This window comes from Phyllostomus discolor, chromosome 6 (assembly GCF_004126475.2).
Source record: "Phyllostomus discolor isolate MPI-MPIP mPhyDis1 chromosome 6, mPhyDis1.pri.v3, whole genome shotgun sequence".
NCBI lineage: Eukaryota > Metazoa > Chordata > Mammalia > Chiroptera > Phyllostomidae > Phyllostomus > Phyllostomus discolor.
This window is the reverse complement of record NC_040908.2, coordinates 160,257,401-160,398,268: the sequence shown is the minus strand read 5'-3', so window position 1 is coordinate 160,398,268 and position 140,868 is coordinate 160,257,401. Positions and strand designations below refer to the sequence as shown.

At 43.9% G+C, this 140,868-nt stretch overlaps 8 protein-coding genes across 22 annotated transcripts; 3 read left to right on the top strand and 5 right to left on the bottom strand.

The window, feature by feature from the left end:
- Positions 1–19,641: 19,641 nt before the first annotated feature.
- Positions 19,642–68,623, bottom strand: CTNND1 (catenin delta 1). 9 transcript variants are annotated; one of them, XM_036029470.1, is made up of 21 exons: positions 68,385–68,623; positions 47,077–47,190; positions 45,602–45,891; positions 43,506–43,577; positions 42,220–42,372; positions 40,730–41,265; positions 36,863–37,326; positions 35,598–35,781; positions 34,633–34,750; positions 33,696–33,849; positions 33,203–33,220; positions 32,712–32,780; positions 32,038–32,165; positions 31,790–31,940; positions 30,634–30,826; positions 30,167–30,281; positions 29,525–29,612; positions 24,338–24,400; positions 23,336–23,439; positions 22,838–22,924; positions 19,642–22,556 (listed from the first exon to the last, which is right to left on the bottom strand). In XM_036029470.1, the coding sequence occupies exons 3-21, from the start codon at positions 45,794–45,796 to the stop codon at positions 22,545–22,547; spliced, it is 2,904 nt and encodes a 967-aa protein (XP_035885363.1). In that variant the 5' UTR covers positions 45,797–45,891; positions 47,077–47,190; positions 68,385–68,623; the 3' UTR covers positions 19,642–22,544. The 9 variants fall into 9 exon arrangements, with proteins under 9 accessions (XP_035885363.1, XP_035885365.1, XP_028370576.1 ...); XM_036029472.1 differs by having other exon boundaries at positions 19,642–22,553; XM_028514775.2 differs by lacking the exon at positions 22,838–22,924.
- A 7,552-nt stretch (positions 68,624–76,175) lies between these two features.
- BTBD18 (BTB domain containing 18) lies at positions 76,176–82,337 on the top strand. Its single transcript, XM_028517471.2, has 2 exons — positions 76,176–76,399; positions 80,018–82,337. Exons 1-2 carry the CDS (start codon positions 76,276–76,278, stop codon positions 82,027–82,029), a joined length of 2,136 nt encoding a protein of 711 aa, XP_028373272.1. The 5' UTR covers positions 76,176–76,275; the 3' UTR covers positions 82,030–82,337.
- A 438-nt stretch (positions 82,338–82,775) lies between these two features.
- Positions 82,776–84,583, bottom strand: SELENOH (selenoprotein H). Its single transcript, XM_028515893.2, has 4 exons — positions 84,277–84,583; positions 84,044–84,189; positions 83,805–83,935; positions 82,776–82,967 (listed from the first exon to the last, which is right to left on the bottom strand). Exons 1-3 carry the CDS (start codon positions 84,396–84,398, stop codon positions 83,835–83,837), a joined length of 369 nt encoding a protein of 122 aa, XP_028371694.1. The 5' UTR covers positions 84,399–84,583; the 3' UTR covers positions 82,776–82,967; positions 83,805–83,834.
- Positions 84,584–85,241: 658 nt separating this feature from the next.
- On the bottom strand, positions 85,242–90,958 carry TMX2 (thioredoxin related transmembrane protein 2). 2 transcript variants are annotated; one of them, XM_028515888.2, is made up of 8 exons: positions 90,707–90,958; positions 88,129–88,189; positions 87,773–87,886; positions 87,445–87,521; positions 87,099–87,205; positions 86,856–86,921; positions 86,634–86,763; positions 85,242–85,901 (listed from the first exon to the last, which is right to left on the bottom strand). In XM_028515888.2, exons 1-8 carry the CDS (start codon positions 90,893–90,895, stop codon positions 85,755–85,757), a joined length of 891 nt encoding a protein of 296 aa, XP_028371689.1. In that variant the 5' UTR covers positions 90,896–90,958; the 3' UTR covers positions 85,242–85,754. The 2 variants fall into 2 exon arrangements, with proteins under 2 accessions (XP_028371689.1, XP_035885362.1); XM_036029469.1 differs by lacking the exon at positions 85,242–85,901 and having other exon boundaries at positions 86,671–86,763; positions 86,867–86,921; positions 90,707–90,949.
- A 288-nt stretch (positions 90,959–91,246) lies between these two features.
- On the top strand, positions 91,247–97,938 carry MED19 (mediator complex subunit 19). Its single transcript, XM_028516358.2, has 5 exons — positions 91,247–91,550; positions 94,829–95,085; positions 95,252–95,348; positions 95,667–95,761; positions 95,939–97,938. Exons 1-5 carry the CDS (start codon positions 91,283–91,285, stop codon positions 96,005–96,007), a joined length of 786 nt encoding a protein of 261 aa, XP_028372159.2. The 5' UTR covers positions 91,247–91,282; the 3' UTR covers positions 96,008–97,938.
- Positions 97,752–119,882, bottom strand: ZDHHC5 (zinc finger DHHC-type palmitoyltransferase 5). Of its 3 annotated transcripts, none has more exons than XM_028516356.2 (12): positions 119,612–119,882; positions 115,355–116,524; positions 108,257–108,378; positions 104,703–104,860; positions 103,571–103,743; positions 103,314–103,416; positions 102,602–102,693; positions 102,049–102,181; positions 101,483–101,606; positions 100,634–100,746; positions 99,319–100,178; positions 97,752–98,822 (listed from the first exon to the last, which is right to left on the bottom strand). In XM_028516356.2, exons 2-12 carry the CDS (start codon positions 115,456–115,458, stop codon positions 98,657–98,659), a joined length of 2,148 nt encoding a protein of 715 aa, XP_028372157.1. In that variant the 5' UTR covers positions 115,459–116,524; positions 119,612–119,882; the 3' UTR covers positions 97,752–98,656. The 3 variants fall into 3 exon arrangements, with proteins under 3 accessions (XP_028372157.1, XP_028372158.1, XP_035885361.1); XM_028516357.2 differs by lacking the exon at positions 119,612–119,882 and adding an exon at positions 119,394–119,532; XM_036029468.1 differs by lacking the exon at positions 119,612–119,882 and adding an exon at positions 118,229–118,368.
- Positions 119,883–125,785: 5,903 nt separating this feature from the next.
- On the bottom strand, positions 125,786–128,767 carry CLP1 (cleavage factor polyribonucleotide kinase subunit 1). 3 transcript variants are annotated; one of them, XM_028516605.2, is made up of 3 exons: positions 128,608–128,767; positions 127,252–127,879; positions 125,786–126,848 (listed from the first exon to the last, which is right to left on the bottom strand). In XM_028516605.2, exons 2-3 carry the CDS (start codon positions 127,855–127,857, stop codon positions 126,177–126,179), a joined length of 1,278 nt encoding a protein of 425 aa, XP_028372406.1. In that variant the 5' UTR covers positions 127,858–127,879; positions 128,608–128,767; the 3' UTR covers positions 125,786–126,176. The 3 variants fall into 3 exon arrangements, with proteins under 3 accessions (XP_028372406.1, XP_035885360.1, XP_035885359.1); XM_036029467.1 differs by having other exon boundaries at positions 127,252–127,904; positions 128,613–128,720; XM_036029466.1 differs by having other exon boundaries at positions 128,613–128,720.
- Positions 128,768–133,289: 4,522 nt separating this feature from the next.
- On the top strand, positions 133,290–138,086 carry YPEL4 (yippee like 4). Of its 2 annotated transcripts, XM_036029465.1 has the most exons (6): positions 133,294–133,536; positions 133,791–133,906; positions 135,874–136,199; positions 136,356–136,399; positions 136,748–136,856; positions 137,032–138,086. In XM_036029465.1, exons 3-6 carry the CDS (start codon positions 136,059–136,061, stop codon positions 137,119–137,121), a joined length of 384 nt encoding a protein of 127 aa, XP_035885358.1. In that variant the 5' UTR covers positions 133,294–133,536; positions 133,791–133,906; positions 135,874–136,058; the 3' UTR covers positions 137,122–138,086. The 2 variants fall into 2 exon arrangements, with proteins under 2 accessions (XP_028372030.1, XP_035885358.1); XM_028516229.2 differs by lacking the exon at positions 133,791–133,906 and having other exon boundaries at positions 133,290–133,536.
- Positions 138,087–140,868: the final 2,782 nt, after the last annotated feature.

The following is a 140,868-nucleotide window of genomic DNA, read 5'->3' as shown; positions in this document are numbered from 1 at the left end:
AATGCCCTAGCATCCACAGAAATGCAGAGCCCTAGGTCATCTGCTTCTTCCCAGCAGAAGCATGTACCACAATCCTAGGTATATATTAGGTTCTCACATTTTTTAAATTATTGAACTGAGCCAAACTGAATTCCATTCTTCAATTGACATTGTGGTCTCTATAGCTAGGAAAGTCTCCAGTACTAGAGGGTCTGAGTGGAGGCTTGAGACTCACTTGACGATGATGTTGAAAAGGTGATTTGTGCCCCAGCTGATGCCTTTGGGAGTGACTCCCTGAAGTAAGTCCCTTCCGAGCCTGTGATTCTACATGTGTATGACAATTTAACCAGGTTAGATTGAGTTAGATTCCCTGCAACTCTCACATTTTAGGTTTAGGTTTATATGCAAATCCTCTTGTAGCCTGCTCTGTCCCAGCTCCACCCAATTCCTCCCAATGCATCCTTTGAGCCCAACATGGGGGAGAACCAACTTCCCAGATTCCCTGGTCCTGAGCCCTTTCTGAATTGCTATTAGTCAATGTTCAGTTCACTAATCCAATTTCTTCACTTCCCTCAATGTCATTTCCTTCTATTTTTCAACCAATAAATATTTATTGAGCACGATTGTACATCATGTTATCTGTTTGGAACTAGAAAGAATACAGAACTTACAAACACTTTGGTCCCCACCCTCCAAGGTGATATTTCAATGGGAGAGGCAAAATTGCCACAGGTTTAGTAACTAAAATGAGCTTAGGGAAGTTTAGAACCAAGGACTAACTGGCATGTCCAAGGTGAAAATGCCATAGGATTTCAAAAGAAAGGAATATTGCTTTCCATTAGGATGGTCTGGGGAAGGGAAAGATTAGATTAAACACTGAACAATGGGAAAGATAAACTTTGATTGGGGAAGAAAGAAAACCATCATAAGTTTGAAGAACAAAAACAGGAATTAGAGCAGGGCATTACATGCACAGACCTGACTGCATGGAGCAGAAGGGCAGTCTGTGCCTGAAGGGTTTAACGCAGAGGAAGAGGCAGCTCAAACCGTGTTTCTGAAAGCTGTCATCCTCGGCATCTTCAGTCCTTGAGGCTGTGGCCCAGCCACATTAACACTGAGGGCTATTTATGACTGAGGGAGCATTTTTGTAGTCACCAGCTCTCAGAGGCTCATGCCAGATACTTCCCACACTCGACACCACCCTGAGAAGGAACCATGTGCTGGCAGCAGTGAGCATTATTTGCAAGAAGGGGAGCCATCAGCCAGCTAGACGAGAAGATGGGGTGGGATAAGAGAGAAGGGTAGATGTGGGTGGAAGGTCGAAGTGACACACTGTAGGAAAGGTGGGAAAGAGGCGTACCTGCGATATTATTTTTAGGAAGCAGAGATGTGTTCAGACACATTAGTTGCAACTCGCCTCTGCAGCCCTGCGCCGTTTCAGCACCCTCGTGGACGGACAGCAGCGCTTCTCCAGGCTTGCTCTTCCCCCTGGCCCCTCCATCTGAACGTGGAGTCCTGTTCCAACTCTACCTCAGAGTCACCTCATTCTCCTTCATCCCAGTCGCCATTTACCAACCACAGCCATTCATCAATCTTCAGTGGACTGCTTGATGCCTTGCTGTCCCTTCCTTGCAATGCCTGCATTCAGAGGAAAATCTACTCTACCAGGATGGAATCAAATAGGTTACTCTTTTTGTCTTTGTTTCCAGTAAGACAAAACTATATTCAGCAATTAGTAAATCTAAGTTTCAAGACATAGTCAATATAAGCTATCATTAACTGGTAACTTACTTTGTACTAGGCACTATACTAATCTTTACATCCTATATTTGTTGTATCTCATTTGGTTCTCTACAATGGTTCGCTACAATGCGGATGAGCCTTGAAAACTTTAAGTAAAAGAAACTAGACACAAAAGGCCACATATAAAATGAATCCTTTTATATGAAAAGTCCAGAATAAGAAAATCCATAGAGATGGAAAGTAAAATAACGGTTGCCAGGGGCTGGGGAAGCAGGAAATGGGGAGTGACTACTAGTGGGCATGGAGTTTTCTCTTTTGGCTGATGATAATGTTCTGCAGTTACATAGTGGTGGTAGTTGTGCACCTTGTAAATATACTGACAACCACTAAATTGTACATTTTAAAATGGTGAATTTTATGGTATGTGAATTATATCTTGATTTTTTAAAGACAGAATGAATTGTCAAATAGAGCCATAAGCATATTTATCAATACAGGCACAAGATATTGGGGAAGAAGCCTTATATTTATTGATCGTCTACTGTGTCCCAGACATTCAGACATTTTATGTTCATTTTTTCCGTGGAAGACACACAGAAATCCTGAGAAGTAGTCATGTTTTCTTTATTTCACAGATGAGAAAACTGAGGTTCACCAACAGAACTTATCCAAGGATACCAAACTAGTTAGTGCCATAATCAGAATTAAGACTTGGGTCTGCCTGGCTTTACAGCCTGTGTTCTATCCACCAGAACATGATTCTTTCCATTTAGCTTCTTGTACAAGAGGCCTTACACTTGCCTGGTTTTCTCCCTCATTTCAGTTTGCACAGTGGTGAGCCTGTCTGGGCAATACTGTTTGGGTGATTATCAATTGTCACCTCTGCAGATGACACCTGGAGAACTAGCCCTTTACCAGTGGCAATCACACCCCAGCCACCCAGTTCATCTTGCAGGGTTTCTCCAATTATCCAGACTTCCAGGAGCTTCCTTTTGGAGCCTTCCTGTTCATCTGTGCCGTGACAGTGGTGGGCCACCTGAGACTGATGCCACTCATCTTCCCAGACTCCTGCCTCCATAGCTCCATGTATTTATTCCTCAGCATCCTCTCTTGTCTTGATATCTGTTACTCTTCTGTGGTAACCCAAAGCTGTTGGTCAACCTTCTGGCCTCTGATAAGTCCATCTCTTTCAAGGGTTGTGTGGTCCAGCTGACCTTCTTTATGGCACATGTCACAGTTGAGGGCTCCCTGCTAGCCTCCTTGGAGCTATGACAACTTCATGGGCATCTGCTCGCTCCTCCATTACAGTTCTGTTGTGACCAAGGGGACCTGTCTCAGCTGGTGGCTGCTTCCTAGGCATTTGGTGAAGCTACATCCCCTCTCCAGACTACAAATGTCTTTGCTCTGCCTTTCTGTGGGCCCAACCAGGTATCACACTACTTCTGTAACATCCCATCCCTTCTGTACCTGGTGTGTGACTACATAGTTGCAGCAAGAGGGGTCCTCTGTATCCACTCTGCTCTAGTCACCCTGTGCCTGCTGCAGTCACCCTCCCCACTCACAGCTTGGTCTTGGTTGCCATTGGGAGAATGTGCTCAGCAGCTGGGAGGGGGAAAGTCCTCTCCACATGTGCCTCCTACTCCCTAGCCATTACCAGTCTCTATGGCACAGTGTTTTTCACATACATTCAGACTCATGGATTCACTAACAATACCAGTGGCCAAGTAGTGTCCATCTTCTATACCATCATAATTCCCATGCTCAACCCCTTCATCTGTAGCCTCTAAAACAAGGAGGTGAGGGACACCCTGCAGAAGAAGCTCCAGATTATCAGTTCTCCCTGCTGAGCCCCGCAAGGTTGTTTATTGGCAGGAGAAAAGCATAACATCTTCCAAATCCTGTAGTGAGGTGACCTAACCGAGAGCAGCCCTGGTTTTGAAGGAGGTGGAAGAAGTGGGGAAGAAACAGCAGAGATCATTCTCTGCACTGCAGAGTATGCACTGCAGTTTTTAAAGCATCTGCATATCCATCGTCACGGCGAATCTTTGCCACCACGGTGGGAGGCAGCATTGTGATGATCTCAGTTGACAAATGAAGGACTTGTGACTCAGTGAAAATAAATTAATTACCTGAAGTCAAACAGTTAGTGAGAGGATAAGTATTCAAGATTGGGACTTCCACACCTAAACCAGGGAAATTTCAATTACACCATGGCCACCAGCTAAGTCTTTTACTGGCAGCTCGTCCTAACTGTCAAGAAACGTCAGACAAGGACCAGCACAATCATTTCTGTTTCACACTGACTCAGTGAAAGTGGGGGTAGGCTGCAATTGGCTGTTTTTCATTCCTGTTCCAAAACGAAAGATGACCAGGACATAATTGTCCTTTTTTCTTATTGCTGCTACATTCTGCTGAGCTGTTCCATTTAATAAAACCTCAGGATCAAGAGAGACCTTCCCTGCCCTGGCTGGCGTAGCTCAGTGGATTGAGCGCAGACTGTGAACCAAAGTGTCACAGGTTCGATTCCCAGTCAGGGTACATGCCTGGGTTGCAGGCCATGACCCCCAGCAACCACACATTGATGTTTCTCTCTCTCTCTCTCTTTCTCCCTTCCTTCCCTCTCTAAAAAGTAAATAAATAAAATCTTTTAAAAAAGAAGAGAGAGACCTTCCCCTATATTACATCTGGCTAGAAAACAGATGTTTTATGAACATGTCTCATAATTCTCAGGTGTGTGTGTGTGTGTGTGTGTGTGTGTGTGTGTGTGTGATATTTGGGAAGTTATAGCATTATATAAGACACTGTGCTTAGGAGACTGATTTTAAAAATTCACATTTGGTGTGAACATCTTTAAATATACACGCAATATGGTAAGTATATGTGTTTTGGAGAAGCACAGATGAAGAAGCTGAACTTGACCTAATTCCAGGCTGAAACTGGACTGGTGGCCATGCTCATAAATTAATGCAAAGGCCTGCCCTGACCAGTGTGGCTCAGTTGGTTGGGCATCCTCCCACAAAGCGAGACATTACCAGCTCGATTATCAGTCGTGGTGTCTCTCCCTCTCTTTCTCCCTCTCTTCTCCTCTGTCTAAAACTAAATAAATAAAATCTTTTTTTAAATTAATAGTCCTGACTGCATGTCCCGAAAGCAAAACTTCTCTAGGCTCTCAAAGCCGTCAGACACACTCACCCACTGTCCCAGGCCACTGGGTGGTGAGCAGGTTGTCTCTGTCTGGCCCTGCCACTCAGCTGTGTCTCTCAATGGCTCCTACACCTCCAGAGTGTGCAAGCTCCAGAGACTGGGCCACAGGATTCCTTCCTAGGGATCCACCAGCCACTGAGCTCACTTCTGCCCTGACTTTCTTCACCTTGCAAGCCTAGGGAATCTTGATCTAGTTTTCAAGAGAAAGAAAACACTGGAAACCTGGTTCTGACTGATCCCATATCCTTGCATGCCTATAATTAAGGCATGAGTTTATGCCCTGGGTTATTCATGGTTCTAGTTTTTAAAGTTCAGAAGTTTTTTTTTTATCACAAAGCGTTTATCTCTGTCTTGAGTTTGCAAAACATATTTTAAACCTCAAAGGCCAGGGATTGGCTTTTTTGGTATTTGCACTATGCTGCAATGAACCTACCCCGAGGCATGGCTGCCAAGGGGGGCAAGTATGACAGGGTTAAAAAATAAATAAATTCAGAAGGAAAAATCAGTGTATCAGAGTAAGATCTTAGCACACCTGATTGTAAAGATCCACACGTTGGGTCCACCACGACCCCTTACCACAAACCCGGGCAACATCTTTATAGCGTTTTGGACATGTGTTTTAAATTTAGTCGTTTTTCTTTATAATTGAACACAGTTGTCAGACTTGCTTAAATTCAGTAAGCATCAAATTTACTGTTTTTGGCACACCAAGTGATAGCTTCCTTTGTCTCAACTGTAAAATCATTAACGTCAGCACTGTATTTTTCTATTTTCTACTATGCTTTTTATAAAGAAGGGCAAGTGTGCACTACGGTGTTCAAGCAGCCACACAGGCATTGGCGTATTTAGAGGCAACACTCCTATAGCAACATTCCTGGCTGGCAGTCAGCAGTACCAGGAGGTGACTTAAAATAATTACTCCTCTACTGAGATAAAAGCCAAATTTGGTTTAGGCAGAAAGTTGAGAAGTGTGGATGCATAATCAATAAAAGGACCGGTTGTACAATAGTTAATGATTACCTGAATTTTAATTTCTTAATTTTTTGTTCTCTCTCACCTTCACATCTCTAAGTATAAGCAAGTCATAACAATTATATTTGTAACAGCTTTATTGAAATATAATTCCCATACCCTACAATTCACCTAAGTATGAAAACACACACACACACACACACACACACACACACACACACTTCTGTTCCTGTGTGTTTCTCCTTTAATCAGACGTGTAGGGTATTTTTCCCCACACCAAGCAATTCTCTGCAACACCTGCCAGGTGTCCGACAGTTCAGTTCAGTTCTGACAACAACCAAAGTTAGCACAGACCCTGCAGGTAAGGGCTCAGTCCCATTAGGCTGCCCTCATCCTGCTCAGATGCCAATCACAGGTGGTAGGTTCCCACAACTTCTGTCTGACTAGGCTACAAGAGGTTCTCATGACCTCCCCCCCCCCCCCATACACACCCTTGGATTTGATTATTTGCAAGAAGAACCCACAGAACTCAGGGAAACACATTTATCCATTTATTATAAAATGCAGGGCACAATAAAAGATACAGATGAAGAGACACTTAGGGCAAGGTCCGGCCAGGCTCCCCATGGAGTTGGGGTGCACCCACCCTCCCAGCATGGAGATGTGTTCACCAATCTGGAAGTTCTTCTCTGAACCCCATACTGTCGAAATTTTTATGGAGACTTTATCACATAGACATGATCAATAATTAATTCTACTTCCAACCCCTCACCTTCTCTGGAGAATGAGCAATGGAGCCAAAAATTCAAGTTTCTAATCATGGCCTGGGCTTTCTGGTGACCGACCCTCCCCGAGTCACCTCATCAGAACAAAAGACACTGCTATCAACCAGCAAATCCCCAAAGGATTTTGAAGCTCTGTGTCAGAGGTTCAAAGACCAATATTAGGACAAAAGACGTTCCTAGTGCTCTTATCACTTAGAAAATTATGAGGGTTTAGGTACCCGTGGCAGTAATCAGCAGCAGAGATCAATGTATATTTTTTATCTATTATTTCACGTCACCCATTTGAGGCATATGATTTGATCATTTTTAGTATATTCATAGCATTGTGCAACCATCACCACAATTAAGTTTGGAACATTTTCATCGCCCCCAAAAGGAACCTTGTACATTTAGCCATTGTCCTTCAATCCCTCTATGTTCTTCAGCCCTTGACAATTACTGATATACGTTCAGTCTTGACAGATTTGTCTGGACACTTCATATAAATGGAATCATAAAATATGTGGTCATTTTTTTCACCTAGCATATTGTTTTCAAGGTTCATCAGTACTTCATTCCTTTTTATGGCTGAATGTATTCCATTGCATGGATATACCACATCTTGTTTATCCATTCATCAGTTAGTAGACGTTTGAATTGTTTCTAACTTTCAGCTATGATGAATAATGCGGCTATCATCACTCATGTACAAGTTTTGTATAAAGTCGTATTTTCAGTTCTCTAGGAGAGGAACTGTTGAATCATACAGAAACTGTTTAACCTTTTGAGGATTTACTAGACTGTTTTCCAAAGTAGCTACCACACTTGATTGTACATTCCCACCAGCAGTATATGAGGATTCCACCTTCTGCACATTCTCAGCAACACTTGTTATTGTCAGTCCTTTAGTATCTAGCTATTGTTATCTCTCTGGTTAAACACCCAAGTGGATGTGAAATATCTCATTATGATATTGATTTGCTGTTTCCTGATGACTATAAAGGTCAACCATTTTTTCATGTGCTTATATAGCTTCTTTGGAGAAAATGTATATTCAGATTGAGTGTCTATTATTAATTGGAGGGGTTTTTTTATTACTGAGTTGTAAGTGTTCTTTATATATTGTAAATACAAGTCCTTTAACAGATAATAAATATAATCTGTAAGTATTTGTCCCATTCACTGAGTTGCCTTTTCAGTCTTTTGATAACGTCCTTTCATGTACAAAAGTTTTCAATTTTGATCAAGTCCAATATTGATCTATCTTCAAGTACACTAATTCTTTCTTCTACCAGTTCAACACTATTATTGAGCCTCTGCAGTGAGTTTTTCATTTCAACTATTGTACTTTCTAACTTTGCAAATTCCATTTGATTCTTTTTATAATTTCTCTGTTTATTGATATTATCTACATAATAAGACATTGTCATCATATCTCCTTTTACTTCTCCAAGCACTGTTTTCTTTAGTTCTTTAAATATACAGGGTGGGGCAAAAGTGCATTTGCAGTTGTGAGTACACAAAACAGAGTTTCTTGTATTATTATTTATTAATTACTGCACTATTTTCAATATGGACAGCTGTAAACCTACCTTTGCCACACCCTGTATATATTAATGATGAGTGTGAAGTCTTTGTTAAACCTCACACTTGTCCCTCTCACAGGCAGTTTCTGTGGCCTGCTTATTTTCCTGTGTTGGGGGTCACACATTCCTGTTTCTTTGAGTGTCACGTAATTTTTGTTGAAACTGGACACTTTAGATAATGCATGGTATCAGTTCCGGATATCAGCTCCCTCCCTCTGCTCCAGGGCTGATTATGATTGTCTGCTTCCTGACTGGCTGGACTACTTTAGTGAAGCCTGTTTCCTCCTCAGAACAAAGGCTCCGATGTTGCTCCTTGAAGGGAGCAGTCCTGGGCATGCACACAGTCTCCCTACAATAATGGTGGGTTTTAGCAAGGTTCCCTTTTCTTCTTTCCTTGATTACTCCCAGCTCTTAGGCTTTTGTTTGTGACAGCACCCTGGGACATATGTTACTCCACAATCTAATCCAATTAAATTTGTACTCCTGTGTAGGAATAGTTTTTGAGCTTTGTCCTGTCCCCAGGAGGGCTCTTCTTAGCTGTCTCTTTACTGGTTTTCTCAGTAAACTAGCTGGCCCATGTTTTAGCTTGTATCACCCACAAAGCTACTGGCTTCTTTTTAGTATTTGTTCATTTTTATTGATTCTGCTATTACAGTTGTCCTAATTTAACCCCTCTGCTGCCTTCACCCAGCACTTCCTACTCCCTCCAGCGATCCACCCTCCTTTGTTCATGCCCATGGGCCATGCATGTGTTGTTTGGCAACTCCATTTCCTATACTTACCCTTAACATTTGCCTGACTATTCTGTAACTACAAGTTCATATTTCTTCTCTTTTTTAATTTTTAAAAAGATTTTATTTATTTTTAGACAGAGGGAAAGGGAGAGAGAAAGAGAGGAACAGAAATACCAGTGTGCGGTTGCCTCTTCCATGACCCCTACCAGGGACCTGGCCAGCAACCCAGGCATGTGCCCTGACTGGGAATTGAACTGGTGACCCTTTTGTTCAACCTTTTCGTTTGCAGACTGGCACTCAATCCACTGAGCCATACCAGCCAGGGCCCAGTTTGTATTTCTTAATTCCTTCATCTTTTCCCCTATTCCCCCAGGCCCTCATCCCCACTGGCCACCATCCCAATGTTCACCATATCTGTGGTTCTGTTTCTGTTCTGCTTGTTTTGCTTAGTTCATTTTCTAGATTCGATTGTTCATTTATGTATTTATTGCCATTTTAATGTTATCATTTTGATCTTCTTTTCCTTAAATAAGTTCCTTTAACATTTAATATGATAAGGGCTTTTTGATCTTCTTTTCCTTAAATAAGTTCCTTTAGCATTTAATGTAATAAGGGCTTGGTGATAATGAATTCTTTTAGCTTGTCTGGGAAGAACTTTACCTGCCCTTTGATTCTAAATGATAGCTTTGCTGGATAGAATAATCTAGGTCATAGGTCCTTGCTTTTCATTCACTTTGAATATTTCCTGCCAACCCCTTCGAGCCTGAAAAGTTTCTTTTGAGAAATCAGCTGACAGTCTTATGGGAAATCCCATGCAAGTAACTAACTGCATTTCTCAATTGGTGCTTTAAGATTTGCTTTTATCTTTAACCTTTGGCACTCAAGTTATGATGTGTCTTGGTGTGGGCCTCTTTACATTCATCTTCTTTGGGACTCTTCGTGCTTCCTGAACTTGCATGTCTATTCCCTTCACCAAATTAAAAAAGCCTTCTTTTATTGTTTTTTCAAATATATTTCCAATTTCTTGCTCTTTCTCTTCTCCTTCTGGTACTCCTATGATGCAAATGTTGAAACACTTGAAGTTGTCCCAGAGGCTCTTTACACTACCCTCAATTTTTTGGATTCTTTTTTCTTCCTGCTGTACTGATTGGATGTTTTTTTCTTCCTTATGCTCCAAATCATTGATTTGATTCTCGGCTTCATCCGAGAATCATTCTTTATTTCAATTAGTGTCTCCTTCATTTCTGACTGGGTTATTTTTATGCTGTTGAACTACCCACTGAGTTCCTTGAGCATCCTTATAACTAGTGTTTTGAACTCTATATCTGATAGATGCAGTAACTCTGCATCTGATAGATTGCTTATCTCCACTGTTTAGTTCTTTTTCTGGAGTTTTGTTCTGTTCTTTCATTTGGGCTATATTTCTTTGTCTCCTCATTTTGGCAGCCTCCCTGTGTTTTTTTTCTATGTATTAAGTAGAGCTGCCTTGACTCCATGTCTTGACAGTGTGGCCTAGTGTAGTAGGCATCCTATAGGGTCCAGTAGCACAGCTTCCCATATCACCCAAGCTGGGGACTCGAGGTGCACTCTCCATGTGGGCTGAGTACTCCCTCCTCTTGTACATGAGTTTTGATTGCTGTCAGCAGGTCAATGGGAGGGATTTACCTAGTCCAAACAGCTGGTAGGACTGGATGTGTCCCATGGCCAGCAACCCTCTGTGGCTTGTGGAGGTAGCTGTGGGATGCTCCGACATGGTCTGTAACTGTCCTCTTGGTGCACAGGTCCTGGGGTTTACTGGATTGTGCAGACCAATGTCAGCCTCCACCTGTGTTCTGTTTGGGATCCCTTGGCATGCAATCTCTAGATGACTGCTGCTAATGCCAGGCCTGGAACCACTCAGTGAGAGGTACAGGGCTGGACTGTTGCTTGTTAGAGCAGATTTAGAGGGTTTGAAGCCTGCACCAAGCCCAGCCCTTCATATGGAAAAGCCACTGTTACCAGCTTGAGCGTGCCGTAAGTTAGATGGGGCAGACCCTTAGGTAATCATCAGGGCAAGGCTTACCATGTGAGCCAGGTTGATGGAAATTCATTTATTATGCCACCGCACTGTGGCTCTGTGTGGGGGAGGGCTCTGAAGAGGTACAATGGCTGTTGTGTCTGGCTTCTTTTTCATTGCTTCCCAACAAAATCTGCTTCATTTTTTGAGAGTGCCCTGACTTGAATTGCTCTACACTCCATTTCAAATAGCCTGTTCCTTAACTAAAAACTCTAAACCAAAAGAACAAAACAAAACAAAACAAAAAACATTGAAAAAAAAAAAAAAAGAACTCTATTTTAGAGCCAGCCTCTTCCCTTTGGCAAAACGCCCGAGCTGGAGAGTTCCACGCCAGGGCAGACACAGTGCTGTGTATCTCTCTGAGTGATACCCTTGCTGTAAGAGGAGGGTGCTAGATGGAACAGTAGCTTCTGGACTTCTCAGTGCAGCTCTCCCAGCATGTGATATCTGCCCCACAAGTACCCAAGTGTTTTTAACATGTATCAGAAGACACAGGTTAAATCTAAATCTAATCTAAATCTAATCTACCAATTTTTCAAAGAGTTTAACTGTAGGAAATTTCAGAGATGTATTCATTTACTAATTGAGGTGTAGTGAGCAAAAAGAAGGGACCTAATATGCAAATATACTTCAGGAAATCTAGGATAAGACAGAACGCTGGGGTTCTATTCACATGAGACTCTGCCTCAGCTCAGTCTCCGGGAAACATGTTCCGAGTTGTTGAATGGAAGAAACTGTAAGAACTTGGAAGAGTAAAGGTGAGTAAAGGTGGTTAATAGAGCTGATGATCCATCCAGAGTTGGCCAACAAGGAGGACATTTGTATTCCAATTCCAAGGCAGGAACAGTCTTGGGACAAAGACAGCAGTAGTCCTAGCAGAGGAGCCAGAGCAGAAAGAACAAGAACAAAGGAGGCAATTCTCCTGACAGTTTAGAATACCAGTGGCAGATTGGATCCGGGTTCATAGTCCAAAACTCTGTCATAACTTTAACGAAGCCTGAAGTCTCTGAGAGGGTGTGGTACAAGACTGAAAACTTGTGCTTCTAGTATTAACAAAATAGACTCCACCTCCTCCGGGGAGATGGATTGTTTCCATTTGTACTCTCTTCTCAACCCTATTGACGCACCTTCATTGTAGTATCTTGTTCAAATGCAAAGCCTTTGAAGCACTTTGTTATGCAGTGCAGCTTCTTGGTATCATAAGACTCCACTGACCTAACCTAGCTAGAAAATAATTCAGTAAAGTTTATCAAGAGCCTTAAAAATGTTCATAACATTTGACCCAGCAATTCCTCTTTTAAGGAAATAACCCAGATGACAAAGTTTTAGGCACAAGATGTTTAGTATGGAAGAATATTTATAATAGTATATGTAAGTATTACACCAACACCTAAGTATCCAACACCTGCATGAAAGTTAAATTCGTAATGGTATATCCATTGGATTAACTATCTGCAGCCATGAAATAAATAGTATGGTTTTGAAGAATTAACTGGGAAATGTTATAAAACAATGTTAGATAAGAGGGACTGTGTTTATATTGTATAAGTTCTATTATATTTGTTTGTTTGTTTGTCTGTTTGTTTGAAGAAACACTAAATGGAAGGATGCCAAAATGTTCATGGTGGTTGCCTCGTGATGGAACGACCCAGGATTTTAATTGACTATCCTTCTGCTTTCAAAAAAAACAATAGACAAACAAAAAAAAACTTTCTGGACTTTCTAAATTGTTTTCAATTATGACGGTTTTTAAAAATGTGTATAGGGGAAGGGTGGGGAGGTTGGGAGCTGAGTGAAAAAGTAAAGGGATTAGGGAAAAAACCTCACAGGCACAGACAACTGTGTGGTGAATACCAGAGGGAAAGGGAGTGGGAGGTGGTAGAGAAAGGTAAATAGTGACGGAAGGGGACTTGACTTAGGGTGGAGCTCACAGAATACAGTGTACAGAAGATGTGTTATAGAATTATACACTTGAAACCTATATAATTTTATTAACCAGTGTCATTCCAATAAATTCAATGTAAAGAAAGAAAGAAAAAAAGAAAGAAAGAAAGTTCCAGCCTGGAGGTCTCTGTTAAGGACCCACAGAGAGAGACAGTATACCTAGATGGGGTGGTAGGTTTCAAATAACTCCACTCTCATTTAAACTTTTTTCCTGAAAATAAATTCCTTGTATCTATTGGGGGGGGAGGGGAAATAAAGATATAATAGCAAATGGTGAACTTAGACTCACATTATAATTAATTCTGGGGACAAGGAAATATTGAGTTAGATGTGTTGTCTTCAGAAAGAAGAATCTATTTTTACCTAACAACTGATATTTTCTTTAACTGAATATATTCCTAGAAGAAAAATCTAAAAACCTAAAGACAGTGACATAAATTGACTATAACAAAATACTATGGGTTTTATTTAGTTTACAAACTTTCTTAATAAATATAATGACATATTTTATTTTTTAAATGTTTCTAGCCAGAGTCAATTAAAAGGAAGTTATTCAAAGCCTTCTCTACTCTGGCATCAGTTTTGAACCTCAGGATGCAGCTGGACCTGCTAGCATGTAGGCAGGCTTCACCCTGCCAACCTGCCCACTACATCCCTCCACCCCACTTACGAGGCCCTCGAACTCTGAACCACTGGCTATCTAACCACTGGCCTGAGACGAGGCAAACATACAGAAGCACAGAACATCTTGCTCCGTGTGGAGATGGTCTCCAGCCCAGGCGAGGTTCCACTCTGGACTGGAGAAAGGTGAGCACAGAAAGAACTGATGAGCGATGTGTAAAGGAAGGAGGGAGCATGACTCTCTGGGACATGACTTGGCTCTCTAAATTCAGAACGGTGCCTGGAAAGGGCAGTGACCTAGCCCCGCTCTCAGACTCCAGAGCTCCTGCAGGAAAGGGCTTCCCTTCAGTCCTACGGCACAGTAGCTGTTTCCTTTGAGAGGGTCTCCAGGGTTTGGACCCCTGGAGCCAGAGCTAGTAGTAAGAGTGCCTGGGAGGGGAAGATGAGATACACTGTGAAGATAAGCTGAGTCTTTAGAGCAGAATTTCTCAAATTTTAGTACACTTCAGAATTACCAGGGAGATTATTTAAATTGCTGATTTGTAGGCTCTACCGCCAGAAATTCTGATTTAACAGTCTGGGGGAGAGCCAAGAACACTGCATTTTTACCATCTAAATGCTTCCTGGTGCATTGAGCACCGCTTTAAAAACCTAGAGGCTCATCAATTATTGGCAAAATACTGTGCGTGTGTATTTTCTGGAGAAGGTCCATGACTATCATCAGATTCTCAGGGAGTTCCATAATTCAAGAAGGCTAGAATTATCTTGACAAGCACAGAAAGAACTAAGGAGGCCTCATTCAAGCATCAAGTCAGAGGGGCAAGGGCAAGGTTAAAACAAACAAACAAAGCCAAACCACCAGAAACACAGCAGACAGCCAACGAGGTGGAGATCAGTGAGGACGCACCTATATCATTTTCACCTATAAATCTAGGATTTTTTTTTTCACTTTTTTTGTTGTTGTTGTTCAAGTATCGTTGTCTCCATTTCCCCCCCACCACTCTCCCTAACCCCAGTCATCCCCACCCCTGATCCCAGCCCCGCCTTAGTTTTGTCCCTGTATCCTAGAATTTTAATAGCTTGTTTTTATTAGCCACAGGCACCTGGTGGGTGGGGTGGGGCTTAACTGCACAGGGCCCAGGAAAACATTACCTCCTGAGAGACTGACCTTCCCTCTAGAGGAGGGAAGGCCTGTGGGTTTTCCTATGGCCACAGACTCTAAGATGTGGAGATAAGGGAAGAAAAGGTAGTTAACTGTTGGGTCTTACAGTCTGGAGTTCAAACTACTATAAGAAGCTAGAATGCTGTCAGGTAGAGGCCATGGGGCATAGCTGAGGTTGCTGATAGAAGGGTCACCATGAGCCCAAATAACCGGGGCCATTCCCTACCTCCCTATGCTATCAGCCACAGCACACCAGAGAGCCCTACTAAGACCAGAGACTGCAGCAAGAAAGGATGACAGGTCTCCAGGTGCCCCACCAAGAGTAAGATAGGAGAGGGAGCTCTGTTCCCGCCCCCACTCTCCTAGGTGCTCAGAGAGACTCACTTTGTTATTAGGAAAGTGAGCACATGTCCACACCCTCTTTGTTGTCCTTAGAAATGTGGCCCGGGAAACAACTACATAAATACTATCATATTACCTCCTGGACCAAACATGTATTAGTTAAACTCCTCTCCAAACCAATTTCTCATTCACTTGTGCTGTCATAACCGTCTGTTAGCCAACATCTCCACATCAAGTCTTCTGCAGAACAGCCCAATTGCCTTTAAAATATTCACCTCTTCCTCCGGTGGTTGGGGAAAATCATTTAAGCATCAGAATCCTGTTCTTAAGTGAAATGTTACCCAGAAGCCCAATTTAATAAAAGTTGGAAGCAACACTCTTCTGTTAAAATGTGTAGGTAAACTTGGAACCCCCTGTTTGGCCCCACTCCCCCATCCTTGTGGCTGCTCCGGGGACTCTACCCCAGAACACTGAGTCTCCTCGGTGGTTTAAAGCCCATGTGCCTGCGTAGGACAGCAAAGGAACTTCATAACCCAAGCATCACAACTGCCACCTACCAACCACCCTTCCTAGCACACTTCCTGCTGTGCCTTCAGCATTAAAAAAAAAACAAAAACTTTTTTATTATAAGGAATTCCAAACATACATAAAAACCAAATAGTATAATGAACCTCCATATACCCATAACCCAGGCTCAATGATTATCAGCTCATAGCCAATCGCATTTTATTTACACCCCTATCGACTTTTCCTCCACATTGCTTAGGAGCAAATTTGCTCCTAAAATTTCACTCATTAAAATTTCATTGCATTGCTCAAATTGGCAAGGAATTCATTACTACCCACGATACCCCTGTCACATCTAAGAAAATAATAATAATCCCTTAGTAATATCAAGTATCCACTGTTAAAGTTCCAATTGTCTCATAAAATGTCATCTTTATATCAGGATGCAAGCAAGACCTATGGCCTGAGATTGGTTGTCTTACTTTTAATCTCTAGGTCTCCTCCCATTTTTTCTTTCCTTGCAATTAATTTATTAAAGAGGTTGGGTTGTCTTGTGACCCTCCTTCCATCTTACTAAGGTTCTCTAAAGAGAAAGTTCCCTTCACCTACCAGGATACCCAGTGAACCATATTCTTTCTACACCACTGTACTTTACATATTATCCCATCTGACCTGTCCATCTTCACATCTTCTCCAGTTGGTAGGCTCCTAGCTATCATTTCAAACCAACCTACGTATCACCTCTCAGTGAAGGCTTGCCCCCTCTCCCGGTAGAGTTCACCTCTCTTCTAATGCTAGAAAGGTATCATTAAAATAAATGTTATCTCATTCACTCATAAATTGAATGCCTCCATCCCTGGGAATGGAGGCCCTCAAAGACAAAAGGCAGGAATGGTCTTTTGCCCCAACATCTGTATAAAGTAGTTATCAAAAAAATATTTGCAGGATGCATGAAATACTCATGCAGCCAGAATGTCACTTTAGGGTCAGTATCACTTAAGTGGCATTATGTAGAATGCAAGTCACACAGCAACTGGCAATGAGGTAACCATCAGTAGGGTAAGAGTTACCAGAATTCAGGACATTCTACAGGACGTAATGATGGAATCAGCGCTGAGTTACCGAGAGTCCACAGTCAGACGTTAATCAGACCAAGACAGCAGAGCCTGGGGCTTGACTTCTCCCAACTACAGAGAAGACACGATGAGTATCGGGTTGAGCCAGGGTCCTTCCCAGGAACTCAATCAGTAACAGGTAAGAGCAGGCCATAGCCTTTGTCAGGTTGGCTAGAACTCAGAGCCAACTGCATCCCACTTCCCGTCTTCCAATGAAATCCCTACCTTCAAATGAAATCTGAGAAAAAAAGCCTAAATCCTCCACTGTGTTAAGGGAAGAGAATGGGGTGATGCCTAGCATCTCCTCCCAAGGCACAGAACATTAAGAAGCTTATTTCCAAATCCTCTGGGGAGGTGGGGGGAAGCGGTGGACAGCCTGACCCACCCAGAGAGAGGCAGGCAGAGGGGAGGTCTGTCCATCCCAACCACGGGATCACTGGCTAGACATTCCACCCGAGAAGTCTCCTGAGGAAGTGGGGTGTTGGGTTCCATGCTAGCCACAAAAAGATGGCCCAGAAACAGGAATATGTCAGGGTATAAATAAAATTATGGCAGATTGACAGTAGATATCCAAACAATCATGAGGAAACTAAGGTAGATCATTGTATGCATTAGAAAGATGTCCGTAACATATTTTTATGGGGGAGGGGACAAGTTGCAGAGCATAAATTCCATTAGAAATAAGCCTGTTGCATAGGTCCATATAGAAAGGAACCTGGAAGGACAGGCTACAAATGACTAGTCATTATCCCTGAGGGGTAACATAAAAGGAGGAACTTTAATTCTATAATCTGCCTTATTATTTTAAATTGTATGTGGAGGTGGGCTTAAGGTGTGCAGTCTTGCCCGAGGTGGTAATGGGCTCTGCCAGCACTGGGCACCACTCACCACTGGCAGATACTGTGTACTTACACACTCAGCACCTGCTATGCTCTGAGCTTGGTGCTCTGTCCTGTATCTCAGAGGAAGAGAACTCCATAAGGGCAAGTCCCCACTCTGTACTGGTCCCATTTCTTCTGAACATGGGTTCATGTGGCAATAGGTCTGTTGGAATCAGGGTGAGCCACGGCGTAAGGGACAGAAATGGAAAGTGTTCTCAAGGTCAGTCCTGGCAATCCTCCAGGGTCGATACCCTGAGTAAGCTGGGCATTTCCGCTCCGTAGGGAGGACTCCGGGCAGGCACAGCCTCGCTGGAAGTGGCTTCCTTCTATCAGTCACAGTGTGGAAGATGGCCCGCCTCCCTCAGCTGTGCTCGCCACTCTCAGAGGAACAAGCTCCTGAGCAGCGACGACACACAAAACCAGGGGAGTGACTCTTGAAAGGCTGTCGAGCGGCACAGGTTTGGAGTGGCAACTCTGTCTAGAGCGGCAGAGATACAGTGGAAGAGAAATGAAGAGGAAGGCAAAGGAGGAGAGGGATCAAGGGGCAAGCAAGGGGTAGGAGATGAAACAGGGCAGTCAGGCTCTGCAGGGACAAACAGAGCTGTCGCCCACTCTGTCCGACTGATAAAGTGGTCCTTAGTTTTATACTACAGGAAAGAAGAGTTAAAGGGAGGCTGAATCCATGCCCCCAGACCCCAGACCAAGACCCAAATATTATAGGAAGATCAGAAGGAAAAATTAATGTATTCTCTTAAGATAAAACAGATCAGAGCAAACCCTACTGTTTGCTGCTAGTTACATCTTCTTGCACTGGGAAGCCAGGCAGTCTTCTTTAAAAAAAAAAAAAGGTCTTAAATCAGATAGCTATCTAGTTCCATGCCATCATCATTCCAGGAAATTTCTAGTCCTTCTCAGTCCTTTTTCAGTATCTCCTTTCCCTTCTTGAATATTGATGCAATCCCAGGGTTCAAAACTGAACTCTTCACTCTTCTCATGCTAACACCCCCTGCACCAGCTCAGATACCCGCAGAGTGTGAAACAGGACCTGGAGGTCAACCACCAAATTTCTTTCTAGAATTCAGCTCTCTCTGAATTCTAGAGCCCCACATCCTACTGGTCTTTGGATACTTCCATCCACTACACTGTCTCCCAGTTACCACCAACTTCGTATTGTAACTAAACTTTTCTTCTCCACGCTTTACTACCATCTCCTGCCTCAACCAGTGACTGATACCCCCAGACACCTGGAAATTATCCATAACTCTTTAACTCTTTCCCCAGGCCCTCATCCTATGTTGTGCCAGTTCTGCCTTTAATGGGTCAGAAGCATTCACAGAAATTAAAAACACAGGACTTAGAATCAAACAAACCTGGTCAAAATCTAACCTTTGTCACTGAGTGCAACCTAACACAAGTTACTTACCTGCTCTAAGATTTCATTGGATAATCAGAGATGTAGCAAATATTAAATAGGACTGATACATGTGAAGCCTTTGGCACAAAGCTTGGCCCCAAAATATTTGCTACCATCATATGTTCATGTCACTCTCCTCCCTATAGGGTTGATGTGAAGATTAAATGTCAACATATTCAAAGTATTCAATGTCTTACACATAGTAAGAGCTATTACCTACTACCAGCATTGCTAAATAGGCCTGAAATTAACACTTTTATCTCTACACTATGACCCAGTCTAAGCCACCATCACACAAAACTAGAATCTTGCAACTTCCTCCAACTGGTCATCTTGTCCTTTCCTTTTCGCACTCTCTCTACAGCTTGTGATCTGGTCACCTCACTGAGTAGACCTCTTTGCCCTCAGAGTATAGTAGTTCACCACAAGCTCCAGGAGGAACAAGAACCTGTGCGTACCACATTTTCATCACCAGTAAAGTACCTGGCACATTGCAAGGTACTTGGTAAATCCATGTAGCTTTTTACTCGTTTTTTTCCATTCAGTTAAATCCCTTCCTATCCCCAACCCACAAGATACACATCAGCCTGTTCAACAAAATTGAGACATGACCATCATCAGAAGCAGCTATATATTTTTAATCTAAAGATTGGGCATACAGAAACATTTTACATAAATCCCCAAGTCTTTTTATTATAGAACAGGAAATACGGGCCCCGGAAAAATAAGTCTCTCTCCATAGGTCTTAATCCTTGATCTCTGTAGTAAAGACAATCCCCAGTGATCCAACCAATATTTACTGCCCACTCATATATTTGGTAGGACACCGAGAAAACCAGAGGCCTGTCCTTTGTCTTCTAAAGGGTTGCAGAAAGACTGAGAAGCAACAGTATGGCTCAGTTGTTAGCACTTCTGTACATGAGCCTTTTAATTCTACACTTATTTATTGGAAAGGCAGTGGAATTGGTAGCTTCTCATCTTCTACCCATAAATGTCATGTTCAAGAGGGCCTTGTACTGCAATGGACTTTGTTCAACCTTAATTGTTAATATTGCCAAAGAATCCCCATGACTAAGAAAGTCATTAATTCTTTATACTTCGTTTTCCTATAGCAGTTAAGTTTCCTGTGCTCTACTTAGTCACATTTAATTTTTAAGAATCTTCAGAGGAAAAACGTTTCATATGTAATTTATAACAATGTTGCTTCATAAAGCTGGGATTGAGTTTAAAAGAAATCCATCCTGGTATACAGCCCCTTCTTTGTGCTCTGGAGAGAAAACGAACACCGATACATGAGAAAATAGCCATGACGAAAAGGAGGGAAGAGATAGATATAACTTGAAGCGAAGAAATGACACAGACCCCCCACATACACACTTTAAAAACTTTATTTATATAAAAAACTCATTTGTTTTTAAAAGCATTAACAAGACAGAAAGAAAAACAGGAAAAGTATGGAGCAGAAGACATGCCCCTTAGTAGTGTTCAGTGGGAAGATACAATTTTTGGTTTTCTGGAGTTGGATGTTTAGTGTTTCTATAAACGGGGAAAAAAAAAAGACAGTTAAAGGTCCCCAAAAGCCCATGGCTGTTCTATCACCCACACCCCACCAAGAAAAAGAGCACCAGCAAAAGAGCAGAGAGGACAAGAGAAACAAGAGTGGGGACATGTCTGGGCGGGGCAGCGTCCCCTGTGCAGTATGTTCTGAGGGTCAGGGGGGAAAAGGCTCCTTTTTGCCAGAAAAGGAGTGAAAAGAAATGGGAAGGTAGAAAACAGTAAAGGATTTTAATGCATAGGGGAAGGGGAAGGGGCCAGTGGGTTGGGTGCTTTTCTCCTACCCCACAGGCTCCATATATTAGATAAGGGGAGGGGAGAGAGAAGAAGGAGGATTTCCAGTTTGCACTATACAGAGCTTTTAGATTAAGGGGTGGAGTCAAAAGCAAGTAAGGAAAGGGATTTAAAAAAAATCAACCAGCATAGCAGCTGAGTCCTCTAGCCCAACCAGCTAATATACACTAAACTGAAAGGAGGAGGTGTTTGGGGATGGGGGCAGGCATGACTCCCCTACAACCCCTTCAGAGATGACGGTCCACTCTGGGTAACTAAGGATCATACCACTCACTCCTCCCACCAACCTCGTTTAAGAGTCATCAAGAATAGGATTTTTGCAAAATCCCAACTATATACTGTTGAGCAAAAACTTGCTATGGCTGAAATTAGAGGCTACACCAATTCCCAATGGAGAATCTGAGGGTCTCTAGGTCACCTCTCCTCTTCTTCCTGCTATTTAGGGCCAAGAGTGGGTAAGAATCAACAAAATATAATTTGCAAAATCATGAAAAATGAGAATGCAGAGGCAAAGGAAGGCACATGGAAGGGAAGGAGGAGATGCACCCCAGGCCAAAGGCACAAAGGAGAGGCAAAGCCAGGGGTGACCCCCACCTTTTAGGGTAAAGGGGGCAGAAGTATGTACACCAAGTCCTTTAGTCAGCCAACCAATCCAGGGAGCAGGCAGGAAGGCCAGGGCTATAAGGGTGACAAAAGGAGAAACAGGGGAGAGGGGAAGCCAGCTTTGAAGCTTCCTGCCAGTTTCAGACTAACCGATTCATGTACATTCCTACTAGCTCCTCCTAGAGGTTCCTTCTCCTCCCCAGAAAACATCTTTCTGCTCCATCTCACCCAAATAGTCTTCCTTAATACATTCTCCTCTTTTTACAGCCCCTTGCAAATGGCCAAGCCAAGTTAGCAGACACTATCACAGGATGGGAGGGGAGGGTTAAGGACGGCCTCGGTAAGGGGCAGCTGCAGCCCCCCAGGGTTGGCACGAGGCTTGGAAAAGAGATGGAGTCTGTAAGTCCTTGATGGTCCCTGCCCTGGAGATGAGGAGAACCAAGTTTCTTATGTCAGTTCTAAGAGACCTTCACTTACTCAAGGGCCCTTGCCAGATGGTATATGCCAATGTTGCCAGCCTTCTTTGCTTCAAAAATAGTCATTAGGAATAAGGGAAGGGCACACACTTCCCATTATCCGAAAGCAAAACAAAACAAATAAGAACAAAAACAAAACAGAAAGTCCCATCAGGAAAAAAGGTCTTGATTAAGAATCATCGATTTATCAGATTGTTGCATGATGCATATGTAGCATGTGACTTCCGATTCTTCCCACAGCTTCCAGTGAAGACTCCCACTCTCTCTCCCTCCCTCCACACAGGCCAAGAGTTCCAGGGAGAGCTGGCAGAAAGAGCTAATCTGCAGCAGTTTCTCAAGATATGCATATAACAGAGTCAGGGTTCTTGGGAACAATTGGAGAGGATCTGGAGTGGGGAGGAAGGACAATTAAACTTCATTGGAAGAAGTTAGGAGTCGATGGAAAGAAGGCAGCCACTTAGGGCTATAAGGGGAGGAGGCAGCCTGGCAGTTGGCACAATAGTCCAGCGAAGAAAGGGGAAAATCGTCAGTCCATTTCACCACCGAATAAAAGTACATATATTATACGCCCAGACGTAGCGAAGATAGTGGTGCTAAATCTTCTGCTGTAAGGAAAAAAGAGAAAGAGATGTTACTAGGGTTGGGAATAAGGAAAACCAAAAGGCAGTTGAATAAATCTGGAGAGCAGAAGGTAGCACATAATGGAGAATCAGATCACCAGCAGATGTCCCAGCCTCAAGAGGAAATAATCACCGAACAGCACCCCAAGCACCAGGTGGCTGAGACTACAGTCTCTAGCCTGATCAGATGGGCATGATTGGCAAACTGCTGTCACCCAGGGGCCTCCTTGCTCAGTGATGATCCTGGGGGTGGCTGGAGGACATACCATGGGGGGGTAAGACACCTGGTCCCCCTCCTCATTCAAAACCAACACATCCAACTCTTCCTGCAGAGATTCCTGTCCCTCGTCCTGCTGTGAACACATGCAATTTGTTAGTATGAAAGTAAGGAAATAGGAACCTTGTGAGTGTGTGGAAGATCTAGAGAAAATGCCCAAATCTGTACACTCAACCAAAACAAAGTAGTAGTACAGGCAAGATTTTCAAGAAAACACAGGCAGGGACAGAAGAGAGTAATGTGTTAGATCAGTTAGGGTTAGTCATGTCAGCAACACATTTATAGTCTTCCTTCCCCCATATCTCAACCATCGCAGCATGAATGGCCCAAGAAATCCCACGAGGAGTCAAAACTCCTACTTTTCCCAAAAGCCCCTAGCAGAAGAGGATGTTGCTTTTCACTAGGTACATTTTTCCCTATTTCACAAAACATGTAGGCTTCAAAATAGGATCAGACATAGAAGGACAAGAGTATATAGAGAACTTACCATCAGGGGTGTTCCCTTCATTGGCTCCATTTCGCCTAGATCCCCTGATCGATCCAGTGTTCTACTGTGATCCCCTCTCTCATTCATTGTGGAATAGCTGTTATCTAAAAACACACACACACACACGACATTCCCCTCTAATACATACTATATATTAAAGTATGTATTAGGTAGTTCTGTTTCAAAACCAACTTTGCCAAATGCTCCAGAAAGGCATTAAGCTCTGGTGGCCCCTGACTTTCAAAAAGAGAATTTGAATCTAATTGGGAAGATAATGTATATGAAATATGCAGAGAATGACATACAGAGTGAAGCAAAAGTAGGTTTACAGTTGTTCATATCAAAAATAATACTAAAATTAACAAATAATAATACAAGAAAAAACTGTGTCTCATGTACTCACAACTGTAAATGTACTTTTGCCCCACTCTGTATGTTAATAAAGCTAAATGGAAGAGGTCTGCTTATAAAAGATATTAGCATTAAAACAAGAGAGCAAAGTGTGCTGTAAGAGCTGGAAAGGACGTAACAAAAAAAGACAGGACTTTAGTTAAACTTTTGAGGATAAGAATTTAGAAAAGCACAAGGCAATGAATGACATTCCAGAAGAGGCATTACATTACATGAGCAAAATCAAAGAAGTCTAGAATGAAGAAATAGAATAGCAAGTTAGACCTGGTGGGCTGAAACAGAGTAAATGGAGAGGAGCCTATTGTCAGCCTATGAAAGGCTGTGGGTAGCAGCTTAGGGACACAAACTTGGTTCTGTAGTAGTGGGACAGGCATACGAAAACATTAAAAAAAAAAAAAACTTTGATCAAGTGGGAATGTGGAAGTGGGTGCATCAAGTTTTACTACATTTCCTTGCGTCTTTCCAAATGGAAATGTCCAGTCACGCTCTTCCAGAAGGGCAAATGGTGAGGGTGCCAGAAAACACCACAGAGCTCAGTAGTTCTCATCATCCCAATGAAGTAGTATCCTTAGGCAGGAATTAATCACCTACCTAATGACCTTGAGTTTGATCCCATATTGCTCATCTGAATTTCCTCCCGATCGGGTTTCTTATCTATATGAAGAAAGAAAGTTATCCAAGTAAAAAACCAAACTCTTCAAAATGTATATTCATCATAAAAATTACTCTCTAGTCTGTTCCCCCTCCCTCTCACCAAATTTTTACTGAGTACTCAGCACATGCCAGGCACTAGACAAAGCCCTCATGGTACTTAAAAGAGAGCCCTTCCCAACAGACTCCTAACATAAGAAATCTTTTACTCTGCCCTGGCTGGCGTAGCTCAGTGGATTGAGCGCGGGCTGTGAACCAAAGCATCACAGGTTCGATTCCCAGCGAGGGCACATGCCTGGGTTGCAGGCCATGGCCCCCAGCAACTGCACATTGATGTTTCCCTCCCTCTCTCTCCCTCTCCCTCTCTCTCTCTGTCTCTCTTTCTCCCTCCCTTCCCTCTCTAAAAATAAATAAATAAATCTTAAAAAAAAAAAAAAAAAAGAAATCTTGTACTCTAAGCCAGCAATTTTCAAATTATTTGGTTTCAGGAACCCTTTACAGTCTTAAAAATTATGAGGATCCAAAGAACTTGCATTGGTATGCATTATATGTATCACTATTTACTGTACTGAGAATTTTAAAATATTTATTTCACTTAAAAATAACAATAAGCTTATTCCATGTTAACAAAAATAACTTCTTTTTAAAAAAAGGATTGTTTTGCATTTTTGCACATCTCTTTAAAGTTTGGCTTAATAGAAGTAGAATTCTCATATCTGCTTCTGCATTCAATCTGTTGTGATGTTATTTTGGTTGAAGAACATGAAGAAAATCCAGCCTCATACAGACAAGAAGATGGAAAAGGGAGAGTAAGAGTAGTCTTTCTTTTCAGATAATTTTAGATATTCCTTGTGTTCCTAAGATTTTACTTATTATTTTTAGAGAGGAGAAGGGAGGGAGGAAGAGAGGAAGAGAAACATCAACGTGCGAGAGAAACATCAATTGCTTGCCTCTGGCGTGCCCCCAACTGGGGCCTGGTCAGAAACCCAGGCATGTGCCCTGACCAGGAATCAAACTGGCAACCCTTTGGTTCACAGACTGGTGCTCAACCCACTGAGCCACAAAGGCCAAGGCTAGGTATTCTTTGATAGTATACTAATAATCAACAAGTAGAGTTTTTTTAAAGTTAGCAGCAATGTGGAGTCTGATTCCAAAATAACAATCTCTTCATGCTCTGTTAAATTAAAATCCATTGTTCTATCTTGCACTTGAATAGATTAATTACCCATTCAGGACTTTGAAACATTTCTTGGTCACCTGGAAAATACTGGTTCAATTATACACATCTTCTAAATGTTAGTATCAAAAGTTAGAAATCACATTCGCTGATATCACCACCATTGATTTCATCAAAAGTCTTTCAGGTATTAGGATGTTACCAGGCTCAGTGTGGCAGACAGAAGTTTTCCAAAATTATAACTGTCACTTGAAAATTCAGACAAGTACTGACAGTTCCTTTTCCTCAAAGTGACAAGCTCATTGCATTCATTTTTGAAAAAATGTCTGCCAAACACCTATGTATGAATAACCAGAGTGTCTGTCAGTCACTTTTAAAATTATATTTTATTGATTATGCTATTCCAGTTGTCCTCATTTTTCCTCCTTTGCCCCCCTCCACCCAGCATCCCCCACACCCTCAGGCAATCCCTCCACCATTGTTTATGTCCATGGGTTATACGTATAAGTTCTTTGGCTTCTCCTTTTCTTCTACTGTACCTTACATCCCCATGGCTGTTCTGTATCTACCTATTTGTACTTCTTAATCCCCTCACCTCTTCACCCTGTCCTCCACACCTCCATTCCATCTGGCAACCATCAATTCTCTTAAATAAGTCCTTTTAACATTTCATATAATTGTTTGGTGATAATGAACTCCTTTAATTTTTTCTTGCCTGGGAAGCTCTTTATCTGCCCTTCAATTCTAAATGATAGTTTTGCTGGGTACAGCAATCTTGGCTGTAGGTCCCTGCTTCTCATGACTTTGAATCTATTTCTTGCCAATCCCTCCTAGCCTGCAAAGTTTCTTTTGAGAAATTGGCTGACAGTCTTATGGGAACTCCCCTGTAGTTAACTAACATTTTTCTCTTGCTGTTTTTAAGAGTTTATCTTTAACCTTTGACATTTTAATTATGATGTGTCTTGGAGTGGGCCTCTTCGCATCCAACTTGTTTGGGATTCTCTGTCCTTCCTGCACTTGCATGACTACTTCCTTCAGCATATTAGGGAAGTTTTCATTTATTTTTAGAGAGGGGAGAAGAGGAAGAGAGGGAGAGAAACATCAATGTGCAATAAATACATTAACAGGATGCCTCTCACATGCTCCCAAGTGGAGACCTGGTCAGCAACCCATGCATGTGCCCTGACTGGGAACTGAACCGGCAACCTTTCAGTTTACTGGCCAGCACTCAATCCACTGAGCCACACCTGCAGGAATGTTTCTTTCATTATTTTTTCAAATAGATTTCCGATTTCTTGTTCTTTCTCTTCTCCTTCTGGTGCCCCTATGATGTGAATGTTGGACCACTTGAAGTTGTGCCAGAGGCTGCTTATACTATCCTCATTTCTTCTCGTTCTAATTGGTTGTCTTTTGCTTCATGTTCCAAATCATTGATTTGATTCTTCACTTCATCCATTCTACTGTTGTTTCCCTGTAAATTGTTCTTTATTTCAATTAGCATATCCTTTGTTTCTGACTGGATCTTCTTTATGCTGTTGAGGTCCTCACTGAGTTCCTTGAGCATCCTTATAATCAGTATTTTGAACTCTGCATCTGTCAAGATTGCTTATCTCCATTTCGTTTAGCTCTTTTTCTAGAGTTTTGATTTGTTCTTTCATTTGGGCCATGTTTCTTTGTCTTCTTGTTTTGGCAGCCTACCTGTGTTTGTTTCTATGTATTACATAGAGCTGCTCTGACTCTGTGTCTTGGTAGTGTGGCCTAATGTAGTAGGTGTCCTGTAGAGTTCAGTGGCACAGCCTACCCTAACATCCAAGTTGGATACTCGAGGTTCACCCTTCGTGTGAGCTGAGTACACTCTCCTCTTGCAGTTGAGACTTGGTTCCTGACAATATATCAATGGGAGGGATTTATCCAGGCAAGTCAGCTGCAAGAACTGGCTGTGTGTGACCACTGACTACCACCCTCAGCCCTCCATGGAATATCAGCTGTGCAGGGGCAAGGTGGTGGTACTCTGACGTAGTCTGTAGCTGCCCACAGGGTACGCAGGCTCTGGAGTTTCCTTGGTGGTGCAGGGAAAGGTCAGCCTCCATCTGTGCTTTGCCTGGGGGCCACCCTGCCTAAGCTATAAAGCAATCTGAGAAGGCTGCTACCTGTGCTGGGCTTGGAAATTCCCAAGCAAAGCCAAATTGTGAATCTATGGTGCTTGCTACTGTTGCTTGTTTGAGAGGATTTAGAAAGTTGTGAAACATGAGCCAGGACCAGTCACTCATATGGAAAAGCAGCTTGGATGGGTATGTAATCTGGGTGGGGTGGAAATTCAGGGGATTTCCAGGTCTGGGCAAATAGTGTTAGCTAAGTTGATGGAGTCTCAGATATGGCACCAGCTTGCCAGCTCTGTTGGGGGAAGGTTCAGAAAACAGACAATGGCCTCTGGTGGCCTTGATGCCAGACACTTCTGATTCCCCCCGTATGCTACCGGTGCCTTTGAAGCTGCTACCCTGGTGCTGGAGCTAGGGAGTGAATCTGAGTAAGTGGGTTCTTTAAGAGGAACTGCTTGGGGTTCCAGAAGTTTCTTCCATCGACTCAATGCCTGCTGGTTTTTGCAGCCAGAAATTGTGGGGACTTAGCTTCCTGGCACTGGAACCCTGGGCTGAGGGGCCTTGTGTGGGGCTGGGACTCCTTGCTCCCGAGATGCCTCTCCTGAATTTTTATCCACCACACGTGAATATGGGACCAGCCCATTCCACATCTGCGCTCCTGCTACCAGTCTAGATGGATGTGTTTTCTTTAATTGCATAGTGTCAGACTTCCTTTCAACTCAATTTCTGACAGTTCTGAGTGATAGTTGTTCTATATCTTAGTTGTAATTTTGATGTGGTTAGAGGAGGAGGCAAGCCATGTCTGCCTATGCCGCCATCTTGACCAGATGTCTGTCTTTTTTTTTTTTTTTTTTTTAAGTGAAAATAGTATTTCAAAAAAGAGTGGCTAATCTGCCCTGGCTGGTGTAGCTCAGTGGATTGAGCTCGGGCTGCAAACCAAAGTGTCACAGGTTTGATTCCCAGTCAGGGCACATGCCTGGGTTGCAGGCCACGGCCCCCAGCAACCGCACATTCATGTTTCTCTTTCTCTCTCTTTCTCCCTCCCTTCCCTCTCTAAAAAATAAATAAATAAAATCTTAAAAAAAAAAAAGAGTGGTTAATCCAATTAGTAACACAAGTGTTTTTCCTCAAGACAACCATTGTCATGTTTAGTATACAACAGAGTGCTTTATGAGTACTTCCTGTTTCATCAGCACAGGATATTAAAAAGATGTGTGCTAAAAGGTAGAAACAATAAAAATTAACAATTTTCATAGCTCCATCAATCACATCCTGAAGTGAAACTGATTTTGTTTTGTTTTGTTTTGTTTTTAACTCTCAGACATGGCAATGAAGAGACTACAATGACTAGACTGGTTTGGTGCCATTGCCCTGGGTTATGCTCAGTCCCCAACACTAACAACACTGCAGTTTTTACACCATCCACACACATCAACAAACTTGGGGATCCCCGGACATCTGAAGAACTCTGATTGAGGCAAAAGCCAAGTGTCATTAAGAATTTATATATATATATATTTAAAAATCATGTTGCAAACCTTATATTTATACAAGGTTATATGTTAATTACATCTCAAATAGAGCAAACAGAGATACGGTTCACTTTGTAGTCATTTTCAGTCCATTGGCAAAGACAGGAAGTCACACCTGGGCTACTGCCTGTTTTGTGTTATTTTCTAATGCACAGGCCTACCAGCTTCTGCATTACAATCCTGAAGTGCAGTATTACTACCCTCTGCCAAAGAGTAGCTTATGTGAAAATAATTATATATCCTATTTCCTAGATAGTAAGCCCACTAAAGAATAGCAGAGGTGGAACAAAAGCTGGGAGCATACTCCCAGATACTGTACCTGACTTCTGGTTCCGGTCAATGAGCGGAAGAGTGCTATCATCATATGAGTGACTGCTCTGGCTTCGAGAAGCATTGTTTAGATTTACCTGGAGGCAAACATAAAATGCAACAACGTCAAAGTCCTGAATTTACTCACGTCTTATTTCCTAATGGGCAAAGATCTTTGGGTCTCCATTCCCAAATACAACTCTTACAAAAAGTAACTCATAAGAGTTAAGTAAATACCTATACAGCGAAACAAACTCGGATATTATGGCTTTTATTTGTGTTCCTGAACAGAAGATTACAAAGGTCCCAATCACCTGTACTATCAGAAGGGGCCCTAGTCTCAGAAAATGGCAAAGTCCCTCAAAAGGGCTGTTGCCGATTTGGGGAAAAGTCGAAATGCCTCCATACTTCAGAGCTACCAGTACGTACAGCACACTGTGACACAGAGGAGGACCGGCGCTGTCTGGGCAGCCAATGAACTGTCAGCACCATTCACTCTGAGGGAGGAATGAACCAAATGACTGCCTTACTATCAGAGATTTGGGTCAAAAGTAGAGTTAAATGTGAAAGTAGAAGAGACCGAACACAGAGACATTACCAGAGGCCAAGAAAAAATAAAAAATAAATGTCTCAGTCCCAAGAGCTTTCCCACCTGAAAGTCTGATTTCTTCCATCCTTCTTTTTCCAATGGCTTCCGCAGTTCCTTATATCCCCAGATTGTCTGTAATACAAGTGCTGCTGCTCGAACTTCCTTTTCTGAGCGGTTCCTTTTGAGGAAAGTAACAGCACATGGAATTTGGATGTAAGACCAGGGAAGAAGCTGAGAACCTATTCTTTCTAACATAATGTAACATGAACATAAATGCTAAAATGGGTAAAATCACATATTCACCAAGTCCTAGTATTCTGTCCCAAACAGTAACGCATGAAAATATTTGATGGAAAAGTTTATTATCAATTTATGAATCAACATTAAGACAGAAAACAGACTAATCCCTCTTCACATTTTACAAGTAACTAATGGAAAATAACCTTAGAAGCAAAAAAGGAAAAAGCTCCTTTCTAGCAATTCCCCTCTACTTAAATTCTTCCCATTGTAATTTTAAGTGTTAAGCTTACCCTGATTTGTTGATCAACACCAGCTTCTCAATACCCTGTGTCTCTCGAAGCTTTTTGGCAGCCTCCAAGTTGTCAGCAATAACCTCATTGATGGTGTTCAAAATGGAGACCACGGTGTCCTCAGAGAAACTCTGGGAAGGGCTTGGTTGCCCGCCTGGCAGATTCTTTACCAAGTTAGGAATAGCGTGTTTACCTACAGCAGTACGACAAAGGAATATGTGCTGGGAGAACAAGCTGGGTCAGGTTATGAAGAGCCTAACACTGTTCTATTGCACTGATCGTGGAAAGTACAGGTACTAGCTCTATGAATCCACTTCATTCTCTATTATCATATTAAAAGAGAAAAGGACTTGCAAACAGTCATGAATTTACTGGCCTCATTATTTCTTCATTTATTCTTTCCTTTTACAGTCACATCGAAATAATGTAAATAATTACATGAAAAATGCTACACAGGCCCTGGGTGGTGTGGCTCGTTGAGTTGAGCACCAACCTGTGAACTGAAAGGCCAGTAGTTTGATTCCTGGTCAGGGCACATGCCTCGGTTGCTAGTTTGGTCCCCAGTTGGGTACGTAGGAGAGGCAACTGATCGATGTTTCTCTCCCTCTCTTAATCCCTCCCTCCCCTCTCTCTAAAAGTAAATAAATAACATCTTTAAAAATAACAGCTATTATAATTCTATTTTTAAAGAGTCATCACTTTGTGTCTTTCCAAGAACAATTAAACTACAGTTGACCCTGAACAACATGGGTTTAAACTGCAGGTTCACTTACAGTTTTTTTCTAATAAATACTGTAAATGTAATTTCTCTTCCTTATGATTTCCTTTTCTCTCACTTTCTTTATTGTGAGGATACAGTATGTAATACATATACAAAATATGTTAATCAACTGCTTATATTATTGCTAAGGCTTCTAATAAAAAACAGGCTATTTAAGTTTTTTGGGAGTCAAAAGATACACGTGGCTTTGTATGGGAGTGAGCACCCCGTGATGTTCAAGATCAACTGTATAATCCTCCCCAACTCTCACATTCACAAACTGTGGAGGGCTAGGATCCTTCCTCTCGATCATTTCAATAAATAAGTTATTTTGCACCTGCTGGATTAAAGCACTGTACTAGATGCTGAGGTAACAGCTAACATCCTACTCCTTACCGATTAACTCTTTGTTGCGAGCATCCACAGCCAGGTTCCTCAGTGCTCCCGATGCAGCTTTCACGACCCTCTCGTGTTCACTGGTCAGGAGGTCAGCAATGGCAGAAAGAGCCTTCTCTTGACGCAGAGCACAGCGGATGTATCGACCATACTAGAAATAGCACGTGGAGGTAGAACAGATTACAAATGGCAGCAAACTAGACAGCTAAGTTCTCCCACGTCCAAATCTGTTTTCTAAAAGTACTCACTGTCCAGCGCCCAGCACACAAGTTCTGAATAGCCCCAGCTGAGGCTTCTAGGATGGCAGGAGTCTTGCTCTCCTTGAGGAGTGAGATGTATATCCGAACCACCTCTGGCTGAAATAAAAGCTCATAGCCTGGGCAGGAAAGGACAAGAAAGGAGAGAATGCTAATCAGTACCTATGAACCAGGCTGTGGCTGGCAGTCCATCCTTCACTCTGGATTAATGAGTTTATGCTCCTACACTGTTAGGCTCCCACCTACCCAACCTACCCAACACCAAACTCAGAGGCTTGATTCCGTGCCTCCTTAAGGATAATTAGTCCATGGCAAGAGCAGAGCACGCATCAACTCATCACATGCAACGTCCTTCTTCTTCTTCCTTGCCTTTTCTCTCCCACAGTTTACAGTCTCCCACAGCACCCAAGGTTCTAGTCTAGACTATCATCAGAACCCTATCCTATCCTCAAGTAATGTGAATAGTGGCCATAACAAGCAGTGCTTTGTAAGCTACTGCTATAATAGTATAGTTCCCCAATACTTTCACCATCACTACAAACCCATAAATCAAAGGAGAGAGAACAATGAACATGCTGCATAGTCTACTGTCAGGCTATCAAATATTTATCTGTAGACTATGTTTATGAGACCCTCGGAGACTGAAGAGAGAAAAGATAACTTACCTCGAGCAGGACTGGTTCTTTTAGGGAAATCCACTGTGTCATTTGCTGGATCTTCTGTGGGTTTTTTCCCTTTGGAAATTAAAAAGAGGGGGGAAAGGGGTAAAAAGTTTAAGAAAGGAAAGAATTTACCTATTACACTGTTTGTTCTTTGAATCAGACATTCATCAAGTGGGGAAAAATATCTGGGCCCCCCAGGTTGTCCCAGCAGGGGGCTGTGCAGAAACAAGGACAGAAAACAGGCAGCAACGAGGTAAAATAAGGATGACCACAGTTGTTGCTGCTGTCCTGAGTTCTATAACTGGGACTGATGCCCAGAAGTAGCATGCCATGGGCCATTAGCTCAGAAGAGCGAAACTTGCTTCAATGGTCTTCCTCAACTGAATTCTCCTACATGCATCCACAGGGAAGGGTTAGGCAAGGAAACAATAAGGAAGCTAAAACCAAAACATGCAAATTAGAAGTAGATAAGCGCCTTAAAAGATTCCACTCACCTCTGGAGAACCACTCATCTTCCAGTGCGTCACCCAAGGTGGAAAGCAGAGGAGAGAAATGAAGAAAGAAAAATGCAGGAAAGAGATATCAATGGGATCATGAGCACACAAGCAGGAAAGCAGAGTAGAAAAGAAAAACACAGGAAACACAAAGGAGGAATGGGGGAGAAGGCCCCAGATTAGTTGAGTTCTTGTCCTTCACTGCCCCAGTCATTGATACCAAAATCTCCACCATCACCACCATCACCACCATCACCACCACCATCACCACCACCATCACCATCATCACCACCACCATCACCTCCATCACCTCCACCTCCACCACCACCCTGAATGAAGCACACAACACAGGGGAGGCAGCAGTAGAGCAAAAAGACATACTTGACTAGGCAGACTCCTACACTGCTCGTCAAGTATTTTGCACCTAAAGTGAAGTGTTCCTTCCTTTCCAGGTCATACCTTAAAGAGCAAGGAACAAGGAACTAAGACTCACCTTTGCCCTTCTTGGCCCCAAAGCAACTGGCAGCATGCGGCCCAGTATTGTTGGCAACATTGGGAGGTGCCTCTTGGTAACGCTCTGCCTGTGGGATCTCCCGATGGACTTGGTATGACAAGTTCCGAAGAAGGCAAACACAGTTCTCCACAAGCTTGGGAACATAAGAGAAAAGGCTTGATGAGAGAAGAGAATGTGTATAGTGATTTCCCAGCAAGTACAGATTTCCACAATTCAGATATCACAATACTGATCCAAAAAGCACAATCCACTCCATCATCTCTCACAGTGCCTCCAAGTGCCCCAAGCTTCTCAAAATCCTTGTAGCCCAGGCTAATGCAAGGTTTTTTGGGGGATTTTTTTTGCCACATTTGGTACATAACACAAAACCTGGGGAACACAAAACTTGGGGTCTTGCCCTGGCCAATGTGGCTCAGTTGGCTGGAGCATCGTCCTGTAAACCAACGTCACAGTTATCCCAGTCAGAGCACGTGCCTAGGTTGCAAGTTCAGTCCTCAGTCAGGGGCACAAACGAGAGGCAACAGGTCGGTGTTTCTCTCTCACATGGATGTTTCCTTCTCCCTCTCTCCGCCTCTCTCTAAAATCAATAAGCATGTCCTCGGGTGAGGATTTAAAAAAAAAAAAAAAAAAAAAAACTTAGGGTCTTTTTCCTTAAGTTTTTTTTTACTTTTTCCTACTTAGAAAAACATGCAACCTTGGAAGAACAGTTAAAGAGCTTTAAAATACAGAGGTGAAGGAAATTCTAAAGAAAACAATTCTAAAGAAAACAATTCTCTTCTAAAGTGAATACCCACCACTTAAGGGAGTAGGGGCTGGTACGGATATCTAATGTTATTTCAAAGCCTGGGAGAACAGCTCTGTACTACAGATACGCTCATGGTTGTTGTAAACAGAGTTCACTCGGTCATTAGCTTACCTTGCTGTCTGAATCCTTCTGCCCAATCTCGGCCTGAACAATGAAAATGAGGGCATCCACTAAACCATCACATTCCCGAAGCTTCCGGCGAGCCTCACTCCTCTCCGAGCTGACGTTCCTGAGGAGAAAGGGAGAGGTGTCAAGATGATTTGAACCCAGAAATCCTCCCTTCAAGGTCCCTTAACATCTATAAGCCTCCTTAACTAGCTTTTTTTATTCACTATACCCGTAATAAGCAAGGCACTGCAACTGAAAATGGAGTAAGACAGTCCCTGACTTCAGGACATTTACAACCAAGCCAGGGGCAGGGGATGAGGAAGCATAAATAAAGTATAAACACCACAATAATTCAAGACGAAATAGGTATTTCTTGTATAGAAGTGCCAATAAGGAATGGGGCAGAGCACACAGATGCATATCCCAAAGAGAGAAAGAATATATTATAACAATTACAGGATGTAAGAAAAAATGAGAAAAACCTTCCTGAAATAAAGGCACTTGAGTTTAGCCTCAAAAGATAAATAAGGAAAGAAGACCATTACAGACAGGAAAAACAGACCTTCCTCGCCCCACCCCTACCCTTCTACAACTCTGTATTCTTTTTTGTGCGCTGATCTTGGCCTGACTGAAATACAGATGATTGTAAGCAGGGACACACACCCGGGACTAGACAAGTGCCTTACACGTGGTAGGTGCTGAACAAATGTTTACCAAATTAAACGAACAAAGTCAAAGAGGCACAGAGCGAAGAGGACATGTGGGGAACAGCAAGTGAACCGACATCATGGGCGTATGTGTAACACAAGAAGTAGCGACTAAAGTAGAAAGACAGGTTGGAGTCACAGCCTGCAAGATAGATAGAATGGAGGCTGAATCACAGGCTACAGAATTTAAACTTTCTTTTTAAAGAAATTTAAATTTAAATTCAAAATTTAATCTTCATACTCTCAAAGCCCTTATGTTACCTAAGGCAGCCAGCTGTGTTGGTGAGCACTGACTCCCACTCAATGTGGCGTGGCTTACAATCTTCATTAGGTTCCCGCTCCCAGCCAGAATGTGGAATAATCACTTCATCTGTCAAGGCGTGCAGTGCATGGTCCACAATCTCCATTTTGATTGAGTCATGGGATGAGAGATTCCACAGGGTTCCTGGCAGAGAAAACTCGTCAGACAGCTCTTTCGGCACCCAAGATTATGTTTGAAGAATGCCAAAGACAGTCTCCTCTTCCATCACTTCTCGGTATTCCGCAATGACTAAGTATCTTGTAATGAATGATATTCAAGCTTTTGTTTCTGACCCACAATAACAACTATAGTTTACATTATGGCTCAATATAAACATACATATCCTGAAACAGTTAAATAAAATAATGCTTATTATTAGCCATGCTCTCTGAGCTATGTACACCCGAGTTTCTCAACCTCTGTATCTCCGATTTGGGGGCCGCTGTCTTGTCCATTGTTAGGTAATTAACAGTATCTCTGGCCACTGCTCATTGGTACTCCCCACCTCCACCCCACTACCAATTACGACAACCAAAAACATCCTGTAGGGCATAAAATTGCCCCCAACTGAAAAGCAATCATTGTTGCAATTTCCTTCCTTCTTTCCTTAGTTTCTCTTGGAATGCTGACTGTAATCCACAAAATTGTGTTCAAAACACACCAATGGCTCACAACCCACAACCTGAAAAAAAAAAAACCACTCTTCTGAAGAAAGGATCACAAGCTCAAATGTCTACATGTGCCAAGAAGATGAGTCAGGACAAGCAGATATTTAAAAGACATTGTGAGAACATGGATAAATGGCAGTGACACTCAGCTTCAGTATCTGTGTGACAGCTTTCTATAAGGCAGTGGTGGTCAAAACAACAGAATGTGTTGGAGATTATTGCCAACTGGAGAACACATACCTCAATCAACTCAAACCAACTACTGTCAAGTAGCAAAAGAGATCCATTGATACGATAGACCTCACACATTTTTAATAGAAGCCTAGAATCTGGGATTTTTAAGAGAAATATCCAGAATTTTAAACAGCGCAACAAATTCTTTACAATGTTGACAACCCTGCATGATCCAAACAAACCTTCAAAGTAGATTTGGCCCAAAGGCCACCAGTTCACAATCTTTAATCCAAAGTAAAAGGATTAGAAAGCCTTCTGGCTCTCAGCATCTCCAGAGATAACATGACTGTAACCTCTCAGTTTCCCTTATACCTAGAGCTTACCAGTAATGACTTCCGTGAGGTCCACATCACGAGCCTTTCGGAGCAATCGCACAAGGGCAGGAACACCATCACAGTTTTTTATGGCAATCTTGTTATCCTGGTCCCGCCCAAAGGAGATATTCTTGAGAGCTCCACAGGCGCCAAGGTGCACTTCCTTTTTGGGGTGGTCTAACAACCCCACCAGTACTGGGATGCCCTTGAGCTTCCGGACATCAGTCTTCACCTTGTCATTGCGGTAGCACAAATGTTGCAGGTATGCAGCTGCATTGGACTTGACGGCATCCAAGCGGAATCCTAGCATGGCTATCACCTCTGGCAGCTCTGGTTGTCTCCAATTGGGGGGTGGGGGCCCTCCCTTGCGCAGGCTATCCAAGCTTGCTAAACTTCCCCGTTCATGCTGGGCCAAAGGAGCCCAATAGTACTGGTCTGATGGCACCTCCTCCCCAATCATGTCTTCATAGCTCCTGCAGTGTTGAGAGAACCAAGAGGAAAGAGAAATATACCAAGTTGTGTTTCCTGGAGAGCTCCCATTACCCACTTAACCCCAGTCCTATTATACTAGATCTTATTTTTGCTTTACATAAATGATATACTGATCAATTTTTCTTAAGGAGATAAAGAAATAATTTTAAAGGCATCTGCAACTAGATTAAAACTACCTTTCTGTTCTGAAAAGTTTACTACCTTGGAAAAGAATCACAAACATTCTAAAATGTTTGTTACGTTAATTACTAAAAAAGAACTAAATTTTGCTTAGCAGTTAATGACACCTGACAGCTATTCACTTCGCTGCACAGAAATCCAAATAAACCTTCAGGCAGCAGAGTTAACCTAAGCAACTGACTCAGTGCCACAGAGAAGTCAGCAAACAATGTCTGTGAACAGTTCTTACAAGCCCTTATTAGCTAAACAGGAAACAAGACATTTACACACAGGAAACAGCTGGTGGGATAAGACCCTTAAAGACACTTCATATTTAAGCCTCTCCTTACCCTGTTTTGAAGTAATAAAAGAAGAGGTGATGGAGTAAAAACAGTACAGAACTTCCTGTATCATCTGAGGACCTGGCTATAGTACCAATGAAGTATAAATCTGAACACTAATTTTCACAGTTCATCCCAAGGTCATCTTTGCTATTCAACAAATGTGTTGAAGATAGATGTCTAGCCCCCAATTTCTGAAGACAATACCTCCAATTCTGTCAAAATAAAGACTACTGATCACTAGCCCATTTTAGATACCCAGTCACTAAGAAAAGGAACACAGACAAAGCAATTGAGGGGAAGGAGACTATTATCCCTATTTCAGTACTACCAACAACCACTAGAGGGTGAGTCTGTCACACAATTATTTATTCATAACCACGAGAAAGGAAGAGATCCATTATCTGAGAGCTCATCTCACTCTGTGCCTCCCACAGGAGACAGGAGAATCTATTGTACGGAACTCTCCAAATAAGCCTGTTGTTTGTTCCACAGAACCACTCCCACTATCACCAAATCCTCAAGGTTAGCCTAAGCTGCGGGGCCGCCTCCTATCTGAGCGTATCAGCTGCCCAGCAGTGATTCAGATGAACAAAGCATTTAGTAAAAATCACTAGTTTTTCATATCAACGCAACAAAAGGAATAGATTATATGGCTAAATTTAGAAAGCAGGCTACTAAATAGTATGTAAGTAAAATTCCATTTTAGTTGGGGAAAAATAAAGTCAGAGTATGTTTACACACATAGGAAAAAGAACTCAAAGTGTTAACTATCTAACCCTGGCTGGTGTGGCTCAGTGGAACCAAAGGGTTGCTGGTTCGGTCCCCAGTTGGAGCACATGAGAGGAAATCACACATTGATGTTTCTCTCCCTCTCTTTCTCCTTCCCTTCCCCTCTCTCTAAAATTAAATAAATAAAAATCTTTTTTTAAAAAGTGTTAACTAGAGTTCTTCATTAACAGATGGGCTTTGCTGGGTTCTCATTTTGGAGTGAGCATGTTTAACTTTTATCATTTTAATATAAACAATTACAATAACCAAGATTTTGGTTAATCAAGGAGTATTTCCTTCTTTACAATCAGAGGATGGTAACATTCTCTCCCTTGGTTTGCAAGTAACAAAGCTATGCCCAGAAAGATTAAATGACTCACTTGAGGCTACAAAGAAAGCCTGTGGCAAAGGCACAACTAGAACTAAGGTCTTCTGGTTCAGTGCTTTTTCCACTAATCATTATGCCTTACTGTTTTCATCTGACCTTGTATTACTCTCCTAGGCCCTGAACAGGAAGCCACAAATGTTCTTTCTAGTCAAGCAGGTTTCCAAGTCCAGTGCCACCCTGGAACAAACCCAAAAACCAGGCCCAAACTCTTATGTCAAGTGCCTCAGCCAGGGACAGCAGAGAATGACCTGGCCACCCACACCCACCGATCACTCTACTAATGAGGAAGTCAGAAAAAGCAGACTTGTCAGTAAGCATAAGGAGCCAACACCCTGGACAGACAGACTCCTTAGGTGATAGCTGTTATCTACCAATGCTCCAAGTTGTACCAGCTGAGGCCAGGTGCCCCACCCCCACCCCCAGGAATAAAAGGTGAGTCACATGGGAGTTGGATTAGCTGTCCAAAAGTTACCTGAAAGGCAAGTGACTCAGGCTCAGATAATGGGGCCTATACCCCGGGGCCCAACCCAGTTCACTGTGAGCCAAAGCTACCTCGTATGAGGAAAGTGAGCACCAACACGTTTTCTTTCGAAGGACATGACCTCACACAGAAATTCAGCAACAACTGCTAGGCTATCCTTACCATCAAGACATCCATGAATCTACCTTCTTGTTTCTCCTTAACTGGAAAACACTGTCTCTGATGTACTATAAAGCAGTATTGACAGCCCATGGGCCAAACCTGTTTTTGTACAGCTCCAAAAGCATAAACTAAAGCAGGCTACTAATATTTTATATTTTTAAATATAAATCTATTTATATATTTATATAAATATAAATCTATTTTTTAAGTATTTTTTATATTTTTAAAAGGTCATAAAACGCAAGAACAACGCAATAACAATATACAACCAATATTATACAAGACCTGCAAAAGCTAAAATAGTTCTATCTATCTGGTCCTTCACAGAAAAGGTTTGCCAACCCCCATTCTCAAACATTCTTCAAGGCAAACCATCTATCCACCAGTCCCAAATCAATCACTCCCCTTTTTCACTTCACCAAAGAATCCCAGGGATGAGCAGGAAAGTCAGAATAGACACCTGCTTCCTGACCTCTCCGAGTGTCATTAATGTACCACCCTCTAAAGATGCTACCGTGGTTTCACTTTATAAGCAAATATAAGAATCTGGGTGTAAAGTATCAGGCCTTTTGTTAGATCAAGGTTTGTTTTTAACTTGAGATTAAGGACAGGGAGGTTCTATATCTGTCTATTCTGACCCTGAAAGCCTGAAACACTTAACTCTTTTCCTAATACGAAACCAGAAGCTGAAGAAATTCACAGGAACTAATGAGTACTCCCGAGTCCCCGACACCAGGCTTCTTTGTGGTGCTCTCCATCACTGAAAGGGGGTCAGAGGTTAGGCAGAAATAACAAGAAAATCTCAACAAGAAGCAAAGGCCAATCTTTAGGACACAGACCAATGACCATGACAAGTCATTTTCTATAATTAGAATATATGACTTTTACAAATAAAAAAGACAAAAAAGTTGATACTTAGTAAAATCAGAAAAGGGGAGAACAGGGTGGACTTCCACAAAAAAAGGTAAGGGAGAGAAGGCCATAAGTCTCTTTGATCCTAAAAAGCACTTGGAAGGAAAGGAAAGAGCTACCCCTTAACAGTATCTTGCAAGACTTCTCTCCTTCCCCTTTTTCTTGCCTACCTGAGGCGTCGGCGAGGATCAGATGGTGTCCCGGTCCGACGGGCAGTGCCATAATCAGACATCATGCCGTAATCCAGGTCATCATAGCCCATGCTACGTTGGTCATCCTCTAGACCATATGGCTCTGGATGAAAGCGATGCAGATCCACGCTGCTCCCACCTACCCGAACCTGGGGCTGTGGCCCATAGACATCCTGTCTACTAGGTGCCCGGTAACCTTCCATGCTGGGCCTATACCGCTCATCAATGCGGGTCACCCGGGACAGACTGCCGTAGTTGTCGCTGCTACTTGGATAACCATCTTCATAGTGGCGGCTATATCCATCAGGAGGGTAGTGGAAGTTCCTGGGAAGGGTAGCAGTGCCTGCTTGCCCCACATAGGGACCAGGTCCCCCATTGCCATTCTTACGGAAGTCACGACCCAGAGTCTGGATGTAGTTGTTAGAAACTGATGAGGCATCCACAGGCAGTCCGTCTGGCCCAATAGGGACTGGCTGTACTGTCCGTGTTGTCACAGTCTTCACTACTTTCTTGACCTCGGAGTAAGGAAAAAAGAAAAGAAAAATTAATGAAATGAACAATATAAGCTTAAATTAGAGACCACTCTAAGAAACAAACCCTGCCCTGGCTGGTATGGCTCAGTGGATTGAACACCTGCCTACCAATCAAAAGGTTGCTGGTTCAATTCCCAACCAGAGTACATGCCTGGGTTATGAGCCAGGTCCCTGGATGGAAGCACACGAGAGGCAACCAATTAATGTTTCTCTCCCTCTTTTTCTCCCTCCTTTCCCCTCTCTTTCACAATACATAAATAAAATCTTTTAAAAAAAGGTCTTTTTAATGGGGATTCCCTGGACTCACTCAGATCCCCTAAAACACAGTCCCCAGAGACAGAGCTTTGGAATCTGTGTTTTGTGGGTTTTTTAAAAGATTTTATCTATTTATTTTTAGAGAGATGGGAAGGGAAAGAGAGAAAGACAGGGAGAGAAACATCAATCAGTTGCCTCTCATATGCCCCCAATTGGGGACCTGGCCCGCAATCTAGGCACGTGCCCCGACTAGGAATCAAACCAGCGACCTTTTGGTTCACAGGCCAGTACTCAGTCCACCAAGCCACACCAGCCAGGGCATAAATAAAATCTTAAAAGAAAAGAAACAAACCCCTACCTCCATCTCACCTTACTTAGAAATGCCTTACAACCTACTATCTACCTTTTCTCCAACTTACAGGGAATTCCCAGGCAAACAAACCACCCCGGCAGTAAGTATGTCTATAAGAAGAGCTACTGTAGACCGTCTCTCCTCTCCATTCCATTCCATCTTCCAATATGTCTACCTTCTCTGTCCGAACAGAGATCACTTTCTTTATACTTTCATTACACATCAGTGGCCCTTCTCCCACCTTAATTAAATGCTTAACCCCTCCTGTAATGCAGATCATTGGAAGACTTCCTCCCATCAGGCTGGACCTTATACAAATCTTAGCTTACTGTGGTCTCTGTCCGCCTAGTGGTACCATCGTCTGAGGTCTCCACAGAGACAACAGACATGGCTCCCTCAGGGTCTTCCTCCGTGTAAGTCTCCACAATCTGCCCTGGCTCCTGCATCCTGGGGATGGTGCTATAGAGAAGGTGACTGTGATCCTAAATGGAGAATAGAAAAAGGAGTTACTATTAAAGCCATATATATTAACGATCCATTCCCATGAGGAGCACTGTCTCCCTGAAGACAGAGACCCCTCTTATATCTTCAATGAGGCCCACAATTTTAGAGGGGTAGCTGTATCCATCTTTTGAACTTGTACAAAAAGGCAGAAGTAATTTCCCAGTTCTAAGAACAGAGACAGCAGATTTAATTTCCCATTTCTGGTTACATAAGTGAACATGAACCATGTTAAGTGCAGCTACATCTACATCTGCATGATATTAAAAAGTTCACCCAAAACAGAACTTTTAAGATGAACCAGAAAATCCCAATAAGACGCCCTGGCTGCTGTGGCTCAATGGAATGAGCACCAGCCTGTAAACTGAAAAGTCACCAGTTTGATTCCCAGTCAGGGCACATGCCTGAGTTGCAGGCCACATTCCCGGTTGGAGGATGTGCGGGAAGTACCTTTCAATGTTTCTCTTCCTCTCTTTCTCCCTCCCTTATCTCTCTCTAAAAATAAACTTAAAACACCTTTTTAAAATCCCAGTAAGAGTCATCTTTTGATTAGCTGTGTTACCCTTCAGGTACTGCCTAAAGCTCAAGATCAGGATTTTCTACAACGTAGACACACACCCATTCTTATAAAGGGGATACAGTAATTGAGGGATCAAAACTGGATCAACAGTCATCAAAATTCATTCCAAGTCCTGTCCAGCATGGCTCAGTTGCTTGGAGCAGCATCCTATAGACTGGAAAGGTCGTGGATTCAATATCCAATCAGGGCACATACCCAGGTTTCCAATACAAGAAAGCAACCTCTTAATGTTTCTCTCCCTCACTCGCTCGCATTCTCTCTCTCTCTCCCCCAACCTCCTCCCTTCCTCCCTCTAAACCCCCCTTCCTTCAGTCCTTTCCTCTGTCCCTCTCTCCCTGTGTCTCTCTAGAAGCAATGAGAAAATATCCTTGGGTGACAATTAAGAAAAAATTTTTTCATTCCAAAATAAAAGAAACTAACTAATGGGTGCTTACAATGTGCCAGGCACTTTACAAGACACCAATATGCTCTTATGGGCTGGGGAAGTAAGAAGATATGAATGAAGCAGCCTAGACCTTGAGCCAAAATAATTACCTGTGGTCCGTTGAGTTTCAGATCTGAAAATTTCTGTCGCTCAAGGTCAGCATCGCCTACAAACCGGCCGTTCTGAAACATAGCCCACAAGAAGACAATTCATTTTGTGGCCTTCGTTTGCTCTATCAAACACAAATGATCTTTTTTTCCAAACAGGAAAAGGGCTTTCAAGAAGATGTTTGTGGCCTGGAGTCCTTCTGTCAGTACTCATAAAAGAACCACATTACTCCCTAGTCTTAGCATTTTCTCAAAATCGGAATCAGACCTGGAACCAAGGTAACTAACTGGGTTTCTGGAACATAAGAATGTAAGCTCCATGAAGGCAGACGGTTTTGGGGGGGGCGGGGGGGCAGTTTGGTCCAATGATGCATCCCTTTGTGCCTTAAACAGTGCCTGGCACATAATGGGCACTCAAAAACTACTTGCTGAGTAAACAGCAAAGATTCAGACCGTTTCACAGCACACAATCTGTTTGGGAAGCCACAAGAATATAAGGAAAATTGGGGAGGCTAGGTTGGGGAGTTTCCAAAAGCGCTCTCTATTGCTCCACACATCTTCAGGCTCTACTACCACTGGAAACTCCCATACCAGGCGGCTTTTTAAAGAAAGAAGCAAGAACTGTGAGTCTCTCTTTCCAAGTAGGAAGAACACAAGTACCCCCAACTCCCCTCAAGCAAACAGATGTCTCAATATCTTCATCACCAATTATTAAAGCCAGAAAACACAAATGTCACCCTTAAGTTGTTCTGTCTTAAACAGCAGGAAATAATCTATTGACATTATGCTATATAAAAATACATTTAACGGCCCCTCTTCCAATAGAATACAGTGAGATCCACCTTGGAAGATTCCTCCCTCACCCTACTCCCATTACATAGCGTATAAGGCTGCAGGGAGAGGAAATTAAACATTTTCAGGAAGAAGGACGGGTGTGGTTTCATTGCTGAGCAGAAGTTAAAAATAAAAGGGAGAGACCATGCATTTACAAACCCTGGAATTCCCCACCACCTCCAAGCCTAAGCAGTCCTGCTCTCACCTTTCAGTATATTCCTCTTATCCCTAATCCTCTTTTCTGGTTCTGATAAAAATCCTAGAACACTTCAAACACACTGCCTCCAAATGCCCAAGCATCCACCAATCAGGATTCTGTCCTCTCACTCAACAGGTTCCTCATCATGAGGGACCTTCTCTGCCTTAAAAATAATTAAATAATCAGTAAAAAAGGGCTACTGAAGCATGAGCACTATTCTCAGTTCCCACCAGAGATCTCTTCAGATGCAATCTATCAGGCAATGCCTATCACACCCACATACAAATACATAAAACCTCAGACAGATTACATCATAGCAAAGTCAGACTAGAGAAACCATAGGAAACATAAGATACTTCTTATTTCTAACACCAGCTGTCCCAAGTCACATCACCGAGTCAGCCAACCCAGAGACCACTGGCTCCTGTGGTTATTTGGGTTAAATAGCAGAATGATGCTCCCTCTCCAATTCTAACCAACAAAATTAACAATGACCCCTTCCTCCAAGACACGATTTGCACAGCCAACAAAAAGAGCACATAGGAACAATATGGAGCAGGAATACACAATTCATGGACACTGCCACACTTTCTGAGTACAGACTGTTCCCTGAAGGAGACTGAACCGGAGATAGGAGTGCAAGGTGCCCAACTTCCCCAACCACAAGCATTCACTTTCAGGAAAGCACTTCATTTAAATTCAGGAAAGCATTTACTTTCTTGAATTTCTGATATCAAGGGGGGGGGGGGGTAGAAAACTGAAGTAACCTGAGTACAGCTCCAAACTATATCATATACCATTACCTGAACTGCACGCCAACCAAGGAACCCCACTCCAGCAACAGGAAGTCAGGTGGACACTTTTAGAGATAAGTCCACTCAACTCAGCACAGCAGCAACATTACCTATCTCTCAGTCAGTATTTATTACCCTTGTAAAGGTTCGTCATAAAGCATGGGCTCTGGACAGCCCATCACCACGAGGGCAGCAGTTGACAAAGAAGAATCATAGCCTCTCTATGACCACGCCAAAGTCCTACCTGCAGGTCTGATGGAGGGAGGGGTTACCTGGTGCCGGCGTGTGAGGGTGCCGTTGGCCATGAGTGGGTTGGCATCTTGTGGAGAGACCCGGACGCGTTCCAGCTGCGCCGAGACATGGCGCCGTTCCTCCTCCAGCGCCCGGGTCAGCTTCTCAAACTGGGCCTCTTGTTCCTTCACAGAGGCCAAGATGCTGGCGGTCGACTCCACCTCTGAGTCGTCCATGAAGGTAAGGGGCAGAGCCGCCGCAGGGCAGGGTAAAAAGGAAGGTGGATCACAGAAGGAGGAGGAAGGAGGGAGAAGGCCCCCCTCACTTCACACTACCGGGAGAAGGTAAGAGAGAGGAGAGAAAAGGTCACAGGTCAGAGGAGACAGATGAATTATTCACCCCAGAGCCAAAGATGCCCTCTTGTGGTTTTACTGCAGTGCAGAAAGCGAGCCACCACCAAGCCTGAGAGCCCATCACCAGTGTCTGCTCAAGCAGGAGCCTTTGCCCACTCCCTTCTTTAACACCCCTCCAGAAGTACCCACTGAAAGGGAAAGTACTCGGTCCAAGTCTCTGCACTGTAGGCAGGAGAGGGAGAATTTGGCTAAAGGTTGTAGTCATGACATGAGGTTAAAGTTATATTCCTTCTCCCTGGAAAATTTTGCTGACATTAACTTTATTAAAGCTGTACAAACTTGATAAAAGCTGTCCTGCAGGAGGAGCAGGCCAGTTCTACAGATAAAGGGTCAGTTACAGATCTTCACTTAAAATCTCTCCCAAATCTGAACATACTAAAAGAATATGCTAATTAAAATACCAGTAAGAAGTGGAAGTAGAAAAATACTTCCTACCAATGAAGGCAGGAAACACAACTAAGGCCCTCTATTTAGTATCTTTATGAGGGGGCCTTTCTATGTTTCAAAACCATACTACAGTATTGGGGGCAAGCGTGCGTGTTGGCTAACAGAGACAAGAAAGCAACAGAATTCCAAAACAACTATGTGTAAGAAGGCACAATTTTCAGTGACCTTCAGCTCTTTGTGGAGTAGAAAGAGGAACATTAGACTCAAACTATGAAACTGTCCCTCAGACTATTTCATATTGTAACCCCTTTAAATCAATGCCTAGCACTTCCTACACCTGTTATCCTACAGAAGCTCTAAACAGACTATATTTTACCTCTTTACTTATTCTAACTCGGCGTAATATCAAAATATCTAGGTTTATATGTAGTATTTATACAATAAATGATAGTTAAATAGAAATTAAGAGTTCCCCATACCACATTACATAAACTGCAAGTTGGCTAGTGAATGGAGGGGCATTTATAGCCATACTGTTGGACTTAATGGGGTTTTGCTCTTGCATCCTGGCTACAGCAGACTTTACAGCCAGTCCAAAATACACCATGTTGAAAGGCAGGTTTTAGAATAAACCTTCTCCCCCACCCTCTCATTAATCCCTCAAGAAAAAATCCACTTAAAATGTTTTTATTCTTAATAAAGATTTTCATACACACCTGTTAAGAGAAGTTCGTAAGTGACTGTTTTAACAGAGAGCCCAGTTTAGATTCAGAAAATCATGGGAGAAGCATCCCAGCCACCACAGCAAGGAGGAAGCAGGAAGGAGAGAGCTGCAGAAATATTTGGAGGAAAAACGGAAATGAGAGGAAAATAAAATATACCCAATACATTAAAAAATAAGAGCAAGGGCAGATATTGGGAGAAAGACAATCTGGGAATGGAAGGGAGTAACTGAAAAGATGACTTGGAATTGCTTAATGTGACAAATGCCCTTTGGACTTTGTTTTCAGATGCCTGGACCTTGGGTGTAGTTGTCATATCAGAGGTTCCTCTACTTGTACTTATATACAGAACCAGGAGATCATAACATGAATAAAAATTCATTTACCACCCCCTCTTGCAAGCAACCAAATTAGAAAGAAAAAAAATGCTGTTGGAATGCCCTTCCCCCTCCTTCCCGCCCCCAAGGCAGAAACCTCAAAGCCCAGTCCCAGCATGCCCACAAAGACATTGAGAAACCAGTGCAATAGTGTAGTGGGGAAGACATGTGGAGACTAGCCTAGGCTTTGCTTCAGTTCCCTTTCCCACGCTCTCCAGAGCCCCACCAAGCACACTTGGGCCTCTCTGCCTTAGAGTACAGGCATACCTCAGAGACACTGTAGTTCAGTTCCAGATCACTGCTATAAAGTGAGCTGTAATCTTTTTGCTGGTGAAGGGTCTTGCCTTCGATTTGTGAAAAAATACAACATCTGTGAAGTACAGTAAGACGAGGTATGCCTGTATATGCAGCATTCAGCAAGCAAGAGTACCCAGAGTAACTGATAAACAGATACCCAATAAACTCCTTAATTAACTTTCCATCACTAAGACTCCTTCCAGTGAATCCAGTCCCTAAAGCCAAGAATGTGGCAACCCTTTCCTAAATTCCTACTACCTCCAGACCTGGCTGGGTGGCTCGGTTGGTTAGAGCATCATTCCATACACCAAAAGGTTGCAGGTTCAATCTCTGGTTGGGGTGTATAAAGGAGGCAACTAATCAATGTTTCTTCCTCAATCCTTGTTTCTTTCTCTTTCTCTCTGCCCTACTTCCTCCCTCTCTAAAATCAATAAACACATCCTCAGGTGAGGATTTAAAAAAAAGAAAAAGATAAATTCCTCCTACTTCCTGACGCCCTGGCCTGCCATAATCACTCATCAACTTATGTTCTTTCTTTCAGTCCAAAGCCCATTGTTACTTTCTCATACTCCTACCCTACATTCCAACAGGCCACTCAAATGTCTTTAATAAGTACCCTTATTTTGTTAAAATGTTGCTGTCTTCTCATCTCTATTTCTTCATTTTAAGCACTTGCCCTGTCCGCTATGTATAATGACCTATGAACCTTCCACACCAAGAGGACTCTAAGTTCACAAGACATTCTTCCAGTTCTGGGTTTCAACAGGGCCTGAACTGCAGTTACCACTCTAGCAGCCTCCACCCTGTAATTTCCTTTGCTAATAAAAGCTCAAACTACCACTACTATGGGGCATACAGTGACAACACTCCCTGGTGCACAGAAATTGTCTGTCACCCTGACATAAACAGCCATTTTTTGCCCTCATGACTTTAATTCAACAAGGGAGTTAGGAAGGATAGAGGGAAACTACCCAGGGCTCTAAGTCAGGAAACAATATCTTTGCCCGTCTTCACGGCTTTAAAAGCTGACCACCTGGCTCTAATTTGAAGACAGCACTGTTAAGTAGAAAGAAATCACATTCTTAGGCCTAAAAACATGGGTAGATTTTTTCTGCCTGAAAGAGGGTAGAAGAGGCTGTGTAGAAACAGAATAGGACTCAGAAGTCAGGTCCCAGTCCTCGCTCGGCCACTTGCCCACAATGGCAGTAAGTCGCTGCCATGCTCTCATCTGTAAGATGCCAATACCACCAGCCCAGTCTAACTCAAGAGGTACCATAAGGATCAGGTGAGATAATGTATGTTATACAAATATGAGGTATTAAGTTATTTCAAGAGCTAGTTTCTATCTTCCAATTACATTACTTAATGGTAATGCTTCAGCCCAAAACTATTTTGTGAACTAGTAGATGAAATTAACTGAATCAAGAGCATAACTGGGTTCTAGGGACTGGATAAGCTGGTTTGCCTACTTCAATTCTATCTACTAGGAGGTCCCACCTAGACCAGTGTTTCTGGAACACAGGGTGCTTCTCTAGGGCCTGGCAGTCATCGCATTACACTTCTGCTATGAGTTCTTGATTCCTTATTCGAGGCCTTTGCAGGTTATTACCAAGGAGAAAGTTAATGTGAACAGAACTAACAATTACTGAATGTTTTACATTTATTATCCTGGCAATCCTTACCACTACCCTACGGAAGTTTTATGGCAAACCAGAAAACAGGTTCTAGGTGAAGAAATTACCCAAGGTCTCAGTTAATAGTAAATTTCGAAGTTATTCCCAGATCTATGGCATTCCAAAGACTGTGTTCTCTTTCTACTGCACACTTTCAAGTCCAAAAAATACAAGTCCAGTATAAGATGGATGGTCCAGCCCCTCTTCCCTACAACCCTTGTCAGCATTTTCCCCCTATATCACAGGAAAAAAGGGAAAAGAAAAAGTTTCCATTTATCTTCAGGTTAAAGGGTCATCCAGCCCTGGCTGGTGTGGCTCAGTGGACTGAGTGCCAGCCTGCAAACCAAAAGGTCACTGGTTAGATTCCTAGTTAGGGCACATGCCTGGATTGTGGGCCAAGTCCCCAGTTGGGGGCATGTAAGAGGCAAACACATCAATGTTTCTCTCCCTCTCTCCCTCCCTTCCCCTCTCTCTAAATAAATAAATAAAATCTTTTTTTTTTTTTAAAAAAAAAGGTTCATCCACATGTTTACACAGAAGACAAGTGGGAGAACAAAAATAAATGGGAGGAAAAAGAAAGCATACTTGGGGGAAGAGAATGAAGGCAAGCTACAGTATACTGCTGCATAACTCAGACACTTAAGGAAAGATCCTTCTCCATGCCATATACATCAAATATAAATATAAATAAACACACACATACACACATGCAATAGACCAGAATCTGCAAACCATTAACTGACTTTTTTTTAAAGACTTTATTTATTTTTAGAGATTGGAAGGGAGGGAGAGGGGGAAAGAAACACCAATGAGTAGTTGCCTTTCGCTTATCTGCTACTGGGAACCTGGCCTGCAACACAGGCATGTGCCCTGACAGGGAATTGAACCAGCAACCCTTTTGGTTCTCAGGCCAGCACTCAACCCACTGACACCAACCAGGGCTTAACTGACTTCGGTCGTTAAGAGTCAGGAAGGTCTTATGAGTCTAAGCCAACACAACACCTTTCCAGGTTTGCCACTTAATATTTTCAAATGAATTATATTTGCTCTCACTTAAAAAAAAAATACCATCAAGGAACTCCCAAAGTGAAGGGGGGGATACATATAAGTGAACCTTGCTATTCCCCTAAGACTAGATTTTTTTGAGAATAACTAGTTTTATTCTTAACAAGTCATAGGTCCTATGAGTCTGCTACAAGGCTCAGCATTCAAGCAATGACAATGGTAAAAATTCAGTCTCCTACGTAAGAATACCAAACAAAAAGTTAAATTCAATCAAATAGCCAGAAGGACCAAACAGATGGATAATGCCAAACAGACAGCAGGGCAAAAATCACTTGCCAATAGCACAGTCCCTAGAATGATTTGTTCTGCTATGAAGTGGCTGTAGAAATATAATTTGGAGTTACAATTCTTAGCAATTAAGAATATAGACTTTGGAATCAAACTGACTGGGTTCAAATCCCAACCTCATTGCTTCTTACCTATATAACTTTGGGCAAAGTACCACAATCTCTCTACAAACTTCAGGGTCCTTTTTTGTAAAATGGGAGAAATAGAATACAGAGTAGCTGTAAGGACTAAATGAGACAAACCACATAAAGTGCTAAGAAAAATGTCTTGACGCACAGAAAGCTGTTATTGCTAATACAAATACTACAAGAAATAGCAACACAAGGGACTAGAGGTTTGGTGTTGTTGGTAGGGCTTTTGAATAAACCACACATGTCTCCACATGTTACTTTGTCCCATCTACAGTAGCCCTGTAAACTACAGGAATTCTTTACATTCTCAAAGGGGAAAACAATATCAAACTCCAGACTAGGGGTCAAAAGACCTGGAGTTCTTCAAGTCCTCACTCTGCCAAAAACTAGTTGTAAGATCTTAGAGAAGGTATAACCCCTGTAAGCTTCAATTTCTACTACTTTTCAGAGTTTAGCTTTAATGGGCTAATATACGTAAAACTTTAGCCTGGGTGACTGTAAACCTCAATCGTACCTCCATGCAATTCAGTTAAGTATGTGTAAAGACATGACCAGAATTGGGCAAGCAAACCTCTGCAGAAAAAGGGAAAATTACTTGTCCTGAAAATTCTAAACCCCCAAAATAGTCTTTGGGTTGTTAGGAAAAAAAATTTACCTTCTGTAGCCAGCCCTAAAATCAGTTTTTTCTTTCTTCCTACTTACTCATTATGAAATCAAAACCAGTGTCACAAAGAAATGTTCTTCCTCTAAAATCAATGATAAGCAAAACTCTTCCATGTCATCCCAGCCATTTTAAATGGCTTCTTGTTAAAGCACACTGAGCCCCCTCCTATTAAAGAATACTGACCAATAAAATATAGCACCTGTAACACTATTAAACTGTATTACAAACATTCAAGCCAAGAAAGGTAGGTCTTCTAGATACCTAAAAGGTATTATTCATTTGCCATAACTGGCATTTGCCCCAAAATTCAAAGCAATTATTTCACTTGTTCATCCATGCACAGAAAATTGCCATTTTACTTTTAAAATAAAAGAAGATATTTTGTCAATAGTTTTCCATGGCTTCTTATCACAAAGAGTGTTTACTAGCAGAGGTCCAAAGCCTAGGTTAACGCCATCATCTGATGTTCTACCATTAGAAGCTCAGACAATTCTAGTATTTCTCCCTTGGCTGGGAAGTCTCACTCCTGCACTAAGCCTAAGAACCTGACATGAGCTGCATCAGGGCCAAAGAGAACTCGGTTCACTTCACAATCTCATCTCAACTGAGCACTTTCAGAGCTAATAAACGGATATCCCAAAAAAAGGCTTTGTTTAGGTGTTAGCGATTTCCGTACTTCTCTGTGGATCTTTTATACCAGGCCCACCTTTCCCCCTTCTCCCAGTCGACGAAACGGTTGACTGAAGGATTTTTCACTCTTACAAAGATCTCGCTGTGCCCACCATAAATCTCTTTGATGAATGAAGGAATTCTGGCAAAGAGTGATGTATTCTATCCGATTGGAGTTTCAAAGAAAAGGAAGAAAATAAATACATAAAAATTTTAAAAATATTCTTGTTAAAAAGAGGTTGACCTGGCCCAAAGTTACCTGTCAGGATTTAAAATTTTATTGTGACTTTAAAAAGGAAGAAGAAAAAAAACACACCTCCACCATCTTAACGTTAAATTCAGAAACCAGATGGAACATTTTTCTTGCTCTCTTTTGCCCTCCCAAGTATTCTGGGACCCCTCCCCCCCACAAACGGTAACATACTGAAATGGCTAAAGACTGGACTGGCTTTGAAGCAAAGGAAGGGTGTGGCTCTCAACTAGTGAGGGGGACTAGGACTGAAAGGGTACGTGAAGAAACAAAACCTGCTTCTCTCTAGAGCATGTATGACACACACACAGGACTGGTCTAACAAGTCCTTCTGATCTCTCAGGCCAGGCCTCCTCCTTCTCCTCCCCCAGCACCCAGGGCCTCTCCAAGGCCCTCCACTGGGACAGATGATACAAAATTTCCTCTGAATCTGAGAGTCTGAGACACACTAAATTACTTACCTGCATCCTTGCTGCAACCCTGCCAAAGGCGCCTCACTTAGCCTTATAAGGAGAAAGCAAAGCTTTAGGAGAGGCCGAAAAGAAAACAAAGATAAGAGGGAGGGGCAAAAACAGAGGGAGGTGTCAGACTGGAGGAAGGGGAGAGACCAATTGCCTTTCCCCTTCTTACAAAAAGGAGAAGAAGAGAGGGAGTCAGGTATACAATGGACAATAAGAAAAAGTCTAATCAAAATAGAAAGGTATTTATTTAACTCATGTCATAAAAGAGAAATCCTAAAATTAACTAGGATATCTTACTCTTCTTCACCCTAAGGGAGAAAAAACATTTTCATGGGGAAAAAACCTTAACCTTAACCTTACTAGAGATTACCCACCTGAGCTCACATTCTTCTTTTTCAAGAGGCAGCTTCTCACCAGCCCCCTTACTTTCTGTCAATGGCATTCCTACCATCTCTTTCCCGCTCTTTGAAGATCACTTAGAAATGTTGGAAGCATATAAGTGAGTCATATTTACACAGTCCTGCTTCCTCAAACCTCTTTAAAAAGAACAAGACATCCCCTCCAGCCCTGGCTAGGTTAATTCAATTGGTCAGAGCATCACCCCAATACACCGAGAGGTTGCAGGTTCAATCCTCATAGAACACATACAAGAAGCAACTGATGAATGCATAAATAAGTGGAACAACAAAATCAATGTTTCTCTCCCCCCTCACCTTCTTCTCTAAAATTAGTAAATAAAATTTTTTTAAAAGACATCTGTTCCAACAAGTTTAGAATACAGCTCCCTTCGGAGACAAGCAACAAAGAGAGAGACGGCGTGAGTCTATGAGGAAATCAGAGCAAATGTGAAGGTCCTATTTCATCTATAGAATAGAGAGCTAAAGGAAATGTTTCTCCCTATATAAAAGAAAATCTGACCATACAGGGAAGAAAAGTTGTGAGTTGTTAATTATTCATCTCCCCCTATAAATTATCACATAATCTTCTAAACAACCTCTGAGTTAATATTGGCCCCCCCTTTTTTTTTATTTGCCCCTTTCTAAACTATGTATCTGATACATAGTTTAAAACTCAGGGGTGTCACCCTGGCTGGTGCAGCTTAGTGGATTGAGCGGTGGCCTGAGAACCAAAGGGTCACTAGTTTGATTCCCAGTCAGGGCACATGCCTGGGTTGCAGGCCAGGTCCCCAGTGGGAGGTGGGCAAGAGGCAACCACACATTGATGTTTCTCTCGCTCCCTTTCTCCTTTCCTTCCCCCCTCTCTAAAAATAAACAAATTAAAATCTTAAAAAAAAAAAAAAACCTCAGGGGTGTCAAGCTCATTTTCACCAGGGGCAACATCAGCCTCGCTGTTGCCTTCAAAGGGCCTAATGTAATTTCAACTTCTTAACAGTTAAGGAGTAGTTACATTTATACAGTCCTAAAATTATTTTGGCCCTTCAAAGGCAAACCTCGAGGCTGATGTGGCCCCCAGTGAAAATAAGTTTGACACCCCTGAATTGTATCAGAAGCATTCAGTACCCTGCCCAAGGCGATATACTAGTTAAGTGTTGGAAAAGCATCTGTTGTACTCCAAGTCCATGTTCCTTCTCCTGGACAGAATGAAAGGAGCATGAACTGTCTATGCTTCTTGTGGTTAAAAGTCATTCTAATACCAATAGAGTTGACCAAAAGTAAACCTGGGAGAGGAGAGGGAGGTGAGTAAGGATGAGGTGGAGGCAGCTAAACCTTTGGTCTCCCCTTCACTTTAAGAACAAGACCTTTTTCAATTCTGGGGAAGAAGAGCTTGCAATCTACATCAGATTTCACACTTTACAAGAAACAAGAACTAAGGAGGGATGGTACAAGAGACAAAAGTAGTACTACTTTGTACAAAATCACTTAACTTTTTACTAGAAGGGCTATTCTAGAAATCTAGCTACGTGCCATGTTCTCTAATCACTCCCACGTCAAGAAAGAAAAGCTAATCACAAATATCTCTACTCTCATATTTAATATGACATCTCACTAAACCAAACTCAGAGATCAGAGCTGGGGGTGGAAAACAGAAGGAACTAGAAGCAGGAAAGATTGTGCTAGCCAGTATCGGAACAGAGGGGAGGGATTGTTCTAGAGGTATGTTAGCAATCTGCCTCTAGGGCAGCTGTCCTTCCCAGAAATAAAAGGCTGGTTTGTGTGTGTGCGCTCAGGGGCTAGCCAGCTTGGCAAGAAGTTTAAGGACTCAGCCACCCAATCCACAAAGTGAGAAGAGATGCCCGTTTCACAGCTGGAATGGAGGGCAGGGAAAAGACAAAACAATGGGGGGTTGGGGGCAGAGGGGAACAGAGAAGTGCTACAGGTGCTATTTCAGTCTAGACAAAGGAGGGGCGGGGGCAGAATCCCAGAAAAACTACCAACATTCATTCCTTAGTTATGTGCAAACAGAGACTCGCCAGTATCTCTAAATACTGAAATCAAAGAATGGGTAGGTTTCTCCAGCTCTGGATGTAATAGAGTGCTAACTCAAAGGATGATACCTAGAATGTAGAGCCTCAGTAATGCCTTTCAGAACCAACAAGGTATCTGCAATATATAGTTTTTAAAAATATACAAATTAACATCTATCTCCTTCTAGAATTCCTTTCATAATTAATTCCTAGAGGTCTATAAATAATAGTAATACGTGCAAAAATTCAGGGAGATCCCCAATGTTAAGAGATTGAGTTCATTTATATAACTCAGTGCTAAAATGCAAAATGCCACAGTCAGAATTCACACTCCCTAATCCCTCAGAGTAGCTAGATGCTCTGAGACCCATTAGACACACAAAGGCTGCTCTCTTCTCAGTAGAGTCCTGCAGCAGAGCTGCTCTCCAGGGACAAAGAGATTTCACAGGAGAACCACAAAGACATCGCCCCTCTCCGTTTCCCCACTCCCAGCTTTCTCACTTCCTGTCACAGTAGCACCAGACCACAGTCTCCCAGAAACAAACAAATACAAAGTGCTGGATTCTGGGCTGCAGGCCAACCGCATTCCAGGGCATCCTGTCTACCAATCACCAGCCAGAGCTCCCACTTTGCCCTGTTCAGTTCCTTATCATGTTCGGGAAAACAACCCTCCTCCCTGCCCCAAGCCAACACTGCATAGGACAAAGCTCAAGCCTTTAAGAATCAGCAGAAAGATATTGTGTGTGGATCTAAGGGTTCGGAGGGGGTGAGGGAATTTTTCAGATTTCTACTTGGCAAGTTTCTTCACTCTGGAGGCACTGCATTGGGGATTTTAAAGCTACCGCTGATAATACACTCAAGTCAGCTACATGTAATAAATGCATCCCAAAGAAAGCTCCATCATGACAATCTGATCTCCAACCCGAATCAGTCAATGGAATATTCCCTCCTGGAGAACCACTTTAGGGCACAACCTCTGTCACCTTCTCGATCACCCATTTCCACTGATTCCAAAGTCTTTCAAACACTTTTCCCCACAAGCATAAAGTTGGTTCCAAAGAGGCCCCACAGAGAGCAAACAAAGGCAGCAGACTCCACCCTACAAAGAGGCAGGATATAGGCACTAGCAGGTGCGAGGTACAAAGTTCCCTACTCTGCTAGGGACTGAGAAGAGAACCACTATGAATTGCACAGTAGCTCCAGCAACAAAGAAGTCAAGACAACAACCTCAGCTTTTTTTGCTTACCACTCCCCCACAATGGTCAGAAGCTGTCGATTTGGAGCCTCCTCAGAAAAGAAAGCCTCTCTTCCTAGTAAGGGTTCTCAGCTGCTTCCAAGAATGGGATAAATGATACATTTTTCTATTGTCTTGTACAAGCCCAATGGACTTAGCCCTAAAGCCCAGAAGCAAAGATGCAAACAGAAGTCAAGCGCTGTTAGCCAGGGATTCTTGAAATCCAAAATAACACTGTTTGCCCAAAGGGCTCAATTTTCCTTGTATAAAGGCTCCCTCCACACAGGACAAGGCTCAGCACCAGAGTGTTCTCAGACCAGAGGGATATTCCAGGCAACTAACCAGTAATATGCTACTATCTTTTTTTCCTCCTAGACTCCTTCCCCCTTCTTGGATCTACCAGAAGTACTCTGAGCTAAACCCTGATTTAGATAGTACATGATGCAAAAGGAACTGAACTAAAACAGCACAACTTAGAAGAAATTAGTCCATGTCTGTATCCGACATAACTAGGTGGAAAGAGGTAGAGCTGGAATACACACAACAGTCAGCCATTCTAGGGCTAGATACAAAATATTTAGCCACACTGTGTTTTAGAACCAAACTTCAACCGTAGGACCTAGCCGCCACAAACTTTATCACTGAAGCACACAACAACAGTTTTAAGATCTTACGTAGCATTGAATCAGACTGTTTTTCTCTCAAGAACAACTGAAAAATTAGTTATAATTGTTAGTATTCTTATCAGATTCTCCCTCATTCATTGCCCAGGCCAAATAAATCAGTCAATTAAGTACTATAGTGGGAGGTGGATACAGAAAACCAGACAAAAATAGTAGAGTCTAGTGGGAGAGCTTTCTGAGGTACTTAAAAAGACAGATGTAAAAGACACACCCCAGAAGACAAAGAACTGGACACACCTAAATCAATGCTACTGCTCCAAAAGGATGCTTGATAGATTCTTTGTCTCAACTCGAGAAGGAGAGAGGTAAAAGGGAGTGCTGACTCAGAAATATAGTGACCCCAGGGGAGGAGAGAAGGTAGGAGACCAGTATAGCCAACTGATTACAATTCAGCATGACTTCACCAGAGGTTCTGGTTCTAATTTTATCTCTAGGTGTTTGCAGACATATTTGGAAAACCCACCAAAGTACAATAATGATGAATGGGTAACAAGAAAGTCAATGGAGGGGCCCAAAGACTTAAGCTGAATGAATACTCAATGGCTGGAAAAGCATGAATCTGTTTTGCTATTTAACTTCCCACATACCCCTTTCTCACCAAATCATATCCAAAGCTGAAAGAACGGAGGGAAGGGGAGGCAGAGAAATGAATGTGTTTGGGAAAGGTTTAGCTACATTCCACTAGACAACATCCCGCATAGACTTAAGAGTGCCTGAGAATCCAACCCCACCGCGTGACAGTTGCTGGAACTCGGCTAACACACATCCAGTCCCTCTGCCACCCACCATCCCCCACCCGCCACACTCTGAAAAAGCCACACTCTGAAAAGAAGCGTAATTGAGATAGCTTGATGAAGGCACCAGCTGTTTCCACCACTCTCCCTCCCCCCAACTCCAGAGAACACAGTTCAAACTCACATCAAACACTTAATACAATTGACAGGCCAGTAGGAAGGAGAAGCCTGGACTAAAATAGCAGGAAGAGTGCCAACTGGTCCCACTTAGAAGGAATGCTTTCTTGGCTCAATTTAAAAATAAGAAACCTTTGTCATCCACTCCCCTCTGCTCAATTATGTTCTCCTTTCCACTACCTACCCCTCAGTGTCAAAAGGATTTCAGTTTCTTCTCTACAACTCCTTGATCTATTTTCAAATGTCAGAAAATACAGGGGAGGTGTAAGATTGAATATAAAATATCTGGTAGATTGGAAGGCTTCCTGGACTGTGAGGGCAAGGAGACGGGAGCCCACACAGCACCCTTCTCCGCATTTCAAGTAAGGAAAGAAGGGAGGGAACATTACATTTCCGCACTAGTAACCTGATTTCTCAAGGCATGGGTGGCCATTAAAAGTATTAACATGATCAGCCCCTCCCCCATCCATATTCTAAGTTGACCAGAGTTAGCCAAGGAGGAAGGGAAGGAAGCCAGCACTTCCTTTTCAGACAGGAAGTAACATTAGCCCTTCCTGCCAAGTTTTAAACAAATCGTCCGGTTGAGTTTCAATGTTAACATCCTCTCCTGAATTTATTCCACAATTTCAAAATGGAGGGGGCAAGTCCTCCATAACATGCTAATTGCTAGCATAACCCCCAAATCAGGTGTGATCTGTGATTACAAAACAATACACGATACCATGACAGAAAACTTGAAATTACCCATCTGTTGTTCACCATGCCCACTACCATGAGCCAGTCTTCACTACTTCGCATACTAATTAAATGACCATCCACCTGAGAAACTACATAATATGTAACTTAACTCAAACGTTCAGGTTTTGTAGTCCTCAAATCTGAATGATCAGGCTCACCTGGAAAACTTTTTTTAAAACATAGTCTCCCAAATCTACCTCTCCATCCCCCATACATCAATTTTTGGAGAGAATGCCTAGAAATTCATATTTTTAAAATGTTACCAAAGTGGTCCTGATGTAAATGTTGGGAACCACTGTATTGGCCTATCTCTGACAACCCTCTGACCACATTCCTCTTGCAAAAAGGACACAGAGCCCTGACCAGTGCGGCTCAATCGGTTGGGTGTCATCCCACAAAGCAAAAAGTTGCTGGTTCAATTCCCAGTCTGGGCACGTGCCTGGGTTTGTGTTCAGTCCCCAGTCCAGGCGCATACGAGAGGCAACTGATCAAGGCTTCTCTCTCACATTGATGTTTTTCTCTTTCTTCTTCCCTCCCCCTCTCTCTAAAAATAAATAAATAAAATCTTTTTTTTTTAAAGGCAGTAGTTATAAAATATATTACTTAGGTCTGCTTTACTGTTCACCAGACAGCTCACGTCATTATTCAATCTGAATGATTGAACAATCATTCAGAGGCACTTTGAAAGCATGGATTTAAATATAAGGATAGATGGAATGACACAATCCTAAATCCTTATATTCTAGACTCAGAATCTAGAAAGAACTGTCTCCCTTCCTTGGAATCCCGAGTTGCTACACTGGAGGATATCCTTATTTACAGTGCAGATTGGACAACAGGCTTATTTTTAAAACAATTCATTTTAACTTTCCTGCAGGGAACAAAGAGCTATCCCACGTTTTCAAAGACTGGTCTGGTACTCCATCCCAAAAGAAGTGCCAAAGTCCTAAATCCCTAGAAAACTCTAGCCCAGTTGGCAATATAACAGAAATAACCAAAATCTCTGAATCCAAGTGTTACCTCTGACGCATATCCAAGCAAGTCACTTTAAATTCTGGTTTAAGTAAGAGGAAGAGTAGCAAACTGTTTTTAGAAAAAACATAAAGAGAAATATTTCCACAAGGTAGCATGTAGTCACTAAAGATTTAGAAAAGAAGAATGGCATTGGAAGAGATATCTTCAAGACAACTACAAACATCTATAACTGTTAAGGTAATACATATGAAGCAGTTATTTTATTTGTTTAAAGAATTTATTTATTTATTTTTAGAAATGGGAAGGAAGGGAGAAAGAGAGGGGAAAAAATACCAATGTGTGGTTGTCTCTTGTGCACCCCCCACTGGGGACCTGGCCGCAACCCAGGCATGTGCCCTGAATGGGAATCAAACCAGCAACCCTTTGATTCTCAGGCCAGCGCTCAATCCACTGAGCCACACCAGCCTTGGCTCGAGCAGTTATTTTAAAGCAACTTCAAAATGTGAGAGAATCTGTGATTGCCTAGAATATTTCCTATGAAAGCTGATACAGTTACCTGACCAAAGGAAAAGGAAATGGCAAAGGGGAAAAGAGTTACATGACTGAAGTCATCTCCAAAGGATGATATTAAGCAACAAGATGACAACTAGATAGGTATAATTAAAAGGAAGAGGATAACCAAGTCAAGTTCCAGGGCTAAACTCCCAATGAGAGAGAGACAGGCAGACAGACAGACAACTCCTTCACTCCTTCACTGAGGGACAGACTAGCTATACCAGAAATCCAGAGAGGGGAAAGTAAGAATGGATGATTCAAGACATAAGTACTCTGTTAATCAAAAATCTTTAATTTTCCATATGGGGTTACCACAGAACATTACTAGTTGGTGCTTCTTCCTCAATCCTACCAAAGTCAATGAGGCCAAGTACTTCAGTACATGCTTTAATAACCCTTACTGATTAAATATACACATGTAAAAAGAAAGCAGATATACAGTTAGCTACCAAGAATGATTATCTCCCCCAATGTTCAAGACAGAAATATGGATATGGTGACCTATAAAGTAGTCCCTGAAAGCCATTAAATCCCAATGATTAGAGCTTTGGGGAACCAGGAATTTTTGTCAAATAAGCAAAGAAAAAGCAGCATATGAGTAAGGCAAGCACAGTATTTGGTCAAAAGCACATAAACCAAACCAACAAGTACACTCAAAAGGAAACTGTACCAGGTGTAGATTGTTACTTCTCCTGTTCACAGAAGACTGACCATGTAGATAAGAAGATGGAGAAATACATTTCTTTAGGGAAGAAAATTTTGATCTCACTTCCCAAATACATACAAACTTATTCTAAGTAATTGCCCTACTATTATTCTCCAAGACAAGGGTCATTAACCCATGTAAACTCTGCTACTCTGTAAATTATTTGCTGACTATATTCACAAGAACTTCTGCAGTGAAACCAAGATGGAGGCTAGGTCAGGTGTTAACTCCTTACAAATACACGAAAATTGTTAATAGCTATCGTCTATGGGGTCTGAAGTGATGAGACAAGGTCATCATTTCTTTGTACTGTACAGTACATGACGAGTTCCTACATTATCCTCCCCTTCTCCCCAACACACATCCATTGGATCTCTCTGAAAAGGTCCACTTCCCACATCTCTCTTGTTCACTGGTAACCACCAGCCTCAGGGCCTTTGCATTTTCTATTCACATCTACATGACTCCACCCTAATTTCTTTGAGGTCTCTCTCAAATACACCTTTAAGTGAAACCTTCCCTGACCACTCTATTAAAAAAACCTCACCTCCCCTCTTTGCACTTATTCACCATCCTATGTATTCTGCTTTATTTCTCTCAATAGTATTATCACACTCTAACATATTATGTACTTATTGCTTATTTATTTATCTGTTTCTTTCAACTAGAATGTAAGCTCTGTGAGGTCTATTTGGTATATACCATTTATATCCAGTGCATGGCATACAGCAGACTCTCAAATTTCTTTTGAATGAACGAAGAGGTTTTACTTTTTCAATGAAAACAAAAAGTTAAATTTTAGAAAAACAAATAAATTTTGCTTCATTTTTGTTTTTATACTTTTGTTTTTCTTAGGCCCATCAATTAGGGTCTCCTGTAGCCTCACCTGCAGGTTTGGCTGACCTTCAGGAGCACAGACATTCAAACAGCCAACTCTGCCCTGATTTAACAAAGTAGTCCATGGAGAGAGAAGAGCAGAAGGGTTATAGAACTCCCATTCCAACAAAGAAACAGTGGAAAGAAATCAGATTGGCACCAACTTCTCCTTTAAAATAGACTACTCTATTTTAAAAGTGTGCTGAATATACACCAGTTACTTTATTTCAATGAGATTTAGTTCACTTGCAATGAACTGTAGGTGCTTTGATAAAGGTATTGAAAAGTTGACCTAGTTTCTATAACAATGTCCTATGTCCAAAACCATCAGAATATATTTTGGTTTCTTAAAATATATGCTCCCTAAAACAAAAATCTTTCCACTCCTCAAAAAGAACTTTCAATGTGCTACTGTACTGCAATATAGAACAACATGGGAAACACACACAAAACTGATATTTATTGTGGGAAAAGTAAATTTCACTTGTTCTACTGTTAAATGAACCAAAATGAGTAATTAATTAGCAAATGTGGATGAGATCTGAAAATCAAAAAGATCAAAATCTGAATTATTAAAAGGGATCAATTTTCTTGGATCACAACAATTAATCCTAATTTAGATCTAACTGAAATAAACCAGAAGCGGTATCCCAACACTTGTACCTTTAGCACATGAGTACAATTTATTCTATAGTAAAAGTCAGAAACTTTTTCCATATCGTTAGTGAGGCAAAGCAACAGTTAAAAGACCAATAGCCTAAAGGGGAAAAAAAGATAGGGCAGGCAAAGGGAGACACCAGAGAACAGAAAAGCAAACAGAAACAGAAAATGTAGGAAACTCAATAGAGAGACTATGTGGGTTTTAAAATGTGGAGAGCTGGGTGAGGGAGTTATGACAGGAAGCTATGAAGTACCAACAGAAATTAGTTTAAATACTATTCAAAACACTAATTTCATGAGTTACTTAGTATACGGGAAAGGAAAAACAGAAGGGATGGAAGAAACCTAGAAGTTTCCAAGCAAGGGTGCATCTAACACATATGTATTTCCCACAGGTCATGTTTGACTTTTCCATACATAAAAGCAGACCTCTTTCTTAGAAGCACACTTCTCACAGGAAGCATTGACGAACTCAAAATTTCTATATGTCTCGGTTTTGCAAATGTCCACAAACAAGGATTGAAACAGAGAATGTTTCCTGAACATAAAAGAGGAAGGTTTATTTCAAGAAAAGGAATAGTGAAAGCCTGTCTTCATTTCTGTATAATTGTTTCCTGTACAACCACTCATAATGGAATGTTATCCTACAAAATCCTGGTTGGACAAGTGAGACTTAGAGCTAAAAAATCTGGTTCGAAGTCGGAAGTAATAAACCTAAACTAAGCTTTTTCAATCAATTCTCTGCCAAAATTAAAGTTTACCCAGGGATGCTACAGTTCTGTCTCTTATAGATACAAAAAAATGAGGGAAACTTGTATTGTTTTTTCTTTCCTAAAGCATCTAAGCCTCTCAAGAAATTACTGTAAGATACTCAAGCTTTGCCACCAATTTCTCTTGCCCCACTCACATCTCACTTTACTTTATTAAAGGTTATCCATCCATTCCCACAGCACCCTTCTTCTGGGTAACCACACCCACGCAACTCCCCAAACGTACCTATTACTAAAGATACTTTTTCCCCATTAAAAAAAGTTAGCTTATCTATCCAGGAAGCCCATTTATTCTATCACATACTTGTCGCAACAATCCTATGAAATGGTTAAAATTATTGTCTTCATTTTACAGACAAGGAGACTAAGGCCTAGAGCAGTTAAACAACTTACACAAGGTTACACAGCTTGTGAGTGGCAGAGCAAGATTTGAACACCAGCAGTCTGGCTCCAGCATCCATGCTCTTAACCACTGTACTATGCTGCCTTGCCTCTCCACATTTATGGAACTCCCAGATTGGAAAGTTCCTGTTTGGTCAGCATATTGATCAAAAAATAAAGAATAAAGCATTTGTGGCAAATGTTAACAATTGGTGTCTACGTGAGTAAGAGTGTATAGGAGTTATGTGCTATTCTTGCAACTTTCCTGTAAGTTTGAAATTCTTTTCAAAATAAAAAGTTAGAAGTTGCTTTTATCATTATATCATGAGACATGTTTCGTGAAAGTAGTGACCACATTACCTGTTGGCCAGCAACGGCAGCTTTAGAAAAAGAAAACTCTGGATCCTTAGTGTCCCCACTACATGCCTGATCTAAACTGCCCACACCTCTGGAGTCAGACTGAAGCACTCACTGGAGAAGTGGCCCTAAAAATGGGGAACACTGTACCTGAACCGCAATTGCAAATGTGGGCCGTGTTCTCAATGATTAGTATGTTATAGTCAACAACATGCAATTCCAAGTTGAATTAGGGGGGGAAATTACTTCCAAAAGTACATTATACAATGTGAATAAATACAAATCAATCAATACTCTTCTTTCTCCCCTTATTAGCTCTAACCAGAACAGCTGTTTTTCTGTCCGTACAATCTCCCTGCCAGGCTACATCTCTGTTCTCTACTGCAAACCTTGAAGGCAGGTGCATTTAGGCAGAGCAATCCCTATTTCAGCTCCTAATGGCATTTAACCCCTTTTGAGAGGGAAGAGAACATAAAATCACATACTGAGTATCTACAATTCATTCCTTTACGCAAGTTCCTTGTTATTATTCTAAATTATCCATGAAAATGTGGGTTCTTAAACTCATAAAACTTCCCAATACAATTTGTGAACAAAATCTCCTTAAGGTTCACGGTGGAAGCAGTGACAAAAAATAATGATATCCGAACACACTTTTGTTCAAACACTGATGTTCAAACTATTACCCCAAGGTTTTTATGTTTTTATTAACAAGTATAAAAACCATTCACTTCTGACATGGCTCAAAGCAATACTTCCCTGGTGCCACCCTAAAATGTTCTGGATAATAAGTTCCTCTCCCCTAGTTCCTCTCCACTCAGTGGTTGAAGTTAACAGCTGCCTATGTTATGAAATGAACTGATGAGGACCCTTACTTTTTTTATACTATTCTTTGAAATGCTTGCCCAGAAAGTAAATAGGATTAAAGAAAAATTAAAATTTTAAGTCTTCAGTATGTCAAGAAACTTTACTTAAAAATGCGTCAAAACTTCCTTAAAGTGTCAAAGGTGGAAACTATAGACTACAGTAAAAGTTTCAAAATTACATTGCAATTTTATTAATCTAGGTGGTATTGCTTCCTATCTCAACTTCCTTTCAGCCTCCCCCAGAAAGGTCCCTCAAGCATTCCATCAAGTGCCTATTTAAACAAGGCTTACTGAGCAGCACCTCAGTATATATCAGACACTCAGATAGTTGTGAAGAAGAGAATACAGAAATAAACTAGTACCTACACTCAAGCAGCTCACAGTCTAGAGGGGAAGACACAAATAAACAATTTTAATACAGTGTGATAAACATTTGAACTAATTGCTATGGCCCTCTGCCCTGAAAATTGGCATTATCATTTTAAACCACATGCCTGAAAATTCTCTAGAAGAAGTAATTTCACTGGTAATCAAAAGCAAGGACTGACCCTCTGCAAGATAAAACACCTTTCCTTCTAGCAAGGGCTTATTTTAGTTTTGGCTCTTTTTTCTATTCTCTCTGGAAAATGGAAGTGTATTAGTGATTAAGCCCATAGACTTTGTAGAAAGTCAGCCCAGTGTTTAATTCTGGCCTTGGCCACTTACAGACAGTGAGATTTTCAACAAACCTCAGCTTCTCTGAAGCTCAAATTCCTTAAAACACATAAAAACAAAACAAAAAAACCCAGTTGTTGTGGGAAATTAAGTAGCACACGGAGGGGGAAAAAAAGAGGGAAAGGGGCTGGCAGTTAGTAACAGGACCATCAGGTACCAAAATAGAAAGCAATAAATTACACAGAGTTAATCATTGTGTTATTCATTTGAATAGTGATGTTTGCTTAATTTATTTGCATCCATCCATAGAGAGCAACTACCTCATAAACCTAAGGGTGAATTTCAATTACTGGGAGCTTTTTTTTTTTAATTTCCAACGGTCTCAATTTTTATACTAGCTGAAAGAATATGTTCTAGCCCCTCTTGACTTCCCATAATTGAAAACCCTAAGAAAAGCACTGGAACTCTAACCACCCACAAGAGACCCCCACCTGGAGCACGGACCATACCTTAGTCATACAACAAAGAAACCAACAGTATACCGGAGTCAAACAAGGAGAGAAAAATCTGCACAACTTATACTTGCTTGTCATTTTTTTTATCCTAAAACCAAAATGAGGAGTAAAACAAAAATTAAGAGATTTACTTATATGCACCCCTTATATTTCCTGAACTAGAGCTAGCAGAGGTGAGGTAAAAGACAATCTTCCATTTGATCATCCGAAAGGCTCTATAGTACATACCAGTCAAAACAATGCTTCGGTTCGTGGAAACAGTCCTGGACTAGGATGCTCGCTGCAGCTACACAAAGCCCAGTATTTAAATCTGGACCCAACTCACCACCATCCAGTCATCCAGAACCTATTTTCAAACTGCCTTTGTACTCCTTCAGATTCCCTCATCCCTCCCCCTAAAGGTTGAATGGAAAACCGACACTCTGGCAGCAACATGACCAACCCTTCAAAGATGCACCAAGAAACCTTCTTAGGCTGGAGTCAAGACAGAAAGAGCATTTGAAAGAAAAATTGGAAAACATTAAATAAGAACTACCGCTCAACAGACTGCAGTACACATTGTCTCTTTTCTTTTTAACTGCACTTGCTATAATCATGACATCCAGACATTAAAAATCTTACTGCAGCCCTTGCACAGATTGTATTAAAAGGAGAAACAAAGTTGTTTCCTATGAAGCCACAACCTCATAAGGATGAAATCATCCTGCAAAACGTACACTCTCACTTCTAGAAAAGAAATACAAGGAAGTGTTCTAGTCTGAAAAGAATTGAGTGGGGGAAGCACAAAAGTCAGAGATAACAGACACATATCACTTTAAAGCTAATAAGCAGCTTACATATTAAGGCCCATCTTGTTACAAGTAGGGCAGCATCTAATCCAGCTATAATTTTCAGACTGATTCGCATTTTCAAAAGGAGAAGGAAGAGAATACCAGTTTTCAACTACTGATGAGTTGGCTATATAATTATCTAGAATCGGTATTTCTGCAAGAATGTATTTGCAAGAACACCACAGATCTTAAGATTAAATGTAAGATAATGAAAGCACAGTCATGGGCCTTCAGCTCTTACAGATTTCTGATTTCACAGCAAACAAAAACCTCACCTCCAAAAAAGAACTTTCAGTTTGGTTTAAAATAAGAATTCCCCTTCTGCTTTCTCAAATGCATTCTGAACACTGAAGTTTGTATAAGTGTTTTCTCTTAGCCTAACCTTATTTAATCCATGGTCCTTTAAGACAGTACAAAACTGCAAATTTTTCCAGGTGTGTTGCCACTTTACTCAGGTGAACTAAACAGCACGATTAGAATTTCCTTATCCCTTTCATAAACCAAACGTTATCGTATTTACAGACTGAACATACAACTCCACAAATCTCTGCCATCAAAGGTAGTTTTAGAAGAAAAGGAGATTACAATTCAGCTAACATGGACCCATCTGTTTTCTTTTATAAGGCAAAGCAGGGAGGCAACGTCTAGCAGGAGAATGAGGCTCCCACCCACCACACCTGGAAAGTAAAAGAGGGACCCACCCAGGAATAGCAGGGCTGAAAGCCATCTGGGCGGTTCAAACTCTCTGAGGGGGAAAAACACCACCATTTAAGCTGCAAAGCTCCCTGCAACTTTCCACTTCCACAAATCTAATGATAAAAGGAGGGATAAAAGTTTCGAAACACATTAAGAACCATATGTATAACCAGCTTCCTACCCGGACAAATTCCTTTCCCAACCCACACACAACATGCCAAAAAAAACCCAACCTTTGGTTTGGGCTCTGAAAATACAAGTTTGTTAGTTTAACACACAAAAAAGTATAAAATCAAGTAACACTCCAAAACGTAAATTTATGGAATTGCTCTTACCCCTCTAAATCTATTCATCTCCCTCTGTTAGAGAGATCTAGAAGTTTGTTTCTGGGTCTTGAATATTTTACCTTTTTTTAATACAATAAAATTCCCCGAAGTAAGTAGAAAGGAAAATTAGTAATTGCTTAAAAGTCACCCGTCAGCACAGCAGTCTCTCTCATTTTTAAATTCCCTCTGGTTACCGTAAGACAAAAATTCGACTTGGCTTATCCTCCTTTACCCGTCTGAATATACACATTTTTTTAAAAGGCACACACCTCAAATGTGGACTTGTAAAAACCAGTCCTTTCAGAAAGAAACCCAAGGCTTCGTCAATGTGTCGAGAAAGACAAATCCAGCAAGGCAGTTGATTTTTTCGCCACCTCTTCCTCCTTTCAGGATCTTTCCTGGTCTTCTTTCTCTCTCTCCCTCTTTTTTTTCTCTCAGATCCAACACCTAAAATGGAAGTTGCACCCAGCCAAAGGCTAGGGAGCCTGGGTGGTGACAAACTGATCTGGCAGCCCTACCCCCTCGCTTTCCTAAGTGATGTCAGCCCCTGAGAACTTCCAATAGGAGCCAGGCATAAATCAGGGAGCTGATTTTATCCAATAGGAAACTTTATTATAGGAAATTAAAAAAAAAAAAAAAGGAGAGAGAGGAGGAGAAAGACAGAGGGAAGTTTTATATATATATTAATATTTAAAGTGGAGACGGTACAATCTCTGAGGAATTACTGCAGAGCTCCAGGGGGCCCAAAGGAACAGGGCTTTTTAGAATGACATGCCGGAGAGTCGGTTCTCCTGATGGTGGGGTTCTTGTTCCCTCTCCTTTCCTTTCCAGGTGGGGAAAGAGAAAAGAACTGATTTTATTTGCCTACTGCTATTTGGTGTGTTGCTTTCTATCCCAAAGCATTTTCCCAAAGGAAGATAGGAAGGGAGGAAAAGAGAAATCCTAAAAATAGGACTATTATGTGTTGATAAGGATAACAGAGGATATCATTGTTTTGGTTTAACTGCATTCAAGCTAATTAAAAAAATAAATGCCTGTACTTAACAGTTCTTGATGTCTATGCTCTCAACAAGAAGGAAGCTGAATCCACTGGGCTGTTGAGGAAAATCACTGTCCTTCCATTTGTCCCCAAATTAAAGTAATGTGGGTTTGAGGGGCAGAATAAATGGAATGCAATAAACACACAATATTTTAGGGGAGATAACAGCATGTGTAAGGAAAAGTCTCACATCAAGAAAATTAGCTTTCTTTGTGAACTTCAAACTTAGGATTATCTAGTTCATATATTTTTACACTTGTCCTAAAAAAATAAAGATTATACAAGTATTCTTTTTATGAGTTAAGAGTTATCTTAATATGTTCTTAAATTAGGCCATGAAGAACAGAGACTGGATTTTTTTTTTTACATGCTTGACAAAGACTACTATTTCATGTTCATTCAGGGGTTACTAAACAAAGATGATAATGATGAGATGAAATTTTCCTTTTTCTATCTTACTGAAAAATCAGGTCTATCCTGTAGACTGCTGCCAAATGAATTATCATAAAGTTTTTATAATCTAGAACAGTGGTTAAGAACACATGTTCTGCAGTCAAAATGACGGGCTTTAGACCTTCTAAGTACATTCAGTCACTTAAGTAAATATAGTACTTACTATGTGACTTTGGACAAATTATATTAGCTCTAAGTGCCTCAGTTTCCTTAACTATAAAAGGCAGATCACAGTTATATCTCTCTCACAGGACTTTTGTGAGAATTAAAATACACATGAAGTTCTTAAAACAATGTATGACACAGTATAAACTCACTAAGATTGATTTGTTACTATTATCAGTATCTACCCTGCCCAGAAACACTCATTGGCTCACCATTGCCCAATAATAGCAACCAGTGATGGAGCATCTATCAGATAAGAGGTACTCTGCACTCATTATCTATTAACTTCTAAAACACCACCATAGAGATAATATTACCACCATTTTTTAAAAGATTTTATTTATTAGCCCTGGCTGGCGTAGCTCAGTGGATTGAGCGCGGGCTGGGAACCAAAGTGTCCCAGGTTCGATTCCCAGCCAGGGTACATTCCTGGGTTGCAGGCCATAACCCCCAGCAACCGCACATTGATGTTTCTCTCTATCTCTCTGCCTCTATCTCTATCTCCCTCCCTTGCCTCTCTAAAAATAAATTAAAATAAAATCTTTAAAAAAATTAAAAAAAAAAGATTTTATTTATTTATTTTTTTAGGGAAAGGGGAAGAGAGAGAGAGAGGCAGAGAAACATCATTGTGTGGTTAGCTCTCATGTGCCCCCTACTGGAGACCTGGCCCACAGCTCAGGCATGTGCCCTGACTGGGAATCAAACCTTCAACCTTTTGGTTTGCAGGCCCACACTCAATTCACTGAGCTATACCAGCCAGGACTATTACCACTATTTTACAGAGGGGAAAATCAAGGCTTAACAAGGCTAAGAAACTTGCCTGAGCTCATCTGGCTAAGAAGTGAACCCCTCAACAGTCTGACTCCAAAGCCCATGCTCTTTCCATCACCTTACACTATAATCAGGAAAAAGGCCAAGTTCCTCATCTGCTTTCAAGGTGCCACATTTATTCATTCAAAACATTAAAGTAACACTTATTATTAACCCTAATCTGACCTTTCCCTATTCTCTAAACTGGACTTCCAATTCCACTCCTCCTCAGCATAAATGTGCACTTCTCATCAGGCTGATCTAGTTATTATTTACCCCCTCGTATTTGGTCTATAGTCTCACAAGCCCTCCTATTAGGTCGAAAGTGGCCAAAAAGGACTCCCCCATAAGTGTTGGAAAACCAAGCAGGCATCACAGCACTTGTTTGATGAGCTTGAAAGAAACTAGAGTGGGAAATGAATACCTTTAACAGAGAAATGAACAGCCTTAAACTCTCTATATCTAAGAATCATCTCCTATTAACTTATCATGTCTTCTACCTCTACTTTCCATCTATTCCTGTTCCTCCACAGCAAGTTCAAAAGCGAAAGATGATTACCAAAGTAAAACAACACAAAAATATTTGCTGATCTCATTGGTTCATTGATGAGAGCCATATTTTCAATACTGAATGATTTTCTAGAGATGGACTGGTCTTGTTTCCCTCATACCACCACTAACAACCCAACATACCACCACTAACATACCACCACTAACATACCCAACTAAAAACAAGTATTTTGCCTTGGTTTTTTCATGTGTGTGTATGTGTGTTTCTGTCTCCCCCACCAGAAGTTCCATAAAGGCATGAACAGTGTCTTTCTAGTTCCAGTATATCCCAAGAGCTCAGCCTTATGTCTCATATTTAGCAACAGATGAGTGAGTGAATAAAGTCTCTTATTAACTGTGCAATCCTGGACAAGTAATTTAACACCAGTGAATTTGTAGATTATATTCAAAATAAACTTATATACAAATAAAAAAACAACTTAGTGGTGGAAAAGTTGTTAAAATTTAAATTTATCTGAAAGAGCTACCTTCAGATAAAGTACCTCAGGGATTAATATGCACCAGGGAAAAACTGTTTACACTCCATTAATAGAAAATAAAAAGGGTAGTTCCACTTGGGTTAGTGTGAGCACCTACTATGAGCTAGTAAGTGTCAAGAATAATGAGACAGACACATTTCCTACTCTCAGAAAGCTTCAATTCTAAGGTGGGGGGAGGGAAAAGATTAATAAATATCAGATGGAGGACCATGCAGCGATTTAAAACAGACTAATGGGAATGACTTGTGGTCTGTTTTAGATTGGCTATCAGGGACAAAACCACCGGGAGGTGACATTCAAGCTGAAATCTGAATGGTAAGAAGCAGCCAACCATGAGAAGATATGAGCAATGGTAACTACTAATGCCAAAGCTCTGAAGCGTGGAGCTGAAATACACTGGATCCAGCAGAGCCTTTGCAAATGGGGAGGGAGGAATAGGCAGGAATCGGAATATGAAGGGTTTTATAGGTTAAAGAAAGGAGTTTTATTTTATTGTTAGGTAGGGGAAAGCCTGTGAGGGTTTTAGAGAGCAGAAAGGTATGATCTCACATTTTGAAAAGATCAGGCTACTTATGTGACAAATGTGAAACAAAAGTGAAAGCAAGGACATTAGTTTGAAGGTCAAGTGGTGGTGACAGGCAGTTCACTACAGTGGTACCAGTAAAAACGGAGAGAAGTCAGTGGATTGAGGACATAGAGAGACAGTGTAGTTTTTTGTTTCTGTTTTTTTTCCTTCCTTTTTTCTTTCTTTTGCCTTTTTTATATGCATGAAATATTACATTCAGCAGTCAGTTTACAACTCTCAAAGTTTAACTTTCCCACTCACAACCATTGCCATTTACTTGCACACAAAGAAAGACAAGATACCATTAAATGGTGAAAGATTCGGGGAGAACTGGAAAATTAAACTGCATTTTAGCCCTGACTGGTGTGGCCCAACTGGCTGGGGGTCAATGCACAAAGTGAAAAGTTGCCGGCTTCATTCTTGGTCAAGGGCACATGCCTGGGTTGTGGGTTTAGTCTCTGCTCAGGGTGATTAAAAAATAAAATAGACTGAAACTATATATGCCAAGAAGGTATTTTAAAAAATCAATTTAAAAAAAAAAACACTGGCTATCTATACAGAGGAAAACAAAACATTTTTTATCCTTTTTTACCCTCTGGTGGCTACACATTACCATCCCAAGTTTGTCATTTTTGAAGCCCTAGGTAGGATGGCCATTTAACATTCCCTTTAGAAATTCAATATAAGATTTAATTAAAATAGTATTGGATTAAAAAAAAACAACCACCAAGAAGTGAGTCCTCTCTGCTCATCTAGTAACAGTATATTCATGAGGGGATAGGGTATTTATATTTTTGTTACAGAACTCCACAGAATCATCTATAACTGCACCAGTGCACCACTGTGTAGTCCCTTCTTGATTCCACAGTAACAGATGCCACAAACAAGTATTGTTCTGTCTTTTTTTTTTGCTTGCTTGCTTTTTTGTGTATCTGCACGCTGCAGACAATATCTACGATCTGTCCTTCTGTTAAGTTTCATGTCCTTTCACGAATTGCTTCCTCTTCAAAATATGACAACTGCGACCGAAAATGTCTTCTGTTCTCGTTTCTTTTTCCATCTTAAGAGTAGAGGTCTCAAGCCACAGAAAATATTACCTGATTTGGAAATGCTTGACACTCCACCCGCCCCCTCCCCAATTGCTTAGTCAACTACCTCAAATCCTCTTTGAAAAAAATATTAGATGCCAATAAAGACACAATTGAGCGCACCATACTACTCACCCCTCCACGTCTCGTCCCTTTGCAGGCTCCCCTTCCCTTAGGCGTCTTCCTTTTCTACCTGCTTTTGGCCTCGGTGGTGGCCGCTCTGTTTCCATTCATCACACTTCGTCATCAATGGCTTTGGATTCAGCTGCTTTCCTCCAGTGCTGGATATCAGGTGACATCTCACCAAAGCCAGGAACTGGGGCCTAAAACCCACAGGGGGAAGACCCGCCGTCCGGACTGACAATGTGGGTTAGCATTCTCTCTAAAATGTTTATAATCTTGAGATCATCACTTAATTTTTCACATCGCCCCTGAAGACAGCTGTTTCCAGTCAGCGAGTGTGCTAAATGAACCATCTATGGAAAAGGCACTGGCGACCACTCCAGACGGGATGTCCTGCTAGTCACCAGTTCTCCAAGATTTGGGGCTGGAGCGGAATCTGGGAAAAACCTGAATTCAGAAACTAGCCCAATGGCCTTGCTCCTGAATATCCCTGACCTTAGAAGATATCTCGATGAGAGATTGGGGGACGAGGTGCAAGGAGATCCCTCCAGCAACTTTTTCCTCCATTAAGCCTAGCGCGCTCTTAGCAATGCTGCCGCCATTTGCAGCCGGTTCAAAGAGAAGCCGGAAGTGTCCCTCCAGCGCCCTGAAGCCTGACTGGAGAGCCCGGACCCTGTTTTCGGAATGTTTTCATCCCGAACTGAGAGAGAAGGCGGCCGCCGAGAGAATGCCTCCCACTACCTCTCGCAGCCGGACCTTCTTTCCTCAACTCTCAAATCCCTCGAGATTAGCTTCCCGCCCAAAGTGCTCCTCCTCCTGTGATTGGCTCTCCCAGAAGCCTTTGGCCAATGGGATGACATATCTCAGCAGACGTAATCCGAGAGCAGGGGAGGAGGGAGGACCTCGGCCCTGCGACGTATAGTGCGCGAGGGCAGTGGCGCGAGCCGTGTGGCGCCAGCCGCGTGGCTTCAAGTCCTCCCTGCCACCACTTTCCAGTGCATGAGGATTCTGGGGCCTGCAGCGAAGAGAGGGCATCAGAGACAGAGTGGCTGCAAAGCCCTTGCGGCTGGAGCTGGCGGTGAGGGTGAACCCTGATTTCCGGCCTCCGGAATCCCCACGCTCCATTCCCAGAAACCTTCGCGCTAAGGAGTATCGAGTCAAAGAAATTGGGCCAGGTCACTCAGAGCTTGCGGGGCCTTCCCTGAAGCTCTGCTTCTCTGTCATCTCCGATTCCCTTGGTTCTAGACAGGAATGGGAACCGGAACCTCAGGTGACTCACCTAACTGTGCTACTTTCTTTGGTTATTCTCCTGTTGCCAGGCAGGACATTGGGAGGAAGCAAGGTAGGCTGGGTAGGAGGACCCAAGTACAGAGAGGTCGGCAGGCACAACTACTGCAGAGTTAGTCCAGGTTGGTTCTGGGGGCAAGTTGGCAGCTGGTGGATTGGGAAGCTTTCCCAGGGCCTCGGTCTGGGCCCTTGCAACAAGCGACGAACTTCCATCCCCATCTCTCTGGTTGGGATGGGAATTGAACCTATCCTTTTCTTTTTATTTATTGATTTTAGGGAGAGAAACATTTATTTGTTATTCCACTTATTTATGCAATCACTGGTCGATTCTTTTTTTTTTTTAAGTTAATTTATTTTTTAGAGAGAGGGGGAGGGAGAAAGAGAGGGAGAGGAACATCAGTGTGGTTGCCTCTCTCGCGCCCCCTACTGGGGACTTGGCCTGCAACCCAGACATGTGCCCTGACTGGGCATTGAACCAGTGACTCTTCGGTTCGCAGGCCGGCACACCATCCACTGAGCCACACCAGCTAGGCTCATTGGCTGATTCTTGTATGTGACCTGATAAACATACCTTATATTAATTTACATTTTCATTCCTCTTTCCTGATAGTTTGACGTTAACTCTTCTGATCCTCAGTGCCAGCTGACAGAAAACTGCATGCCAGGAAAGGAACATCAGCTGCGCAGTGAGTGTATATCAGGTTCAGTGCAAAATGCTGGAAATGTAGTCAACTTAAAGTCAGACTATCCAGATTGTTTTGATTGGGGTAGAATGCTTAATTGTCCTTTTACCATTATTAATTAGCCAGGTGATCAACAGAACTGACCAACCTAAAGGTCAAATTTCTTCGCCAATTTGTAGGTGGAGTCAGGCTTGCTTTGGTGAAGAACATCTGAACAAAGGGTGGCAATGTTCTTATTTCTGTGCGGGACCTTCCCACCAACTCCAGCAGCTTCTTTTCTTTACTGTGCACCCTCTGCTGGCTAGTGTGATAGAGTCAGCTCAGAGAAAAGGTGTGTACACTTACTAGAGAATTTTATACTCCATATTGTTTTTTGTGTTAAATTGAGGATTATACTCACGGAAGTATGGCATTCAGGAAGAATATGGGTAGTCATCACTGTAGGAAATGAGTCTCAGCAATAAAGTGAATGAGGAAAGTTCAAGGATAACAGCTACCATTTTGGGGGTGATAGTTGTTACATGCCAGGCACTCACAGTGTTAAGCAATTTTACCTGCATTGACTTAGTTAATCTTTAAAACAGCCCTAAGACGTAACTACTGTTATCATTCCCATTTCATAGATGAGAAAAGTGAGACTCAGAGGTTACATCATTTACTTGAAATTCAAATCTAGACTTATCATGTGAAACAACTATGATAGTCTTCCTTGAAATAACCTTAGTGCAATTTCTGGGCTTATGGTTCCTCAACTCACACTGTTATCTCTCACTTACAAATTTCCCTGCCATTTCAAAGACAAAAAAGAAAAATTAGGTATAACCATGGTTCTGAAGTGTACTCTGTCTTACCCACAGGAATCTGATCTGTTAAAACCTAGGTTTGTTAATAGACCAACATGTGTTCTCCTGCCAGTCCCAAAATCATATACAGGAATTCCCGGTTCCTCCGGTTGGCTTTTCTGCAGCTTTATCACCAGCAACAGAGTGGGATGTTCTGTGATGTTCTTCTGCAAGCAGAAGGTAAGAGACTACAGCAAGTCCTCGAATAACATCACTTTGTTCAATATTGTTTCGTTATAACATTAGTGAGGGAAAAAATTGATTCCCAGTTGGGGGCCACTGTCTGTGTGGATTTTGCCTTTCTCCCCATGTCCTCGTTTTCTTCCACATCCCAGAGATGTTCATGTAGGTGAATTGGCATGTCTGAATTGTCTCAGCCTGAATGGGTATAGGAATGTGTTTGAGAGTGTACCCTTCAGTGGAAGGTATGCCTGTCCAGAGTTGGTTCCTGCCTTGAGCCGTGAACTGCCTTACAGGCTTTGGCCACTTACAACGCTGAACTGGAATAAGCAGGCTGGAAAAGAATCACTTGCCTTGTTAATATTACTCTTTCTTACATGTGTGGAGAGCTTACGTTTATTTCAATGTTTAATATTGAAGTATTTTGGTGGTTATTTAGAAGTTTGGTGACATTTTTGTGACGAGAAATATACTGCAAGAACTTGTTTATATCAATTAGCCTATGGTAAAACTGGTTTCTTTATAGTTATTTAGCTTAAAGCTGCAGTTTCTGAGAACTTGTCAATGACATTGAGGACTTATTGTAGTGGGGACTCAGTTGAAAACTCACCACAGAATAAGGTAAAATGAATTTAGGACCAGGAAGTGGAGGACAAAACCAGGGGGGGAAAAGTTATCATCACCTTTGAGCTATTTGGTAAAGAGATGTTTGTTTCTAGGACAGTTATATTTGCAAGAGTGAAAATTAGACTATGCCTTTTCTCTTAAAAAATGAAACTAATTGTGAAGTTTCCGTAGTACATATACTGTAGAATAGGTCTCATATACCAGCCTTGTGAGATGTTATATATATGGTGAATGAATTGAGGTCCAGAGAGTTAAGTGACTCTCTGCACCTGTTAGTTCTCTTAGTAAGTGAAGAGTTGAGATTCATTCCTTAATTCAGAATAAACAAAAAGTGTCAATTATCTGTTTTATGATAGTACACTGTACTGGCATGGGCACGCAGTATACATGAAAATAAAGTCCTTTCTAGTAAGAAAATCATGTAAGGGGAGACATTCAAATAGCCAGTGTATTCAAGTACTGAAGTATGATAAATAACATATTGGGGTAAGTATAGGCTGATATAGCAGCATCCTTTACTGACTTGAGGAGGTTGGAGGGTGGGGGTTAGGGAGATTTTCTTGAAAGAAGTAACCCCTTAGGGTGAGTTCTGAAGAACAAACAAAAGTAGAAGGAAGTGAGGAAAGATTTTCCCAAACACAGAGAACAATATAGAGCTGGAGAGGTGACCAGAGATTTGCGAGTGGCTCATTATGACTAGAGTGCAGGCTACATGAGGTGTATGGATGAGATAGTGCTAGAGAAATTAGCAGCAGCCACATAAGGTCTATAATGTTATGCAAAAGAAGTAGGTGTTAATCTCAGAACATTAGTAATTGTATTTATTACAGGTTTTAAGGTCATGGTCAGATACCTACTTTTTAATCTGTTTATGACACAGTACACAAGAGGCAAAGTGTTTCACATCATAGACTTCCCTTCCACCTCTTTGGAATGTTCATTTCTTTGGCTAAAAGGAGAAACTAGAAGGGAAAGCCAGGCAGTACTTGGGCAGCTGAAATAAGGTCGGGGCAGGAGCAATGCTAACATTATCCTTACAGGGATGGGCACAGGGGACTATCAGTCACATGCTGATTTTCTAGAATCATTTGCTAGCAGCAGCACAAGAGCACCACTACTGGACACTCGAGCCATCTCAGGCCTCAGTCATCCCCACCACACAGGTATAGCAGCGCTTTCTGGTAGTCGCCCTTGGTGTCTTGCTGGATGTAATAATACAGGGACTTGCCATACTTTTTCTTGAATTCAGACCTGATTTTCAACATAACCACTTCCCTGGGGGAGATCATGATTCTAATCAAGACCTTGCTGCATGCCCCCTTACCCTTCCTGGAATCATACAGTTGGTCAGCAAAATATAGGGGCTTGGTCGGATACCTACTTTTAGAAACAGGACTCTGGCTGCACAAGGATCACTGGATTATTTGTGGGCAAGGATAGGAGGCTCTTTTGTAATCCACAAGAGGGGAAATGGTGGCCTGAACTAATGCATTGCAAGCGGAGAGAAATTTCTGGCTTTTGAGCTGTTAAAGAGAATTTACATAATGAACAAACTGAACCAAGAAGCAACATAGAGACAGACAGCAGGCTGACAGCTCAGCAGGAGGGAGGGAAGGTGGTTAGGGGATGGAGGGATCAAGCAAAAAACAGAAAAGGACTCATTGACATGGACAATAGTATGGTGATTCCGGAGCGGGGGGGGGGGGGGGGGGGGGGGGGGGGGGGGGGGGGGGGGGGGGGGGGGGGGGGGGGGGGGGGAGAGGGTGGGTGGAAGAGGGTGTAAGGAGGGTAACGGTAATGGAAAAAAATACTACAATAAAAATAAGTTACATATCTATATATATTTACATGTATAAGTGTAAATATATATACATATATAGAAAGAATTTACAAACCTTTTTGCAGTTGAGTATAGCCTCTGTATCCAGACCCCATGTTCACATCTTTTTTTTGCTGCTTACTAACCACGTAATTGTGGGCACACTACTTAAATATGCCAAAATTTACTCATATGTAATAACAACTACTTCATAGGGGTCCAGTGAAGATTAAATGAATACTGGTAAAACTCTTAGAACAATACCTGGCACTTAATAAGGACTCAAAAAGTAGTAGCTTTTTAAAACTTAGACAAGATGCAATAGGTGAAGGAGAATCAACGATAACTTCTAGTGTTCAGGTTTGAACTGGGTGAATATGATAACTGTATTTTGAAATGGACAGTGTTGGTAGGTGAGGAGGGATGACTTCACTTCTAGAAAGGTTGCATTGGAGGTACTTGTGGGACATCCATATAGGCATGCAGGCTGTGGCATCTTCAGTATCTCAAGAAAGATACCTGGGCAGAGGTAGAACCTGGGAATCATCAGCAAGCTTTTCATATTTGAAGCCATGGGAGACACTGAGACTATCCAAGAAGTGCCCATAAAGTAAGAAGGTGGTTCAGGACGGACCACTGCCTGTAGGCAGTAGATAGGGCTCAGGAGAGAATTGAGCTAATTGTCCACATCCAAAGCTCATGGCCTTTCTATTAGATCATGAGCAACCTGTATAAATTTTTTTACACTCATGTGACTCGCAGAAATTTATTCAGTGAGTATTTGATCCCCTACTCTGTATCAACCACTGGGTAAACCTCAGTGAGCAAGAAGGGCATGGATTCTGTCCTTTTAGTGAAGATGGACAGTACAGACAGCTAAATGCTGTGACAGCTACAGAATACCTCTCTGTGCCCAAGAGCACCTGACCCACACATGGGATACAGTGGGGGAAGACCTTCTGAAAGAAGTGATTGCTCAACTACATCTTGGTTTAGCTAGGTAATAGCAGAAAGTTCCAGGAAAGCAAAAGTAACACATTTTTTCCTTCTCCTTGAATTTCCATGGAGGGAAAATGAGAGAAGGGGTAGTACATTTGGGTTGTAGTATCTGTGTGTAGCTCATAAACATACCAGTCTGTGTGAGGTGACCAAGTGTTTGGGTTTCCTTCCAGGTGAGGTTGTCCCAGCCCATTGCTGTATCCTGTCTGCCTGCAGCCCCTTCTTCAAAGAGCGCCTGGAGCAGGAGAGGCCAGCTCAGGGATGTAAGGTGGTACTGGAGCTGGGCGGCCTGAAGATCAGGACACTTAGGAAGCTGGTAGACTTCCTGTATACCTCAGAGATGGAACTATCTCAAGAAGAAGCCCAGGATGTGCTTTCCGCTGCCCGTCAGCTCCATGTGTCTGAGCTAGAATCCCTTCAGCTAGAGGGTGGAAAATTGGTGAAAGCCCCTCAAGGCCGAAGACTGAACCGGGAGTGTTTACAACCTCCAAGCACTGCACCAATCTCTGCCAGGGTGGTGGCATCCAGCCACCGCCCTCAAACTCCACTGCCTGTTACTCAGACTCCCTGTCCTTTCGGAGCAGTGAGATTGAAGTTGTCAGGGAAGGATGAGGGGCCCCAGGACAAAAGCAACCGCCAGAATGCAGAGAACTTGTCTGGCACTCTTCTACTCAAGAGGAAGGTCAGAGCCTGCACAGCTCCACAAGAAGAAAGCTCTTCACCATCAAGTCACAGTCAGGGGTCTAAAGAGAACAAGAGTGATGCCACTCTTGGTCCTACAGAGCTTTCTCCACCCAGTTTGGATCCGTCTGTGGATAAGCGACTATTGCCCAGAAAGATCAGGCTGAGCCGTTCAAAGCCATCACATGATGTCTGCACATCCAAGTCTTCCAGCATTTTAAGCGGACCCAGCTCAGTGCCTGCAGCCCCTGGCCGGCGTCTTTGGCGACAGAAGAGCATAAATAAAGTGCCAGAGGACAAGCAGAAACCAGGGAGAGCTAGTCCTCTACATAGCACCCCAAGCCCATCTGGTCTTGGAAAGATGGGTGGGAGTAAGAAACAGAGTCCTGAAGTCAGGGCACCTAACTCAGACTCTGCAGAGGAGGGGCAGGTTGGAAGAGTGAAACTTAGGAAAATTGTCAATGGGACCTGCTGGGAGGTGGTGCAGGAGCCTCCCCTCAAAACCTCTCAAGTTAGCCCTCATGTCCCAGAACCTGGAGACTCAGGAGAGCCTCCCGGGGCTCAGCTATCCTCAGCTAACCAGCAGGAAATATCTACTACAGTAGACCTGGGTCAGGACTCCCCAGTGTGCTCTAGGCTAGAAGACATTCTGCTGTCTGCTAGCTGCTCCCCAGACCACCCAGTGGTGAAGTCTGAGTTTGGGTCCAGTCCAGAGCTGGTAGGGAAGGAACCTGGGTTTGATATTGACTGCAGAGAGGAATATGCATTCGATACAGCCCTGCTGGGGCAGCCCTGTGAAGCTGAAGAGTACCGAATCACAAGCGTTGCTGCCACCAATGAGCTGGAGGAGATCCTAGACTTCATGCTATGTGGCTCAGATATTGAGCCACCTACAGGATCTCTGGAGAGTCCCAGGGCTGAGGGCTATAGAACTCCTAGTTATCACCTGACAGAAACAGGAAAGAACTGGATGGAAGGGGAAGAATGGTATTTACCGGACATGGAACTCTGGCCCAGGGAGCTCACAGGATTGGAAAAGGAACCTGTTGGTGAGAACAAAGAACCAGTTGAACCCATTAGCCCCCTTGTCATACCCTCTAAGATTAGTGAAGGGGAGGTGCTTTCAATAGGAAGCTCTTGGATTCAAGGCCAAGAAACTCCCAGCTCTCAGCCACTGGATAGTCAGAGAGAGAGACTTCACATTGACTCCCTTGACCCTCCCCAAAGTTCCTATGGGGTCTTCTCACCTCCCTGTTCTAACTGGGTGGAGACTGGGCCAGAAATGTCCCTAGCAATGGAAGAAGTGTTGTACCCTGCTCCAGAACCAGGAAAGGAGGTACTTATCAACTGTGAACCAATGGACCCACTCTCTGCCAGTCCTGAAGAGGAAGAAATTGATGTGGTAGACTGGACATCAGAGGGGAGACTGGTACCCACCGGTATTCCTTCCGTGTGGCCTGACCCTTCCTCAGAGTCAGAAACAGAGGTAGACATACTAACCTAGTGGGAAGGCACCTTAGGGGCACTGGGCGGATAAGAAATGTTGGTCAGCAAAAGAGCTATTGGCATTGAGGCTAGGACATGTCCTATGTCCTGTCCTTTTGGCACAAGAGGCAGGCATACCCCTTGTTCTGTAGGTCCTGCACTCCCCCTCACCCCCTGCCCATTTCTGGGAGTTAGGCAGAACTCAAGTAGTACTATGGGTAGGAAATTATGAACCACCTTATAATTTACTTCCCAGTAACAAGTGGAACAATAAACTGTGTGGTCTCCAACTCTAGTAGGTAACAGCCAAGGCCAGGTCTCCCAGGTTATGAGGCACCGCTGATCCAGGAAAAATTAAGTACACCCTGCGCAGTAATTCTGTGTCAGAGAAAATGTTCCAGAAGGTGTGAAGCAGTGCTGGGGTGGAACATGAAGTGGGTGGGAGTGACAGGACATTGTCCAGCACCTTATTGAGTGGGGCTTATTTATTCCCAGTTTGAGAAGTCTTAGCCAAAATCCCTGCTGGGGCCAGGAAGAAGTACTTCCATCATCATTTCCAAGAAGTGAGTTGAAATAGATATAGTTGCTTTAAAAAAAGAATAAGAAGTTACTTGCTTTTCCCCAAAAGTTTTACAGATAGTTCATATGCTTTACCAGACACCCTAGGAATTCCAGGTTAAGTGGTGACTTTAGGCTACAAAAAATACAAGGGGGACCGATCCCATAAGGTTGGCTTTTACCCTTCACCATAAAATTAAGTTTCACTTTATTACTCAAGTACTTTATTTTAACTTTTATTAAACAAACCAAATCCAAGAACTTTTCACTGCCTTACTAGAGGGTTGCCTCACAACTGAACCTTCATTTCTGGAGGGGGAGAAACCATAGCTTCAGGCACATGACTGAAGTTTCACCATGTCCCATCATAAATGCTCCAACATCACCAGAGACACAAGGCTGTGAAAATGAGAGAAAAAAATAGTCACAGAAGAGATGCAGGCAATCACACAGCCCAAGACATGCTCCCCCACCCTTGACCCCAGACTCAGGAGAGCTCTAGGACTGCATCCTCTTCCCACATCTCCCTGACCACGTGCCAAAGCACTGTATGAAGCACTAGGGATAAAGACAAGGTCAAATCCAAGTGAATCCAAGTGACTTAAGAGTTCAGTAACTCTCAGTGTTGCCACATGGGTCTATTAACAGAAAGACCGTAAGAGGGACAAAACAAAACAAGAGGGTAGGGGTAAGTATACATGAAATTACACAAGGATTTTTACCAATAAAAGGGGAAAATCCCCACCCATACAAATAAACACGTGTCAGTGATTTTGTTTCATTTGTAAATGAGGGAACTGGAGAGCTTTACAATCACTTCAAAGATTCAAAACAGTTGCTCCATCAGGGATGTGGAAAATTATTTTTTTAACAAAACCCGTCCATACCCCCAGGGCAATAATTAATGGCATCTTCAAAGGATATAAACTGCATTTTTAGAAGTCATTTACATTACCTTCCATTCTAAGACTTGGGTCAAAGACAATGAAAAATGAGACATGGAGTTAGCAGAGGGCACACCAGATAAAAAAACACTAAAAAATTTTTTGCTGACTTCAGTTTTTCCTACAAATAAAAGCGGTTAAGAGGTATCCTCAATAGAGGAAATACTAAGAGCAGTTAGTTTTAAAGAAAACGTAGCTCCTGGGTGAAATACGCAGTAACAGTAAGGGTTGCTTTGCAAATAGCCACATCAAGATCAACCCAATCCCTCCCTAACCCCTCACCATTTCAAACCTCAGCATGAGGACTTCTACCCAAACCTCTCTACGGAAGGTACTTCTTGAGCTTCTCCACCACCTCTTGCGGCTCAGGGAACTTTAGTTTGCGTGGGGGCCCCTTCTTAATCCCAGTCCAGAGCTCTGCACCTGGGGAAAAATCCAACAAAGCGAAGTTACTACCTCTCCTCACTGCTGGCCCTTCCCGTCCTCGGATCTCTGCCCTCTCCTTCCAGACCCGGACCGACCCCTACTCACTGCTGCCGTCTGGGCGTAGCAGCGTCACCTCGAAGCTGCCCCTCCGCGGCTTGGCAGGGTTCAACTTCACTGGAAGCTCCGGAGCCTCCAGGCGCAGCGCCTGGCTCAGGGCCGCGGCGTTGCGCCCGTACACGCGTCAGCTCGTGCTACGGAGAGAAGGCTAGAGTCAGAGGCCAGGGCCCAGGGTGTAGGACGCCCTTGCTCCCTTCCCCGAGACTCCCCAGGCCCCTCACCAATGCTCGATAACTACGGTCGCTCCCTCCACTTCCTTCTGGCCGCCAGCCAACTTCTCCTGTTTCTCAGGTGCCGCAACCACTGCCGCCTCTGCCTTTCGCTTCCTCCCGCGAGAAGCCATAGCACCTGGAGCCTAGCCCGCAACCGAGCCGACCCGGGGCGGGAAAAGGGTGGGGATGCGGCTACTCGGCGGTCCCGGAGCAGTGGACGGCCCTACTCCTAGCTCCGAACCGCAGGCCAGAAACACCCCTACCAGAACCCCCCGAAGCAGCGGAAACCGTAGCGGGAACGCTCACGTGGCCGGTAGGCGGGGCCTCCGGGCACAGCCAGTCCGCATGCAGTATGGGGGAGGTAAATATGGCGAGCCAGACCTAACGACGTGGGCCTGCGGTCCGGTACAGCTGGGGCGGGGTTTAGGTAGCTCCGAAGACGAAGCTGGCCTCAGGTTCTTCTGTAACCGCGAGGTTAGCTGATTAACCTGCATCACGAACTCGACCCTCGGCCCTGAACATCTCCTCCCTGGGACCTGCGGCCCAATCCCGAACCAAGTCCGGTCTTAACATGGTGGTGAGGGTCAGCACTCTGGATTTACGGAAACTCGTTTTCCCCAGCTCTCTTTAATCCTGGCTATCAATGACTGGCATTTGGTGAAACTAATGAGAATGACCTTGGAAGTTAATTAGAACTTAAGCAATTCCTTTGCAGTTGCCTTACCTTGTTAATACTTGAGGAACACAATGAGACTGCGCAAATCAAAAGGAAACCCCAGTCTCTTTATTATGGAAAACCATTAACTCCAGCGGGAGAGTAGGTGGGAGGGTTAGTGAAACCCCAATCCTGTCCATGGGCTTTCTCCTCCAGGCTCCACCACACAAAGGAAGGTCTCAAACTTCTATTCCACTCCCTCCCAACCTCCATTAAAAATAGATTATCAAATACTATGTTCAGTGAGAAAGCTCTGTAGTTAAGGGTTCGTCCAGTGACAAAGTTAGGTTTATAATCTTTAATGAAGGCCACAGGCCAATCCAGAAGAGCCTAAAGCAGCAAGGGTCCTTGAGGGAAAATTTTAGTGCAGACTCTGTACCCTGGCATCTTATGTTAGGGCTCAATCTACTGTAAGAAGTCTGTGTAGGTCCACTAAGGAATACAGACACCAGAGCATGGTGGAGATGAGTGGTGGGCAGCACTTGACAGTGACCCAAGCTTGGAAGGAAAGCATTTCCCCTCCACTCTATGAGACCTCTCCCTTCCTCCACCAAAGTAGTTGGCCACAAGACTGGTCTTCCTGGAGCGTGCCTGTGAATTCCCTGAATGCTTCTTGAAAATCAGAAGCAGCACCGGGCCCCATCCAGCACAGCCAAACAGGGCAAACATAAATAAAAGGTGAGACCTCAAGCAAGGCTGTGGTTACAGAAGGGGCAGGGCTTCAAAGGTGCCTGGGACTGACCAGCGAGGAAGCACTAGCAAGGCAGGGGACCTATTTGTCCTTCTTGCTTTCCCCATTTGGCACTGCCATGGGATTTGGGGTCACAGGCTGCTCCTCAGGAATATTATCTCCGGCCTTCCGTTGCTTCTTGGCCCGTTGATACAATTCATTCAAGCTGAATTCACGGATCACGTTCTCCTGCACAAAAGAGATGTACATATCAGGGATGGAAGGGAGAGTTCACAGCCTGGGAAGTAAGACGTACTCAGGCACAGTCTAGGAAAAGAAAACGAAGGACTGAAATCTACTCTTACCTAAATCTCTTCTATGGGTACCTGAAAAGTCAACTAATATTTAAGCACCCATTATGTGCCTATCACTCTGCCAAGAATTATAGCTATACTGTTGAATGGAATCTGAAAAACAGCCCTGTTGGCCAAGTGTTACCATCTCCCATTTACACAAAGGAACCTGGGGCCTACAGACTAAGGCCTTTGAAACTTAATCTTAACTCATAATTCCCCAGTATTAGCAGGTCTGGTACACGATAGAAGCATAATATAAATTTGCTGAGTGTAGCTCAGTGGACTGAGTATGGGCCTGCAAACCAAGGTGTCACTAGTTCCATTCCCAGTCAGGGCACATGCCTGGGTTGCAGGTCAGGTCCCCAGAAGAGGGCACAAGAGAGACCACCACACACTGATGTTTCACTCCCCCTCTTTCGCTCTCCCCTCCCCTCTCTCTAAAAATGATAAAAAAATATTTTTAAAAACTTGCTGAGTGAATTCATAAATGAGATCCAATAAAGAGTCCACACTCTCAAAGCTTGTAGAAAGTGGCAGAACTAGGAATTGGACCCAGGTTGGGCTCCAAAGCCCACCCTACTGTGTCATAACCTTCTCCAAACCACTTGCCCACTCTTTTCTGTACCTCAGAGAAAGTCCAAGAGACAGCTCGTCCTTTCTTGTCAATCTGTGGCCGCCGCATGACCTCCTTTCCACCTTGGAACAGGATCAGGGTAGGAAGCTGCTTGGTGAGGGGGGATGTGCTCACTTTGTACCTGCAGGGCCCAGAAAGTACTCTGTAAATGCATCTGTATACATCACTCCAAGCGATTCCCTGTTTAGACCATCCACCCAGGACCTTACATACCGGGTACTAACATCAGTGTAGCGTCCAACGTCCACTTTCCCAAAATTTAGTCCCGTACAGTTGTACCTGAGAAGAATGTATTATTTAACACAGTGAAAGAAGAGAGAATGGATCAAGGGTAGTGTAATAAGTACAGCTATTCAAGGGGATGCCTTTGGTTGCAATGTGCAAAAACCAAGGCCAAAAACAAAGAAAAAGTAAAGCCTCTCAATTTCTGTCATTCCCCTGATCTGCACTACTCACTTGAGGGAGAGATCAGCATAGATTGGAGCAAATGATTGGCAGTCATTAGACCAATTGGCAAAGAACTCCACAATCCAAGTGACCCTCTTGTCCCGTTCCAGCTCTTCCTGCAACACACAGGGAGGAAACAGCGAGCTGAATCACACAGGCTCCTGGAACGGTTCAGCCCTTTGAGTCTAGTTCCTCTTCAAGGCTTCCCCTCTCCATCTCCCTTAGCTCCCATGATGAACCACAGTGCACTTGACTTCCATGCTGAAGCATGGTTGCTCCTCCTAGTGAGCAGGGAGCACAACTACAAAATTACCCACAAGGGACCCAAAAAACAGGGAGAAGGATGAGCGCTCACATCAATGGTTTTATCGTTGAAGTACTTGATGTACTCAGGGCCCATGTACAGGGGAGGTTTGCATGTCATCAGGAACACTGAACACACAAAAAAAGATGTCAGAGGAAACACATAAGGCCTTGGGCAAGGATTTACTTTCAAACCAACTCAGACTTTAAGCACCAAAAAATACACTTTGTGGTATTCCCTTTCTCTTAAAATAAAGTCTCTGTAAGATTCTTACCGTCTAAGCCACATACATAATTAGTTAGGAACAGATATGGAAAACGAGCCTGGAGAAACTGGTTTGGGATTTGGTTCCCACAACCCAGTCTTGCAGTCTCCTTACCTATGCAGAATGTGACGTAAAGCAGGCCCATGCGAATATCCAGGCGGAAGAAAAGTATGGCATTGGCCACTTTACTAAACATGAAGATGTTGCCTATATGTTGTTCCACAGTGACTGAAACACAGAAATGTCACAGGTCAGGCTGGGTTGCATGCTCCTACATCCCATTCTTTGTCCCTTTTCCTGGAGTACTTTGAAATGGGAGAGCGGCAAGAGGGATAAAAGTCCAAGGTCAAATTCAGTACTGGCATGATATGAGGGACTAGTCAGTAAATAATGCCCCTCTCATAATGAATGAGAACACCTCTGGAGGGCTTTAGACCTACTTTTGGGAGACAGAAAAAGACTAAACTTACTGGACCTGCGGTTCTTCATCATCACAATGGCACTGAGAAACATCAGGATCTCTACTTCCCTCTGCAACAGAATCAAAGTGGCAAGAATGCCATCAGTAGAGATAATACAGGTGGGTGAGGGAGCCACATATGGAACAAAAACCAATAGATATCCTGGAGTCGGCTAAGTCACAGTATGAAAAACACCAGTCAGAAGATCCAGGTTTGCCCCAGCTGGTGTAGCTCAGTGGATTGAGTGTCAGCCTTCGAACTAAAGGGTCACTGGTTCAATTCCCAGTCAGAGCACATGCCTGGGTTGAGGGCCAGGTCCCCAGTAAGGGGCACACAAGAGGCAACCACACATTGATGTTTCTCTCCCTCTCTTTCTCCTTCTGTTCCCCGCTCTCTAAAAATAAATAAATAAAATCTATATTAAAAAAAAAAATCTAGGTTCAAGTTCTAATCCTGCCACAACCTGGCTGGTGCCTTTCAGTGAATCAACTGCTGAGCTGTTTTCCTCTACTGAAAATCTATTTTAAAATGCTATTGTGAAGATTAAATGATAACAAATATAGAAGAGTTGTATTAAGTATGTATAAAACTGTGAGATATTACAACCAACTCAGTGTGACCCTGGGAAAATAGAACTTTTCCAGGGAGACTTTCTCACTAATATTTCATTCGTATAATATATGCTTATTTCATTTGGTTTTATTTAGGTTAAATCATTCCTCTTCACCCCATATACAGTGATAATCCATGTGCCGCCTTCAATATAATTTGAGAGCTGAAGGAGGCACCCCAGAGCTCTCATAGACCCTTGTCAGCAATCTTGGCTTTAAGTTCTGTCCCACATTCTAGAACATAAGCTCCACGTTAGCAAAGTTAGACAGACAATAAACACAACAAAGGAAAACAGAGTAAGTTTAAAGAATAAAAGCTGCAATGGCGAATAACGGACCATGTGAGAGAAAGTGTGGGAGGAGGACAACTATAGATTGGCTGGTCTAAGGCCTTCCATACCCTTGTTTATAATACAGAGGCCAAATCATTGTCAGACAGAACCACTGAATTGTGATTTAGAGCTAGGAGTCAAGAACCCAGGTTTTTAGCCTCAATTTCCAACAAAAAGAAACTTGCTGTATTTAGAAGTAGCCATGTAGAGTGGGGGGTTAGGGAAAATGAGAGACCCCAATAAACCCATCATTAAACCGGAAAACCTATTTAACACTACACCGTAGAGTATCGGTTGTTCTCTCTCTTCCTGGCGTGGCTGACTAGGAGCTGGGTCTCACTGACACTGCCCAACCTCAGGTGACACCATTGTAACACCTATTGCTAGCCTAGGAAAAGATCAAAATTCAGAATTCAAAGTATGGTTTCTATTGAATGTGTATCACTTCCACACCATCCTAAAGTCGAAAAATCGTAAGCCGAATGATCTTAAGTCAGGGGCCATTTGCAGTTAAATTTTTTTTAATACGAGTAAAATATATATATACCCTTCCAGTATTTTGTATATTATTAGACAAGAATACTCAAAGAAACTACATAAAATTTCCCTGCATTTATTAAGTATGGCTACATTTGAACTAATTAATAATGCTGTCTGGGAAAGCACAGAGGAGGTATGAGAGAGTAAACAAGGATTGGAGGATAAAAGTAAGGGAGTGGGTTCTGGTAAAGGTCAGGACTCATTTTTGGGACTGGAAAAAAGTCCAAAACTCAGGACAACCCTCAGAGCACTGAAGCTTCTACACAGCAGAGAGCACAAGTCTTCAACTCATTTGTCCGAGTGGTCCTTCCACCCCTACTCAGAAGTACAGCAAGAGGCTTGCAATAGATTGTTGTTGCTTTTTTTAATTTTATTTATTTTCAGAGAAAAGGGAAGGGAGGGAGAAAGAAAAGGAGAGAAACATCAGTTGGTCTCGTCTGGCACACACCCCCAACCAGGAACCTGGCCCACAATCCAGGCATGTGCCCGGCCTGGGAATCAAACAGGTGACCTTCAGTTCACAGGCCGGTGCTCAATCCACTGAGCCACAGCAGCCAGGGCGGGATAGATTACTTTACAATTGTATTTTTTACCATTCCTTTTCAATAGGCATAAGAATTGTATTTATCTTTACATTGACAGGATGCAGCATAGTTCCTAACACATAGTGAGCACTCTGGAATGTTGACTGAATTCAGAAATGGGTAATAAGAGTGTGTGGGTACTATGGCCAAGAGCGCGGTTTCAAATCCCAGTTGTGACCTTGGACAAGTCTCCTAATCACGCCGAGATCAATTTCTTCACCAATAAAACGGGCACACTACTACTTGTCCTGTTTATCTCACTGGCTCCTTGTGAGGCTTCACATTTGAGCAACACTGTTAAACGCTGTACCCACATGCGTCGTTTGGGCAGGGTCCCATCTTAATTAAACACGAAGACGTTTAGATTAGATGACGGTCCAGGCCCTATACTCCAATGGCAAGTTTGCTACAGGTTCAGAACCTCTGGTGTCCTCAAAAAGGCGAACCTCGGGTCACTTGGATGCAACCGTGGGGGAAGGGACGGTCAAGGTCGCAGGGTCCTAAGGTGGGGGTCGCTTACCCAGTCAAAGTCACATGGGTTGCCGTCTTCGCGCTGTGTGGGGAGAGTATAACAGACCGGGGGCAGCTTCCTTACGAGTAGGAAGGCAGCCGAGAGCAGGGCTGACAGAAGGTAATAAGGTCGGGCCAGCCACCGTGAAAGGCGCGGCACCGAATACACCAGGGCAATCAAAGGTGCCAGGACCGCCATTTTCTTGGCCCGGCGGCGACTGGCAGCTCTCCGGCGTTGGTGGGTTTTGCCCCGCCTCCCTCACCATTGAGACTTTTATTGGGCTGAGTGTCGGCTGCACCGCCTCAGAGCCCGGAAGTAGATCTCTGATTGGACGCTACGGTAGGGAGACAGTGGGAAAAGATTGTGATACTTTATTGGTCAATCTAGCTGTCACTTTTTCCACCTAAGTCATTTTATTGGGTGTGCGGTAGAGGAGTAGGTGATTAAATAAGGTTAAATAGTACTTCCTTAACGTACTCCTAGAGCGACGGAAGTAGTTTCCGGAAAAAGGTAAGCGGTCCCGAAGTACCCAATGATAAGCGACTCATGGAGGAAGAGGGCGGTACACGGGGAAACGATTGTCCAATGAAAACCATTAGCGCCAGATGTCGTGACAGCGCCGGGGTGGAAGGAAAGATGGAGAATTTCACTGCGCTGTTCGGGGCTCAGGCCGACCCACCACCACCCCCAACCGCACTTGGCTTTGGACCGGGAAAACCTCCACCACCGCCTCCCCCACCTCCAGGCGGAGGACCCGGCACGGCTCCGGCCCCCACCGCGGCCACGGCCCCTCCCGGTGCAGACAAATCAGCAGCTGGATGTGGTCCCTTCTACCTAATGCGGGAACTTCCAGGTGAGTACTAGGCCTGGCCCGAGCTAGCCAATCAAATCGTAACGAGGGGGTGATGGGCGTGGTTCTTAGGCAGACGGAGGTGCGAGGTAACCAGGCAACCCGTGTCTGGACCCTGGAGCTCTAAGTCGAAAGGCCACTGTGTAACAAGTTGGAGGAGGTGGAAATCTAGAGTTGTTTTGGACATGTTACGGCTCCACAATGCCCTCAGTTCATCTCAAGTCCAACTGCTGTATCAAGAGTTGAGGGAAATAATAGTGAATATTGGTACAATACTTTGAAGTTCACAACTCAGTTATATATGTAGGAAAACTTAATACAGCCCTCTGAGGTAGGCATTGTTATCTGTATTTTACAGCTGAAAAAAAATGAAGCATAGAGAGGTTGACTTTCCTTTGGTTAGTTAATGGTTGATGAACCTTACCTATTCTTTTTGTACCTCTGTATATTAATCATTTGACAGATATTGAATATCTGTTCTGGGCAAATGCTGAGTGTGTAGGAAGAGGTGGGGAGGACATATGGTAAACGAGATTAATAAGGCTGGTCCTTGCTATTAAGGAGCTTATTTTACTTAGGGATGCAAATTATGTGGTGTAAGGAGAGTAATCATATTTCTTGTCAAAGCCCATCTCATTACTTTGTGGTCATGCCTCACAATAGTTAAGAACTACATGATGGTTTTCAACATGTTATCTAGAATGACAGCAAGAATAAGTTGTCACTTGAGCTGGACCTTGACGAAATTATATTGGTGAAGAATGTTAGAAAGAATTTTCATATAATTAGGTCGGTTTCCCTAAAAGGAAACATTATGAGGGGTGATTTTTTTCAAGAGATGATGGAGACCCTTCTGCATGTATCAGAAATTTTGCATAGGGGACTGGTGGTTGAGCAGACCCCAAAGCTAAGTTATAATAAAATCTGTGCCAAAGAAATTTGAGCCTTTCCCTGAAGATAATAGGAAACCATTGAGATTTTTAAAAAGATTTTATCTAGATAGAGGGGAAGGGAAGGAGAAGGAGAGGGAGAGAAACATCGATGTGCACTTGGTTGCTTTTCACACGCCCCCCCAACTGGGGACCTGGCCTACAACCCAGGCATGTGCCCTGACCAGAAATTGAACCGGTGCCCTTTCATTTCGGTTTGCAGGCTGGCGCTCAAGCCACTGAGCTACATCAGCCAGGCCCCACTGAGATTTTTGAACTGAGGAGTACTGCTTTTAAAAATACCTAGAGAATGGGGAGTACCATGTATTGAAATAAAGAAACCATGAGTGAGGTGGGGAAGTTTTAGAGTTTATAAAAACATAGTGTCTGGCCCTGGCTGGGTAGGCCATTTTGTTAGACCATCGTCCCAATATGCCAAGGTTGCCAGTTTGATCCCCTGTGAGAGCACATACAAGAATCAATCAACGAATGCATAAGTGGAATAACAAATCGATGTCTCAGGTGCTCTCTCTCTCCTCCCTTCCTTTCTCTCTCTAAAAATCAATCGTTAAAAAAAAAAAACATATTATGTAGAGGGAATTGACTAAGAGGAAGTTGGAAATGCAAGATTCGTTTTCAAGAGAGGAATCAGGGCTGGAGAGAGTTATAAATCATCTTCATACAACTAATAGAAAGTTGGACCGACTCTTAAGAATTCAGAAAAAGCAGACTGTCTTCTCACCTGAGCCTTGAGCGTAACCCCCTATAAGGAGAGGAGCCAACAGAGAGGGGGGATAAAATCAGGATACTATAATGGCAGGAGGCAGTGCTGAGTTATGCGAGGTACTGTGGCACTGTGACTCCTGCCATTAATAGTAGACCACTCTTCTGAGATGTTTGACATGAAAAATCAAGGAAAAGAAGAGAGTAAAGCCTAGAGGTCTGGAGTTAAAAAAACACCTGGTTCACTTAGTAGTTATTCAGCATCGAGGATGTGTAGGTTTGGACACCAACAATACGAGAACGAACAAGACATTGTCTCTACCCTCAAGGGCTCACAATTCAGAACCTGTTTTCCCAAATGAATGATTATAAACAAGCCATTTATGTCATTTGTAACTTTTGTGTTCATCATAACTCTAGATGAAAAGTTGTAGGCTAGATATAGCCCTCTTTGTCACTAGATCCATATTAAATTACTAATAAGTTCATATTCTTTGGAAAAAGCCATGCAATATTTTATACCAATCATGCCTCGCATTTCTATAGTACTCTATACTCTGCAGTATGTTTTCATTTGTATCTTGAAAACAATTCAGTGTACTTAAGATAGTTATTACCACATTCCATGTATAAGAAGCAGCTGAGGCGTAAAAGACAGCTAGGGTGAGAAATGATGAAAGAAATGTGCGATAAGAAGTTGGGCAACTCAAATTCCCAGTATTGTGAGGAGTAATAAAGATGGTGATAACGCAAGTTAGATGGCAGTAGCTAGAAAAAGCTCCTGGCTGTTTTTCTGTGTAAAGGTGATCAGTAGTTCTTGCTAGGGAAAAAAAATAAACATGGGGAGCCATTGGGTCATATTTGGCCCTTAGCTTGGTTGTGGCTGAGCTGTTAGGTATTATTATCCTGGTCGTGGCCGAGAGTGTAATTCCTCACTACCTGTTTTATGAAGAGCACTCAGAGCAGCGCTTACATGGAGTAAGTATCATGGAAGTTAGTGTTCTGGTTAGTCCAGGGAAGAGCGTCTCCTTTGCTGGGTGACAGCAGTTTCCATCTCTGCTCTAGTTGCATTTTTGCCTATTTTTTTTCTAATTCCCATTTTTAAATATTTTTAGTGTTTTATGTTTACTTTTGCTATTCTCACTGTAAAATTTAATTGTTTTGTAGTTCTCACTTAAAAGATTCCTTATTTAGGCTAAAATACAGTTCTTCACTTTTCCCTCTGGAAAATACTCTACTCTGTTTCTTCTTATCCATGAAATGTGGCAGTAACTATTTTAAGTACACTGAATTTTTTTTAAGGTTTCAGTGAAAACATACTGAAAAATATGAAGTGTTGTATAAATGTAAGGCATTATCAGTATAAATATTGCGTGGCTGACTTTTTAAGATATTTTATTTGCCCTGGCTGGTGTGGCTTAGTGGATTGAGTGAGCACTAGCCTGTGAACCAAAAGGTCGCTGGTTTGATTTTCAGTCTAGGGCACATGCCTGGGTTGTGGGCCAGGTCCCTAGTGGGGGGCACTCAAGAGGCAACCACATTTCTCTCCCTCTCTCACTCTCTTCCCCCAGGTCTAAAAAATAAATAATATCTTTTTAAAAAGTTTTATTTTTTTCCTGCATCCTCTAGGCAGCACCGAGCTGACAGGCAGTACCAACCTGATCACACACTACAACCTGGAACATGCCTACAATAAATTCTGTGGGAAGAAGGTGAAAGAGAAGCTGAGTAACTTCCTGCCTGACCTGCCAGGGATGATTGATCTGCCAGGTTCCCATGATAACAGCAGCCTCCGCTCCCTCATTGAGAAGCCCCCTATTCTTAGTGGCTCTTTCAATCCTATCACAGGGACCATGCTGGCTGGCTTTCGCCTCCACACTGGCCCGGTGAGTCCCCTGTTGGGGAGGAAGGAGGCATATGGGGCATCCTGAAAGTCATGGAACTAGTTTCTCTGTCCAAGTCTGTTCCTTCCTGACTTACTGAGCTGAACAGACAGTGGCAGCAGGGTATTTCCTCCCTTCACTCACCTGGACCTTTCTTTGGTTCCTTCAGTTGCCAGAGCAGTGTCGTCTCATGCATATTCAGCCTCCCAAGAAAAAGAATAAGCACAAGCACAAACAGAGCCGTACCCAGGATCCTGTCCCCCCAGGTAAGAAGCAGTTCTGTTCAAAGCCAGAAAGCCTGTTCTGAATCTGGTTCGGTCTTCCTCAGTTGAGAAAAAAGTTAGGTTCCTTACAGAGCCCTGGACTCCCAAATTGTCCTGAAAAAAGAAACTGATACACTGGGGTCTCTGGGGCAAGTAGTAGGACCTTTGGGACAGAGACCTTAGCAGTGCCTCTATATTGTCTCTGGCCGTTTGAACAAAAGCAGTTGTCCTTGACTGGGGATTTTCCTGTACTTTGCAGAGTTCTGTCTAGGAGGGAATTTTGAGCTCTAACAGTTGATAGGCACCTAATGTCTCCTACAGAAACACCATCTGATTCAGATCACAAGAAAAAGAAAAAGAAAAAAGAAGAGGACCCTGAACGGAAAAGGAAGAAGAAAGAGAAGAAGAAAAAGAAGGTAGGAGCCTATGGGTGCAACACAGTGTTTCCCCATTCTAGGTAGGTAGTGTCCTTGGCCACAGTTTGGGCCCGAGATTGAAAACCCAATGCAGTTTGCAGTGTTTTCCTATACAGCCCTGATCAAGGCCAAGGCTGTTTCCTAGTGGTACTCTTATCCCTCCTTTGTCTTCCCCAGAACCGACACAGTCCAGACCACCCAGGTATGGGCAGTTCTCAGGCCAGCAGCAGCAGCAGCCTCCGCTAACAGGACCACTGGACTGCCAGAAGGACTTTTCCTGCTGTACTAAACCTACTGTCAAAAGCTGCCTTCCTGGCTCTTGGACACTGCCTTAGGAGCATCCCCTGCACTGGAACGGAAGCCAGTCCTACTGTGCTCAATTAAGAGTAATGCATTATGAGAGAGAAGGGCCATGCTTTTGTAAGGCTCAGCCCAGCTTTTTCATGGACATCACTTCCTTTCCGAGGAAGCTTTCTTTTCATCTTTTGTGCAGTGTGTCTGATTTAGGACCTTATCTGATGTTAGGGTTTTTCTTTAAAAAAAAAAATTGCATTTATCAAACTGGCTGAAGTATGGCTTCCTGTTAACAGAGGTAAGTGCCTTTCAGTGAGAGACAGGGTTTGAATGAAGGTATGCTAAGGTCTGGGGGGATTCATCAATAGGCAAGGAACCAACCAAAGTAAGATTGGGGCACATGGTCCAGAAGTTAAGCAAAGCTTGTTAATATCTTGCCACAGCAGACACATAATACCTTGTCCCTAATGTTGAGAACCAAACACCTGGGTGACCTTCAGGCTCTATCTGAAGAGCTCATCCAGTTAGGGCTCAACTATATTCTAGGTCAATTTTGTTTTGAACCAGAATAGCCAACTGAGAAAGCACAGGTTGATTCTTGGTCAAGCCCATGATTTTTTTGAAGTGATTATTTGGCCAAAGGTAAATGCCTCTCATCTTTATAAGAACTTCTGACCTGCCTCATTCCTTAGTTAAAATGAAGTATTTGGCATGCAAAAGCATTTCTAAGCTTCTAAGACAGCAACAAACAGGCAACCTAAACTAACAAAATGTAAAATCAAGTCCCTTCGATCTTTACAACAGGCCAGGTAACTGAAGAAATCTGAGGAAACCCAGCCTAACGTAGTCTGACTTGAAACTCAGTTTGACAGAACAGTTACAGTCTGTTGTTATGAGCCAAAGTTGTTCCCAGATCAGCAGGCAGAAAACCACTCATTTAGTTCCAGTCTTAATCCAGAATTTCAGAGCCAGTGTTTATATACTTAAAGGGTTCTGGCCAGTTTTCTGAGGTTTACTGTGTAGGGATGCCTGTTAAAACTAGGGCACAGCACAGGAGATAACCAAATTGAACTGCCGCCCATGTGTACGGAAGGCCTTCAGCAGGCTTTCATACTTTGATCATCCACCGTCTCCCATTGGCTACACCCAAAATGGACACACTTTGCAGAGGCATTTCTGTATTAAGGAACGAGTGTGGCACATATCAAGAGTTCTCTAAGCTTCAAAATGCCAAGTTTTAGTGGTTGCAAATGATTTTTTTTTTCAGGAGTTTTTAAATTAAATCACCAAGAGGGGGAAAAAAATAAAACAAAGACCTGTTGTTTTAAGTGGTTATTTTCACTGTTTTCCTGCCTAAAGATGGGTCAGGACCGGAGAAACTCATGAGGTTTCCTTCGCAACTCCCCACCAGAGATCATTCACCCTGCCTTAACCGGACAAAACAACGCAAGTCGGGGGGAGCTGGTTAGATCAGGATTTGTTTTTATTCCTTGTTGCTTTAAAATGGCTAATCAGAATAAAAAATAAAAGGGCCTCTTATTTAGAGGCTGGGGTCTCCTCTATTCAGAGGTTAGAACCCAGGTGTCCCCTCTACCCAGCACCATATTGAGGTGGGCTGAGGGGTAACCCCCAAGGGACATCTGGAGGGGCCTAGGCCTGCCACTCCTTTTCTCTATCCCCAGTTTTTGGCATATGATGAAAAATATTGCTTTTTGGATTCTTCTCCTGGCCTTGGATTTAAAAATGTTAACTGTGTGCGATGGGGGAAGGGATTGAGGGGCTAGTTGAAGAAGCCCACCCTAATCCCTCTACCCCAAGAAAAGGGGGTTATCCAGTTGTTTCTGGAGCTTGGCCGGGCTCTTCCTGACCTTCCCACCACCAAACACATCATGGGGCCGTGACCCCTTTCCTGGGGAAACTAAGTGCCAATGAGCCTAGAAAACTAACTCTCCTCTCCCTCCTCTGACCAAGACCTCAGACTCGCCTCTCCCCATTTTCTTTCCTGATCACTTAGCACCAACAACAGCGGTGCTATTTTCTTAATTGTAATGGACAAAAGAGGGAACCCTGGGGAAAAGGAAGACTTATAGCCACGTCTCCTCTCTTTTCCTGCTGGTCTGAGGAATGGGAAGAGTAAGACCCCCCTCCTTAAACATATCCCTCCCTCATCTTCCCATCCCAGGATAGATATATAATTTCTTTGTTATTTATAATATATATATATGTACACATACACCTGGTAACGCAGAAGAGGAAAAAAATAGATTCCGTAACAATAATAAAAAAAATTATTTCTGGTTTAAAAATGATCTGGTTCCCTCCAGGGCGAGCAATTGCACAAACGTCCACTGAGTCTGGTCCAGGGATTAAGGAAGGGAAGGTCTTAAAAGGTAAAGGGGGTTGCTACCCCAGTCTTAGGGCCCCAACTCTCCGACTCCCCAACCCCATTGCATTTTATAAAACGCTCCTCATCCTCTTGGAATCAGTGGTTTAAAAAATGTCCATGCAGGGGAGGGGAGCCCCTTGAGGAAAGGAAGGTGGCCAACTGGGGGGCCCTTTGGTGTAGGCGCAGAGGTGCGGGGGAGGGGAGGTGCCGAAGGCTCACACTGAAATCTCGTAGGTGGTGCCACCTACTCCGGACACCTTCTTGACTCCTCCCCTTGTGGGGCTACTGAGAGGTGGCTGGCCCGGGCCAGGGGAGGCCGAGCCTATACTCTTGGGCTGCCCGTTGGATTTGCTGTAGGCGGTCTTGAGCTGTACGTCATCTCTGGGAAGAAAGGAAGAGAGAGGTGTCAGGAAGTGGGACAAAACATAGAAAAGGGAGATAGTTTTTTTTTTTTTAAATGACGTACTTTTCTACGTATACTTTTTTTAGTGTGACAATGTTTTAATTAAATGGTTTGCACTTAGCACATATGCATACTTTCTTACCCAAACATCCCGTCTTGCTGCCCTGCTTGAAACAAGCCTGATTCCCTATCTCCTATTTACTCCCCCTCTCCAACAGCAGCTATCTTGTATATTTCCTCTCAAATTACTTTTTAGGATGACAGGATTAAGAAAAAAGTACTAAACTTCAGTCTCTTCAACAGGAATGAAGGGGCATGAAGGCAGCTGGAGTAAGAATGGAAATGAAGAGGTATCCACAGGCAGGATAAGCCTGGGTCCGTTCGCACTACCATGTACAAGGGCAGCCCTGATACTCCTGCAGGGCAGGATGCTGATTTTAAGTCAGCTGAGGGCCAGGATGGACTAATACTTACTTGGGTGTCAGTAACGGCTGCAAGGCCACTTCCTCCATCTCCGAGACGCCAGGTGGGGCTTTTTGGCTGCTGTAAGACATAGATCGGCCCAGGTATGGGGCAGTTGGGCCTGGTTCAGGGGACCCTAGTCCCCGGCCTCTTAGCCCATCTGGCTTCCCAAAACGGGGGACAGCTGGACGTCCCAGCGGAGTCTTGCCCAAGGGTGATCTCTTCGAATCATCTGAGGAAGAACTAGTACGAGGGGCATGGCCAGAGCCTGGTGTCGACTGAATGCCTGAGTCCCCCAAGCCTGGTTCTTCCTCGCGGCCTGGGAGTGGGGGTGACTGGCGTAGCAGCTTCTCTCGTTCCTGGAGGGAGGCCACAATATGGCGCGACAGATTGTCGTACCGGACTGGTGAGGGCTCTCGGTGTGCTGGGCCGGTTGGCACCAAATGTGGGTGCCTCTCGGCTTCCCGTTGCTGGGCCAGCCGGGCTGACAGGAAGGGAGAGGTGTAGCCTAAAGGCGGGTCTGGCTCAGGCCCTGCCTGCACTGACTCAAAATCAGGGCTGTCTGAAGGAGTGAGCAGGCTGTCATAAGATAGGCTTCCATTGCGTGTCTGGTTGGCTAGGCTCTTGTAGGAGGTGGAGGTTGTGCCCTCTGAACGAATGGACTGCAACTGGCCCAGCTCAAAGCCTGTGCCCTGGGCTGACTTGAGGCTGGAGGAACGTGAACCACTGGACAGTGGATCGAAGTGAAAACTTTTGCCAAAAGTGGGAGAACGAAAGCTCTCTGGCTCCAAGCTGGGCTCTGAGCGGTAGCTGGGATGGCGGCTGCTCTCTGCAATTGAGGTTGGCTCCTTCAAGCTGTCACCACGACTCAACTGGGGGAGAAAGTAAAGCAGACTGTTAGCGCTGTTCCTCACGTGACAGACGCTAGGCCCTAGAGCCCAAGGAGTCCATCAAAGACAGCACCTGTTGTATGCCAGCAATGTTTAGACCATTTTACATGCATTATCTTGTCTGACCCCTAAAGCAAATCTATGAGTCGGAACAAATAATACCCCATTTTAAGATGCAAAATATAAGACAGGTTAAGTAACTTGCCTGTGATGGGTTTTGAACTCAGGTATGACACTGAATCAGTGCTTTTATCTATTATGCTACATTGCCTCCTTTAATGAAATAACACAGTCAAGGAGATTCAATCCCACTAATATCAACAATTAGTAAAATACCTTTTTTCTTCCCTCTGCCTCTCCCTTCCCTTCTCCCAATCTTCTTTTTCCCAGAACAGTTGGCATACATACAACCCTACTTCTTAGAGAGTACTCAGTACCTTGGCGCTGGAAGAATGAGGCATGGCGGCTGTTGTGCTGCTGCTACTGTAGCCTGGCCGATACTTGTACATGGTAGGTGTGGGGGGGCTGTCCTTGCCCAAGAGGCTGCTATCTGCAGGAAAAAGGCCCAGAGGACACCACTTTACAAACCGCTCTCTTAACCTGGCTAGAGTTCCTTCAAGTATAGGGAAGAACAAAGTAGGAATAGATAGATATACCTAGCCAAAGAAAAGTCCTGGGAACATGATTTTGCTGAAATCAAGACTCAAGACTCCTATTAGCTCAGAACTGCGTGAGAGAATGCACCTAACAGGTCTAGGGTGCTCTCTGGTCTGTCTAGAGATGACAGTTCCTTCACAAATGTCCAATTCACTGGCAATAACTTAAGAAACATTCCCTTTCTCTCAGCTGTCCAAAATAGTAGCTCAAGCCCAGGCCAGGTAGCTCAGCTGGTTAGAACATTGTGCTAATACACCAAAGCCACAGGTTCAATCCCCTGTCAGGGCACATACAAGAAGCAACAAATGGTCCTAGTTTGTGTGGCTCAGTGGATTGAGCACTGGCCCATGAACTGAAAGGTTGCTGGTTCAACGCCCAGTCAGGGCACATGATAGGGTTGCAGACGAATTTTCCAGGTGGGAGCATGCAAGAGGTAACCAATCAATGTTTCTCTCCCTCTCTTTTTCTCTCCCTTCACCTCGCTGAAAATAAATAAGTAAATCTTTAAAAAAAGGTGGTTCAAGTACTACCTGTTGGGTGTTCTCAGCCACAACACAAGCATTATCTCCTAGCCCTTGCCTGTCTTCTCTACAGTTCAGTCACCTTCTCACTCCTGCTGCTGCCCTTACCCTCATTAGTAGCCAGGTTGAGGTGTGTTCGTAGCCCCGTGTAACGGCTCAGGTCCGGCTTAGGAGGAGGTGGAGGTTCAGCATCTGCGGACTGGCTCTCTGTAATCTCCAAGCTTCCCTTAGACTGGGTAAAGGAGGACAAAGCAGATTTGGAGAACTGAGCATTACTAGAGGAGTACTGGAGAGTCAATTATCATATATTTCTATCTAAACTGGATGGGAAGACAGGGACAAGAGTTAGTTTGGGAATAGTACTGGATAAAGAAAAGTTTTCAACAAGGGCTTAATCCTGTCACTTATTTGTTCATTTTCACCACTACTTCTTGATCTCTAACCACCTGCAAGCTGCTAAGTCCAATGAAGACATGGAAAGGAATGGACTCAATTTCTCATGTCAGTGAACTTACAATCTAATGGAAAAAAGAAGGTACATATTTAAATAATTTTAACACAAATCAGAAAGTGATAAATACTGTAACAGACAAGTAAACTAAAAGCATGTTTCTATCTCTTTGCCATGAGTGAGAGTCTCTGAGTTACCTAGCTTTGCTCCCCCAATTCCTCACCTTACTTCTCCTCAGCTCTCCCTGGATGCCATTGTCCATGATCTTCACAGTTATCTGCCCATCTGACACTTCTGGTCGAAGGAAGGGAGGTCTGATTACAATGGTCTTCTCTTTCTTTGGTCTCCCCAAATACCTGAGTGTTAAGAGTGAAAGGGCTTTCATTCATTCATTCCAAGGTGTCTACTGGTTGCCTACCTTGTATAAAGCATTTTTTATTTAAGAAGCAGTCTTACCGAGCCAGTGAAAAGATCAGCACTGAACTGATTTCTCTGACTCCATGAAGAACTAGGCCTCAGATACCTTGCTCAAGGCACTCTGGAGTAAATCTCACCCTCAACCCTCAGAGGAGAGTAACCATAACACTTGACGAATATCAAATGAACTCACAGGGTCTACTAAAGGATGGCATGTCTTTCCCATGCAGGCATTTACCTTTCTAAAACAACTCTTCCTAAAGCCAGCCTCCCACCAGACCTTCCCAATACCAGAAGGAGCCCAAAGAAGACAAACATTTTGATGAAGGGTAAACAGCAGACCAAAGGGGTAGATGTACCTGGGTGCTGGGGAACTGCAGAGTACACGGCTGACATTGTTACAGCAGCCATTAGTAAAAGGGTTCACACCTCCCCGGAATTTACCCGTAACCTAGAGGGAGGGAAAAAGGGCCAGATCAGTCAGATGATGGGACCCTGACTTCCAAAGAGCAAAACACAAACCAATGACAAATTATTGTGTACCTACTATCTAGGAGATTAAAAAAAAAAAAAGTAAAACACAATCCTGCCATCTAGCAGCTTATACCTGTGATGGCTAAGAATGGCAACTCTAGAGTCTGTGTCTCTCAGTTCAAATCCTAGGTTTTTCTCACCCTAAACATCAGTTTCCCCATGTGAAATGGGGATAAATCGATCTCTGAATTTTGAAAACTCAGATAATACACAAAAGAGCAAGCAAGGTTAGCTATTATTAAATGCATAAAAATAACTGTCTTTAAGCAGCATTAAAAGCTTCATGGGAGCTGGCCCAGGTCTTCTCTTAAGTTCCTCTAAGCTCAGAGCCCAAACTGTCCGGTATAAGCAGTCACTCTGTAAATGTTTATTAACTAAGAAGGGCCTCTGCTCATGCTTAACATGAGGAGCTGGGCCACCCCTCATAAAAAATATTCTCTGGGTATCCATTTGTGGAAGCACAGGCTACACACTAATCAGAGGGCTAACAGACACATGCCCTGCTCTGCAGAGGTCTCCCATCACTTCTGCCCGTACCTGTTCATTGGTTGTGCGTCCCCTAGCCACCAGCACCACGTGAAATCCCGTGAGGCCAGCTACAGGGATGAAGAATAAGCCAGCCACACACATCACTGCCATTCTGAAGCCCAACAGTCAAGGAGAACAGAGCGACATGATGTCACCTTCCCCAGCTCATAGTGTAGCCATCTTCCCTTGATCCTCACTACCACAGGATTCTACCATCCCCATTCTTCCCCCTCCCAATCCCACAACCCACAAGCCTTGAAGGATACGTGACAGCCGTGCGGACCCCTGAGAGCTCCTCCATGTGATAGAGGACATAAAGGAGGCCAAAGCCAAACACACCCATAATGTGTGCTGTCAAGGAAAGAAGGAAGAGGAAGAAGTAACGGTAGTTCCGGCGACCAATACAGTTGTTCACCCAGGGGCAGTGATGATCAAATTCCTAAAGGCAAAAAGAGAGACTGAGAGGCATCCTTGGACCACAGCACTAGATCACTTTTCAGTCAAGAAGACAAACAAGCCCTGGCTGGTGTAGCTCAGTGGATTGAACACAGGCTGTGAACCAAAGGGTCACCAGTTCGATTCCCCGTCTAGGGCACATGCCTGGGTTGCGGGCCAGGTCCCCAGTGGGGGCCATGTGAGAGGCAACCACACATTAATGTTTCCTTCCCTCTCTCTCTAAAAACATAAATAAAAAATCTTAAAAAAAAAAGACAAACAAATGGAAGAACTTAAGTGTTGTTTTTAGTAATCTGTGATCATGTTCATCATTTAGCTGCAAAATTCAAAACTGGTTCATGCAGTTTATCTTGCTCTATCAATCCGTTAAGGAAGATCTTCCAGAGGTTGGTGATCAAAGGCCAAAGTTGCCTCTCAAAGTTTATCCTATGTGACCAAGGAACTCTGAAAGGGAAGAATGTTAGAGGCTTTACAAAAACATCAAGATTCATAAGAAAAGAGGCGTGGAAGGAAAATCTGGCAGTTAATGGCGAAGTAAAAACTGATTGGAAATAAAGAGTCAAAAATAAAAGCAAGAGATGCAGAAGGACAGGCAGAAAGAGAAACATAGCTAAAATCTGAACGCAACAGCATGATGTTGTAGACACAAGATAACACAAAGCCAAGACAAACAGCCAGAAAGATGAACCAAGGGAAGCAAGGCTAGAGCTATGCATCTTGATGCTGGGAAAGCCTACAGCCACTTGGGGCTCCTCCTGTAACAGAATTTATGCTCTACCTCTTGTGTGTACATCTCCACTAGCACTCTTTGACAGAGCTAAAACACACAGCCAGGTAGTTAGCCAGGACTGTATGTCATACACAGTATTCAATTCTTACTCTATATGAGTAGGAAGATAACATAGGTTAAGCATCAAGTCTTACCCCACTCAGTGTTCTTACCTCCACACAATTGTCACAGACACTGCAGTGGGAACATCGAGGAGGACGGTAGAAGCGGCAGGTGGCACACCATTTCATGCGCACCTGGATGCCCTTGATTTCCACTGTTTTGTAAAGGGGAGCTCGGAAGTCATCTTCCTTATCTTCATCCTCCTCAGCTGCAGGGAAGAAAGTCAAGTAAAAAACAACTGTGCCAGAACTGTACTAAACACTAGGGATAGAGTATGGCCTCTGCCTTCGAGGAACAGACTAATACGGGAGAGACTAGGAACTAGTAACTCTAATACTATGAGATCAGCTGCATATACAACACTATGAGAACACAGATGAGGAAGCAATTTATTCTGCACTGGGACAGGAGGTTTAAGAGAATATGACTCAAAAGTGGCTGTGATATGGTTACACTGATATTCTTCATTTATACAGTACAAATATATTTTTAAAGAAATAAAATATATTAAAGCACATATATATAATTAGTTTGTGCAACAGTTCAGTATCTACAAGAGCAAGACTAAACTATAATAATCCAAGAGAGGACCTAACATCAACTTTTCCCCTATGCACAAAGCCCTTGCCCAAAAGATCTTCCTCTAGTCTATTCATTTCCTGTACATATATATTTGGTATTGTTTCCTGACTCAAGGCAGCCTCTTTCAATTTTCAGCTATCAAAAACCCACCATCCCACTTCAAAACTTACAGGACATTATTTGCCTTCTCATCTACAGTGCACAATTTTTATTTTTTTATCAATCTAGAAAAGATACATGTGGGAAGAAAAAATTAAGTGACAGTGTGGGGGTTAAAAATTAAATTTTCCAGTTTTACTGAGTTGGGGGAATGCTTACAATGTAAGTAAAAAAATGCATGGTAAAGAACTATACAAACAAAAAGATCCCATCTTAAGAATAGAAATAAAAATACATACATCTATGTATTATGTTGTAACTATAACTCTTCAAATGCTGAAGGAAATAGAAACAGTAGTTACCTCTGGGCTGTGAAATTATAGGTGATTGCTGTCTTATTTGTACTTTCTATATAACAAATATTCACTATAAAAGCAAAGATTTAATAAATCTTGAGATTTATTAAAGATTTATTAATACTTAATTTGAAATTTCTGATTGTTCCACACCATCATCTACCAGAGTGAACTCATTCTCTTTTTAAATTAGTATATAGTTCTTTGATTATCTTTATAACTTATTCATATAAACATCTTTCCTATCTTCCCTTCTAACTGAGCTATTTGAAAGCAAGGATCTTTTTTAAAAATCACCCCAAATGGCCAATATTGCCTTCTTCCATATAGAACAGCAATTTTCAGCCTTTTTGATCCCATGGCACACATACACTAATTACAAAAATTCTGCAGCACACCAAAACATGTACCTTTTGCCAATCTGACAAAAAAAAAAAAAAAAAGGGTATAATTTTGACTCCTTCACATGGCACAGCTATTGCTATTAGCTGTTACCATTTTTTCATTTGACACTCTAAGGGAAAAGAGGTCAATGCCCCCAACTAAATAGTCAGGAACTGCATGTTTTAAAAATTATTGTGGCATGCTGATATAGTAGAAAAATATTTGATGAAAGAACACTAAAGGCTCACTAAGACAGCCCTACTTGTCTTTAGGTACTCCAAGTTCCTTTCATTCACCTAGTCTTTGAGACAAAAGTCACAAATGAAGCACAGTGACATGAGCTGTTCTGAGAAAAATGAAATTCACCAAAGGTGCTATCCTAACGCCACTTGTTTCCCTCTTATAAGGTAACCACATTTGAGAGAAAAATGAGATGTCTTCAGCCATTTCTTTCCTTCTACCTCTTAGTCTACTAATGATGGTTCTTCTTCTCACTTGCTGTCCCAGAAACAGCTTCTATATGCAAAACCCTTTCAACTGCATGGGAAAGTACCCCCTTCCTAACTCTTCAATTATCCCCTTTCTTCTATTCCAGCTTCTCCCTCTTCTCTGGTTCCAGTTCCTCAGTCTATCAACACGCTCAAGCCTTCTGTAGCATAAAAATAAAAATAAAAAATAAAAAAAACAACAAAACCCTCCCTCTCTTGTATTTTATCTTTTGCCTTTTCCGCTTCACTTCTTGAAAGAGTAATCTTAATACTCATTAACTCTGCTTCCTGGTTTCCTATACACTGCCTTTCAAAGCATTACAATTTCAGTAATTTAACTCTCTCACGTACATACATAAATACTATTAAAAACTATTCTTGTTCAGATCACTAATTTCTTCATTACCAAAAACAATGGGAAATTTTGAGTTTCCATACTATGAATCTGTTTTCTGATACTGCTAACCATCAGCTACTTCATTAACTTTCCCTAGTTTCCACTTGTCCAGTGTGTCCTCCTACTAACCTTTCTTGCTCAATCCCTCTTCAACGGCTCTTCCTTCTCCTCTGCTCCTTACTAAAATGTCAGTGCTGGTCAAGTCTGACCTTGGTCCTTTCCTAATCTCCTACTTTGTCTAGACAACCTTACTCCTCTTACTTTAAATACCACATGGCTAAAGACTTGGAGACCTTAGTCTTGGAGTCTGACTACTCAATTGTGCACCAGGTAACTCTACCTAAATGACCCATAAATATATCTCAAATTGAACCTGTGTGAGATGCCGTCTTCCCTCCAAACTTATTTGGCATTCCTATAGCTTGTGTCTTGGTTTATAGAAATCAGCATCAAACTTACCTCCCAAGTTAGGAACCTTGGAATTACCCTGGACAATTTCTTTACCCTCTCACTCTCCCCCAGTAAGCAACTGGTCATGAAAAATTTTGTTTAGCCTATTTCTGAAAAATCTGTAAATCCAGCCTTGAATTGAGTTTCTCATCTGCTTTGCATTTATTCCAACAGCCTCCCAAATGGTATCTGTACGGTCTTATAAGAATTATTTTTGTAAAATGAAACCTAGTCCAGTGATTCCTCCAATTAAAGACCACTTGCTGTCCAAAGGAAGAAAACCTATTTATTATAGCATGTAAAGTCTTCCGCAATCAGGCACTGGGGTTTTTTTTGCCCCTTCTGTCCCCACCATGCACTCTATCTTCCACCCCACTGAATTCAGCTTTCTGTGTCTACAAGTTTCTGCGTAGAATGCCATTCCCTTCCATCCTCTACTTGGTATGATCGAGTCTTTCCTACCCACCTTTAGCAGCATTTCCCAATTTATCTGGGCACATATTAGCACATACTTTTCTATGGTCTCACAGAACCTTGTCCATGCCTCCATTACAACTTGTATCATACTGTTATAACTGTCTAATTCGTTTTGGATATTACTATGCCTAACAATAATGCCCAACCCAAATGTTCAAAATGTATTCTGCTGAATAGATAACTGAAAATCAAAGACCTGATTCAAAGTGAATCACACGGCTAGAAGTTATGACATAGAGCACTGAAGGCCCTGACCTGCTTTTCCTCATTAGACTAAACCTTAGACTTTTAAGGCCCAGGACCCAATGCACATCCAAAAATCACTTTTGAAAGGTAGTAAGAAGCTTCCAAAAAGGAGGAGGAGATCTTACCTCGAGGGAAAATGCCTGGGTCCATAAAGGTGGCCATGCTGAAGTTGGCCAGCACAAAGAGAAAAACAATCGCATTGTAGATGGGCACTGCAGGTGACACACTGAGGCTTAGTCCTGGACAGCTGCACAGGTAAGAAAGAAAATGAGGGGCTGGCTCTAATACTCTGGAAACCAACCATACAAAGATTTATGAAGATTCAGCCCCGTACCTACACTTAAATCTTGTGTGGTTCACCTTTGCTGTCTCAAATTATTTAATACTTCCCAACAAATGGGTCTAGTTTCCCACAAAATGCTCACTGTATATCAAAGTACAATTCTCTGAATCTACTATTAACCCTTTGCACTATTTTCTTTAGATTCTTCTTTCCCTGGTAAGTCTTTCCACATGTTTTAGAATCTGTTCTTATCTCCTTTTAAACAAAGCACAAGAATTAGGGACGGAGTATGTAACTGATACCAGCTATACTCCCTTCTCTGGAGCGGCCTGAGGGTTCTGGATCCCAGCCATGCCCCAGTGACCTACACATTGGCCCAAAGCATGGGACACCACCTGCCTCTCTGGCATCCACTCCCTCTGACTTTGTACAGCTCTCAACTGCCTGAAGTTTCTTCACTGCATCAGGTATTTCTGAGAGTTTTATTCAACCACAGGCTTGTTCTCAAGGTGAAAAAAAATAAAAACAAACCACAACACCCAGCTATGGATTGATATCAAATCACAGAACTAGACCTCTTGAGGTATATAAATGAAGCAGAAGACTGGGGAAGAGAAAAAGAAAAGATATCAGACCAAAGCACTCTCAATTCTGTAGGAAAAAAACTGGCTAGATATACCCAATATTCCACAGGGTTCAAATCAAGAGATATGCTTTAGGTAACTTTTCTTGGGACAAAAAGCAGGAGTGCCCCAGTCTAGGATTACACCCAGTTTCTGTTGGGAAGTGAGTCTAGCAGGAAAGCTGCAGGTGCTCTTCCTTTCTTTGATGATATCCTGGGAGCTGGAAGTTTCAAAACATAGATGTGCTGGTTGCTTTGTCAGTATTATCAAAAGGCCTCTCTCTCCTGTCTGGACTCAGGAAGAACTGCCCATTACAAGACAGTGGCTAAATACCCTAATCTGCTCTGTGGCTGAGAACTTAATCTCCAGAATTAGGACAGCATCTGTCTTTGTCCCCTTTATCTAAACCAGTCAGAAGGAAAGGAAGAGTTCACTGAAGAAAAGGAAGAAGGAAGAACAAGACAGCATGAGTCTGGAGAATTCATCCACAGCAGTCCTGGATTCTGTTGTGATGTGTCTCCAGCAAAACAACAAGCACAGCCCTGAATAGTGTGATTCAAGACAGTGTGCAGGAACTGAGCTCCTTATTGGGATATAAACTAACGATAAGAGACAAAGGTGATTGTTACAAAGCATCTCACAAGTCTTGACCACCACCATTTAAGTAAATATTATATGCAAAGACTTTTGGACAGTAAATATCAACTCTCTGCTTCTCCCAGTAGGTCAGTACATAAAATCAAAAGATAACGAAGTTAGAGTAAAGGCACTGATTTTAAGTGTAAAACAGACCTTCCATCATAGTTCTGGGTTTATTCTATCAAAGTCTCCTATGGAAGCCTATTCCTCTAGGGGTTCTTTGGTTTAGAAAAGATGTCCCCCTACCTCAGCAGGGTTTGGGGTGAACTACAAGCAAGAAGGAAGAGTCCTTACACAGCCCCACCTAAAGCCTGACTTCCTAGGCTCCTTAGGAGGGAGGGAGAGAAACTGAAAACCAGTCATCCAGGTTAGAGCCCCTCCCTAGTACTTAGCTGTCACTTCAATTTCCGCCTGGGAAAGAGGAGAAAGGGTGACTCACTTGACTCCTACAGCCTGGGAAGATAATTAGAAAAGAAAAAGAAATTAAATCCTTAGAACACCGAGGTACCATGATTTAAGTCTCATTCCTAGAGCTGGCCATTGTGGCTACTGTGGCAGCCTCTTGAGGGTCTGAAAAAACAAGGGTACCTCCGTTCCCAAGGGAAACTTAAGATGAATGACTATGAGACATCAGCCCCCTCGCAGGCCCAAATGTCAGCTGTTCTGACCCCATTCTTTCTTGAGTTTCTGCATTTCCACTCAAAGCAAATCACACAGTTTCTTCTGTGTTCTGCAAATACCTACCCTTGTTTAATGAACTTTACCCCTACAACCTTCTTAATATAAATCCATCCTAAGTGTGAAATCCTAGAATCGAGTTCCAGTATCTGTTGCCAAAATAAAGCCTGCCCCAGAGTAGTAGTTTCTGGAAATGATACAAATAGCTGCAGAGAGTATCTGCTCCAAGATTCAAATCAGGAACCCACTGCTTCCAACCTGAACACTCTAGCTAAAGGAGCACCCTACCAAGGAGAGACATGTGTGAACAGAGACTGTTCCTGCCATATCCCACATTCTCTTTGGCTTGGGAGAGGCTTGCTGTTGCTATAGTATTTTTGTCAGATTCCTAGGTGACCACCCCAAGTAGCCTGTCTGAATCTGTTGCCTTTGATGGAAGGAGATGAGGCCTGAGCTGAGAGTTGTTGGGGCTCGTCCTCAGCCTATAGCAATAATCACAGAGCTCCAAAGCACAGGGAGTGGCCGTAGCCCGGAAGGCTGGCTGGCTGGCTGGCTGACTGACTCACTGATGAAACTCCCAGACCTATACCACCTCAGAAAGAACAGGTTCTTCTGCCCACCCGTTCAGCCCTCCTGTTTTCAAGCCAAATAAAATGGGGAGAGTAGGTTTCAATACCTAGACTCTTGAAATCTGTTTCCTAGCCTTCTCTAACAGTTCCTATTATATGAATTGTTCAATTCCTGGTACAGAAACCAAAGTAGGAGTCAAGAAGCTTTGGATTTTAATCCTCTCTCGAGCAATATTTTGCTAGGTAGCCTTACGTGACCTGCAGAAAACTCTCCAGGTTCGTTACTTCAACTACATAATACAGATATGAGAATGAAGGAGACAATGTTTGAAAGGATCCTAGGGTTCTATTTAAACCAACTGGCTAGATGCTGGCCATTCACTGGCTAAAAGATACACACACAAAAGAACATTGCTAACTACTGCCATCATCATCAATTATCATTCCAGCTCCACCTTCATCCTTAATTCCACTTCCCATTCTGAGGTACTAGAGATTCAAGAGCACTTGAAACGTAGGCACTACGCTCCTAAAGAACAGGTCTATGCATTCCACCCATACCTGGCACATAGTTGGAGTGTATGACTAGTGTTCCTTGTTAATGAAGAAAGGCTAGAAGGAATATCCCACTTCCCGGCCCTGGGGATCCTCAAGATGCCACAGGAAAACAACTTCTCCACTTATGGGTGGGTAAGTTTCTCTCAAAACACTTCATTTATGGTGTACCTGTAACCCAGACTTCCAAGCTGCTCATTGCAAGACCTATGACCTGGGACCTTATTGCTGGATGAGAAAACAACATACGAAAGGAAAAGCAACAACCATTGCTCAACTGATGCCCTAAATCACAATACTGCTCCCCCTCAAATCAGGTGCTAGCACCTACCCAGTCATGCAAAAAGGACCAGAGGGACAGCCAGTCACTCAGGTTGCCCAACTCCCTGGGGTAAAGGGTTGGGAGGGACCAGAGGTAGAAACCGAAAGGAAGAAAGCTCTCTCATGGATGGGACAACACTGGAAAGACCATCACAGATTTCTGCACAACCCTGACTTCTATCCTTCCTGCCGAAGATCACCTGCAGCAGAGGTTTACCCCGGTGCCCTACGTACTGACTTTACAAGTAAACAAAATGAGGCACTAGTTGACTTCACTCACAGTTCAGTGCGACTTTAGAGGATACAATTCAGTGATTTATTTCAAATGGTACTGCCCTAAAAAGGTCTCAGGGGTCCCCAGAAAGACAAAGAGGAGACATCAAGTGGCCAGGCCTCTCTGTACCAGCCTCACTTGAATCAGACAGCTCTACTCTTATGCCTTATGTACTGGGATTCCAAATAAGATCCCATTTTAAAAAAGGGTCATGTTGCCTAAATCAACTGCTCTAGGTCAACTTCCTCATTATGCAGAGGAAGAAACAGGTCCACAAAGTTTAACAAGCTTTACCAAAATCAGTCTCCCAAAAGTGCTTATTCCTTTGACCTAGCACTGCCACCTTGCCAACCACAAAAGGAGGCTAAAGACAGACATGAGGATGCAGGCACATTATCTTCAATGCAGAGTCTAATGCCTAATTGGGAGGGGGAGGGTTACTTTAGCAGACACTCTCCTTCCCAAATAGAGAAAAGGAGAAAGAATTAAGACATGATCCCCAATAACTCACCTGCTCAGTTTTAATACTGAATAAATTCAGTGAACGAGGGGGATCAGGCTTCTAGAAGAAAAACCTCAAATGTGCAATTCAAGCTTCTCTGAGGCAGATCACCATTTTTTGATGACCAAGCCTAACTGGTAATTTCTGCTCATAGCTTTCCCTACTTGACAAACATGGCAGGTAAATTATACCTAATTGGTTGAAGCCTATATGCCTCCACTAATTATGTCTGCCAGCTGAAAGGGACTCTTCCTCCTACTCTCAGTCCTCTAGGTCCCAAAGTAATTCTCACCTGGGGCTTACACAGATACCACAGATAGCTGTAGCCTCATGAAGAGAATAGGAGGATGACAGAGTAGTCACATAGTGAGGGCCCCAAATCGAAACTGGGTCATAGAAAGTCTTTCTCTTGTCTACTTGAAATCACAAATTATTTTTTAGGTTGTATACAGTTTTAAGTGGAGTTCTCCAAGGAGGTGAACCTCAAAAGAGATACAATGTGTGAGAGAACAGTTTTTGAGAACGGTGGGCACTTCAGCCCAGATATATGCTTATGGAGGAACTGCTAAAGTTACACAGAGAGGAAAAGATGAGAATTTCAGAGGTTCAAAGTAAGATAAGCAGGGTGTTTAGGTCTCCAAAGGTGGGCGGGAAACCCCAGGCAGGAAAAGAGAAACCAGAAATCAGTCCTGAGGAACGTGCCAGGGAGAACGCTCACTATGACCTCTAACTTTGGATTAGAGACAGTAATTCCAAATAGAGTTAATACCGTCCTCCAAAACTATTTTTCCTAGGGCTCAGGGGCCATGAAATAAGAAGGGCCCCTACTTTTCTGGCACCAGGGAATAGAAAAGTAGGTTAAATAGCTTCAACTATCAGTTGAGAAAATGCCTATGTCAGGACAACAATTTGTGGCAAAACTGGTATAACCAGCCAAGCACTTCGATGTTTCCAGATTAGCACATTAAGAGCAAAGGTTCTGCTTGCCCTATCTCAAGAGCAGATGGATTGAAAAAGAAAGACCACTTAGTCCCCTGAATTTACAACTTCCCTAAGGCTTTTGTTTCCCTTGAAAAAGAACAGAACCTCCCCAATTAAGCAGGTCTAAGGGTGTCTGTCAAAGTGGTCTTGCACACACCCCTCCTGACACAGCACCGCAACGGGCTACAAGGATGCTAAGTTCCCACATACACGTCCCATGGTTAAAACGTTGATTCTACCCACTGGCCAAATAGCAGAAACCAAACCAAGCCTGACATTAAGATTCACTCCTCCTTAAAGCAGTCAATGCTTGAAGAAGGACAGAGCACCAAACATGTTGAGACAAAGATTATAAAGCACAGAGGAGAGCAGGGCTGCTCTAGATCCCTGAGGGATTCAGCAGGTATGCTTAGGCTGGAGAGCTGGGGGCCAAGGAATCTGACTTACACTCGTCAGAGGGAGAGGTGAGAAATAAGATGATGCATGATGCTCATATTTTAGGTAACAGATCTTTCCTTACCTAAAAACTAAGTAGAAAACATCACTGTTACTTTGCTGACCCACATCTTTTAGAATTCCTTTTGACACAAGCTCAATTTGAGGGGTTTCCCTCCCTCCTTTCTCAGATTCAATTCCAGTTTGCTATTTCTCCCCAAAATAGAAACTGCCCCCACCCCAGCAATTCCTGCTTCATTCATCCCTCAATGAATCCAAACTGCTTTCCTTCCCTGCCACTTCATTTTCTTCCTCTTCCCAGCAGCCTCCCACTGCTCTAAACAGCACCTCACAATTAGGTCTGAGCCTGAACCACAGCAAAGGGAACTCTCCAGAAAAATCTACCATGCTGACTGTTTCAAGAGCTACAACTACTGTATTTTGCCATGTGTAATGTGCACTTTTTTGCCCAAAGTTTTGAGGGAAATAGGGTGCGCATTATACACAGCAAAATACTAGAACACCAACTCAACAACAGTTTATGGCTCAGAGAGCTGGTACGTGTTAAGTTATGAAAAGGTAACAGCAAAGACACTTACCGGACCATTGACAGTTACAATACTGGGGAAAAAGGGAAGAACAAATCACCCCATCTCCTCCAATAACAAGCAGACAAACAAGTATGAATGTCCCAAGTGGGAAATCTTTTAATCACCAGCTGCTTTTCCTAATGGGACTGGGGAATGAGAGAATGACCGCCATTCCCTTCAGCAGGAACTAATATAAAGGAAGCCTTCTAGAACTCTCTTCCTAAATAAAACTTGCCTTCACTTCCCAGTGGCCTTCATGTCTTAGGTAACACTAAAAACCAAAACTCTCTCACTGGTGTATCTTCTAAATCAATTCTGAAATTCCCCAATACTCTAAGTTCCCACAATCTTAAATGTAAGCTTCACGTATCCAGGGGAAAAGCCACTGCTTATCTGAGAAACCTTCTGTCTAGTCAGGTTCTCTTTTCTCTGATTGCTTAAGAAACTTCAAGCCTCTCTGGCGGTTTCCTCCCACTTCCTTCCTAGATCAGGATCATCTAATGATGGAGCTGGGCAGGAAAATACGAACATTTGTGATTCCAGAGGTAGGGAGGCAAGGGAAGATAGAAGATCCAATGGCATAAAATTTGTAACAAAGCTGAGAGAACAGCCTTTCCCTCGCTCTCCCTGCCACATCTCTTGGATCTGGATTTACCTCTATCAGACATCCAACACCCAGTCACTTGGTTTTGAAAGCAAAACTCAAGAGAAGGAACACCCCAGCACCTCCCATGGAGTGCCCCCCAAATACCACCGCTTGGGAGAAAACTCACGTAAAGGCAAAGAAGAGGGTCGTAGCTCCCACTAAGAAGATGGCGGCTGCTGAGACCGGAACATACTTGCTGGGTTTGAATCTCTTTCCAGACTCTGCGGGCATGTTGGAGGTCTGATGGGAGATCTGCCCTGCCGCATAGCCCAGGCCCACACAACGGCAGAACAGACAAGAAAATGGGATGAGGGCAACCACGGAGATAAGAGCACAGGACACCAGGGAAAGAGAAAATGTAAAATTATCACCCTTCCCCCTCCCAAAGAAAACCAAAGGTCAAAAGATCTCAAATGAAGGAAAGCACATGGGAGGGGGAAAGGTGATTCCAAACAACGAATAACCACCTCCCCAGAACGAGGCAGAAGAGATTAAGAAATACAACTTGCACAGTTTAAAAACTGGAGACAAACAGGAGGCTGTACACATGCAAATGGCTGCAGGTAGAGAACACAGGCAGTCACACAGATCAGGGAACAGCTCATGGATGGAGACAAGTCTTCAAAAGGAAAGAAGGGGAGCAGACTGGGGTAGGACAGAACACTTCAGGCAAGGAAAAATTCTTCTGCAGAGATACTGTAGTACCTCCACAACTACCACACTTCCACAAAACGTGAGTGCACCCAAGAAGTGTGCTCCGTGTTTCTATTTTAATCCAAGAAGGAACCTGGGGCCCCTTTTCAGGAGAAGCTGTTTTTTTACTGCAGTCCTTGTCTTTTTGGCAGTTTTCTCAATGCCACCACTCCCACACCTTGACTTTAGGGCTGGTAGTCTGGCGATGGTGGTTTAATTTTATTTATTTTCTTTTGATGGCTAAAGCTGGGCAGCAGCTGTTACAAGGTTGAGTTGTAAATCCTTTTCTTTGAAGGGGGAGGGAAAACAGAGAGAGAGCAAGCTTGTCTGTCTTCAATCTCTTCTTGTTATTCCCAAGCCCTTTAAGGGCTCCGTTTCCTAGAGAGTTCATGTAAAACTAAAGGGAAACATAAAATCCCTGAGGCCATGTTCGTCCCAATAAGTAAAATAAGATGAAGAATCAATTCCACTCGATGCTTTTTAAAGGTGACTGTGGATGAAAGCGAAGTTCCAAAGAGGTCCCTGTTTCCAGGTTAGTCAATGTCTCTGATCTTCAGTACTGGGCTATCTGAATGCAGAGTTCAACTGGGTTACAGTGCCTCACCTGGGAAAACAAAAACAAAAACACAAATATCTTTACCAAAGAAATTCTTCCAGAGCATTTCCTAAGAGCAAAGGCTAAAACCCCACAGGTCTTTTAAAAGAAAGATTAGTTTCCAGGTCAGTTATGTATAAGATGTGCTCTTAATTAGGAGGGCAATGGATCCAGAATCCTTCACTCTTCCAAGTGCTGCTCATACTTAAAGAGAAGAACATGGCTTCACCTGGCCTAAGGTCATCAAAGAACTAGTTCTTGTAAAGGGCCCATTTCACCTGACACAAACGGTAATAAATATCACAATCTAAAAACAAACAAGGGCACAGGACTGAAAGGCAGTCCTAGAAAATAGATTTCTCTTTGGAAGAAAAGTGTTTATTGCTACAATGAAAAGAGAAAAAAAATAACCTCAAATTAGGACAGTAAGTCTCATTTCCTTTTTGTGTATGCCTCTCTCTCTTATCCCTCAAAGTTTTTTAGTTCTAACCCTGAAGAGGAAGAAGCTGAATTTTTGGTCGTTCAGAGTAACACATGAAAGGACCTGGGTGAGAAACGTTCTTGCACTGAAAGGTGAGATACTGTCTGTGAGAGACTGAGTCAACCCTAGGGGCTGGTCCTTTTCTTCCCAATTCAACAGTTTTTTATTCCTACACTGGCCTATTAGGAAGTGAACTGAGCCCCACCTTCCCGGATATGATTAAAAGTAACAATTATTTATGTTGATGGTAGTAGCAAAATAACACTAGCACTTTGGATTTTATAGGATGCTTTTCATCTAGTGATCTCAAAGCACTTAACTCACATTAATGGTGACAGAGTCCCTTATCCCACCCCACAAAATTGAAGGCTGGAGAACGCCTGAGGCTGCTCCACTGAATCACTTGAGCAGTCAAGTTCAGAGCTCAAGAGTTCACAGGCCCCTTTGCAGACCTCAGCCCCATCTACCTATTTCTACAGACCAAAAATTTACTCGTCAGAACTTAAAAATAAAGTTTTAACACACTCAAGTGATCTAGTATTTCCCTTAATACCAAAGCTAGAGATTAAAGTATTAGAAGATTTAAATAATGAAATATAAATGTGCCCTGGAATTTATCATTTCCTCTCTTACCTGTGGCATGGAAAGCAAAGGAGCTCTCCTTCAAAAGATGCATTACCTCTCTCTCTTTTTTTTTTTTTAAAAAAAAAGTGTTTTAGAGGGCCAAACAGCAATAGAACAAAGTGAACACCCAGAGATTACAAAATACTATTAGCATCCTAAAAAATATAAATCCTCTCTAGCCTCCAATTCTGTAACTATTTAACTCTCGGGTTCCTATAGGAATCAAATCCCAATCTTCTGAATGTAGGCCAAAGTAACTTTGTTAACAATGAGAAGCAATTCTTGATTTGTACACAACATGGTTAGCTTTCCCCTCAAAACCCCAAAGATTAGAGAAAATGGAAAATTGCACTTCTTATATTTTATCTAGAGTAGCATATCATTTAGACACCATACATTATTTCGGATTACATTTTCTAATAGGCAGTAAGTCACATCCCAGCTAATACTGCCACAGTAATGCAGAATCATAAAAGACCATGCAAAATTTGGGGAGTATGATACTGAGAAACAAGAGTTCAGCATCTGAGAGATTTGGGGGATATGCTCATACATTAGAAGTACAAAAGACATAACCTAAGAATGTACTGGATACAATAAAGACATACCAAGTCTTAGCAGAAGGATGTGCTGTGGGTAGTAAGGATAAGCTTGTAGGGTGAGTGTGTTTCATCAGAGCCAGCAGTCTGGATCCATACCAGTGTAAGAACGGTGTGCAAGCATGTGTATGACACAGGCACAGCGTAATCTATGGAATGGAAATAGTATATATGAAAGAAACTTGAGAATATATGGTTTGAAGGCTTTCATAAAGATTTAATGCAAGGAATGCTTTAAAGGGGTGAATGGGTGAATGGATATGAACAGTACCACTAACAGCACAAGTATTGTTCACTGAAATAAAGAGGTGTAATAGTATAACAGAGTATATCTGAATACAAAGGAATCAAGGTATCAGAGAATCATCCACATGTCAAGGTATTGGCTGAAGAGTCAAGCAAAAGTTTAACATTGGTATTATCATTATATATTAAGGTAGGAAAGTACACAGATATGTAATTCTTGTAAGCACTAGGTGAGTTTTGAAGAATGGGTGATAATGAGCATTCTGAAGAGATCTCATACAGTAGAGAGGGATACAAACATAAGATCAACCCAGACAAGATGACATGAATCAGGAAGTGAAAAATCCAAGGCAGAAAAGTGGTCTACAATATAATATATATCTAATCCTACATCTCCTTTCGTAACTTTAAGTTACTTTCTTACTTCTCATCTCAATGTTTTCATTCGACCAAGTGGGAAAAACATCTTTCAACTCCCTGTCCCACGAACAGTCAGATTCCTCCTGGGAAAATATTGGCAAACACATTCGAGTTCCACTTGTAAAAAGTACAAAGTACTAAAAGCATGGAGCACCCGGTCAGTGGTGGTGAGGAAGCGGACGGATGGGAGAGAACAGGTAACAGGATGAGGCTTGAGCCAAAATAAGTATCAGCAGAGTGAGAAGGGTAAGGGACCTGAGACGCAGGGAGGTAAAAGAGGAACAGCAGCACTCAGTCCCCACCCCGAAGCTGGGGCAAAGAGAATCCCCGTATGGGGCAGAGCTGACCGAGACCCAGAAGACGGGATCGCGGCGGCAGGGCCCACTGGGGCTGCGGGAGACTGCAGAGCCGGGCGGCGCAGGGCCGGGGGCGGAAGGGGTGGCGGCTGGGCGTCAGGAGCAGAGGGGGGCCGGGGTCCCGGGCTAGGACCAGGCGGCCCTGCACTAACCCGTTCTGAGCCCGGGCGGCGTGGATCCCCGGCCTCTCCTTGTCGTCCGTTTCCGGGCCCACAGGTCCCGCCGCAGTTGGATGACCCGGCCCGGAGAAGGAATGGGGCCTCAAACCACCTCCCCCTCCCCGGTCCCCCTTCCCTAGAGGTCACTCTCCCCTCCCACCTCACTGGCCCCGCACTTCCGGTTCCGCAGGGGCCGTGTCCTCGGTACTCACCCCCGGAGCGGTTCCCGTCAACGCTGCCTTCGTTATCGCTACCGCCTCTCGGCAGTGCCGTCCGGCCTCTGAGAGGCAGCGCGCGGCCCCCGCACGCTCCACGCCCGCCCTGCTCCGCGCGCTCTCGCTCAGCGACGCTCGTCTTCGAGCCGGCGCGCGCGCCGTTGCCCTTAGTGCCGGGTCTCGAACCCTTCCAGCATCCCCATTGGCTCTCTGTACCGGGCGCGCACGACGTCTCGCGCTGAGCACGCTTCTCTCATTCATGCAGCTCTTACCGCCGCGCCCGCCCCCGCTCACTCGCTCATTCACCCACAGCCCCCACCCCCACTCCGCTCTAGGGCGTGCGCGCGAACCCCGGCGACCGCAGCGACCTCGCGGGCTGATTGGCTACAGGAGCACAGCGCCGTACGCACGCGAGAAAGCGAGAGCGCGCCCGCAAGGCCGTGGGGTTCAGCAGAAAATTGGGAGGGGGGTTCGTATACTGCGCAGGAGTCAGGAATGGGGAAATTACTGAGTGAGCCTTCCTTTCTCCTGCGCGTTACTTCCTATTTCTACTGTAGCCAAGCATAAATCTTTGGAACTAAAAAGCAGTTATATGTGTGTACTGAAAGAACTCAAAAGCAAGCAGCTACCCTCTCGAATTCGCAAACCCCCTCCACATAAATGTGGTACAGTCAAGACAGGCTTCTAGTGTAACCAATCACCTATAGAGGCCCCGCCGTCTTCCTGCTTCAGCTCCTTCATTCATTGGCCAAGCTTTTGGCGACTAACTATCCCTCCCCTCCAGCACTACTTTTTTTTTAATTGGGGCGAAAACTTTATTTAAAACAATTTTTTAAAAGATTTTATTTACTTTGCTTTTGGAGAGAGGGGAAGGGAGGGAGAAAGAGGAGAGAAACAACAATGTGCAAGAGATACAGTGATTGATTCCCCCTCGCACGCCCTCATCTGAGGACCTGCCCTGCAACCCAGGCATGTGCCCTGATTGGGAATCGAACCGATGAGCTTTCTGTTCTTTTTGGTTCACAAACCCACGTTCAATCCTCTGAGCCATACCAACCAAAGATGAAAACTAACTTTGATGAAGTAGTCAGTCCAATGCGTTTCGTGGTACCAGCAGAATCCCAGGAGAATGAAATGGGCTGGGGGTCCTGCATGGAGAAAGCGACAGGACTAGAAGAGGCCGTGTGGGGCGACGCTCCTGCCAAAGGCGGGGGGATAAAGAGGAAGAAGAGCGGCCCGAGCCCTGAGGCAGCAGTGCTATCGATGGAAGGAGGCGCTTGGAGTGCGCGCCATCTGAGGCAGTGGTAGCCTTCCCATCCCTCGCCCGCCACCCCAGCATGCGATCCCGTTCTAGGATACGATTAATTCCCTTAGTTTCTCACTGCAACCCAAAGAGTGGGCGCCGCATCCCTAACCTCGCTGTAAGGAAAAGGTTCTCTAGAAGCTCGTGTCCCTAGCAAGGTACTGGCCCACTCTAGGTAGATCACAGCGCCACACTTTGCCCTAATTAGCCCCACACTGCTGTTAACTCAAAAGCAAAGCCAGGTTTTCACTCCCCATTTAGCTCGAGGCCATTTATCTTTCGAAAGCCGCTCCGGCTATTACGTAATTGTCTCCCAAAAGTGCTCCACCAGCCACTTCCCCGAAGCCAAGGTTCCTCACTTGCAAAGTGTAATTCTAAATCCTGTGGTCTGTTCTTGGGTTTGGTATCAAATGTTGCTAGTTTCACTGCTGTTTGATACTTCAGCGCCAGGCAGCAAGATGGAGAAAGGTCTACCTTCTGTTTTCTGGGATCTAGTCTAGTTTCTTATCTGAGATGGCATATACATCAGGTTCTAGTTTATTCTTGCTAAGGCCTCCAATCCACCATTTATTGAAACACACTCGAGAGTTCTATTTAGTGACCGTGTGTATTTTTAAAAATGGTATCTCCTGGCTGGTGTAGCTCAGTGGATTGAGCTCGGGCTGCGAACCAAAGTGTCGCAGGTTCAATTCCCAGCCAGGGCACATGCCTGGGTTGCAGGCCACGGCCCCCAGCAACCGCACATTGATGTTTCTCTCTCTCTCTCTTTCTCCCTCTCTAAAAATAAATAAATAAATCTTTTTAAAAAAAGAAAAGAAAAAATGGTATCTTCTAAACACTTTTGACCTTATGAAAGGTAAAGTTAAGGTATTACTGGAGACAGAATATTTCTTTTATTTACAGAGACTTTTCTGTCAGGTTGTTTCCCTAGGAAGAAGTTAAATTTCATTTTTTTCTATTGCATGTTTTTTCTCGGATTTTAAGACTTCCTCATTTCCCCAACTTCACAGATTAAACTTTTTTTTTTCCCCTGTGACAGTCTAAGAACCTACAGTGCTAAATGCAAATAGAAATTGGATCTTTTACCATCCAAGCACACATTCTGAAGTCCCCTGGGACACTCAACTATTGGATGCCAAACTCTTAGCTGGATGGATGAGCACTAACAACAGCATAATCACTAGCCCAAGGTTTAGAGATTCCAGTATCTTGTCCAGTTTTCCTTAGGATCACACAAGATATTTCCTGGAAAGAATTTTCAATAGACCACAAGGTTTAAACTGCAAGCCACGTCTGAAAAGTATTGCACAGTAAAATCTAGGCTAAAACAATGATATCCAGACCATCAGGCTTCAAATAATTACTTGAGATATATATATATATATATATATATATATATAATCAAAAAATACCTTATGGTTTTTCTACTGTAGTTCACCTATACTTTTTTCAAATCCTCTTCACTTGTATTTCCTCATGCCTATGGCTAGCAAACCACAGGAGCACTTTTTAGTTCAACTCACTAATAGACAGGCAGACAAGAACAAAATGTTACCCTTGGATTTAGATTCAATTAGAAAAGAATGACCTGTCTTTTGGCACCAACACCTCTTTATGTTTAAATATGGCTTGACGCGATCACCGACCGACAGTGACCACGGAACGCTGTGGATGGCTCGTCAACACTCGAGAAAAACACAGAGACAACCAGGTCCTGTGGGGAAGTAGGAACAGAATGGCCACTCTGTCTAGTGGGAAGCGCCCTGTTCCCCCGCCAGAGAGGCTTTTTATTGGTTTCGTTTGTATAAGAATTCAGGTAAAGCTCATTACCATTTTTAGGAAGTAAGGATCAAACAACAGATAACAAGGAAGTCTGAGGGCCTATTTTGAGTCAGGGTAAAAGAGCTGTAAAACTTTGAGGAACAAACTTACTTCTTCCTTTGACCCTTATCATTCAACTGAGAGCATTCTAAACAAAGCAGGTTTCACAGGATTTTACATAGTCTTTCTTAGGCCTGATCACCCAGGGAACCGACTTTTTCAGCACAGAGCTGCACTACCCTGTCATTGTTTCAGGCTTAGGTGGAGCAAGGGAAGTAAGGCAGCCAAGAGATTAGGAGATTTTCTGGCAGGCAATGAGGACTCAGGCTATGTCAAAGCCAAGGGGTGAGGGTCCATCACCCCCTTTTGCTGTACCCCTCAAAGTCCTTTCTTGGGGGCCTCCCACATGATCATGCCTGTCTTAGGTCGTTCCTCCCTTGGGGAATCTTACCCGTCATTGGCTAACCGACCAAGCATTGGGGGCCAGGCAGGGTGAAGTAAAAGGAGCAGAAGCAGCGCTCCTGCCAGAGAGAGAAGCTTTTGTCTCCTTGCTGGCTTACAGTCCAAGGTCATTCCCTCAGCCTTAGCCTTGGTGGGGGTTACAGCTTCTGATACCAGGCAGGGCAGATCCCAACAATGGCTGCCTTCCCTACTGTCCTTACAAAATGTCTCTGCTTGTGTTAAAAGACAGTTTCTTCCCTTGTGCTCTGGATCCCATTCCCTTCATTCCTGCATCTTCTGAACTTTTCCTTTGATGTTTTCCTTGAAAATGAAAAACATACAGAAAAAAATAGGATAGTGTCAAGAACATACCATGTCCATCATTAAATTCTCTCCCTCTCGAGTCCACTAGGGTGAGTATTCTATCTAAAAATCTAACAACACTACCTTGGCTCCATATCCCCCACTACTCTCTTTCTTAGCAAAACTTCTTCAAAGAATTGTCTGTTATAATCCTTACTTCTTCAATTTATATTATCTCAATATATTCCAATAGGACTTTTATACCCACCATTCCAAGTGTAGTTTTCACACCTCCAGGTCAACACCAACATCCATGCTTCCAGATCCACAGTCAAGTCTCCTTTGCTAGCTCCAATTATACCTCACCTCTTACGTTTGGAGTGCTCCAAAAGTCCATCTTCTGCTGATTTCCAGTCTTTAAGTGACTTCATGTAATATTGCTGCTTTAAATGCTTTCAATAGGCCAACAGCTCCCACAAACCTTCAGCCCTAACCCTCCAGATATATGTTTCCAGCCATTGATATGGATGGCAACTCCAAATGGATGAGTAATAGCTCAAACTTAGTGCCAAAATAGAACACAATATTCCCTTATCCCCTCCCTGAGTTCCCCCCATCTCATAGCCAAATAAGTTGTTCAAGTAAAACATGCAGGAATCATCTTTGATTCCATTTGCTTTTCCTCTCTGCTCCCATCAGCAAGTCCCTTCAACTGTACATCCAAGATATCCCAAGGCAATCTACTCACCAACTCCACCTTTGCTGCCCTACTCTAATTCCCCACTGATTCTCACATTGAAACTTACCTGTGTCCTTGCTTCTACTCTTGCTTTTATTTTAGGGAGAGAGAGGGAGGAATACCAATTTGTTGTTCCATTTATTTATGCATTCATTGGTTGATTCTTGTATGTGCCCTGACTGGGGATCAAACTTGCAACCTTGGTGTATTGGGACACTCTAACCAACTGAACTACCCAGCCAGAGCAACTCTTGCCTCTTTAACCCATTTCCACACAGCAATGATCTTTTTGAAATGTAAATCAAATTCTTTGAATTTGTGTCCCCCAAAATGGATATACTGAAATCCTAATCCCCAAAAATGATGGGATTAGGAGGTGGGGCCTCCAAGAGGTATTGAGGTCAGGAATGAAGAGCCTCCACAGAGCTCCCTTGTCCCTTCTACTACATGAGGACATAGCTAGAAGGTGGCAGTTAACAACCTGGAAGGCAGCCTTTATCAGAACATGCCCATGCTGGCGCCTTGGACTTTTCAGCCTCCAGAATTCTGATTTCTGATGTTTATAAGCTACCCAGATAGTAACATGTTACAGAATTCCTAAGGGACTAAGATACACCCCCACACCCAGTTTCCCACTGCTCTGGGATTGCAAAAGCCCTACAGTATCTTACTTTTGCTGCTCCTTCCCACCTGAATTTTTACCACACTCCCCTTGATTCACTACACTCCAGCCACGTAGGCCTTTCCTTCACCAAACACATTGAGCTTTTTCCTTATGTTTTTGCAGTTTCCTCTACCAGGAAGATTTTGGCCAAATTCTACAGACATTTGGGTCTTAACTCAGGAAAGGCTTTTCTTGACCATCCAATCTCAAGTAGCCTCTCAGTCACTGTCCTGTATCAACCAAAGTCCCTGAACAGCAATGTTCTTTTTTGCCTTTTTTCTGTAATACAAGCTCCGATAAGACTTTACCTTGGTCTCCATCTATAATAGTTCCTAGCAAACAGTAGGTGCTCAATAAACACTTGTGGAAAGAATGAACAGATGAAGGGTGTCAGATGCTTATTCCATAATCCAAGTCCAGACTAGGAACACCAATCATTTGCATAAGATCAGAGAATGGGCCGTCGTGGCTTCTTACCACCTGAAAGCTCAATTTACACTTTGACTTAGGTTGTGGTTCTAAGCAAATAGACAATAGGAAAGAGTTGCAGCTGGGAGAAATATACCTATCTCTGAGAAGGGATTAGATCTTAAATCTCACCCCCAACTTTATCACCGGCCTCTCTGGTTCCTCATAGTTAACCCTGCACTGAGAACAGATTCAGCATCTAATTTACCTAGGTGCAGAAGAGAGGGGAACCATCATCATAAAAATTCACCTGCTTGGCTTACAAGTGAGCTCTTAGTTTTTCCTCTTTTCTAAGCACTTAGCAATGAATCATTCCAATCGTGTTTCTATAATTCTTAGAGAAAGAGACAAAATTTAAAAAAATATACCAACGTCTGTGATATGGCAAAAATATTTATTAAAATAAATATTTGAACTTCCAACTTTGAACTATATTATAAGAAGTCCTTCTAAATCACTTTTTCATCTGGATAAATGAGATAACAAATACTATATATAGAATATAAAGTAATGAGTTAAAAAAAAAAAACCTCTCCTAAAAATTAGTCCACAAACTAGCACAGTGAAAGAAACGGGAATTGCCAGGGCCTGAGAGAATTCGAAGTGGCACCTTAGGTGATCTAAGAAACCAATTATATTCTCATGGTTTTCCAATCAGTTCGAGATCAGAAGAGTTAGGTTACCACCACCCGTTTGAAGAGGTAGAATTGTCCATTTTTACTAGTCTACCATCCAGTGGTCTGCCCGGGCTCTCACATTTCAGCCCATCTGCTTCTGGTGATGGCCACATCTCCATGCCCCGAGCAGCAAGGCTTCCTGCTCTCTATTTAAGATCCATGAACCGGATATCCATGATGAGAAGGAAGTTCTTAGGCAGTGGGCGGGGGGCTGGAGAGAGAACGGTAAACACCTGATGCTCCACATCCACACTGGTCACCACGATGAAGCCAGCCACGCTGGTCTCAGAAAGGTTCTCTTCTGTGCCCTCGGCAGTACTAACACTCAGCAGGTGGTGCACCATGTCTCGGCCAGGAGTGACAGGTACTAGTTTGAGCTGATTGTCCTCCTGAGACATGCCCAAAGGCAAACAGGAGTCTGGGATGGTGGGTGCCCCAACTTTGTAGATTTTCACATCTGAAAATTTGACATTGAAGGCATGGGGATAAAAACAGCCCCGGAATCCATAGAAATACTCACGGATACGCTCATCCCTACATTCTCGCCGAAAGTCCTTGGAGCGCTCAACCACACCCCCTGATTTAGGGAGCAGCACAGTGCGTACAAAGTGAGGCAGGTCCCGTTTCAGTTCATTGTACAGTCGTTCTTGATCCAGAACCACAACTACGTCTACCTCAAAGGCTGAGGCTGCATGCACCAGGGCATGGTAACCAGAGCCCTTGACCCACCCACAGGTGTTAATGACACAGCCACTCACGGAGGCCCTTCGGTTCACTTCACACCTTTGGTTGAACACGTCTGCTAAGCGAGATGTAATCTGTAAAAGACAATCAAGATGAGGAAAAAAACACAAAACCAAACAAACAAAAAAAGCCCATAGCTATTTTGTCCCTCCTTAGACTAAGCAGTATCACAGACAAGAAAAATATTTTAAATGGCTGTGGTTTTGACACCATAACATGGATTTAATTTTTATGTTGCTTCTTCTCTGTCTCCTAAGTGAAAATTTAATAAATAACTTAATAGGCCCACAGAAACATTTAACAATCTGACGTTGACTTATATTTGAAACTATCTTTTCCGAAATCACGTGGCAATTAATATCCACTCAGAGGGAGCAAAGAAATGGCTATAAGACAGTTTTAACTAGCAAACTTCTGCACAGCTTCCTACCCTGATAGCAACCCTACCCTCCATCCCACCTTGGCTCTGGTTCTGACCTTATTATAAAGCTTGATGTTGGTGCCAGGAGTGGTGGACCCAAAATGATACACCAGAGGGGCCTGAATGGAGAATCCCTCTTCAACGTCTGCTGGCCGCTCAATGTAGAGGGCCCCCATGGTACCAGGGATGGACACAGAGCCCTGGCCCACATCCAGCTCCACGTAAGTGGGACGGCGACCCAAACGCACTGCATAGTTGAGCAACAGACGGCACACTGTGGACTTGCCCACGTCAGTGGGACCCACTACCATCACCCGGGGGCCTCGCTCTTCTTCTTTCTCTGCCTGCCTCCGCATCTGCTCCAAAGCTGTATGAGTGTTGAGGTAAAGCAACATAGGGGTGTCCTTAGAGACATAAGCCACCTCGGTGCGGCCACTCAGCTGCAGAGAACAGCCATGCCATGTGAAAACAGCCACCTTGGCACCGGCATCAAAGGTGAATTTCTTGTTTCGGGTCAGTTCTGTGCCAAAGATTTCTGCCATGCCAGCCAGCAGCTCCAACTGAACTGACTGAGATGCTTCCACCTCAAAGCGAAGTTCTGTTTCTCGCTCTAGTTCAAATTTAGTTGTTGGCTTCTTGTCATCACTGGCCTCCTCTCCCATCTTTTCTATGTAGCTGCTGTGCCTAGGACACAAATTAAATATCAGATCTAAATACAGGTTAGAACTCTGTTGAAAATCCCCCAGTGAATGTTTTCCCAGGCCCTGCTATTTCTCCTTATCTCTAATCACCATCTGTCTAGCCCCACTGAGGTTGGGCATTTTTGTTTGCTGCTTTATCTCTAGTGTCTTGAACCCACCTTGATAACCCACAAGCACCTTAATAAATACACCGAGTGAGTAAACAACTCAGACATCAGAATAAAATTCTATCTACAGGATGACAGAAGACTTGATTACATCATCTCATTGCTCCCTTCATCACTCTACTGGAATACTCTAGACTTGAGAAGACAAAAAAACGCCCTCTCCTCAACCCTCTTGGTTAACAAGAAAGGGCGTCTGCAATTCGATGCAAAACAGAGAATACCTGGTTTGGACTCAGAAAACATTTCAAGGCCCCGCTCAGCAACGACTAGTATTGTCCTTAGGCGAATCACTTAACCTCTCTGAACCTTTCCCTCAGATGTCAATGGGAGGCACTCACACTTCCTCACACAAAGTGTTTATATGGGGATTAGAAGGGACTGTTAGAGGGAAACATCACTTCGTAAACTAGAAAGCGCCAAAAAATAATTAAGTTTTTTCCTATAAAGGACAGCAGCTTTAGGTGTGGCCTTTGACTCAGCTAACCTAGACACGAAATCCTCCCAAGTCCCAAGGAGACGACAGTTGCTTTTTTGAGCTTATTACCTCACCCGCACAGCCAAAACCTCCAAGTGGTAAACCGAAAAGCCCCGCCAGGCAGGACCCAAAGCCAACTGCAGCCGCTGTGGTCCGGACCCACGCCGGAAACACGCGAGGTTCCGCACTTGCGCAGTGGAGGAGCGGTGTTCGCGCGATACCCCTTGGGATGTGTAGTCGTGAGAGAACTGCCGTGAGCAGTTAAGTTCGCGCAGCCGCTGCGCCTTCTGGGAGTTGTAGTTAAAGGATTGTTTTGATTGTGACGCCAAAAGTGGGCGGGGTGACGGTGATCTACGTTCTCCAACCCTACCCGTTCCTCAGTGGGCGTGGAGGTTACGCCCCCGCACCGGGCGGGGGAGCCTCCAGGGACCAAGGGTTGCCAGGAGGCTGTTACGGACTACCCACCCCGTTCAGTTCACCTGTTACTCTGGCAGGGGAAGGGCGGCAGGAAGGGTTGGAGACTTCCTAGCTAGGGCCCACGATAACCTGCTTGCCTGGACCACAAGCCAGGAAGTGAGGAAATTAGCAAACACCTTTTTAAATATTTATTTTTTTAGGGAGGGAGAAAAATATCAATGTGTGAGAGAAACTTCGATTAGCTGCCTCTGTGTGCTTCCTACTAGGGACCTGGCCTGCAAGCCAGGCGTGTGCCCTGAATGGGAATAGAACCGACCTTTTGGTTCAGGGCAGGTGCTCAGTCCACTGAGCCACACCAGCCAGGGTAGCAAACCCTTTTTAGATAGGAAACCTAGTGGCAGGGAAAGTTGACAGCCTCTCAGAGGCCCACCTTGGCTGTCATCCCCTCCCTGACCAGTGCTTGGCACCTAGAAGATGTTAAAAAAAAGATTTTTGGTTTTGTTTTTTTTATAAGATTTTATGTGTTTATTTTTAGAAAGAGGGGAAGGGAGGGAGAAAGAGAGAGAAAGAAACATCAATGTGTGAGAGATACATCAGTCGGTTGCCTCTCACATGCCCTGAACTGGGGACCTGGACCAACCCAGGTATACACCCCCGACTGGGAATTGAACTGGTGACCCTTTGGTTCTCAGGCCAGCGCTCAATCCACTGAGCCATACCAGCCAGGGCTAAAAAAGGGTTTTTTTAATTTATTGATTTTATATATAAAAAGAGAAATAGCTATTTCTTGTTCCACTTATTTATGCATTCACTGGTTGCTGCTTGTATGTTCCCTGACCAGAGGGTGAACCACAACCTTGACTATGGGGACAATGCTCAAAACAACTGAGCTACGATGGCCAGGGCAAAAATAAATAAGAAAGTAAGCGAGTAAGTAAATAAATACAAAAAAGAATAAAAATTCAAGAATTTCTTCCAGGCGTTCTATAAGTCAGTCAGTCAGCCATTACCCAACAACGTCTCTCTTACTGAGCAGGGAGTGTTGTTGAGGACTCGCTCCTTCCCACAATCCCTGGCAGTTACACAAAACCAATCATTGACCCTGCAGGCAACAGGTTGAGCCACGACTAGAAGCCTCTCGTCACGAGCTTGTGCTTTGGACTCCTGTATTCTTCGCTGTGCCACTGGCTCACTGTGTGAATTTGGACAAATGACAGGCTTACACTCCCTGAGACCCAGTTTCTTGTCTGTAAAATAGGAATAATAACAGTACCTGACGTCTTAAAGCCGTTTTGAAGATTGAATGGGATGATACACATAAAGTACTAAGCATGATGCCTGTAATTCATAGAAAGCATCTGATGTTAGCTTTCAAGTTTTTATTACAGTTTGAGGAGGGGAAGCTATGACAATGCCCTTCATTTTTACAGTGCCTTACATTGTCAAAGCCCTTTCAGGTACCTTCTTTCACAGCCACCCAGTAAAGTCAGTTTTATTAGCTCCAGATGAGGGAGGAGAGATAGGTGAAGGAAGTAGCCCCAGCTAGGACTCAGACCCAGGATTTTGGAGTCTGAGTCCAGTTATAATAACAGCAACCACGTTTGTAGTGCCAGGTACCGTCCTCTGGGCTTCACAGGTGTCAAGCCACTTAATCCTCACAAGAATCCTGTGAAATACACACCGTCACTGTCATCCTCATTTCACAGATGAGTACTTTTTTCAGTCCCGCTCACATGGTTAATCCAGACTGAGAAACCCGGGGAGATTTTTCTGGGTTGCCTTTTCCCCCACTGGCCCTACCTTAGCACCCACTTTCTAAGAATGCCATTCTCACTCCTCACTTTTCAGTTTTTTTCTCTGATGGTTTGCTTTAATTATTTCATTCATTCACCATGCATGTATTAGTTCTTCAATCAGCTATTAGGTAGCCCCTAATCTTTCCCCATTCTTCAAATATTCGATTCCGGTCTTCCATTCGCAAAATTTCTCCCCAAGTGAGCTCATCCTCTCCTGTTTCCATGCATGCTACTCCAAGATCAATTTCTTTGCTTCCACTCTCTTTCCCTAGAGGCAATGTCTTCCAGTTATCTGAAGGTCATCTTTATTTGGATATTGTATGGCTATCCAAAGCTGAATTTAGGGAGAACCCACCCCAGCCCCTTTAGACTGCTCTCTATTCTGCTTCTCAAACACGGGGAGTCAGAGCACAATATGTCAAGCATCAGTGCTTGCCTACACGCCCCTTTCTCACTTTCTTTTTTTTTTAGAACTTTTTTTTTTTCTGTTAAAGATTTTATTTATTTATTTTTAGAGAGGAAAGGAGGGAGAAAGAGAGAGAGACAGAAACATTAATGTGTGGTTGCTGGGGGTCATGGCCTGCAACCCAGGCATGTGCCCTGACTGGGAATTGAACCTGTGACACTCCCTTTCTCACTTTCATCAAGCCCTCTAGTCATCTCCACCCCACTCCCAAATAACACTGTCCTCAGGAGTTTTTTTCAGTCTCCTCTCCAGCTAAATCCTTGGTCATTATCTACTTGAGTTAATTTGATACCCCTTTTTTGCTTCCAAACTCTCAATCCTTGCCCCAAAACTACTCACCTTCTTTTTTCCACACATCCCACTGTTTTCTTCAAAATAAAAAGGAAAAAAGAAAAATGGTTCCTTGTATTCTTCCTGCACTCACATTTCCTTTTCTCATCAGCTGCCCAGACAAGAATACTTCCCTCTTCTTTCTTTTTATGTATTTATTTATTTTTAGAGAGAGGGGAAGTGAAGAGAGGAAAACTATCAACGTGTGGTTGCCTCTCGCACGCCCCCCGCTGGGGACCTGGCCTGCAACCCAGGCATGTGCCCTGACCAAGAATCAAACTGCTCACTCACCCTTTGGTTCGCAGGCTGGCGCTCAGTCCGCTGAGCCACACCAGCCAGGGCTTCCTCTTCTTTCTCTACAGAGTTCTTCCTCTCAACAACAACCTGTGGTACTATCACTTGAGATACCCACATTGTGCTTTCAGAATTTACCTGAAACTCCAGAATCTTTTGATTAAATATCCAGAATTCCTTTCTTCATACCCAGCTAGCAATGCCTCCCACTATATTTCCCTACCTTAACTCTGTCCCCTCCTTACAAAGGAAAAGAAAAATAAGCTCCCCACAAAGCAGCCCTTTCTGTAAGCCCCTACCTTTGTCACACGTCATGTTCTGCATGTTAGCCTGGTAGAAACTGGCTTTTTTTTTTTTTTTCCATCTTAGAGGATGTGTTCTGTGACCACATACTTTAGTGAGGTGCACAGGGCAGCACCCCATGAGAAATATTCTGAGTCCAATGAAATATAACTGGAATTTGCAAGAAAGATAGAAGTTCTTAATAAGACACAAACTCGGCACCTGTCTCTTGAGCTATCAGAGTTTTTAATAGTAAATCCTTTGGGGTTTCAGGATATGAAGTGGAGAACACTTTATTTTACATCTCCACGGGGTAAATATTGTTAGCTTCATTTAGCTAGCGAGGGGAAAGGGGGCACGAAGAGCATCGGTAACTTGCCCAGTGGTTGCTGGCAAGTGTATTGGCAGATCTGGGTTGCCAGCTCAGATCTCTGAGACCACAGCCAGACACTTGTGTAAAGATGCAACTCATTTGCTGATTTGGGAGCATCAGCTCTGTGCTAGGCACTGCAGCCCTGGGATGCAGAGAGGGGTTGGCCAGAGGACCTGCCTCAGAAAGTTTACTGCCCAAAAGAGAACATTATGTAATGTGGATGTCTCCATTCACAAAGCACAAGGAAGTTGGAGGTAGTTGATAAGAGGCTCCTGCATGTGAGATGTCATATTTGGTCTATGACACCTTCAGGGGTATTAAGCTGAGGCTTTGAGGCATAGAAGCGACTAGCATGAGCTTGGGGACACAATTTGCCCTATGTGACCATTACTATGTCTTTCTTTTCTCTGCATCAGGCTGGGGTCAGAGCTGAGATGGGAACTGTTATCATCTTGAATGGGTGTGCACATACCTGATGCTCTGCATCCATCTCACCGAGCCCCCACCTTGCCACCTCCTTTCCTCCAGCCCTGTCACTCGTACTCCATCCTTGCCCAGCCCTGTCCTCACCTCAGGTTCCATCTCCTTTGCCACACTGCCTTCCTCCTCAGCTACTAGCCTTTCCTCTCTTGCGATCTTCCCGGACCTGCCTCTCGGTCCCCACCCCAGCCTTATTCCCCCAGCCCCATCCCTCGATGCCTGCCCCCTCCCTCCCTCCCGACCCGCCTCCTGTGTCTCCCAGCCCTGCTCTGACGTGGGAGGTGAGGGGGTGGGGGGATGGATGACTCACAGTGTTATGATGCAGTTCCACAACACACAGCTACATTCACCCACAGACCGAGGTACAGACGAGAGACAACCTCTGGCCCCCAAGCAGCTGGCCAGCTTTGCAACCTCAGTCCTGAGCCCCTAACTCCCCTACCCTGTCCCCATCCCCTTCCCCATTGAAGGAGCGGAAAGAGAAGAGAGAAGAGTGAGCAGACAGATTGAGAGAGAGAGAGAGAGAGAGATAGCCGGAGATCTCTGGAGCAGACCTCAAGGTGAGGGGGCAGCCCTTCTCCAAACCAATTTTTCCCCTTTGCAAATTTCCTCCTCCTGCTGCGCGTTGCTTTCTCCCCTTTGCAAAAAGCATTATTCATCCACCCTTTGTCCTCCCTTCCCCCTCCCCACTGCCTCCGCTCCTCTCTCAGGTCCTCCATCCCTCTCCAAGCTCTGATGGTTCCCCACACTTATTTCCCGGTAACTTTGGCTGCAGCATCAGGCATCACTGTTTATTGTTTTGCTGCTGGTGCAGACCCCCCAAAGCCCGCCCTGGGAGCTGGCTGCGCTGCTAACGATTTTGGACCATACCATGCCGAGAATGCCAACCCAGAGGGGGCCGAAGCCTCAGAGCAGATGAGAAAATCCATTGTGAGCAGGTGGCCCCCTCCCGTTTTTCCCCCCTGAGAGGCATGGAATTCGCACCTGGTTCCTGGAGCCTCTGCCTTGGGGCCTCTGCTGTCAGTGATGGTTGCTCAGCACCGCCCCCCCCCCCAACCCTCCCTCTCCCCTGCCTCCCACGGTCCAGCCCTGGCTCACTTGGGGAACATCCTTTCCCCAGTACTCAGCTTGCCTTTGTTTTTTCCCATCATTTGCCCAACTTGCTTCTCCCCGTAATCTGAGGTGAAGAAATGACCCCTATTCCCCCTCCCGTGAGTGATTCTCCGGCCTTCTGTGCAGCCTCTGCTTGGCTTGATGGGGAAGCAGGGGGAGAGAGGGAGAGAGGCGTGCCGGAGGTTGGGAAGGGGGCCGAGCCGGAGCCTGGCCCGGCAGCCCCTCTGAGCCCTTGAAGAAGGTGTTCCAGGCGGAGCGGCCGACGAGGGGCACGGCAGGCAAAGTTGGAGGCCCATCTGTGAAGTGGACGCCGACGAGTGCCGTGCCGGTGAGGAGGGCCCATTTCCTGTGGCCAGAGCCCAATGTCACCCTGAACTCAGCCCAAGGTGTCTCTCTGGGGCCCAGCCAGGAGGGCAGGACCCCAGACTGAAACTGGTCTCTGTCGGGAGGTTTGCGGAGAGACTGCCCAGCGGCCCCCGTGAGGACTGGAACAGCGGGGGCACTAGCGGCCACCACAGAGGACAGGATGACAGCCTGTTAGCCCTGCTCTGCTTCTCGGCCTGTCATTGCCAGAGCACCCAGCTGGCCCCTCTGAACCAGACGGGCTAACCACCCACAACAGACCTCAAGGCCCCACGAAGGAGAGGGCAGCACTTCACCTGCTTATCAGGGCCAACGGAGGACACCTCCCTTCTTATCCTCGGCCTCCAGCACCCTCAGCCACTTGGGGGCTGGAGTTTGGACGGATGTCAACATCTTCCTCAAGACTCCTGGGCAGAATCCAGCGATTATTTTATCTTCTGTCACCCACAGGGGCACTGCTGTGTGTCCCTGCCCCGGGAGAGATGGAAACATCCTCTGCCTTTTGCCCCAAAGCACAGGTTTTGAAAATGCAAGTCCCCCTTTTGCTGCCCATTGAGGCCGTTGCCCCCACACTACACCACTCAGCCCTGCTGGGCCCAGGAGCGCTGCCTTCCCTGCTGCGGGCCCCTTTCCCCATTGATTCCAGCTGTCAGATCTGCCCGAGGGAGCGTTTCTCCCCTACAGCCGGGGTCCCAAGTCCTTGATTGAGGGCTAAGGCAACAGCAAAGAGCAGCAGGAAGAGACCAAGGGGCTCGGAGGCTGAGAAGACAGCCAGGGACTGTTTCTGTGCCAAAACGAGTGGGCCAAGGGGCAGGATCGATCTTGGTACAGGAGGAGACACCCGTGAAGTTCTAGTCCCTAGAGAACGGGCCCCCGGCTGCGGGAAAGCGCTGAAACGGGGTGTGTGCGCCTGGCTGCTTGCTCTCCCTCTTTCCGTCTCATCTTCCCCTCCTGCCACACGAACTGTTTGAAGGACCGATTGCTGTAAATAGAGGCGATGAAACAGAAAAACTGCCAGGCATCCCCAGCTTTTAAAAGGCTTTGAGCCTTAGCACCTATCGGAGCCTGTGGGAGGCAGGTCCTCACTGAAGCACCGAAATCAAGGAGAGCGCTGGCACGTGACATTGCTCCCATGGCAGCAGGGAGCCAGCAGGCTGCTCCCCGTGGAAATGGTGGAGGCTGCTCCCGCCCGGGGGTAGGGAGGAGAGACCGCCTCCCCAGCTAGGGCACCGGAGGCCTGGAGCTGCTTCCAGGCCTGCCAGAGACTATGGGGATCCGTGGACAGGGATGCTCGGAGAGCCTGAATGCCGAGTGGATGATGACGGAGGACCCGGGACAGTTGAGCCCCGCGTTCTCCATTCCCTCAGGAGGGACTCCACACGAGATCACGGCTCTTCTAACGCACCTTCTCCTCTTCCCAGGTGACTTCCATTTCTACCTGGTTCACGTCTGGGGGGGGCCCTGGCCGGGCAGCCCCCCCACATCTCTCCTGCCCTGAAACACGGCTCTAGCCAACCTGCTCCGCTGCTTCACCTGCGACCGCCTGTGTGGGGGCTGTACCGCGCCAGCCCCTCCAGCCCGCCAGGGCATCGTCCTCCAGCCCGTCATGCCCAGCTGTGACCCCGGCCCCGGCCCCGCCTGCCTCCCCACCAAGACGTTCCGTAGCTACCTGCCCCGCTGCCACCGCACCTACAGCTGCGTCCACTGCCGTGCGCACTTGGCCAAACACGACGAGCTTATTTCCAAGGTATGCCACGTGGGGGCCTACCACTCCCCTCCTCCAGGCTTGAACTTACCTGGGGTGAGGCAAAGGCAGCCTGCCCTCCCTCCTCCACGCCCTGGGGATTCAGGCAGCGGGGGCAAGGGCCACCCAGTAGTCACTGTCTGTCCTGTGTCTCCGCAGTCCTTCCAAGGGAGCCATGGCCGAGCCTACCTGTTTAACTCCGTGTGAGTCCACCTCTCTTCTTGCGTGAGTGTGCTTGCGTGTGTGCATAATCTTCCTCTGTGGAGAATGAGGGCGAGCCCTCGGAACGTGGCCTTGCACCTCCGCGTTGCCTCCTCTCTTGCAAAGGGTTTCAGAAGCTCAGGCTGCAGGTCTCTTGGGAGTCTGGGCAGAAATGGAATTCCAGGCTGGAGGAAGAAGGCCCAGGCACTAGTCGTAAAGGGGTGGGTTGCTGAAGCCAGAGGCTCCCGTTAAGTGGATACAGTTCTCCAGCTGGAAGTTCCTTTGGGCCGTTTGGGGGCTGGACTGACAGTGACCCCACTGGGTGCTGGGTCCTTTGTTTCCCGAGACAGGGTCAACGTGGGCTGTGGGCCAGCGGAACAGCGCCTTCTGCTTACGGGGCTTCACTCGGTAGCTGACATTTTCTGTGAGAGCTGCAAAACCACACTGGGCTGGAAATATGTAAGTACCAGGGGAAAGGGATGCTCCAAAATGGACAGTCTCCATGGCCCTCCGAGAGCCCCACTGCACTGGGGTGGATTGGATGTGGGGGGACTTTGGGGGAAGGGGCAATACAGGAGGTAGGAAGGCTTGGGGGGGACTGCTTGGTCCCCATTCACTGCTTCCTTTCCACCAGGAGCAAGCCTTTGAGACGAGCCAGAAGTACAAGGAGGGAAAGTACATTATTGAAATGTCACACATGGTGAAGGACAACGGCTGGGACTGAGGGGCTCAGGCAGGCAGTGCCCTTCCTCCGCATGCCCCACCCTCCCACCCCTGGCCCCTGGCCCCGCCAAGAGCCCATACCAGCATGAGTACTGCCCCACCCCTGGGGGAACCTGGCTCCCACCAACCCCTTCCGCCTCCACCTCATCATTCCCAGGCCTCTTTGGCACAGGGGTCTGGGGCACCCCAGGGGTGTTCAAAGCTCAGGAGTGGGCAGCAGTCAGGGAGAGGCAGAACTGGGAGGAATGGTTGTGGGTCCTCCCGGCCCTCGGGTCCCGTGAACAGAGGCGACGGCAGGGGATGCACTCAGGCAGAGGACCACAGGAGTCAGTTTTTGATCCTTTTTGAGTGAACACAGGACAAAGCTTGTGTCAGGGGGCTGGCATATTCTGGGCCACATTAAGAGGAGAGAAAAGGCTTAGGACGGGCTGAAACTTTGGCCTCAAAGGGAAACACCAGTCTCGGAAGTATCCCACCACATTAGTAGGATTCTGGGGGTGGAAGGGAAAAAAAAAAAAAGCAAAACCCCAAATCCCAGGCCCTGGGAAATTAAGGAATCACAAGGGTTTCCATTTCACTCTACTTGTTTATCTTGGCACTAAAGAGGCACTTTCCAGTATCTAACCTTGGCCACTGTGGGGGGTGGGGAAAGCTGCCCCCGGAACAGCCCCCACCCCCAGCTGGCTGTCTCCGGATGGAGCAGTCTGGATGGGCACTCCCCAAGGCCCGGTCACTGCTCTCTGGGATTCAGTCCCTCGGAGGGGAGGTGGGAAATCAGTGCCGCGGGGGCCAGGCTTCCTCGTGGCTGCCACCAGCGAACGAAACTTTTGTATGATACATAAAGTGTTTGGGTTTATTTTTAATAAAAAGGGGAAAAGCAGGCGCGAGGTGCTGTCCTCTGACTTTCCTTCCTTGGGCAAGTACCATAGTCACCTCCCCAACACTGCCTGTCCCCTCAAGCCGCTAGGGGGCAGCAATTGCTTTGTCTGTGGCAAGACCACATTCCAGCTTTTACCAGGTGATGGATATTCAAGGGAGGTTTTGCTTTTAGTAAGGTGGCTTTTGTGAGAGGTATTCCAGTTGGAGCACCCACAATTTGAGGCTGGTGGAGCCCTTGATGACACCTCAGTGTCTGCCTGGACCCAGGATTGGACATCAGGAAGAGGCTCATCCCAGAACTAGGGTGTGCTTGGTCCCTTGGCCTTTGCATCTGATTCTCTTGTGTTTTGGTCAGCTCATGGCCACACTTAAGGCTAAAAGGGAAATCGATCAGCCAAGGTGCTGTCCTTGTAGTTGACATAAAAGTGGAACAAAGCAGCTCAAAATTGCAGCATCAATGCAGTCATGTGACCCAAGGGCAATTCTTGGCAGCGATGGGGAAACTGCTATTGTCATTGGGTCACTGACGACAGCAGTGGGGACTGTACACATCATAAAAGCCAGTCTTGGTCAACGAGCTTGTTATTTCCAGATCCGCCCACGGACATTACAAGTATCTGCAGAGCAGCTCTTACTTGCCAGGCATGGTGTTAACCACTGGGGACTCCGTGGGAAGTCTCCACGGTGGGGCTAAGGCAGCATAGCCTGACTTCTTGGCGGTCTAGTGGGCAGGCAAACAGTAACCAGGCAGTTCCAGTAGGCAATGGGATGTGAACAGGGATGGGGAGTAAGCCTGGGAGCTTGCAGAAGCAGCTCAGCCAAGATCTGAGTCATCAAGGTAGGCTTCCACAAGTGATGATGGAGATGGCACTTGAAGGGTGGGAAGTTGGGTAGGCAAAGGGAAGAGTGGGCGGCGGGGGAGTATTTCAGGCAGCCAGAACTGTGTCAGGTGGCTCAAGCTTGGTCAATGTGAGGAGGAGACAAGTTCCCTGTATCTGAAGCAGAGGCACAAAAGGGCAAGAGATAAGATGACACAGGAAAAGACGAGCAGGAGCCATAGACCGTGTTGGGAATCTGGAGTTCATCCCAAGGGCACTGAGGAAACACTGAAAACTTGTTTTTAAACCAGAGCGGAGTGGCATCATCAAATGGCTGTTTGGGGGCCCAGAGACTCTAGTAGAAATGTTAACAGACTGAAGAAAGTATGGGACATAAGCTGTGGAGCATTTCAAATAGTGTCAACATTAGAACGGAGCTGCCTGGGCACCACATAACTGGGAGAGGTGCAAGGCAAAGCACCATCTGAGATCTTGGGAGGGTCTATCTCACTGTTCAGTTTCTGCATGCCTAGAGATCCTCTCAGATCCCCAGCAAGGGGCCCAGAGCTTTGTCCTTCTTGGCCCCATTCCTTGCACCAAAGTTCAGGAAGGCTTCTGAAGCCCCTAGCCCTGACCTTGACATCAGGCACAAAATAGCTGCCTTCCTAAGGCTCCCAGATTACGCCTGCTCTCTCAATTTACTTCAAGTTCTTACTAAGCGGACTAGATACCGTGGGAAACAAAGGAGTGAACGGCATAGTTGCTGCTCTCGAGTTCCTGTAATCTCCCTTGGAAGAATCCTTCTTTGGGCTTGGCTCAGGGACCCTATGTAGTGTCTCAGATCAGGCCATACATAGTAGGCAATGCAGTCCCAGTCTTGCATGCCCAGACAGGTGTGCCCTCAAGAAGCATCATTATCAGATACTTGCAACCAGGAGGAGCTGTGGTGGGAATTCAAGGTGGAGATGAGGATGCCTCTCTACACCCCAAGGGCCAGGGAAGGAGCCCCAGGTGTGGAATGCCCGCGGCAGCCATATCCTTGTCCCTGGGGAGCAGCCCTTTTCTTTCCTGTGGACCCCCATCTTCTCATGGGGGTCCACCAAGGTTCTAACAGGAATTCTCCCCATCGTCTGCACTCACCATCCTCCAGTTCCAGGCCATGTCCGGGATCCTTCCTCCTCAGCCAACAAGCCACCCTTTTATCTTTAAGGGTTGAGACTTTGGGCGATATCCTCACACCACCAGCAGATGGCATCAAAACCTTCCACCCCTCAGTTCAGTTGAGAACCTACCCAAACCTGTTCAGAAGGGTCTACAAAAAGATGGATGAACTCTGACTCAGGGCAGGGTTATACCCAGGCTCTGCAGTTTAAGAGCTACGTAACTTTGGCCATGCCGCTTAAATCTTCTGGCTCAGTTTTTCCATCAGTGAAATGGGAAACCTCGAAACAGCACAGGCTGCATGCGTTAGTGCTTCCATCCATGTGAGCTATTCGTCTGACTCTTATATGGAGGCTTCCCTATGCCCCCCAGGGTAGCTGATTGGCGCCCAGATGGGAGAGGATACCTTGACGCTGAGGAGGCAGCCGGCGCTGGTAGCGCTACACAGCCAATGCCCTTTTAACATTGCACTGCTAGTGGTAGGTGCAGACAGTAGCACAATGTGAAAAGAGCTCCGGCCTGCAGCAGAGGCGAGCCGGCCCTGCCTCCTCGCCCCTCTCCCAGTCCCCGGCCCACTCAGCCTCCCTCTGCCCCTTCTCCTCCATTCTCAGTGTTAATCCTCTATTTTCTCTCCACTCCTTGCCTTCTCTCTCATGCTTCCCAGCATGGCAACCGCCATTTTCTTGAGTTTGGGGTGGGGAACAGAGTCCATGGAGGCTGCTGAAGGGATGGAAACCTTGAGCTTGGCACACAGACTTCACAAGTGCCTGATGGGAACCCCAGAAGTGTGGGGGGCACTCGAGTTACCTGGGTTTGTATCTCTACTGGCTTTCCCTCTGGAGAGGATGCCTGCCCACCAGGACCCCAGAGCCCTCCACTCTTCCCTACTT

Excerpts from the sequence above, each read along its gene's own strand:
- CTNND1 (XM_036029470.1), bottom strand. The coding sequence starts at position 45,796 with ATGGACGACTCAGAGGTGGAGTCGACCGCCAGCATCTTGGCCTCTGTG. Across the intron at positions 37,327-40,729 it reads GATCCTCGCCGACGCCTCAG|GAGCTATGAAGACATGATTG; the intron begins GTAGGCAAGAAA and ends TCAACACTGCAG. Across the intron at positions 30,282-30,633 it reads GTGTTGATCAACAAATCAGG|GAACCGCTCAGAAAAGGAAG; the intron begins GTAAGCTTAACA and ends TTTCCTCAAAAG.
- BTBD18 (XM_028517471.2), top strand. The coding sequence starts at position 76,276 with ATGTGTTCTCCTGCCAGTCCCAAAATCATATACAGGAATTCCCGGTTC. Across the intron at positions 76,400-80,017 it reads TGTTCTTCTGCAAGCAGAAG|GTGAGGTTGTCCCAGCCCAT; the intron begins GTAAGAGACTAC and ends GTTTCCTTCCAG.
- TMX2 (XM_028515888.2), bottom strand. The coding sequence starts at position 90,895 with ATGGCGGTCCTGGCACCTTTGATTGCCCTGGTGTATTCGGTGCCGCGC. Across the intron at positions 88,190-90,706 it reads ACCCATGTGACTTTGACTGG|AGGGAAGTAGAGATCCTGAT; the intron begins GTAAGCGACCCC and ends ATTCTGTTGCAG. Across the intron at positions 87,206-87,444 it reads TCAACGATAAAACCATTGAT|GAAGAGCTGGAACGGGACAA; the intron begins GTGAGCGCTCAT and ends TGTGTGTTGCAG.
- MED19 (XM_028516358.2), top strand. The coding sequence starts at position 91,283 with ATGAAAACCATTAGCGCCAGATGTCGTGACAGCGCCGGGGTGGAAGGA. Across the intron at positions 95,086-95,251 it reads TTCGCCTCCACACTGGCCCG|TTGCCAGAGCAGTGTCGTCT; the intron begins GTGAGTCCCCTG and ends TGGTTCCTTCAG. Across the intron at positions 95,349-95,666 it reads CCAGGATCCTGTCCCCCCAG|AAACACCATCTGATTCAGAT; the intron begins GTAAGAAGCAGT and ends TGTCTCCTACAG.
- ZDHHC5 (XM_028516356.2), bottom strand. The coding sequence starts at position 115,458 with ATGCCCGCAGAGTCTGGAAAGAGATTCAAACCCAGCAAGTATGTTCCG. Across the intron at positions 103,744-104,702 it reads TCTGTGACAATTGTGTGGAG|GAATTTGATCATCACTGCCC; the intron begins GTAAGAACACTG and ends TTTTGCCTTTAG. Across the intron at positions 100,747-101,482 it reads CAACCTGGCTACTAATGAGG|ATAGCAGCCTCTTGGGCAAG; the intron begins GTAAGGGCAGCA and ends TTTTTCCTGCAG.
- CLP1 (XM_028516605.2), bottom strand. The coding sequence starts at position 127,857 with ATGGGAGAGGAGGCCAGTGATGACAAGAAGCCAACAACTAAATTTGAA. Across the intron at positions 126,849-127,251 it reads ACATCAAGCTTTATAATAAG|ATTACATCTCGCTTAGCAGA; the intron begins GTCAGAACCAGA and ends TGTCTTTTACAG.
- YPEL4 (XM_028516229.2), top strand. The coding sequence starts at position 136,059 with ATGCCCAGCTGTGACCCCGGCCCCGGCCCCGCCTGCCTCCCCACCAAG. Across the intron at positions 136,200-136,355 it reads ACGACGAGCTTATTTCCAAG|TCCTTCCAAGGGAGCCATGG; the intron begins GTATGCCACGTG and ends GTGTCTCCGCAG. Across the intron at positions 136,400-136,747 it reads GCCTACCTGTTTAACTCCGT|GGTCAACGTGGGCTGTGGGC; the intron begins GTGAGTCCACCT and ends TTCCCGAGACAG.